General features: G+C 43.6%; 1 protein-coding gene across 3 annotated transcripts; it reads right to left on the reverse strand.

Annotated features, from left to right (window-relative positions):
• Nucleotides 1-30,296: 30,296 nt before the first annotated feature.
• On the reverse strand, nt 30,297-108,223 carry LOC147150654 (EMILIN-1-A-like). Of its 3 annotated transcripts, none has more exons than XM_086025777.1 (14): nt 107,779-108,223; nt 78,517-78,642; nt 74,556-74,755; nt 74,068-74,321; nt 69,090-69,263; nt 68,025-69,023; nt 67,609-67,912; nt 64,563-64,808; nt 64,243-64,491; nt 61,762-61,953; nt 45,108-45,215; nt 44,375-44,392; nt 31,650-31,784; nt 30,297-31,439 (listed from the first exon to the last, which is right to left on the reverse strand). In XM_086025777.1, exons 1-14 carry the CDS (start codon nt 107,913-107,915, stop codon nt 31,117-31,119), a joined length of 3,465 nt encoding a protein of 1,154 aa, XP_085881903.1. In that variant the 5' UTR covers nt 107,916-108,223; the 3' UTR covers nt 30,297-31,116. The 3 variants fall into 3 exon arrangements, with proteins under 3 accessions (XP_085881903.1, XP_085881905.1, XP_085881904.1); XM_086025779.1 differs by lacking the exon at nt 107,779-108,223 and adding an exon at nt 100,853-101,120; XM_086025778.1 differs by lacking the exon at nt 107,779-108,223 and adding an exon at nt 98,953-99,047.
• Nucleotides 108,224-124,588: the final 16,365 nt, after the last annotated feature.

The raw sequence follows: 124,588 nt of genomic DNA on the forward strand, positions 1-124,588 counted from the left end.
GACCTCGGGGTTAGTATGCCCAGTATAGCTAATGCTAATGTCTCTGTCCAAGATAGCCACCGCACTGTGGAGAGCTCGGGGTGAGTATCCTCAATCTAGCTAATTTCCCTGTCCAAGATGGCCGCCGCACCGGGGAGAACACGGGGTGATTATCCCCAGTCTAGCTAATGTCCCTGTCCCAGGTGGGCGCCGCAACGGGGAGACCTCAGGGAGAGTTTCTCCAGTCTAGCTAATTTCCCTGTCCAAGATGGCCTCTAAACTGGGGAGACCTTAGGGTGAGTATTTCCAGTCGAGCTATTGTCCCTGTCGAAGATGGCCGCCGCACCGGGGAGACCTCTGGGTGAGTATCCCCAGTCTAGCTAATGTCCCTGCCCAAGATTGCCGCCGCACTGGGGAGACCTTCGAGTGAGTATCCCCAGTCTTGCTAATATATCTGCCCAAGATGGCCGCCGCACTGGGGAGACCTCGGGGTGAGTATCCTCTGTGTAGCAAATGTCTCTGCCTAAGATAGCCGGCGCACGGTGGGGACCTTGGGATGAGTATCCTCATTCTAGCTAATGTCCATGTCCAAGATGGCCGCCGCACTGGGGAGAACCCTGGGTGATTATCCCCAGTCTAGCTAATGTCCCTGTCCAAGGTGGGCGCCGCAACGGCGAGAACTTGGGGCGAGTTTCCCCAGTCTAGCTAATGTTCCTGTCCAAAATGGTCGCTAAACTGGGGAGACCTCGGGGTGAGTATTTCCAGTCGAGCTAAAGTCCCTGGCCAAGATGGCCACCGCGCCGGGGAGACCTCGATGTGAGTATCCCCAGTCTAGCTAATGTCCCTGACCAAGATGGCCGCCGCACCGTGGAGACCTCGGGGCGAATATCCCCAGTCTAGCTAATGTCCCTGCCCAAGATGGCCGCCGCACTTTGGAGACCTCAAGGTGAGTATCCCCAGTCCAGCATATGTCCCTGTCTGATATGGCCGGCGCACCGTCGAGACCTCGGGACGAATAACCCCAGTCTAGCTAATGTCCCTGACCAAGGTGGCCGCCGCACCGGACAGACCTCGCGTCGGGTATCCCCAGCCTAGGTATTGTCCCTGATCAAGATGGCCGCCGCACCGGAGATATCTTGGGGCGAGTATCCCCATTCGAGCTAATGTCCCTGACCAAGATGGCTGCTGCACAGGGGAGACACCGGGGCGAGTAACCGCAGTCTAGCTAATGGCCCTGACCAAGATGGCCGCCGCACCGGGGGGACCTCGGAGCGAGGTTCCCCAGTCTAGCTAATGTCCCTGACCAAGATGACCGCCACACCGGGGAGACCTCGGGGTAAGTTTCCCCAGTCTAGCTAATGTCCCTGACCAAGATGGCCGCCGCACCACCGAAACCTCAGGGCAGGTCACCCCAGTCTAGCTAATGTCCCTGACCAAGATGGCAGCCGCACCGTCAAGACCTCCGGGCGAGTAACCCCAGTCTAGCTAATGTCCCTTACCAAAATGGCAGCCACACCGTGGAGGCCTCGGGGCAAGTATCTCCAGTCTACCTAATGTCCCTGACCAAGATGTTCGACGCCCAGGGGAGTGCTCGGGGCGAATAATACTAGTCTAGCTAATGTCCCTGTCCAAGATCCCCGCCGCACTGGGAAGAACTCGGGGTGAATAACAACCGTCTAGCTAACGTCCCTGTCCATAATTGCCGCTGCACCGGGGAGACCTCGGGGTGAGTATCTCCAGTGTAGCTAAAGTCCCTGTTCAAGATGGCCGCCGCACTTGGGAGACCTCGGGCGAGTTTCTCCAGTCTAGCTAATTTCCCTGTCCAAGATGGCCGCTAAACTGGGGAGATCTCAGGGTGAGTATTTCCATTCGAGCTAATGTCCCTGCCCAAGATTGCCGCCGCACTGGGGAGACCTTGAAGTGAGTATCCTCAGTCTTGCTAATGTCCCTGCCCAAGATGGCCACCGCACTGGGGAGACCTCGGGGTGAGTATCCCCAGTCTAGCTAATGTCCCTGACCAAGATGGCTGCCGCACCGGGGAGACATCGGGGCGAGTAACCCCAGTCTAGCTAATGGCCCTGACCAAGATGGCCGCCGCACCGGGGAGACCTCGGAGCGAGGTTCCCCAGTCTCGCTAATGTCTCTGACCAAGATGTCCGCCGCACCTCGGAGTAAGTATCCCCTGTCTAGCTAATGTCCCTGACCAAGATGGCCGCCACACCGTCGAGACCTCGGGGCAGGTCACCCCAGTCTACCTAATGTCCCTGACCAAGATGGGCGCAGCACCGGGGAGAGCTCGGGGCGTGTATCCCCAGTCTACCTAATGTCCCTGACCAAGATGTTCGCCGCACTGGGGAGAACTCGAGGTGAGTATCAACCGTCTAGCTAATGTCCCTGTCCAAGATATCCACCACGCCGAGGAGACCTTTAGGGTGAGTATCCCCAGTCTAGCTAATGTCCCGGTCCAAGATGGCCGCCCCACCGGGGAGACCTCGAGTTTAGTATCCCCAGTCTAGCTAACGTCCCTCTCCATGATTGCCGCTGCACCGGGGAGACCTCGGGGTGAGTATCCCCAGTGTAGCTAAAGTCCCTGTCCAAGATGGCCGCCGCACTTGGGAGACCTCGGGATGAATATCCCCAGTCTATCTAATGTCCCTGTCCAAGATGCCTCCGCACCGTGGTGACCACGGGGTGAGTATTCCCAGTCTAGCTAAAGTCCCTGTGCAAGATGGCCGCCGCACTGGGACGACCTCGTGGTCAGTATCCCCAGTCTAGCTAATATCCCTGTCCAAGATGGCCGCCGCACTGGGGAGACCTCGGGGTGAGTATCAACCGTCTAGCTAATGTCCCTGTCCAAGATATCCACCACACCGGGGAGCGCTCGGGGTGAGTATCCACGGTCTAGCTAACGTCCCTGTCCAAGATGGCCGCCGCACCGGACAGACCTCGCGTCGGGTATCCCCAGCCTAGGTAATGTCCCTGATCAAGATGGCCGCCGCACCGGAGATATCTTGGGGCGAGTATCCCCATTCGAGCTAATGTCCCTGACCAAGATGGCTGCTGCACAGGGGAGACACCGGGGCGAGTAACCGCAGTCTAGCTAATGGCCCTGACCAAGATGGCCGCCGCACCGGGGGGACCTCGGAGCGAGGTTCCCCAGTCTAGCTAATGTCCCTGACCAAGATGACCGCCACACCGGGGAGACCTCGGGGTAAGTTTCCCCAGTCTAGCTAATGTCCCTGACCAAGATGGCCGCCGTACCACCGAAACCTCAGGGCAGGTCACCCCAGTCTAGCTAATGTCCCTGACCAAGATGGCAGCCGCACCGTCAAGACCTCCGGGCGAGTAACCCCAGTCTAGCTAATGTCCCTTACCAAAATGGCAGCCACACCGTGGAGACCTCGGGGCAAGTATCTCCAGTCTACCTAATGTCCCTGACCAAGATGTTCGACGCCCAGGGGAGTGCTCGGGGCGAATAATACTAGTCTAGCTAATGTCCCTGTCCAAGATCCCCGCCGCACTGGGGAGAACTCGGGGTGAATAACAACCGTCTAGCTAACGTCCCTGTCCATGATTGCCGCTGCACCGGGGAGACCTCGGGGTGAGTATCTCCAGTGTAGCTAAAGTCCCTGTTCAAGATGGCCGCCGCACTTGGGAGACCTCGGGCGAGTTTCTCCAGTCTAGCTAATTTCCCTGTCCAAGATGGCCGCTAAACTGGGGAGATCTCAGGGTGAGTATTTCCATTCGAGCTAATGTCCCTGCCCAAGATTGCCGCCGCACTGGGGAGACCTTGAAGTGAGTATCCTCAGTCTTGCTAATGTCCCTGCCCAAGATGGCCACCGCACTGGGGAGACCTCGGGGTGAGTATCCCCAGTCTAGCTAATGTCCCTGACCAAGATGGCTGCCGCACCGGGGAGACATCGGGGCGAGTAACCCCAGTCTAGCTAATGGCCCTGACCAAGATGGCCGCCGCACCGGGGAGACCTCGGAGCGAGGTTCCCCAGTCTCGCTAATGTCTCTGACCAAGATGTCCGCCGCACCTCGGAGTAAGTATCCCCTGTCTAGCTAATGTCCCTGACCAAGATGGCCGCCACACCGTCGAGACCTCGGGGCAGGTCACCCCAGTCTACCTAATGTCCCTGACCAAGATGGGCGCAGCACCGGGGAGAGCTCGGGGCGTGTATCCCCAGTCTACCTAATGTCCCTGACCAAGATGTTCGCCGCACTGGGGAGAACTCGAGGTGAGTATCAACCGTCTAGCTAATGTCCCTGTCCAAGATATCCACCACGCCGAGGAGACCTTTAGGGTGAGTATCCCCAGTCTAGCTAATGTCCCGGTCCAAGATGGCCGCCCCACCGGGGAGACCTCGAGTTTAGTATCCCCAGTCTAGCTAACGTCCCTCTCCATGATTGCCGCTGCACCGGGGAGACCTCGGGGTGAGTATCCCCAGTGTAGCTAAAGTCCCTGTCCAAGATGGCCGCCGCACTTGGGAGACCTCGGGATGAATATCCCCAGTCTATCTAATGTCCCTGTCCAAGATGCCTCCGCACCGTGGTGACCACGGGGTGAGTATCCCCAGTCTAGCTAAAGTCCCTGTGCAAGATGGCCGCCGCACTGGGACGACCTCGTGGTCAGTATCCCCAGTCTAGCTAATATCCCTGTCCAAGATGGCCGCCGCACTGGGGAGACCTCGGGGTGAGTATCAACCGTCTAGCTAATGTCCCTGTCCAAGATATCCACCACACCGGGGAGCGCTCGGGGTGAGTATCCACGGTCTAGCTAACGTCCCTGTCCAAGATGGCCGCCGCACCGGACAGACCTCGCGTCGGGTATCCCCAGCCTAGGTAATGTCCCTGATCAAGATGGCCGCCGCACCGGAGATATCTTGGGGCGAGTATCCCCATTCGAGCTAATGTCCCTGACCAAGATGGCTGCTGCACAGGGGAGACACCGGGGCGAGTAACCGCAGTCTAGCTAATGGCCCTGACCAAGATGGCCGCCGCACCGGGGGGACCTCGGAGCGAGGTTCCCCAGTCTAGCTAATGTCCCTGACCAAGATGACCGCCACACCGGGGAGACCTCGGGGTAAGTTTCCCCAGTCTAGCTAATGTCCCTGACCAAGATGGCCGCCGTACCACAGAAACCTCAGGGCAGGTCACCCCAGTCTAGCTAATGTCCCTGACCAAGATGGCAGCCGCACCGTCAAGACCTCCGGGCGAGTAACCCCAGTCTAGCTAATGTCCCTTACCAAAATGGCAGCCACACCGTGGAGACCTCGGGGCAAGTATCTCCAGTCTACCTAATGTCCCTGACCAAGATGTTCGACGCCCAGGGGAGTGCTCGGGGCGAATAATACTAGTCTCGCTAATGTCCCTGTCCAAGATCCCCGCCGCACTGGGGAGAACTCGGGGTGAATAACAACCGTCTAGCTAACGTCCCTGTCCATGATTGCCGCTGCACCGGGGAGACCTCGGGGTGAGTATCTCCAGTGTAGCTAAAGTCCCTGTTCAAGATGGCCGCCGCACTTGGGAGACCTCGGGCGAGTTTCTCCAGTCTAGCTAATTTCCCTGTCCAAGATGGCCGCTAAACTGGGGAGATCTCAGGGTGAGTATTTCCATTCGAGCTAATGTCCCTGCCCAAGATTGCCGCCGCACTGGGGAGACCTTGAAGTGAGTATCCTCAGTCTTGCTAATGTCCCTGCCCAAGATGGCCACCGCACTGGGGAGACCTCGGGGTGAGTATCCCCAGTCTAGCTAATGTCCCTGACCAAGATGGCTGCCGCACCGGGGAGACATCGGGGCGAGTAACCCCAGTCTAGCTAATGGCCCTGACCAAGATGGCCGCCGCACCGGGGAGACCTCGGAGCGAGGTTCCCCAGTCTCGCTAATGTCTCTGACCAAGATGTCCGCCGCACCTCGGAGTAAGTATCCCCTGTCTAGCTAATGTCCCTGACCAAGATGGCCGCCACACCGTCGAGACCTCGGGGCAGGTCACCCCAGTCTACCTAATGTCCCTGACCAAGATGGGCGCAGCACCGGGGAGAGCTCGGGGCGTGTATCCCCAGTCTACCTAATGTCCCTGACCAAGATGTTCGCCGCACTGGGGAGAACTCGAGGTGAGTATCAACCGTCTAGCTAATGTCCCTGTCCAAGATATCCACCACGCCGAGGAGACCTTTAGGGTGAGTATCCCCAGTCTAGCTAATGTCCCGGTCCAAGATGGCCGCCCCACCGGGGAGACCTCGAGTTTAGTATCCCCAGTCTAGCTAACGTCCCTCTCCATGATTGCCGCTGCACCGGGGAGACCTCGGGGTGAGTATCCCCAGTGTAGCTAAAGTCCCTGTCCAAGATGGCCGCCGCACTTGGGAGACCTCGGGATGAATATCCCCAGTCTATCTAATGTCCCTGTCCAAGATGCCTCCGCACCGTGGTGACCACGGGGTGAGTATTCCCAGTCTAGCTAAAGTCCCTGTGCAAGATGGCCGCCGCACTGGGACGACCTCGTGGTCAGTATCCCCAGTCTAGCTAATATCCCTGTCCAAGATGGCCGCCGCACTGGGGAGACCTCGGGGTGAGTATCAACCGTCTAGCTAATGTCCCTGTCCAAGATATCCACCACACCGGGGAGCGCTCGGGGTGAGTATCCACGGTCTAGCTAACGTCCCTGTCCAAGATGGCCGCCGCACCGGACAGACCTCGCGTCGGGTATCCCCAGCCTAGGTAATGTCCCTGATCAAGATGGCCGCCGCACCGGAGATATCTTGGGGCGAGTATCCCCATTCGAGCTAATGTCCCTGACCAAGATGGCTGCTGCACAGGGGAGACACCGGGGCGAGTAACCGCAGTCTAGCTAATGGCCCTGACCAAGATGGCCGCCGCACCGGGGGGACCTCGGAGCGAGGTTCCCCAGTCTAGCTAATGTCCCTGACCAAGATGACCGCCACACCGGGGAGACCTCGGGGTAAGTTTCCCCAGTCTAGCTAATGTCCCTGACCAAGATGGCCGCCGTACCACAGAAACCTCAGGGCAGGTCACCCCAGTCTAGCTAATGTCCCTGACCAAGATGGCAGCCGCACCGTCAAGACCTCCGGGCGAGTAACCCCAGTCTAGCTAATGTCCCTTACCAAAATGGCAGCCACACCGTGGAGACCTCGGGGCAAGTATCTCCAGTCTACCTAATGTCCCTGACCAAGATGTTCGACGCCCAGGGGAGTGCTCGGGGCGAATAATACTAGTCTCGCTAATGTCCCTGTCCAAGATCCCCGCCGCACTGGGGAGAACTCGGGGTGAATAACAACCGTCTAGCTAACGTCCCTGTCCATGATTGCCGCTGCACCGGGGAGACCTCGGGGTGAGTATCTCCAGTGTAGCTAAAGTCCCTGTTCAAGATGGCCGCCGCACTTGGGAGACCTCGGGCGAGTTTCTCCAGTCTAGCTAATTTCCCTGTCCAAGATGGCCGCTAAACTGGGGAGATCTCAGGGTGAGTATTTCCATTCGAGCTAATGTCCCTGCCCAAGATTGCCGCCGCACTGGGGAGACCTTGAAGTGAGTATCCTCAGTCTTGCTAATGTCCCTGCCCAAGATGGCCACCGCACTGGGGAGACCTCGGGGTGAGTATCCCCAGTCTAGCTAATGTCCCTGACCAAGATGGCTGCCGCACCGGGGAGACATCGGGGCGAGTAACCCCAGTCTAGCTAATGGCCCTGACCAAGATGGCCGCCGCACCGGGGAGACCTCGGAGCGAGGTTCCCCAGTCTCGCTAATGTCTCTGACCAAGATGTCCGCCGCACCTCGGAGTAAGTATCCCCTGTCTAGCTAATGTCCCTGACCAAGATGGCCGCCACACCGTCGAGACCTCGGGGCAGGTCACCCCAGTCTACCTAATGTCCCTGACCAAGATGGGCGCAGCACCGGGGAGAGCTCGGGGCGTGTATCCCCAGTCTACCTAATGTCCCTGACCAAGATGTTCGCCGCACTGGGGAGAACTCGAGGTGAGTATCAACCGTCTAGCTAATGTCCCTGTCCAAGATATCCACCACGCCGAGGAGACCTTTAGGGTGAGTATCCCCAGTCTAGCTAATGTCCCGGTCCAAGATGGCCGCCCCACCGGGGAGACCTCGAGTTTAGTATCCCCAGTCTAGCTAACGTCCCTCTCCATGATTGCCGCTGCACCGGGGAGACCTCGGGGTGAGTATCCCCAGTGTAGCTAAAGTCCCTGTCCAAGATGGCCGCCGCACTTGGGAGACCTCGGGATGAATATCCCCAGTCTATCTAATGTCCCTGTCCAAGATGCCTCCGCACCGTGGTGACCACGGGGTGAGTATTCCCAGTCTAGCTAAAGTCCCTGTGCAAGATGGCCGCCGCACTGGGACGACCTCGTGGTCAGTATCCCCAGTCTAGCTAATATCCCTGTCCAAGATGGCCGCCGCACTGGGGAGACCTCGGGGTGAGTATCAACCGTCTAGCTAATGTCCCTGTCCAAGATATCCACCACACCGGGGAGCGCTCGGGGTGAGTATCCACGGTCTAGCTAACGTCCCTGTCCAAGATGGCCGCCGCACCGGACAGACCTCGCGTCGGGTATCCCCAGCCTAGGTAATGTCCCTGATCAAGATGGCCGCCGCACCGGAGATATCTTGGGGCGAGTATCCCCATTCGAGCTAATGTCCCTGACCAAGATGGCTGCTGCACAGGGGAGACACCGGGGCGAGTAACCGCAGTCTAGCTAATGGCCCTGACCAAGATGGCCGCCGCACCGGGGGGACCTCGGAGCGAGGTTCCCCAGTCTAGCTAATGTCCCTGACCAAGATGACCGCCACACCGGGGAGACCTCGGGGTAAGTTTCCCCAGTCTAGCTAATGTCCCTGACCAAGATGGCCGCCGTACCACCGAAACCTCAGGGCAGGTCACCCCAGTCTAGCTAATGTCCCTGACCAAGATGGCAGCCGCACCGTCAAGACCTCCGGGCGAGTAACCCCAGTCTAGCTAATGTCCCTTACCAAAATGGCAGCCACACCGTGGAGACCTCGGGGCAAGTATCTCCAGTCTACCTAATGTCCCTGACCAAGATGTTCGACGCCCAGGGGAGTGCTCGGGGCGAATAATACTAGTCTAGCTAATGTCCCTGTCCAAGATCCCCGCCGCACTGGGGAGAACTCGGGGTGAATAACAACCGTCTAGCTAACGTCCCTGTCCATGATTGCCGCTGCACCGGGGAGACCTCGGGGTGAGTATCTCCAGTGTAGCTAAAGTCCCTGTTCAAGATGGCCGCCGCACTTGGGAGACCTCGGGCGAGTTTCTCCAGTCTAGCTAATTTCCCTGTCCAAGATGGCCGCTAAACTGGGGAGATCTCAGGGTGAGTATTTCCATTCGAGCTAATGTCCCTGCCCAAGATTGCCGCCGCACTGGGGAGACCTTGAAGTGAGTATCCTCAGTCTTGCTAATGTCCCTGCCCAAGATGGCCACCGCACTGGGGAGACCTCGGGGTGAGTATCCCCAGTCTAGCTAATGTCCCTGACCAAGATGGCTGCCGCACCGGGGAGACATCGGGGCGAGTAACCCCAGTCTAGCTAATGGCCCTGACCAAGATGGCCGCCGCACCGGGGAGACCTCGGAGCGAGGTTCCCCAGTCTCGCTAATGTCTCTGACCAAGATGTCCGCCGCACCTCGGAGTAAGTATCCCCTGTCTAGCTAATGTCCCTGACCAAGATGGCCGCCACACCGTCGAGACCTCGGGGCAGGTCACCCCAGTCTACCTAATGTCCCTGACCAAGATGGGCGCAGCACCGGGGAGAGCTCGGGGCGTGTATCCCCAGTCTACCTAATGTCCCTGACCAAGATGTTCGCCGCACTGGGGAGAACTCGAGGTGAGTATCAACCGTCTAGCTAATGTCCCTGTCCAAGATATCCACCACGCCGAGGAGACCTTTAGGGTGAGTATCCCCAGTCTAGCTAATGTCCCGGTCCAAGATGGCCGCCCCACCGGGGAGACCTCGAGTTTAGTATCCCCAGTCTAGCTAACGTCCCTCTCCATGATTGCCGCTGCACCGGGGAGACCTCGGGGTGAGTATCCCCAGTGTAGCTAAAGTCCCTGTCCAAGATGGCCGCCGCACTTGGGAGACCTCGGGATGAATATCCCCAGTCTATCTAATGTCCCTGTCCAAGATGCCTCCGCACCGTGGTGACCACGGGGTGAGTATTCCCAGTCTAGCTAAAGTCCCTGTGCAAGATGGCCGCCGCACTGGGACGACCTCGTGGTCAGTATCCCCAGTCTAGCTAATATCCCTGTCCAAGATGGCCGCCGCACTGGGGAGACCTCGGGGTGAGTATCAACCGTCTAGCTAATGTCCCTGTCCAAGATATCCACCACACCGGGGAGCGCTCGGGGTGAGTATCCACGGTCTAGCTAACGTCCCTGTCCAAGATGGCCGCCGCACCGGACAGACCTCGCGTCGGGTATCCCCAGCCTAGGTAATGTCCCTGATCAAGATGGCCGCCGCACCGGAGATATCTTGGGGCGAGTATCCCCATTCGAGCTAATGTCCCTGACCAAGATGGCTGCTGCACAGGGGAGACACCGGGGCGAGTAACCGCAGTCTAGCTAATGGCCCTGACCAAGATGGCCGCCGCACCGGGGGGACCTCGGAGCGAGGTTCCCCAGTCTAGCTAATGTCCCTGACCAAGATGACCGCCACACCGGGGAGACCTCGGGGTAAGTTTCCCCAGTCTAGCTAATGTCCCTGACCAAGATGGCCGCCGTACCACCGAAACCTCAGGGCAGGTCACCCCAGTCTAGCTAATGTCCCTGACCAAGATGGCAGCCGCACCGTCAAGACCTCCGGGCGAGTAACCCCAGTCTAGCTAATGTCCCTTACCAAAATGGCAGCCACACCGTGGAGACCTCGGGGCAAGTATCTCCAGTCTACCTAATGTCCCTGACCAAGATGTTCGACGCCCAGGGGAGTGCTCGGGGCGAATAATACTAGTCTAGCTAATGTCCCTGTCCAAGATCCCCGCCGCACTGGGGAGAACTCGGGGTGAATAACAACCGTCTAGCTAACGTCCCTGTCCATGATTGCCGCTGCACCGGGGAGACCTCGGGGTGAGTATCTCCAGTGTAGCTAAAGTCCCTGTTCAAGATGGCCGCCGCACTTGGGAGACCTCGGGCGAGTTTCTCCAGTCTAGCTAATTTCCCTGTCCAAGATGGCCGCTAAACTGGGGAGATCTCAGGGTGAGTATTTCCATTCGAGCTAATGTCCCTGCCCAAGATTGCCGCCGCACTGGGGAGACCTTGAAGTGAGTATCCTCAGTCTTGCTAATGTCCCTGCCCAAGATGGCCACCGCACTGGGGAGACCTCGGGGTGAGTATCCCCAGTCTAGCTAATGTCCCTGACCAAGATGGCTGCCGCACCGGGGAGACATCGGGGCGAGTAACCCCAGTCTAGCTAATGGCCCTGACCAAGATGGCCGCCGCACCGGGGAGACCTCGGAGCGAGGTTCCCCAGTCTCGCTAATGTCTCTGACCAAGATGTCCGCCGCACCTCGGAGTAAGTATCCCCTGTCTAGCTAATGTCCCTGACCAAGATGGCCGCCACACCGTCGAGACCTCGGGGCAGGTCACCCCAGTCTACCTAATGTCCCTGACCAAGATGGGCGCAGCACCGGGGAGAGCTCGGGGCGTGTATCCCCAGTCTACCTAATGTCCCTGACCAAGATGTTCGCCGCACTGGGGAGAACTCGAGGTGAGTATCAACCGTCTAGCTAATGTCCCTGTCCAAGATATCCACCACGCCGAGGAGACCTTTAGGGTGAGTATCCCCAGTCTAGCTAATGTCCCGGTCCAAGATGGCCGCCCCACCGGGGAGACCTCGAGTTTAGTATCCCCAGTCTAGCTAACGTCCCTCTCCATGATTGCCGCTGCACCGGGGAGACCTCGGGGTGAGTATCCCCAGTGTAGCTAAAGTCCCTGTCCAAGATGGCCGCCGCACTTGGGAGACCTCGGGATGAATATCCCCAGTCTATCTAATGTCCCTGTCCAAGATGCCTCCGCACCGTGGTGACCACGGGGTGAGTATCCCCAGTCTAGCTAAAGTCCCTGTGCAAGATGGCCGCCGCACTGGGACGACCTCGTGGTCAGTATCCCCAGTCTAGCTAATATCCCTGTCCAAGATGGCCGCCGCACTGGGGAGACCTCGGGGTGAGTATCAACCGTCTAGCTAATGTCCCTGTCCAAGATATCCACCACACCGGGGAGCGCTCGGGGTGAGTATCCACGGTCTAGCTAACGTCCCTGTCCAAGATGGCCGCCGCACCGGACAGACCTCGCGTCGGGTATCCCCAGCCTAGGTAATGTCCCTGATCAAGATGGCCGCCGCACCGGAGATATCTTGGGGCGAGTATCCCCATTCGAGCTAATGTCCCTGACCAAGATGGCTGCTGCACAGGGGAGACACCGGGGCGAGTAACCGCAGTCTAGCTAATGGCCCTGACCAAGATGGCCGCCGCACCGGGGGGACCTCGGAGCGAGGTTCCCCAGTCTAGCTAATGTCCCTGACCAAGATGACCGCCACACCGGGGAGACCTCGGGGTAAGTTTCCCCAGTCTAGCTAATGTCCCTGACCAAGATGGCCGCCGTACCACAGAAACCTCAGGGCAGGTCACCCCAGTCTAGCTAATGTCCCTGACCAAGATGGCAGCCGCACCGTCAAGACCTCCGGGCGAGTAACCCCAGTCTAGCTAATGTCCCTTACCAAAATGGCAGCCACACCGTGGAGACCTCGGGGCAAGTATCTCCAGTCTACCTAATGTCCCTGACCAAGATGTTCGACGCCCAGGGGAGTGCTCGGGGCGAATAATACTAGTCTAGCTAATGTCCCTGTCCAAGATCCCCGCCGCACTGGGGAGAACTCGGGGTGAATAACAACCGTCTAGCTAACGTCCCTGTCCATGATTGCCGCTGCACCGGGGAGACCTCGGGGTGAGTATCTCCAGTGTAGCTAAAGTCCCTGTTCAAGATGGCCGCCGCACTTGGGAGACCTCGGGCGAGTTTCTCCAGTCTAGCTAATTTCCCTGTCCAAGATGGCCGCTAAACTGGGGAGATCTCAGGGTGAGTATTTCCATTCGAGCTAATGTCCCTGCCCAAGATTGCCGCCGCACTGGGGAGACCTTGAAGTGAGTATCCTCAGTCTTGCTAATGTCCCTGCCCAAGATGGCCACCGCACTGGGGAGACCTCGGGGTGAGTATCCCCAGTCTAGCTAATGTCCCTGACCAAGATGGCTGCCGCACCGGGGAGACATCGGGGCGAGTAACCCCAGTCTAGCTAATGGCCCTGACCAAGATGGCCGCCGCACCGGGGAGACCTCGGAGCGAGGTTCCCCAGTCTCGCTAATGTCTCTGACCAAGATGTCCGCCGCACCTCGGAGTAAGTATCCCCTGTCTAGCTAATGTCCCTGACCAAGATGGCCGCCACACCGTCGAGACCTCGGGGCAGGTCACCCCAGTCTACCTAATGTCCCTGACCAAGATGGGCGCAGCACCGGGGAGAGCTCGGGGCGTGTATCCCCAGTCTACCTAATGTCCCTGACCAAGATGTTCGCCGCACTGGGGAGAACTCGAGGTGAGTATCAACCGTCTAGCTAATGTCCCTGTCCAAGATATCCACCACGCCGAGGAGACCTTTAGGGTGAGTATCCCCAGTCTAGCTAATGTCCCGGTCCAAGATGGCCGCCCCACCGGGGAGACCTCGAGTTTAGTATCCCCAGTCTAGCTAACGTCCCTCTCCATGATTGCCGCTGCACCGGGGAGACCTCGGGGTGAGTATCCCCAGTGTAGCTAAAGTCCCTGTCCAAGATGGCCGCCGCACTTGGGAGACCTCGGGATGAATATCCCCAGTCTATCTAATGTCCCTGTCCAAGATGCCTCCGCACCGTGGTGACCACGGGGTGAGTATCCCCAGTCTAGCTAAAGTCCCTGTGCAAGATGGCCGCCGCACTGGGACGACCTCGTGGTCAGTATCCCCAGTCTAGCTAATATCCCTGTCCAAGACGGCCGCGGCACTGGGGAGAACTTGGGGTGAGTATCCCCAGTCTATAATGTCCCTGTCCAAGAAGAACGCCGCACCGAGGAGACCTCAGGGTGAGTATCCCCTGTCTAGCTAATGTCCCTGTCCAAGATCGCGGCCGCAACGGGGGGGCCTCGGTGTGAGTATCCCCAGTCTAGCTAATGTCCCTGCCCAAGATTTCCGCCACACTGTGGATACCTCGGGTTGAGTTTTCCCAGTCTAGCTTTTGTCCCTGTCCAGATGGCTGCCGCACTGGGGAGACCTCGGGGTGAGTATCAACCGTCTAGCTAATGTCCCTGTCCAAGATATCCACCACACCGGGGAGCGCTCGGGGTGAGTATCCACGGTCTAGCTAACGTCCCTGTCCAAGATGGCCGCCGCACCGGGGAGGCCTGGGGGTGAGCATCCCCAGTCTAGCTAATGTCCCTGTCCAAGATGGCCGCCGCACCGGGCAGACCTCGGGGAGATTATCCTCAGTCTAGCTAATGTCCCTGTCCAAGATGGCCACCTGTCCAAGATGGCCGATGCACTTGGGAGATCTCGGGGTGAGTATCCCCAGTCAAGCTACTGTTCCTGCCCAAGATGACCGCCGCACTGGGGAGACCTCGGGGTGAGTATCCCCGGTCTAGCTAATGTCCCTACCCAAGATGGTCGCTGCACTGTGGAGACCTAGGGTTAAGTTTCCCCAGTTTAGTTTTTGTTCCTTTCCAAGATGGCTGCCGCACTGGGGAGACCTCGGGGTGAGTATCCCCAGTCCATCTAATGTCCCTGTCCAAAAAGTCCACCGAACCGTGGTGACCACGGGGTGAGTAACCCTGATCTAGCTAATGTCCCTTTCCAACATGGCCACTGTACTGTGGAGACCTCGTGTTGAGTTTGCCTAGTATAGCTTTTGTCCCTGTCCAGGATGGCTGCCGCACATTGGAGACCTCGGGCTGAGTGTCCCCAGTCTAGCTAATGTCCCTGCCCAAGATGGCTGCCTGTCCAAGATGGCCGCCGATCTTGGGAGACCCTCGGGGTGAGTATCCCTAGTCAAGCTAATGTCCCTGCCCAAGAGGGCCGCCGCACTGGGGATACCACGGAGAGAATATCCCCAGTCTAGCTCATGTCCCTGCCCAAGATGGCGGCCGCAGTGGCGATACCTCGGGGTGAATATCCCCAGACAAGCTAATGTCCCTGCCCAAGATTGCCGCCTGTCTAAGATGGCTGCCGCACTGGGGAGACCTCGGGGTGAGTATCCCCAGTCTAGCCCTGTCCAAGATGGCAGTTGCACCGGGGAGACCTCGGGGTAAGTATCCCCAGTCTAGCTAATGTCCCGGTCCGAGATGGCCGCCGCACCGGGGAGTCCTTGGGGTGAGCATCCCCAGTCTAGCTAATGTCACTGTCGACAATGGCCGCCGTACTGGGGAGACCTCGGGGTAAGTATCCAAAGTCAAGCTAATGTCCCTGCCCAAGAGGGCCGCCACACTGGGGATACCACGTAGAGAATATCCCAGTCTAGCTCATGTCCCTGCCCAAGTTGGCCGCCTGTCCAAGATGGCTGCCGCCTTGGGGAGACCCCGGGGTGAGTATCCCCAGTCAAGCTAATGTTCCTGCCCAAGACGACCGCCGCACCGGGAAGACCTCGGGGTGAGTATCCCCAGTATAGCTAATGTCCCTTTTCAAGAAGGTAGCCGCACTTTGGCGACCATGGGGTGAGTATCCCCAATCTAGCTAATTTCCCTGCCCAAAATGGCCGCCGCACTGGGGAGACCTCGGAGTGAGTATTCCCAGTCTAGGTAATGTACCTGTCCAAGAAGTCCGCCGCACTGTAGCGACCATGGTTAGAGTGTCCCCAGTCAAGCTAATGTCCCTGCCCAAGATGGCTACCGCACTGGGGAGAACTCGGGGTGAGTATCCCCAGTCTAGCAGATGTCTCTGTCCAAGATGGCCGCCGCACCGGTGAGACCTCGGGGTGAGTATCCCCTGTCTAGCTAATCTCCCTGTCCAAGATGGCCACCGTACTGGGGAGACCTCGGGGTGGGTATCCCCAGTCTATCTAATGTCCCTGACCAAGATGGCCGCCGCACCGGGGAGACATCGGGGTGAGTATCCCCAGTCTACCTAATGTCCTCGTCCAAGATGGCCGCTGCACCAAGGAGACTTCGGGGTGAGTATCCCCAGTCTAGCTAATGTCCCTGCCCAAGACGGCCGCCTGTCCAAGACGGTTGCCACACCGGGGAGACCTCGGGGTGAGTATCCCCAGTCTAGCTTATGTCCCTGTCCAAGATGGCCGCCGCACCGGGGAGACATCGGGGTGAGTATCCTCAATCTACCTAATGTCCTGGTCCAGGATGGCCGCCCCACCCGGGAGACCTCGGGGTGAGTATCCTCAGTTGAACAAATGTCCCTTTCCAAGATGGCCGCCGCACCGGGGTGATCTCGGGTTGAGTATCTCCAGTCTAGCTAATGTCCCTTTCCAAGATGGCCGCCGCACTGGGGTGACCTTGGGGTGAGTGTCCCCATTCTAGCTAATGTCCATGTCCAAGATGGCCGCCGTACTGGTGAGACCTCGGGGTGTGTTTCCCCAGTCTATCTAATGTCCCTGTCCAAGATGGCCGCCGCACCGGGGAGACATCGGAGTGAGTATCCCCAGTCTACCTAATGTCCCGGACCAAGATGGCCGCTGCACCAGGGAGACCTCGGGGTGAGTATCCCCAGTGTAGCTAAAGTCCCTGTCCAAAATGGCCGCCGCACCGTGGAGACCTCGGGGTAAGTATTCCCAGTCTAGCTAATGTCCCTGCCCAAGACGGCCGCTGCACTATGGCGACCACAGGGTGAGTATCCCCAGTCTAGCCAATGTCCCTGCCCAAGACGGCCGCCTGTCCAAGATGGCCGTCGCACTGGGGAGACCTCGGGGTGAGTATCCCTAGTCCCTTTCCAAGAAGGCAGCCGCACTGTGGCGACCATGGGCTGAGTATCCCCAGTCTAGCTAATGTCCCTGTCCAAGATGGCCACCGCACCGTTGAGACCTCGGGGTGAGTATCCCCTGTCTAGCTAATCTCCCTGTCCAAGATGGCCGCCGCACCGGGGGGACCTCGGAGTGAGTATCCCCAGTCTAGCTAATGTCCCTGTCCAAGATGACCACCGCAGCGGGGAGACCTCGGTGTGAGTATCCCCGGTCTAGTTAATGTCCCTGTCCAAGATGGCCGCCACACTGGGGTGACCTCAGGTTGAGTATCCCCAGTCTAGCTAGTGTCCCTGTCCAAGACGGCCGCGGCACTGGGGAGAACTTGGGGTGAGTATCCCCAGTCTATAATGTCCCTGTCCAAGAAGAACGCCGCACCGAGGAGACCTCAGGGTGAGTATCCCCTGTCTAGCTAATGTCCCTGTCCAAGATCGCGGCCGCAACGGGGGGGCCTCGGTGTGAGTATCCCCAGTCTAGCTAATGTCCCTGCCCAAGATTTCCGCCACACTGTGGATACCTCGGGTTGAGTTTTCCCAGTCTAGCTTTTGTCCCTGTCCAGATGGCTGCCGCACTGGGGAGACCTCGGGGTGAGTATCCCCAGTCTAGCTAATGTCCCTGCCCAAGATGGCCGCCTGTTGAAGATGGCCACCGCACTTGGGACACCTCGAGGTGAGTATCCCCAGTCTAGCTAATGTCCCTGCCCAAGATGGTCGCCGAACTGTGGGGACCACGGGGTGAGTATTCCCAGTCTAGCTCATATCCCTGCCCAAGATGGCCGCTGCACTGGGGAGAACTCGGGTTAAGTATCCCCAGTCTAGCTAATGTCCCTGTCCAAGATGGCCGTCGCACCGATGAGACCTCGGGGTGAGTATCCCCAGTCTATAATGTCCCTGTCCAAGAAGAACGCCGCACCGAGGAGACCTCAGGGCGAGTATCCCCTGTCTAGCTAATGTCCCTGTCCAAGATCGCCGCCGCAACGGGGGGACCTCGGGGTGAGTATCCCCAGTATAGTAATGTCCCTGCCAAGATGGCCGCCTGTCCAAGATGGCCGCCGCACTTGGGAGTCATCGGGGTGAGTATCCCCAGTCTAGCTAATGTCCCTGCCCAAGATGTCCGCCACACTGTGGATACCTCGGGTTGAGTTTTCCCAGTCTAGCTTTTGTCCCTGTCCAAGATGGCTGCCGCACTGGGGAGACCTCGGGGTGAGTATCCCCAGTCTAGCTAATGTCCCTGCCCAAGATGGCCGCCTGTTGAAGATGGCCACCGCACTTGGGACACCTCGAGGTGAGTATCTCCAGTCTAGCTAATGTCCCTGCCCAAGATGGTCGCCGCACTGTGGGGACCACGGGGTGAGTATTCCCAATCTAGCTCATATCCCTGCCCAAGATGGCCGCTGCACTGGGGAGAACTCGGGTTAAGTATCCCCAGTCTAGCTAATGTCCCTGTCCAAGATGGCTGCCGCACCGATGAGACCTCGGGGTGAGTATCCCCAGTCTATAATGTCCCTGTCCAAGAAGAACGCCGCACCGAGGAGACCTCAGGGCGAGTATCCCCTGTCTAGCTAATATCCCTGTCCAAGATCGCCGCCGCAACGGGGGGACCTCGGGGTGAGTATCCCCAGTATAGTAATGTCCCTGCCAAGATGGCCGCCTGTCCAAGATGGCCGCCGCACTTGGGAGTCATCGGGGTGAGTATCCCCAGTCTAGCTAATGTCCCTGCCCAAGATTTCCGCCACACTGTGGAGATCTCGGGTTAAGTTTTCCCAGTCTAGCTTTTGTCCCCGTCCAAGATGGCTGCCGCACTGGGGAGACCTCTGGGTGAGTATCCCCAGTCTAGCTAATGTCCCTGCCCAAGATGGTCGCCGCACTGTGGCGACCACGGGGTGAGTATTCCCAGTCAAGCTCATATCCCTGCCCAACATGGCCGCCTGTCCAAGATGGCCGCCGCACTTGGGAGACCTCGGGGCTAGTATCCCCTCTCTAGCTAATGTCCCTTTCCACGATGGCCGCCGCACTAGGGAGACCTAGGGGTGAAATTGCAATGGTGTAAATGTGAAATTTTGAATGTGCCATTAAGAATGAATGGTTTTTTGGGGGTTAAAAATGGGAAATATTGGGTGAACCGTAAATGTTAGGGGTGAAAAAATTGAAATTTTGATGGCATCCATTTTTGGAATAATTTGAAATTTGAACGGAGTAAATAAAATGAAGAACGTGGAAGTATTTGACATTTGATTGTGCCATAAGAAATAAATGTGCTCTTTTGGGGTGAAAAAACGTTGAATTTTGGGGGAACCATAGATTTTAGGTTTGTTGAAAAGCCTAATGAGTAGAATGAGTTGAAAGACTTGAACTTTTGGAATCTGGAATGGTGTAAATGTGAAATGTTGAATGTGGCATTAAGAATGAATGGGATTTTTTGGGGTGAAAGACGGGAAATATTGGGGGACCCTAAATGTTAAGGGCGAAAAAAATACAAGTTGTGATGGCATAAACAATTTGAATAATTTGAAATTCGAACTGGGTGAATCGGATGAAGTATGTGGAAGTCGTCAATGTTTGAATGTGCCATTGGAAATGAATGGGGATTTTTTGGGGTGGAAAAGGTTGAATTTTTGGGGGACTGTCTCTGAAAAATGAAAAATATTGGAATGAAAAGGAATAGAACCAGCGCTGCCCACTCACAACTCGACATGTGTACCCACTACACCATCAGGGACTTCACTGGAAGGATGTCAATCTGAAATGTTGAATGTGCAAGTAAGACTGAATGGCTAATGTGTTTTAAGGTTGAATAATTTGAATTCCTTGGAAGTATGAATTGCAGGTGTGTTGAAAAGCTTAACTAATGTGAGTTGAATGAGCTGTATCTTTGAATTTTGAAATATGAATGGTTTAAATGTGAAGTGTTGAATGTGCCATTGGGAATGAATGGTGAATTTTTGAATGGTTTTAATAAGGTTGAATAATTTGAATTTTGGGGAAGTAGGAATTGTGGGTGATGTGAAATGTGAGTTGAATGAAGTTGAATGACCTCTCTGAAATATTGTGGACTGAGCGGGAATCGAACCAACGCATTAAATGGGGAAGTGTTGAATGTGTAATTGGAAATGAATGGGGTTTTTGGGGGTGAAAAAAGTTTAATTTTGGGGGAACTGTAAATGTTAGGGGCAAAATACAAGTTTTGAATAATTTGACATTTGAACGGGGTAAATTGAATGAAGTATGTGGAAGTAGTTACAGTTTGAACTTGCCATTGGAAATCTGGAATGATTGGAATGCCATTGGAATGATACTGAATAAAGTTGAAAGATACTGAATGAAGTTGAATACAGTGGAATGAAGTTGAATAAAGTTGAATAAAGTTGAATGAAGTTGAATAAAGTGGAATTAAGTTGAATAATACTGAATAAAGTTGAATTAACTGGGATGAAGTTGAATGAACTCAAAGATAAGACAAGATAAGATAAGAAGGCCTTTATTGATCCCACAGTGGGGACTCTATGAAAAAATGTGGAATGTTTTGGAATGAGGGGGGAATCGAACGTTGCCTGCACACAACTCAGTGTGTGTACTACAAGACCATCAAGGACCTAACTGGATGGCTGTAAAATTGAAATGTTGAATGTGGAAGTGGGGCTGACTGGCAAATGTAATGTTTTTTTTAAGCTTGAATAATTTGAATTGCAGGCATGTTGAAAAGCTCAACCAATGTGAGTTGAATGAAGTGGAATGAAGTGGAATGAAGTTGAATGAAGTTGAATGAAGTGGAATGAAGTTTAATAATACTGAATGAAGTGGAATTTAGTTGAATGAAATGGAATGATCTCAAATGATGTACAATGGCCTGGACTGAGGACATAAAAAACAGAAGGGGAGCAAGAAAAGAGGAAGTAAGGAAACAACTAACTTCTGGGTCACAGGTCATTTGGGTCACTTCTGGGTCACTTTCGGTTAATTTCCGGGTCATTTGGGTCACTTCTGGTTCATTTCCGGGTCATTCTGGTCACTTCTGGTTCATTTCCAGGTCATTATGGTCACTTCCGGTTCATTTCTGGGTCATTTGGGTCACTTACGGTTCATTTTCGGGTCATTTGGGTCATTTCCGGTTCATTTACAAGTCATTTGGGTCACTTCCGGTTCATTTCCGGGTCATTTGGGTCACTTCCGATCCATTTCCGGGTCATTTGGGTCACTTCCGGTCCATTTCCAGGTCATTTGGGTCACTTTTGGTCCATTTCCGGGTCATTTGGGTCACTTCCTGTCCATTTCCGGGTCATTTGGGTCATTTCCGGTTAATTTCCGGGTCATTTGGGACACTTCCGGTTCATTTGGTTCACTTCCGGTTCATTTCCGGCTCATTTGGGTCACTTTTGGTCCATTTCCGGGTCATTTGGGTCACTTCCTGTTGATTTTGGGTCCTTCCCCAAGATGGCCGCCGCATTGGGGAGACCTCGGGGTGAGAATCCCCAGTCTACCTATTGTCCCTGCCCAAGATGGCCGCCGGACTGGGGAGACCTAGAGGTGAGTATCCCCAGTCTGGCTAATGTTCCTGTCAGAGATACCCGCCGCACTGGGGAGACCTCGGGGTGAGTATCTGTCATGGGAGAAACCTGCCTCCAGTGTGACTGGAGTCTTACCAAGACAAGTCGGAATTATGAAGACAAAACAACACGGACACCCAAGGATGAGTTTTACTGACCAGGAGAGATGAACGACAGCAATCTGGTTCAGATCTCTGTCGTCCCCCTCTTTCCTGAGCCTTTTATGCTGTGTTATTTGGAATAAACATGCAACATTGTCCTTTATAAATGGAACAAACGCCCTTGGCCTCTGCCAACAGCATATCCAGTGCCATCCGGTTCTGGAAAGCCGTGAGAGAGGTCGCATCGAGCTGTTCTGCAAGTGCCACAACCAAGGCATGAGCGCAATTAGTGAGCCGGAGTACATTGTAGTGAATGTAGTTCATGCGATCTACATTTTTGTTTGGAGTGACCCACAGATATATAGATTCCCACCCCGCCGCAATTTGGTCCACCAATTTGTATTCGTCAGGTACTCCCCGTGGTACTCTGACGGCGTCAATATAGGTGGGATTAGGGTTGATGCTCAGGATGTCAGCACTGCGTTTCAATCTCTGACCATGGTGTTGTGGTCAAGCTGTTGCTATGTAGGCAGGATAAATCAAAACCACATGTGCACATGACCCTGTCCAATTTTGTGGGAAGTGTCCCCTCAGAATGTCACTCCCGCACCACCACCAGACATCCCTCCGCTGAAATCCAAGCTGGATGCCTGTTGACAGTGCAACAGTCGCATTACACATACTTGATGATACTGAACCCACAGACATGCAACTGGATGCTGGACCTGTACAATTCCTAGTAATGCATGTGTAATTCCCCTCCTGGGGTACTTGGAAATATGGAGGCTGACAATGTTTTGAAAGGGGGGTGTTAACCTTCCCGTATGCATCACACTGGGGGAAATCAGCAAAAGTTACATTGGTTGTAGATGATAGCATTATGCTACAATGTCTTTTCAAATCCGTTTTGAAATGCTCTGACAATCTATCAACAACACTATTCATGAAATGAGAACCATTGCCACTTCTAATTACTCTCGGGATTCCAAATGTTGGTATTATATATTTACACAGCACTTTTTGCTACTGTCAGAGAATCAGGTTTAGTTGTAGGGAATATCTCAACCCATCTTAAGAACACATCAATAATCACCAAACAGTATTCATAACCTTTTGATTTCGACAGTTGAATAAAATCCATGTGTATGGTGTGAAATGGGTGCTACGGCTCAGGAAATGAGCCCCTCTTAGGTCTAACATTGCCTTGTGGATTGTTTTTTATACAAATCAAACACTATTTACAAATATTTTTTGCATAATGCCCAAAACCAAACGAATTAAAGTGTCTGTTTACTTGGTCGAACATTCCTCCCGTTGACACATGGCAAAGCCCATGTGTCACAACAGCTGCCCATGCAAACAGAGACCGAGGCAGCCACGGCTTATCATCTGGCCCACTCTAAAGGTCATTACTCAGAGTAGCTCTTTTTTTTTTAGCCAGAGTTGCTTTTCTGAACTGGATGCCTGCGCCGGCCTTCCTTTAATTATATCTTGGGAATCTATAGCTTCTATAGTCTCATTTGAAACCTCAGTTTTGCACACAACGGTGGTCCCTAAAGCAGCAGCTTTCGCTGCCTGATCCGCAAATCTGTTTCCTACAACAACGGGGCTCTCCTCCTGCAAATGTGCTTCACACTGACAAATAGCAAGTTGCGACGGGAGTTGAATGGCGTCAAGAAGGTCTATCAACAAATCTTTGTTTCACTTCCTTACCCGTAGTAGTAATAAACCCTCTAAGCTTCCATTGTCTGCAGAACGTGTGCACGGAACTATATGCGTATTAGCTATCAGTGTAGATAGTTACAGGTCGTTGTACATATAATTTGCATGCTTGAATGAGTGCAATGAGTTCAGCTGCCTGCGCAGACAAATTTGATGCCAATATACCCGCTTTGAGGATGTCAGTTACTGTTGTGACAGCAAAACCCACCTGCCCTTTTCACGTTCATCTCTAGCGGCAGATCCACAAACACAACGTCACCGGTTTCCAGGGGCGTATCAATTATAATAGGCCTGGGCTTGTATATCTTATCAGCCTGTGTTACACAATCATGTGGCATCCCGTCCCGTGGTGTGGGTAATAATGTAGCTGGATTTAATGCAATACATCGTTCAATAGTAAGATTTGGCTGCGACAGCAATATAGGTGTATATGAAAGATGCCTTGCTGGAGAAAGCAAAGCCATTTTCGTTTCTAACAACAAGCGTGCGGTACTCTCAGCCTCAGGGAATGATACAAAACTACTCCAGCTGATGCTTGCACGGCGAGTGCAGCGGCCACGACAGCCTGAATGCAGTAGGTCGTTGCCCGCGCTGCGGCGTCAAGTTGTTGTGACTAATAAGATACCGGTTTAAGCTTTGCACCATAAGCCTGTAACAACACGGAGGTCATGAATCCTTGTTTCGCATCAACATGCTGGACAAACGGTTTAGAGTAATCAGGTAACACTAATGCAGCTGTATCAGTTATGGCCTGTTTTAACTCATTAAATGCCAAATCTGTGTCCGGTGTCCACTTAAGTTTATCTGTGAGTGCCATTGGATCAGTGTGAATCATATTTTGCAAAGGCTTTGCTATGACGGCATAATCTAATACCCACATTCGACAGGAATTACATAAACCCAGAAATTTGGAGCATATCTACCCTCCCCAATAAATTGTGTGGACATTCGGTCATCAGTACGACCTAACTAGTTGATTTTGTCTGTCTATCAGGCCCCCATTCTAACATAATTGGTTCACTAAGGGGTGTTAACGACGATTTGCCACTTGCTTCTGTAACAGTTACAGTGCGCTCCGATTTTGGAATGTTGCCAGTTTCCCTAATAACAGAGTTCTCTGCACCTGAGTCAGCCAAGCAAATCATTGGCCTATTGTTTACATAAACCAAGGTATCTGGTCTCGCTTTTGCATCTATGTGTTGCGCCAATAATTGGGTAGATATTGAATCCTCTCCTGCCTGTTCTGCACTCACATCTTTCCCTTGTCGTTTAGTCATGCAGTGTTATGCTCCCTTTGGTTGGAGATGCTACGCTTGTCACAATCACAGGCAAAATGACCCTTTTCATGACAGGCTTTTTTTGACGGTCATGAATTGAAAGATTCCTCAATAGTTCCCCTGTTTGGTCTGCGCTTACATTTTTTGGATTGAAATCATAACGCCTTTCCCACTTTCCCAAATATTTTGTACTCCCTGGGAATCTCTGTTCCATCTTTTCCTCTTTGGTGGGTGATTTCGACCTGGCAGTCTGTCTCCCCATTTCTTCGGCTTTGCCATATTCTCATATTTATTGTTACCGGTATCACGTGAGATTTTCAGGAGGAATGCTACGTGCCTGTTCACTTTCTCTGATATCAACCTTCTACCCTTTGACCTATTGTCTCAGGCGGATATCAGCAATGTGTTTAAGATTCACCGGTCGTGAACAGTTTTAGACCTCCCTCAAATACTCACAATAACACTGAGCATGTAATCAGACTTCAGTGGAGCGCAACTTCGTTGACACCGTGTGGTTTCAATTCCACACCACTGAAACCGTTGCTCGTGTTATTTGAACACACGCACACATTCACTCCACTCACACAACCTAGGTCCTATGTTCGGAACGTACTTTATCCGAACCAGGCGTCTATTTATTAGCAATTAACCTCCTACAGAAGTCGAAAACTATAGTCCAACTGAGCTACAGACACTTACATCTGCAGCTGTGTTCTCTTGGCCAGCCACGCTAACCCTAACCCTCAAACAAAATCGTCGACTAATGTTCAGACCTTACGGCTGCAGTGTTACAGTGAATCGCCTAGCCCAAACGTACCAATCAGCACAATCTGCAGTCTTCACACCCTCACAATAACATTCACTCAGCTTACCCTTGGGGAACCGTGTCTCTCGGGTCCGAATGCTGGTCGAGATCCGTCCAGGGGTGATTCAGCAAGACCAGCCTCTAGACCAGGAGGACTTTTGGCTATCCTAAAAATATTTTGCTATGCACATACTTTAGTAGTCTTAGTCTGACACCCCCCCGAGACTGACCTCTGATACCATCCGGCTCGAAGGACCAGATTAATGTCATGGGAGAAACCCGCCTCCAGTGTGACTGGAGTCTTACCAAGACAATTCGAAATTATGAAGACAAAACAATACAGACACCCAAATGAGTTTTACTGGTCAGGAGAGAAGTTTTACTGGTCAGGAGAGATGAACGACAGCAATCTGGTACAGATCTCTGTCGTGCCCCTCTTTCCTGAGCCTTTTATACTTGATCCATTTTTTGAGAATCACAATGTCAACAGCATTATAATCGATACAAGATAACAGAGCACAAAATGTGATTTTATTTAATTATAGCTAGATGTGTGTTTGTCTAACCACATCCCGTCCCTTTCCTTGATGTCACTCCCTTATCTATCCTAGTCATCCCGACCTTGGTTAGGTCACAACATCCTCAATGTTGTACTTTATTTCGGTAAACACACAGCCTACTTCATCCCCGAATATGATGAAACATTACATTTGAATATGATGAAACATTACATTTGATAATAATGAAATAACAAGACTTAACTGAAGTCTGAATATGATTGCAGAATATATGGAATGTGGATGCATAATAATACAAGACATGAATACATGATTAAATTAATGAGTACATAAATCCCTCCAAGGGACAATAACACTGGTCCACTGGAAATGAATGGTGAATACTTGCATTTTTGTGGGTTTTTTAAGTGTAAATGAGTTGAATGTGTGGAAAGTAGGAATTTGGGGGGTGTTGAAAAGCTGAATGTGAGTTGAATGAGTTGAATGACTTGAATGTTTGGAAATTGGGAAGGTGTAAATGTGAAAAATTGAACGTTCCACTGGAAATGAATGGTGAATAGTTGAATTTTTGTGGTTTTTTTTAAAAGTGTGAATGAGTTGAATGTGTGGAAAGTGGGAATTTTGGGGGTGTTGAAAAGCTGTATGTGAGCTGAATGAGTTGAATGACTTGAATTTGTGGAAATTGGAATGGTGTAAATGCTAAAAGTTAAATCTGCCAATGGAAATGAATGGTGAATAGCTGAATATATGTGGGTGTTTTAAGTGTGAATGAGTTGAATGTGTGGGAAGAAGGAATTTTGGGGGTGTTGAAAAGCTGAATGTGAGTTGGATGAGTTGAATGACTTGAATATATGGAAATTGGGAAGGTGTAAATGTGAAAAGTTGAATGTTCCAATGAAAATGAATGGTTAATCGTGGAATTTTTGGTGGTTTTTTGAGGGCGAATTAGGTTAAAGTGTGGGTAGTAGGAATTTTGGGGGTTCTGAAAAGTGAATGTGAGCTGAATGAGTTAAATGAGTTGAATTTGTGGAAATTGAAATGGTGTAAATGTGAAAAGTTGAATGAGCCAATGGAAATGGTGAATAGTTGACATTTTATGGGGTTTTTTAAGGGTGAATGAGATGAATGTGTGGGAAATAGGAATTTGGGGCATGTTGAAAAGCTTGACCAATATGAGTTGAATGAGATGAATGTTCTAAATTCCAAATTGGAATGATGTAAATATGAATTGTTGAATATGGCAATGGGAATGAATGGTGGAATTTTGTGTTTTTTTTCCGGGTGAATAAGTTGAAGTTTGGGGAAATAGGAATTTTGGGTGTGTTGAATAGCTTTACCAATGTGAGTTGAATGAGTTAAATTTTGTGAATTTTAAATTGGAATGGTGGAAATGAGAAATGTTGAATATTCCATTGGAAATGAATGGTTTTTTTGGGGGGGTGAAAAACGGTGAATTTTGGGGTAACTGTAAATGTTTTGAATGAAAGAAAAGGACCCCCGGATTTTCTGAATACATTGAAGTTGGAATGGCAAGAATCGGTTTGAAAAATGTGAGAAGAACGCCAAAAATGTTCGAGGAATAAAATAGAAGAAGAAGAATAAAGTGAATGGCATAGAATAACATATGTGGGAAGGCGAAGGTCTTCACACATATGCTAGAGAATGCAATTTCAGGAGAAATTGCGTGTGAAGGAGAAGGAAGCTGAATGAAAACTACGGGAATGCATTGAAATAAAGTTGAATGAAGTTGAATGTAGTTGAATAAAGTTGTATGATACTGAATGAAATTGAATGACACTGAATTAAGATAAGAAGGCCTTTATTGATCCCACAGAGGGGAAATTTTAAAAAATCTCTGGATAGTGGGTCCGAGATGTTATCCATGTGTATATCAAAATCGCCAGTTATTAAAATCCTGTTATAACTGGAATATAAAATGGATAAGAATTCTGAAAATTCTGTAATAAAAAAGTGGAATGATGGGGAGGTCTATAAATGGTAATGCAGAGAATAGGGGGACTGCTAAAAACAAAGGCATGGTGTTTAAACGATAAATAGCTGCTAAAAATGATCTCCTTTGATAAAAGAGTATTAATAAAAATTGATGCAGTCCCGCCTCCTCTTCTCCCATCCCTTGTAGAAAATAAAAAGTTAAAATTCGGTTGGCAAGCCTCGGTGAGAGCAACTGGAGCATCTGTACCAAGCCATGTCTTAGATAAAAGTATACCATGTAAATTATTGTCTAAAATCAGGTCGTTTATGATAAAAGTTTTGTTTAAAAGGGAGCGCACGTTCAGCACGGCCAGATTAATTATTGTGCTGGACCTGTACTCATGGTGGTATGGATGAGCAGTATTAACATATACTAGATTACCACTGTTAAAACCACGTTGTTTGTGTGTGCAAGGGAAGCGTCTGCCGGTAATGGTTTCAATGGGAAAGCTGTCCGATAGTGGTAATGATAATGAGGGCCTGCAGGGGGAGCTAGTGAGGGTGGTGGTACTGTGAGCAGCTGGTATTGGCCTGTAGGTGATGGTAGTGACATTGTCATTGCAGTGTTTATGAGTAGAAGAAGAAATATGATTGGTAAACAAGAGTCAGTTGGGAGTGGAATTGGTAACGACATGGTGGATGTTAGCGGCTAAAATCTTGCTACCAAGAGAGTTCGGATGAACACCATCCAGCTGGTAAAAAGACGGGCGATTCCAGAATAGGTTAAAATTGTCAATAAAAGCAAAGTCAAGGTGGCCACAAGTGCGTAGGAGCCACGTGTTCAAGCTTAAAAGGCGGCTGAAGCGCTCGACTGCGTGAGACAATGCCGGCAAAATGCCACTCACCCAGACCGACAGACCGCAGGTTCTTAACAAGGCAAAGAGGGCGTGAAAGTCTCTCTTCGTCTGCTCAGACGGTCGGCGTATTGTCTCGTTCGTCCCCACGTGAACGATGAGCCGAGTTATGGATGATGGCAGAGAGTCAAGAACACCCGGGAGGATGTTAACTATGTCCATGACTTTTGCTCCGAGAAAACAGCGGGTGACGATGATAGTGAGTATGTCTAATGGTGCTGCCGCCAATTATAATGGTGGTTGGTGGGTGATGTGAGGAGGGAACGCCAAGGGACTCACTGCCGGCGGGAGATTCACGACCCCACTGTCCAGGATGGCGCCACCGAGGCCCAGTGATGACGGCGGATGACAACGGTGAGTGTCGCCGATGATGCTGGTGATGTCGGCCACTCGTGTACCGGGACACCACGTCCCGGAGCAGCCCGACGCGTGAGTGGACGGCCGGGCCACCGTCGGACCCGCCCAACCTGGGGTTCCCGGCCGAGGTCGTCGCCGTGGGTGGCGGGGAATCCGAGGGAGCCCCTGGGAGCACAGCCACAGCGTCGGACGCAGCAGTCGGTGTCTCCGACTGCTGTAGTGCAGTGATGGGAACCACCCCGACCCATGTGTCACTCTGCAGCGGTGTCGAGCAGGATGACCCCGGGCAGGCAATCGGATCCCACCTCGCCGTGTCCGAGAGGCCAGCCGCCTCAGCCGTCATTGTCACCAACAGAATCTCACGAGCGTGCCTCCTCATGACCACCACGGAGAGTTGTATATATATATGTATATATATATATATATATATATATATATATATATATATATATATATATATATGTGTTGCCAAACTTAGCACGTTATCGGGCGGTAATGAAGTTTTGTAATTGGTCGCGTCAGCGTTTAACACATGCGCAGAATGACCGCCCATGCATAATTCCACTCAGTGCAGTGCAGTGAGCAGCAGAGCGGACGCGTGCGTGTTTAATAGTACAGCAGGTAAGCCCTGTGGTTGGGGAATTCATATTCTTAAAAAAATACAGATGGAACAATAAATAAACAAGAAGTCATTTGCACTCACTGCAAACGGTTTCGTACAGTTTCCCCCGGCTCGCGGATGTCGCACATGTGAGTATAAAGAAGCATTTCGAAAGAAGAGGGCATCTTTAAATTTCAGAAATGTGAATAAGTTGGTTTGCCTCAGCGACTGAGGATGAGTAGAGAAGAGCACCGTCTTGTTTTTTGTGAATAAAGTCAGTTAATCTAACAGACGATGTGCTGATAACTGTACTGCTTCTCACACACTCAGAGACAGAACAGAGCATAACACTCACTGGTCATATGAGCCAATCATATTCGTGTGCACTTCAGGGACCACTTGGAAAACATAAACTCTAAGAATATTATGGAGGCCACATGTAAATGTGTGTACATTGTACACACACACACACCCACGCACACTGTAATTTAACTGTTCAAAGATCTCAAAGCAATACATAATGACCATGAACAAAATGTGTCCATTAAATATTTCAATTTTTAATTCCTTACATTCTCTTTAAGACAAAACAACATTTAAAAACAAGGACATTTTAACATTTTGTAAGACAGTAATTCTAATGTGCTCTTATTACATTAAAATTCTAGTAACCAACTCCAGATACATAATACTGCTAGCATCTATTTTCCTTGTCAATCAAAATAGTCTCGTGAGTGAAAGAAAGACATTTGGCAACAAACAACAAAATTGTGCAATTTATGATAAAACATTCAAAATAGAAACTTTTACCAGTAAACTGAATTGTATAATTTCTTTCAGAGAAAAAAAGATGACAAAGATGTTAGAGTTTTCACAGACATACAATATTGCATGACAACTTTTGAGAAGGGTGGTAAGTCAACAAACACGCACTTTACCATGGGATACCGCCCGAATGTCCTCAAGGTGCCACACGTGACAAAGTTGTCTACTACATAGGGGTAAGTTTTGAACACCTGAATTGTAATTAACACTCACCTCTCGGGATACACAGTTGTGATATATAGTCCTACTGCTTTTATCTATATGAGCTAATCCTGAGAAGAAGAAAAAACTCGCAGGACAGTCACATAACAAACATAACACAATTCTTGTCATATGATCAGATACATTGTAAAGAAGCAAATCTTAGCAATGCTTTCTTTTAAAAGAAAAGTTCTTGGTCACTTCCGAATACCAAAGTCATTGTTTTGGTGCTGCCTCCTGCAGACTTCTCTTAACTCATCTGGAAATGCTGTTATTCGGGTACTCTGTCCTTGTGTTTTGTTTTTTAAATGTTTCAGACATCAGCAGGAAGCCATCACATATCTTCATAGAGCAGTATCCCATTAAATATGGTAAGTGGTTCCACAGAGTGGGCCAGTTTTCCCATCACCAAGTCAATACAGACAGTGTCCTGAGTATGCAGGGGCAAGATTATATTAAAAACAGCTAGCGAGCCTGGAGAGGTTTTAACTTCAGCCACAGGGTTGTTCTCCAGACCCTCAGGCTGATAGCCACCGGAATCTACGCGGGCCATGCCATAGTTGGATTTAGACAGAACTGCCTCTATCTTCTCATTCTTGTGGCCTGTTAGGATGGCGCTGAAAAAGTAGTGTCCATCAACAGGGGCGGTAAAAATACCTGAGAGGAAGAGATTAGCATTTGGTTACAGCAAAAATATTCCTTGAAGACATAAAATGTCCTGAAGGCAAAAATGAATCAGTATTCTTCTTTGAACTGACACTTGAAGATCTATATTTATTTGGGGATCAGGCCAATTGTTGGGTTGTGAATCATTGACGAGAGAAAATGGGAGAAGGACAATGAACGCTCCCTGTAAATTACGCTTACCTGTTCTGGGGTCATAGAAGTCGCCTTCATTAACAAAGATCTTGTCAAAGATAATGGTCCCAGGGATCTCCATGGGAACAGTAAGAGCAGCAGAGAACGATAATTTGGGTAAATGAACATCAACACCTGGTAGCCCTGAAAATACACGTTTTAAAAATTAGTATCTCATTTACTCTCAACTTTAGGGCACTAATTTCATGACTGGCACAAGTCCAGCGCGGCCCATGGTCTAAATCTGCGTATTAGGCGTGTTGGTAAAAACGCAGATGCATGCTGGTCTGCGCATTTAATAAAATTGTGGTTTGTGCCATTGTGGGTCTGAACACAGCACACTCCATTCACCACTAATCAAAACAACTCCCCCCATTCCTTTTAAATGTGGTGCACTCACATCTTGCGTGGAGACATCTCTGTATGCAGCGATCAGTGACGCAGCGGTCACTGCTCTTTACTGGTGTGGCAACTGACAACATAAGTGGGTATCCTACTTGCAGAACGAGCTGGTGATCATCAAAAGACCTCGTGTGCCTCCCTCAATAGCTGAGTACCAGCCAGTGGGATGATTTTAAAAGCTATAATGATGAAGACGATGACGACGATAGTACTACTACTACTACTAATAATAATGATAATAATAACAACGGGGCGGCACATACCCGACCAACCAATCACAGCACCCATCTCAACGGTGGTCGACTGGTTAACACGTCCGCCTCACTGTTCAGAGGTTCAGAGTTTGCATGTTCTCCCCGTGCCTGCGTGGGTTTCCTCCGGGTACTCCAGTTTCCTCCCACATTCCAATAACATGCATGGTAAGTTGATTGGACACTCTAAATTGCCCCGAGGTGTGATTGTGAGTGTGGATGTTTGTCTTTGTGTGCCCTGCGATTGGCTGGCAACCAATTCACGGTGTCCCCCGCCTACTGCCCAAAGACAGCTGGGATAGGCTCCAGCACGCCCCGCGACCCTTGTGAGGATAAGCGGTATAGATAATGGATGGATGGATGGATAATAACAACAGGCACGGTGGTCGACTGGTTAGCACGTCCGCCTCACAGTTCAGAGGTTGTGGGTTCAATCCCGGCTCCGGCCTCCCTGTGTGGCGTTTGCATGTTCTCCCCGTGCCTGCGTGGGTTTCCTCCGGGTACTCCGGTTTCCTCCCACATTCCAAAAACATGCATGGTAAGTTGATTAGACTCTCTAAATTGCCCCTAGGTGTGATTGTGAGAGCGGATGTTTGTCTCTGTGTGCCCTGCGATTGGCTGGCAACCAATTCAGGTTGTCCCCCGCCTACTGCCCGAAGACAGCTGGGATAGGCTCCAGCACGCCCGCGACCCTTGTGAGGATGAGCGGTATGGATAATGAATGAATAATAACAACAATAATAAAACAATAATAATAATTAACCGTCTAGGACAAGAGGGAAAAAGTATGACCCCTGTAAATGTACAAAAATGGGCCAAAATTGGACTTTCACATACTCATAACTCACTTCCTGTACATGCATCAAGCCGATCGGTTCTCTTATCGAACATCTTATTGATGTCGTTATCATTGTATATATGATATATTTGATAATTTTGCAGTGTTGTACGATATAGACTCAATTTTATATCGTGAAACAGGAAATTTTATATCTGATAATGACATACAGTATATCCCAATATAGTATTATTTTTGCCATAATTACTTTGATTTCTTTCTTTCTGAAAAGTATAATTGAAAACCAAGATATCATCCAAAGTTTACAAAACAAACCCAAACAACATGTCTACAACAACACGAAACAGTGCCCTGTCAACTTTTACACAATTTGAATAACCATAATACAATCTAGTTACATATTATTGTTGTTGTTCATGTACAAATGAAATAAAAGGTCTCCCGATCAGTTCAAAAGTATCCTTATTTCCCTTTAACAAATAAGTATTTCTTTCCAGTGCAAGAGTTGCTGAGAATTGACGTAGCCATTGGTCCACAGTTGGTATATGACACTTCTTCCAGTAGAGGGATATGCATCTTTTGGCATTGAGCAAACATAGGTCCAAAAGTGTACATTCATTTCATGAAAAATTGTGTCTCTCAGGGTAGGTCCATTGATAAAGATTTGAGGATCATCATTTGCATAACACATTTAACCTCTTTCCAAAATAATATTATATTCTGACAATACAATGTATACAATGTATCAGTGTTCCTTTATGTTCTGCACACTTTGGACAAACATCAGGAATATTGCCATTATATTTATTCAGGTCCACATGTGTCATATAAACCCGCATCAGCCATTTAAACTGAATTAGATGTAAACGCGTGTTGATGGATCTGCGGTCTTTCTTATCAAAGAGTATGTAGGATTCAAACTAAAAGTGTACGTAGGCACAAAATCCGAAAAAAAGCGTACGAAAAAAAAAAAATTATTCTCCTATACAATGGACCTCTGGTCCAGACTGACAGTGCATTGTATTATTGAGTGACAGTTTTGCTCTAATCATTGATTTATGTTTAAGTAAGGCCAGGGAGAAAGGTGAAAGGCTAGTCGCTAGCTGGTTGGCAAAATGACTTGCTGATAGACTGTTTGGTTTACAGACTTGACTGTCTACCTTCTCTCATGTTGATGAATTCGTTTCAGATGGTATATGCACTTTATTCTTTCATTATTGGTTTAATTAAGAACATATGTGAAATCTATTGTGTAAGTAAAATGCTGTTAATCCCAATGGATTGTTCTGTGTGTATTAAGTTATATTGACTGGCATTTTATATTCAAAAAAAGACAATTTAAGTTTAAATAAGTGTGCCCTGCGACTGGCTGGCGACCAGTTCGGGGTGTAGTCTGCCTTCGCCCGTTGACGGCTGGGATAGGCTCCAGCAACTCCCCGCGACCCTGTATAGGATAAGCGGTTTGGAAGATGACATGACATGACAAGTTTAAATAAGACATTCAAATACTTCATTTTTCATTATTTTTTATTCTACAAAGACATCGTAATCGTAATCGTAAAATCGGGTTTGAGAAAAAATAATTGAGATTTTCTTATTAGGCAAAATTAAACAGCCCTAATAGCAAACATTATAAGATACAATCGTATCTGCAGGCTCGGCGAGCATTTTATTCAAAACAATCGCTAACACACAAAAAATATGGACCTCACCCATGATAATGTAATGATAATTACAAAGCCTTTTTTTGTTGTCTTATTGTGATATATATATATATATATATAAAAAAAATAAAAAAAAAATATATATATATATATATATATATATATATATATATATATGTGTGTATATATAGGTTGATGCAGTCATGCAAGGTACACCAGCATATACGGTACGGTAAATAATTCTCAATATATTTATAAATAATGTGACTTGCATTTTTAGTAGGTGGTAGATCATTTTGACTCGTTCATGTCGTAAGTAGCGCTCAAGCTGAAAAAGTGTGGGCACCGCTGATATAAAACATTTAAAATGTATATAAAGCCCTGAAAGAAAAAAAACGACATTTGAAGCAGCTAAGCTTTCTGAACAGGTTTTAATTTGAATGGTGACAATTTTTATCAAAATGTGCAGTGAATGTAAACATAAAAGGTAACATAACATAAACATAAAAACACAGCTCGTAACGCAAGTCTAGTACTTTGAAGAGTCTTTTAAACCCCTCGTTTTCCACTGTTTTAATGGGAATCATGTCTTCAGCAAGGTAATAAGTCACTGCCTCAATTACTTCTTTACACTGCTTGCTTGTTTTTTCATATGGAGTGCCCTTGTTAAATGACTGTGTTACCGTGGGTTGTGTTAGCTTGTAGCTAGCGGCTGCCTCTGGTTACTATGTGTCTGATCTCCGTTTGCTTTGGCTGTCGGCGTAGATTTTTGGGTGCTGTCTCCGCAAGTGATTAAACTGGTTTGTCGTGTTGCCATCTCACGTCCGAACCGAGTCTCTGAAAACTTTGCAAATAACTGGTTTGCGCTTTCTCCTCCGTGGTAAAGTCAAACCAAATCGACCAAATTGGATGTGGAGTTTCTTTTCGGGACCAACTCTGGTTCGTGGTGACTTTCCGCTATAGCTACCCGCTATACTGACAAACAGGGAGGCAGGGAGTGTCACGTACGGTCCAGTGTGCGTGCTGTGATTGGTTGGTCGGGTATGTGTCAGTGGCTTTGAGCCGCCATAGAGCTAAACTGTAGAAAATCAGACGATCCTTCGAGTTTATGAGATGGTCAACACATTAAAGTCCTTAACGATCTAATATCGTCATATCGCCCACCCCTACTTCAACTCCAGAGATAGGAGAGCCTCCAGGCTCTGCTTCCTCAGTGGAAGGCGTGTCAGTGGAATTGAGGAGGTCTTCGAAGGAGTAGTTCTCCCCACCGACCCACAACGTCCCAAGTCGAGGTCAGCAGGACCCCACTCCCACTATATACAGTGTTGATGGTGCACTGCTTTCCTCTCCTAAGACGCCGGATGGTGGACCAGAATTTCCTCGAAGCCGTCCGGAAGTCATTTTCCATGGCCTCACCAAACTCCTCCCACACATCGGGTTTTACCCTTAGCAACCGCCGAAGCTGCATTCTGCTTGACCAGCCGGGACCTGTCAGCTGCCTCCGGAGTCCCACAGGCCCAAAAAGCCCGATAGGACTCCTTCTTAAGCTGGACAGCATCCGGGTTCGAGGATTGCCGCCATGACAGGCACCGACCACCTTGCGGCCACAGCTCCGATCGGCCACCTCAACAATGGAGGCACGAAACATGGTCCACTCGGACTCAATGTCTCCAACCTCCCCCGGGATGTGGGCAAAGTTCTGCCGGAGGTGGGAGTTGAAACTCCTTCTGAAAAGGGATTCTGCCAGACATTCCCAGCAAACCCTCACAATACGTTTGGATCTGCTAGGTCGGCCCGGCATCTTCCCCCACCATCGTAGCCAACCCACCACCAGATGGTGATCAGTTGACAGCTTTGCCCCTTTTCACCTGAGTGTCCAGAACATTCGGCCTCAAATCCGTTGATACGACTACAAAGAACTGCGGCCTAGGGTGTCCTGGTGCCAAGTGCACATATGGACACCCTTATGCTTAAACATGGTGTTCTTTATGGACAATCCGTGATGAGCACAGAAGTCCAGTAACAGAACACCACTCAGGTGCAGATCAGGGGGGGCCGTTCCTCACCATCTTGCCCTTCCAGGTCTCACTGTCATTGCCCACGTGAGCATTGAAGTCCCCCAGCAGAACGATGGAATCCCCAGGTGGAGCGCTCTCCAGCAAATCCTTATTCTGTTTTTAAGACTCCTCTGTCTCTTTGTACTCGATATTGACTAGTATTGTCAAGGTTTATTTCTGACAGTTTACTTACTGTCACCTATCTGACAGTTTACTTACTCAGTCACAAACAGTTTTTAAGACTCCTCTGTCTGTACAACCGCCACAAACCAGTCATCACACAACCTGTGATTTGACCTACTCACCAGAGCTGTCTTCCCCCTCGGCTTCCCGTCAACCCTTAGTTCCCAGAAGCACAGCTGAGGCCCAGCCCTGGAAATGGGTTTTTAATGCCATGGCCACGGACTTTACCTGGAAGGCTCACCTCAGCTTCCGGCAACCTCAGGTATTGTTGGGAAGGACTCAAAGGACCAATTAAAATGTCAGGTTAATCAATTAGACATTTCATAACACAACGCCAATGAAGAGGAAGACACTCAGTTCCTTGTTACCAGCTCATGAGGAGAGCGGAGAGATCGCACCATTTCTGCTTCCCGCTGTCCTCGTGAGGAGAACGCCCCATACGTTCTAACCTTATCCCTCCGTAACCTCTCTCTATTAACTTTCAGGAGTCCCTGGTTACATGGGTGTTTCCAACCTAAGGGGCGGGTAACTTATACAAGCCATTGGAAACACTTGGACTTGTTACTCTATGTGTGTGTATGTGAGTGAAAGATTACTGTGTCCATGCGTCATAATTACGCCAAAGCATTACATTGCAAAAACATTCAGTCACATTCACAACCTTCTAAACCTTATCAGATGGTGTCAAGAATTCTGCTATTGATAGATATGAAGGCAGAATTTTTTCATTGCGAGCACATACAAGAGCGGAAGCAATATTCTTCATTGCAGGCAAATATCACATTGTTCTTATATTTAGTTTACAATACACATATATGTTGTAAACTAAATCACTCAAACATATGTTCATTTAGCATAATCAGCAAATGTGTGATAACTATTTTATAATTATTCCTTCACCCTCCAAGGACTCCAAAAAGGGTGGGTACTCTGCAGTGCTGTTTGGTGCATAGGCACAAACAACTGTCAGAACCCGTCCCCCCACCCTAAGGCAGAGGGAGGCTACCCTCTCGTCTACCGGGTAAACCCCAATGTACAGGCGCCAAGCTGGGGGGCAATAAGTATGCCCACACCTGCTCGGCGCCTCTCACCCTGGGCAACTCCTGAGTGGAAGAGTGTCCAACCCCTCTCAAGAGGGATGGTACCAGAGCCCAAGCTGTGTGTGGAGGTGAGCCCAAGTATATCTAGTCGGAACTTCTCAGCCTCACACACAAGCTCACGGTCCTTCCCTGCCAGAGAGATGACATTCCATGTCCCAAGAGCTAGTTTTTGTTGTTGGATCGGACAGCCAAGGTCCCCGCCCAGCTCACAGGGCACTCGACCTTTGGCCACTCCCACAGGTGGTGAGCCCATGGGAAGGGGCACCCACAGATAACCCAATTCATTACAGCATGTTTGAAGTGTTACCTGCAACAAACCGCACTGAAGTCTAACAACGCCGACACACAGTTGAACAACAAATGTGGCGGTCGCTTGGTCTCAGGCATTGACTTTTTTTTTCTCCTCCCATCAGACGTATTCATTGTATAACTGTGTGCACCGAACTGTGAAGCCCGTACCGAGACGGTACGGGACGAATACAAAAACTGTTACACCGCTAATGGATACTCAACATGGTTATTAACTTATTCTTATGAGGCACTACAAAACCGGTTGCAAAAACTAACAAACAACCATTAAAACAAAACAAAAAATCCCCATCCCATTCCTCCCACTCCCATTTCTGGGAAACCCTTCTCCTCTTAATCAACCTGTGACACATGTATGAGGGAACCACTCTATGAGCATGTTGCTCAGGCTTCAACTTCCTGTGCTACTTTTATAACCTATTGATCGTCACACACGCGAATAGTGCAACAACACAACCCATACCAATGGCAACATCTTGAAGAAAAGTTGATAGAAATATCAACCAGGCATTCATGAGTTGAATTAGTAGATGAGGATTTTGTAAAATGTAAACTTTAACTTGTTAACTCACATTCTAATGTCATTGTAGTAAATTGATGTACTCAGCTATATACAAACGTACTATTCACTCACCCATTGCATTCAAATACCTTGAATAAATAAATAAATAAATAAAATAATAGGCGAATCAATTTCAGTTAACACTCAGTGTCATAGAACGGAACAATTCTACTTGCCCTCCGCTGACACTATATTTCTTTTGACGTATGTCATTGCTGCGTCTGTAAACGTTTTCTCCACTCCATTGAATGTGACACGGAGCTGTGCCAGAAACATGATGCCATAGCGAACTCCCTCCTTGCCACGGAGAAGTTGTCTGACCCTGTTAAAGGCAGCCCTTGCTTTGGCGACACTTGAAGTGTAGTCGGGGAATATTGCAATGTCCATCCCGTTGTACCATGATGTTCTTGTGTTTCAAGTACATGGGCCAGACATGGCCGTCAAAGAGGCCGCGGGGGGGTCTGGCACCGTGTAGTTCCCCCTGGACATGTGCGCTAGAGGTGGGCGATATATATCGCTATCGATATCATTGTCAATAGTGCTTTCACAACGTGTAATTTTACATTATCGAGTATTGATACTGCCTCTAAAAGCATAACGACTCACGTCAGTCGACAGCCGCAAAGTATGAGGAAATGCTGAAAATCAGGGTGCATTGACGGCAAAGGAGGAGGAAGTGATAATCATTCGCCGAATCAGCGGGCAGGACCCGGTCATGTGACTCTATCCACACTGCAGCGGAGCTGTTTCAAACATAGAGGAGTGTCGAGCAGGGATTCATAGCGAGGCGCGAGTTCACGTCGTCTGTAGTCTGTAAATGGTTTGGGGTTGACAAGACTGACGTCGGTGGGAATAACATTGTTAGATGTGCCAAAACGGTCGCCGTGAAGAGCAACTCTGTTGCACTACGAGCGATATGGATTACGAAGAAAACTTGGCGACCGCGCAAGCACACTAAACAAAAGCTAAAACACACTCAGGAAATAGTCGCCAAGTTGAACCAATAAAAAGGCACGCATGCACTCACGCACACACACACAGTACTTTAGCGAGCAAGTCAAACGTGAAATCCTGGACCATTGGTTAACATTCAGTTTACACGCTTTTCGTCCTCATTATTCATAACTAGCCTGTATTCCCGAGGCATGTTGTTGCACAAACTACGACGGCTGATTAGTGTGACGCCACCCAAATATGAATAAAGTAACGAGTCTACATATCACAGGATGAGTGGGAAAATACACTTTTCGGTAAATTGCAGTTTTGTTATTCAACTTTATTCTGAATACGGTGGCCAATGTATGAGAATGGGTGTTGTCATGACGTCTTTTTTTTCTCTTGCTGGGTGACACTTCGTCACATGAGTACATTTTTTCTCATTCTGATTGCTGTAGTTAACACCTTTTTCTCATTCTGATTCCTCTAGTAGTAATTAGCAGTGGCACACCAGTACGTGCTGCAGCTCAAAATGTCACATCATTATGGAATAACAACAGAGAAATTTAAATGACATAAATATTCCTAAAAATCAATGTAAGTCAATACATAACTTTTTGTTCTTGACTCAATATCTCGGTGCAGTCTGGATAGTAGTGGAGGCCAGCGATGATGGCTCGGGCTTGTCGTCTTTCCTCGCAGATCCAAGGATTCTGTGCGATCGATCCACAAGCACCTAACTATCCAGTTGCAACGTTTCTTACAAAAGAGCTGCTGCTGTAGTATAATGCCATGCCCCTCCGCCACGCCTAAGATTCGGATGTTACATCTCTGTATTCTCCCCTCCATTTTTGCATAATTCTTTATCTCAGACATCTCCGCTGTCAACGATTTCACTGTAGCTTGCAGAGCACTCAGTTCATCTGACCACGTCGACAAACCACTCTCCATTTCTTTCATCCCAGCCTGCACTTGCTTGTCATCGAAGCTATGCTAGGTTGTAGCTTAGCGGCTTCATTGACTTTAGTTTTGCATTGCTTTGAAGCCATTTGAGTGTCACCGCTCATGTATTCCACCCGAGCCTGTATAGCCAAAGGAGATTTACTGAAATTTGTTCAGCTAAATATGCATTTCAAGCTGAAAACTCACAGGTGTGATGGGAGCCCAAAATCCCACTTCTTATGCCATAGTCTGCTCAACAGCACCCCCTTTCCCAATATAGTATATTTGCTAAAAATATATGTATATATTAGGTTAGTGAAGAAGTGTAAGTGTCGAAAGTCACTCTTGTTACACAAACACTAAGGATCTCATTTTATCTTGGAGCACATGTGTGCCAGTGGTCATCCGGCGCAGTCAAGTCAATGGCTTGAGTCCAGGTTACCACCGTGAACTAACCTGCAGAGTCATATGACTTTACTTCAGTCGGACTCGAGTTGCTATTATTTTGACTTGCGACTTGCTTGCCCCAAAAATGGGAATGACTTGACTTGGGAGTTGGCATCTAACTCGACTCGATTTGACTTGATTTAGACCTGAACTACAATACTTGACAAGGCATCTTGTTTAAAGTTTGAAAAATGCATTTTTTTAACACTGTTTTCCTTTTTGGGAAGGAAAGCAAGAAAGAAAGAAAACAATTTTTTTTTGTTTCATTCACGTCAACCTGGTAAACCAGTCAGGGTCATTTGTTAGTGCGACTAGTGAAGTGGCAACGTAAACACCAACAGCGTGGGAGCAACTCCGAAGACCATTAATTTCAATAAATTGATTATTTTGTGTGGGTGGTCGACTGGTTAGCACGTCCGCCTCACAGTTCAGAGTTCGTGGGTTCAATCCCGGCTCCGGCCTCCCTGTGTGGAGTTTGCATGTTCTCCCCGTGCCTGTGTGGGTTTTCTGCGGGTACTCCGTTTTCCTCCCACATTCCAAAAAACATGCATGGTAAGTTGATTGGACTCTCTACATTGCCCCTAGGTGTGATTGTGAGTGGGGATGTTTGTCTCTGTGTGCGATTGGCTGGCAACCAATTCAGGGTGTCCCTTGCCTACTGCCCGAAGACAGCTGGGATAGGCTCCAGCACGCCCCGCGACCTTTGTGAGGATAAGCAGTATCGATAATGGATGGATGGATTATTTTGTCCATGATGGTGGCAAAAATATTCTGGCAGAACGCATGGTTTGCACCTCACAGAACGAAGAGACAACGATGTCTAACTTCATCATTACAAAACAGACATCACAGACAAGTAAGCTAACGTCACAGTTTAGCTAGCGATACGAACACCCGGCTTTGGTCCAGTAAAAAATATGTGATCGTGAACATTTAAGTACAGCTAAGTAACATTGGGATAGTTTGTGAAAACTGTCCAAACTGTTCGTTTCAACTGTGGCCATTTGCGTAGTCAAGCAAAACTCAGCCCCCAACCTTGCCCCGCCGAGATGAGGTGACGTGCACTTTGCAAAGTGACGTACACTTTGAAAGTAGCCGAAACATAGACACCAACGGTTGAATGCAAAAGTAGTGAAGCGACATGTTGCTAGTAGACAATTGTGGAGAGACACATGTGTGGAGATGTTTTTGGATTTAAGGATGATCGATTTGATGAAACCGTGAAAAAGACAAAAGCAACATGCAAGCTTTGAAACTTGAAGATGAGAGAGACAACATCTCCAAAGTTTCCTTTCATATACCTGACACATCTAAAGCCTGGTTCACACAGCAGGATTTTAAAATTGTCGGCCGGCTTCCAAACTCTGAGAGGCCCCACACGTGACTAGAAAAAAATCATGCATATTACAATTTTGAACGTACCATGTTTGGTGTGCGGCCACATGGCAAAATCGACACATTACACACGAACCACATTCATTCAAAGATATTCTCACGTCAGACAGAAAATCTCGCAAAACCCCAGAAGATTAAACGAGACTTCGGAGCAAACAAACATAGCGGATGAATGGGCAGAAGGGGTCTCGGGTCGTGTCTTGACGGTGGCTAATTAGATTTGGCTAACAGAATGGCATCAGAAACAACTTGTGTAGTTTTTAAATCTGATGATTATGCATATTTACAACCACATTCAGCATATTTCAGTATTTATCACCACATTACAATCTAACTAAATTAAGTGTAGACATTGATTTGATAAGTTGTTTTTTTATTTCATTTTTAGAGTAAACAAGTAAATGTTCATATAATTTGTAGTATGAGTGAAAAAAAGACCTTTATCACTCCAACATATGTTGTGACTGAGCAAGATTCAGATTCAAGAGTGATTTAAGTATTGACTTGCCTTGATTGAAATTTGGTGGAAACTCGACTTGATTTTTTTCCACAGTGACTTGGGACTTGGAGGTTACGAATTCAGACTTACTTGAGACTTGCACATATATGATTTACTCCCACCTGTGCTGTTAACCACTGGCTCACACTACTCTTTACGCTCAATCCAAATGTTGCACTAATAACAGAGTAAGTGAGAGTTGACTGGTCATGCCTGGAGTGTGCAGTACAAAAATGATGTAAAAGAAAAGCAGATGTTGTGATACAGTACACTACATTAGTGTAGCAAGAGAGCTAACACAATACCCACGCACATCAAAATAAGGATATAAACCAGGGGTGTCCAGCTCCGGTCCTCAAGGGCCGCTTTCCTGCCTGTTTTCCATCTCTCCTTGCTGCAACGCACCTGATGATCGTAATCAAGCTTCTTCAGAGCTTGCTAATATATGAGAATGGGTGTCGTTATCAAGCTTCTTCAGAGCTTGCTAACCATCATCAGGTGCGTTGCAGCAAGCAAAGCTGGAAAACAGGCAGGACACCGGCCCTTGAGGACCCAGTTTGGACACCCCTGATATAAACAATAGAAGCTTTCCGGCTAATGTAAACTTTTTTATATCAGACTACAATATTGACACCATGTTGGAATTGGTTGGAGCAATAGTTCAGAACCATAACACACATCTTGCATGTGACTTCATCATTCAACTTTTAAATAATTTATCTTTTCTTTTGATTGAAGATAATTCTATGTTTTGCTTTGAATGTTTTAAAGCACTTTGAGTTGCATTTTTATGTATGAAAAGTGCTATATAAATAAAATGTGATTGATTGATTGATTGATTCAACTGGAACATAAGTATTGATAAGCGGAATCCTCAGGCAAGCAAACATACGATTCTTAGGAATCGAATTACTCTGAACTGCTTTTTGATTTCCATCCCTAGACAGTTTTATTGATGTGAGCAAAATTCTATATGTAATTATAGATGATTAATGATAATGCCTAGTGTCATGCTTCATCTGAATTGCTGTAAAAAGGTAGTAGTGTGAAATGTTTGGCTTGAATGATGATTGAAATAATCACTGTCGTCACTCATCATCACTATGATTTCTGTTGTAGAACTCAATAAAATAACTGATTATGAGATAATTTCATCTTTCAAATGTATAATACAAAGGATTTACACACCTGTTTCTCCTTTGGGACCTATAAAAAGCACAGCAGTAATCAGTAAAAAAAAAAAACATTCAACAGGTAACAGTCACTTAAAATATCATTCATTCGTTGAAATTAACTCCCCAGCCTTCTAAAAGTTCTCAATTTACAATTTATTAAATGGTATTCATGAAGAGGTGAGCAGCTGAACTTGTTTTAAATTCCACTTTGATAAATCATCAAAGTCACAGCTTCATAAAGAGGCTACATCAGGCAGACTAAATAAAGCTGTATAAAAAGTCAAGAAACACTTGGCTATACTTTTATGTTGAAAAGATACAATAACTTGTTTAAAAATATCTGGAAAACAATACGCGTACATTTAAACCTTTTTCCTTAAAATGGAACTAAGACTTTGATCAAGGTTGAGGGAATTACAGTATAAACTATGTCAAATCCCAGTCAATTTTGGCTCACGACTTTCATGCATCTGATAAAAAGGTCAAGATAAAGGAATTTTCTCTTTCGAGACAACCAACCACACCGCTAAGAGTTAACATACACCCGACTCAATAAAACAATGGCTTTCCCAGAAGAAAATAACATTTTATTGGAGAGTGCCCAGACCTACATCCAAATGAAAACATTTGGTGACATGAAGAGGGCTACCCATATTTTAAAAATAAATATTGAATATTTATTTTACACCAAAGTTAATCAGATTTATCATGCTTAGCATTGGAAAATAAAAATCTAACTGTTCTACCTGGTAGGCCACGTGTTCCACTTTCTCCTGCTCTTCCAGAAGGTCCAGGTGGCCCTTGGGGTCCTGGCAGCCCATCGAAGCCTCTCTCTCCCGGAGGTCCAGGTGGGCCTGCAATGTTAAGATACATACACATACAGTACGTTATTGTGATGTAAAATAAGTTTAGTGTATAATACGTTTGAAGCCAACTCAATAGCATCTCATACTATTGACTACTGTATGTCAATTGCATCTTGTGTTCACTCCATGTCAGCCCTGCCCTGGTTGATTGGTTTAGTTCTTGTAGCTTCGATTTGAATTTAAAAGTATTTAGTTAACTTGTGCATATTTGTGGAGGGTTGGAGCATCGACGAGTTGTTTTAGGGTGCAAGGCCGGTTATACCCTGGACTGAGCAACACCCAATCACAGGGGTGACAAATACAGACCTAGCATTAATATTTATACTTGCAAGCAATATAGAGCCTTCAATGAACCCAATATGCATGTTAATGGGCAGTAAGAGCAAGTCGAAGTACCAGAAGCGAAGCCAGAGGGAGATCAACAAACACCACAAGTAATCACTCGATCTAGCTCAGCGATGGGCAACTGGCGGCCCGCAGAACTTCAGGCCAGAAATACAACGGTTTCTACTTCTAAATATTCACTCACGAGCACGCCTAGCATGAAGATCTCTGTGCCACAATCGCTGCTCCCATTATTTGGCCTCAAAAGAGGATCGCCTAAGATTTCTTTTAAAAAAAAATTAAAAAAAGATTCACTTACATCTTATGTGTCATGTTTTTGCTCTGTTGTGTTTTCGCTCTCTCTCTCTCTCACTTGTTCCAGCCCAGCTGGAGTTGGGGGAGTTCCCTTTAGCTGCGCACTCTTGGCTGATCATAATCAGCAAGGTTTAAAATAGGGGTGGGCGATATGACGATATTAGATCGTTAAGCGGTTTAACGTGTTCACGATCTCATAAAGCCGAAAGATCGTTTGATCGTCTACATGGCACTTTCTAAACAGTTTAGCTCTATGGCGGCGCAAACCCGCTGACGCGTATACCCGACCAACCAATCACAGCACGCACAGTGCACCGTACGTGACACTCCCTGCCTCCCTGTTTGTTTGTATAGCGGAAAGTCACCACAAAGCAGAGTTGGTCCTGAAAAGAAACTCCCCATCCACAGTGTCGATTTGGTTTGGCTTTTCCGCAGAGAAGAAAAGCAAACCAGTTGTTTGCAAAGTTTTTAGAGACTCGGTTCGGACGTCAGCGTCGACAGCCAAAGCAAACGGAGATCAGACCATTGGTAGCCGGAGGCAGCCCCTAGCTCCAAGCTGACGCAACCCACGGTAACACAACCATTTAACAAGAGCACTCCATATGAAAAAACAAGCAAGCAGTGTAAAGAAGTAATTGAGGCAGTGACTTATTACCTTGCTGAAGACATGATTCCCATTAAAACAGTGGAAAACTAGGGCTTTAAAAGACCCTTCAAAGTACTATACCTGCGTTACAAGCTGTGTTTTTATGTTTACATTCACTGCACATTTTGATTAAAATTGTCACTATTCAAATTAAAACCTGTTCAGAAAGCTTAGCTGACTTAAAATGTCTTTTTTTTTTCTTTTAGAATTTTATACACATTTTGAAGATGTTTTATATGTTTAACATGAGGAAAATGGTCAGGAATGTGCAAATTAGTCTTAAAAAAACCATGTTAAAAAAAGAATCATGATAAAATCGTGATCGTGATTTTATGTTTAAAATAATCGTGATCTGATATTTTTGCCAGATCGCCCACCCCTAGTTAAACCCATTAAGCCCGGTAGCGCATAACCGCGTTTCTATCACTAGAGCCGAGAGCGCTGTTGCGTCATTCTACCTTTCAAGCCGGCGTCACTGTCCTTTTTAAATCCAATTCTCCGTTTCCTAGCCAACTTAAAGCATCAGAATATACACGTGACGGTGTCGCGAGACTGTGGAGGATGTCGTGGAATTTTTTCGAGCCGTAGGTAGGCTAATGGCGGACGCCGTCGATCGCCGGGAGCTCTGATTAAAGTAAGTAAAGTAACGGCAGTGCTATACAGACGATGCGCACGACCAGTGGAACCAGTCCAACATGATATGATATGGTTTGTAGACAATGATGATATTGACGTCTTTGTAACAAAATAGAGGATGGTAATCACCACTCGATTTTTTTTTTATTAAAATAGTGCTTCTCTGGCATTGACACGTTATTTTTACATGTTCAATTGAAACAGTAAATAATAATAAATTCTGCCTGTGTGAAAGCCACATGTCTAAGCTCTTTAATTCTTTTGGAATTATGTTTCTGTCTGCTACAGGGGCTGAGATATTAATCATTTTGTAAGTGTTGAATTTCTGGGAGAACTTCAAGTTTTCAAGGCCAATTCCAAAGGCGACCTTAGGTTTTGGGGAGTTGTTGAGAAAGGCGCTTTAGGCCTTAATGGGTTAGAAGGGCTCTGTTCTCCACCAAGTCTTGCCGGATGATTGACCTTGCCCACCTCACAGCCCAAGCTAATTTTTCCAGATACCTCGCTCTCGAATTATGATCTCAATTTTCTTGAGCTCTTTATTATTGGGGTTTGCTATCTCGTTTATATTTTTGGGTTAATCAATTCTTCCTTGCCATTTGCAAGCGCTTTTTGTTCCAATTTGGTATTACCCAGCTTTGTTTTTGCCATCGTCTTCTGTTCCTATTTTGTCGGCCATTTTGCATTTGCAATGAAAGATTTTTTGTATTCTACGATTTTGTCCTGTTCTGTCCACCTGCATATATATATATATATATATATATATATATATATATATATATATATATATATATATATATATATATATATATATATATATATATATATATACACACACTCTGAAAATGTTAAAAGTACTTTGGGAGTTAAAATCAACTCCCAAAAAATTTAACTCCAGAATTTTAACACTCCAAATTTTGCTTTGTGCGTGGAAATCTAATTTTCATTTTTCATTCGCAAAAGTTCTTTTCATTTTAATACTTCAAAAATGCATTTCTAGTCAACCTGCTCTTGCATTGCTAATCTCATTGCATACTGTACATAGGCTTGAAGGAGAAGGACCTCTGGTGAAAAACAACTCACTTCAAGGTGGATCCTTCAAGACTTGACCCAACTCAAAAATTAAGATAAGATAAGATAAGAATGCCTTTATTGATCCCACAGTGGGGAAATTTTCATTGTCATCAATTAATGCTGGAATTGCAAATCTGCAGATACTGTAAAACATGGTGTGGCTGAAAAGAACAACAGACTATTCCCTTTTAAGAGTGCAATAAATTTGAAATGAGCTGAAGTCAACAGTGAAACCACTGTAAACACCCTCTTAGTTAATTGAGAACAGACCATGTTTAAAGTGAAGACTTTTATCGCCATACAGGCAGGTAAGGCTAAATCTGTTGTTGGACAGTGCAGCCAGAACAGGAGGTGAACAAAAGAAAGTGACAATTTGAGGAACTCGAGAAAATTGTTTGATTTCTTTGATTTATGTGCATTTTCAAGTGTCCCTCCTGGGAAATTATGTGGGTACTGTATGTGTAGTACATACGGCAATACTGTTGCTGGTGTCAGTCCAAAACCTTATGTCACATTTTAATGAATTTCATATTTCTTCAAAAATACAATACAATACAACTTTATTTATATAGCGCATTTCACAACAGCTACAGCTGTAACAAAGCACTTTACATACAACAACAAAATAGCAATAATATAACAAGTGAAAGCAATAAATTAACACAAAATACTATATACAATAGACACCGGAAAACAGGATAAAACTGTCAGTCTAACGTCAAATCAAAAGCCAAAGAATAGAAATGTGTCTTCAAACGGGTTTTAAAAATGGACAGAGAGAGGGCTTGCCAAACATTTAATGGAAGGTCATTCCAAAGGGATGGACCAGCAACAGAACAGGCCTGATCCCCTCTGAGGCACCGCTTAGTCCTCAGCACCTCGAGCAGCGTCTGGTCCGCAGACCTGAGACTGACCTATTGGTCAGTCCACACACGTTGGTGTTATTGTTACACTTGATTGATCAATCTAAAGTGTTGAAAAAGGCTTGCTCTCTTTCACGATGCAATACTAATGTATGAGCAAAGTGTCTATTTCGGAGGTACAAGGTTTTGGCTCGATGCCAGCAATATACAGATCTCTGGCCAGAGGACAAATCCTGAAGCTATTTTCTATTGTAATAAAACTGCAAAATTGTAATTACAGGAAGCAACAGCATATACAGTACACTATTTTAACTACTGCATCTGCTGATACTGCATTAATAACATAAAACAAATTCACGTCACAAGTCATTAAGCCTATAGACATTTCTGTCACATTTGAAGTCTGCCGACTCGAAGACATTACAGTATATGAGAAACATACAGAAAATTACCACCTTTGCGAAACAATCAAACAAATATGATAAGCAGCATGCTGAAAAAATTAAATACAGTAAAAGGACGTTTTAACCAAAACTAACTACTGGAAACATTTCTGTCAAATTCTGTACGCGCATGACCCATCTTGACTGATATGATTTAGCCGCCTAATGCAGGGATGGCCAACCACTCAAAGGCAAAGAGCCATAGTTTTGACTGTGTTTACCGCAAAGAGCCATAGCATACACATACAATTGGTACCTTCATTGTCGAATGGAATCCATTCCATCACCACGCTCAAACGAGCCCTCCACACACACTGTATTGCTCACTTTGTGTGAAACAGAAAATTGTCCTCAAAATCCAATCGTGGGCCGAAATTAGATTTTCGTCAGACAAACCTGCTGTAACAATATCAAAAGCTCATGGTTTGGTTTTATCTCGGTATTGATGTCACAGTATTATATTTACTGCAATATTGTGTGAAAGCTCACACACCTTAAAAACAGTTGGGTTAAAAAAATTAATTAAAAAAAAAATTGGTTCAAAAGTGGACTGATCCACTAATTTGGTCAATTTGACCCACCTTCTTGTGTTTCTTTATACAAAACAGAACCCATTTTTGGGGTTCTTTTGTACAAAACTACCAGTTTTGGAGGTTGTTTCCTGAAAAACTATCCAAAAAGTTGGTTCAAATTGTCTCAAGTAGTGGATTGTAGTGTGTTATTACATTATAATGTTTTGCACTTGACTTCATCACACCCTTTTCCGAACAGAAAACCAGCTCCGAGTATCTCTCTGCCTGCTTTTTGAGGAAGTTTGAGGAAATTATCTTTCTTGGGTGCTCTGACTATGTTTGACTTAACTTTACCTACGTTGAGCTAAATATTTGTAAAGATTCTGTTCGTTTGTTTTAAATATGGGTCCGTTCCCAAACCTATAACGGTTATAGTATGACCAATGGATTATTTAATACAGACATGTCGAGCTCCCGTCCTCAATGGCCACTTTTCTGCCTGTTTTCCATCCGTGCCTGCTTCAACACACCTGTTTCAAATGATCAGCTCATTAGCAAGCTCTGAAGAAGCTTGATAACTTTTGAATCATGTGTGTTACAGCTGGGATAGAAACGGGAAGGACACCCTTCCCCCCTCGCCCTTGAGGACCGAGTTTGGAGAGACTTGATTTAATATCACGATGTGTTTAAAATTGTTTTTTTTTTGTTTTTTTTTTCATTTTTATCATTTAACCGTTGGGGTTCTGTTCGCGCTATGAAACGAATTGACCAATTGCATGCATTGTAACTGAACGACCTGGTGATAGTCAGCCAATCAGAACGCTCTTACCAATAGAGTCCCGGACGATGAAGTTACGCGTGCAATATAATACGCCAAACGTTCACACAGCCATAAAATAAATAAATAAATAAATAAACATTAAATGAAAAAAAAAATCACACAGTCATTTTGGCATGATAGAAAACGCGTCCGCTACTTAAACATTTTTACAATCATGGTAGACAGCTGTTGTGCACCAGGGTGCCACAACAAGAGGCAAAACAAGGGGCGAACATTGTACAGGCTACCAAAAGAGAAACCAAGGCATTGTCAATGGATCATAGCATGCATGCATAAATAAATAAGACCATTCTAATCACTTCGCCATGAACTGTCACACAGTGCAAGACTTGCGTGAATGTGCTATAGCTTTGATAACATGATCGCATAAAGTGGAAACGAATCTGGATTGTACAAACTTGTAACCTTCCAAGCCTTTGTATTTTGTATTTAACCATTGTGATAGACCGATTTCAAGGATATTGTACCCCTAAATAGTAAATACCTAACACTTCACCTATCAATTTTAACACTATACAAGTTGTTTGGTTTGATATAATTGTTTTTTATTGCGAAACTAATTTGAAGAGATATATTGCAGCACACTCATTTTGTTTTTTTCGACCTTTCTTTCAGGATCTAATACCAGTATCAAGCCTAGCAGAATTGGAAACTGATCAAAATAATGGTAAGTGAACCAAAATCAGATGTTTGTTCTGAGGAGGTAGATGGCATCATGCATACTGCAGAAGACACATTGTCTAAATTATGTACATGAATTTCACGTATAACACCACACTGGAAAACTCACAAGACTCCACAGCATGGAAGGAATGGTATATTAAACATGAGTGTGCCATGCTTTTAGATGGAGCAGTCTTTATCATGTTTGAGTCACAAATTGTTTTCCAATTGCCCCTTTGTAGTTCTGGTCAGGTAGCAGTCACAAAACAGAATATTCTGGCATGTTTAAACATCTTTGTTGTATTACTGTATGTGTGTTTTGTCACATTATCTTTGCCATTTGAAAGTGAAAATTTGGATGCCACATTGCATACTACTTTATCCCTGGGTTAGAGCAATATGTTAAACTAGCTGAATGGAAATCATACATTTACTCACTTTTGAGGTTAGCATCATGCTAATACCTTAACTGCCTTGTGGATTTCCTACTGTGTTTTTCAGATGGGATATCAGTAGCACTGGTGCCCATTAAGACCATCCGCAGACTCCACAGCGGCATAATCCGCAGCGAGAGACCCAACAACGAGCAATCGCATTCCCTGGTATTATACCATAGTCTTGCTGTACTCTTTCACTACATAAAGTTCACCAACAACCAAGCGACACAGGAGTAGTATTTTTTGGCACAGTATCGTTTACAATCCAAATTTTGTGTTCAGGATCCCATGATACACGACAACAATATCAGAATTTGTTGCTACTCCCTAACTTTTGAGCATTTTGTTTCCATAGGGATATTGGAATACGGCGCGATGCGGTATTACAACCCACATGGTGCCCCACAACATACACCAAATGGTATGTCATGTATTTCTCTGATTTGCTTCGACAATGAAATGTCTTTCTAGACAAATTTAAATCGCACTACAGCATTTGTTTTTCTCTCCAGACGGAAACTATCAAAAGTTTGATACGAAAGAGACAGCATCGTTGCAGCGGCACAAAGGCGTTCAAAGAGACAAAGATTCAAGAATGTTTGTTTGGTGAGTTATCTCACAAGTAAACAACTTAATATGACAACACATGTTTTTAAGCACAATGCTTTGAAGTAGTTTCTTTTGTGGCGTAAAACCATTCCTTCTCGTGCCTCCCGGCAGTCCATTTATCTTAAAAATCTCCACGGCCACCGATGCAAAAGCATGAGGAGACGGCCAGTGTTTGTGGGATTTACAATATATTAAAATGAAGTGTTCACATTCACCAAATTTTTTTATTACCTCAATATATAAATATACTTCAGAAGTTAATGAGCTAGTCTCGTTTTCTGCACTGTGACGTGTGACAAGCAAGCGTGTTCATGTTTGTGGGCATGTGGGATTAGTCGAATCACTGGATGGAGTAGGAGGCGTTTAGAGGGGGAGGAGTTGAAATATCTAAAATCTTGAAAATCTTACCAAAAAGACGAGACTAGAATCAGGTGATGGTAAAATTGCAAGCTATAAGATATAAGTATTTTTAGAGGTGCTTGGATAGAGCCAGGCTTGTCGTTTGCACTTTCTAGTCAAGTGTTTTAATTTGCTGACTGCTGGTTATTTATTTATTTTAATCTTGTCTTTCAGTTGCTGCTCAACTGTTTGACTGCGCACTGACCCAGAAAGATTTTTGTACTGTTGGGAAGCATAGGCTTCATTTCGCTCATGAGCCATAAAGGGGGCATCCCAACCCATGCTACTGCCTCGGACCCAAGTCAAACTCAGTTTCTTTTCAAACTCAATTGGATGGATTGTAATGTTATGTGTTATGTTAAAAAATATTTTTTTACAGCAATATGGAGTGTTGTTCTTACAGTCAATCACTTTAGATTTAGTCGATTTAAATCTTATGGTACGTGGTTGACAAACAAACATTTCACATTACTAAAATATGACTAAAACTAAATGATCTTATTTGAAACACTGACTATAATATAATGTATGGCCAAATAGAGAGGCTTGGGTTTAATGAATGTATTTTGATCTCTTCTAATAGATCTTTTTAATATTCAATATTATATTGATATTCAATAATTTTTCATATTTATTTGCCTTCAAATTTCCAATTCAATAATTCAACATGTTTTCTGTCATAGGTTTTTCATACATTTGGGTAAGTAATGAAAAAGCTAACATTTTGTAGTGGACTAACCCAAGATTTTTGTTAGTCTTTTTTTTAAACTTTATTCTAACATTTAATTCCAATTTAGATGATGACTGAATTAATGTTGTTTCCTTAACATTGATTCAACAAAAAATCAACAAAAAGTGCATGTAGGTTCTGGTTTAGATGATGGTTGAATCAACATTGATGTTGTGTGATATATGGTTGAAAAGCAAATAGTGACCTAACATTTTATCAACCTTGCACTTTCTGTATAATTTCTACTTTAGCTTTCAACGTAGATTCAACACTTAAGCTGAACTGTATTTCAACATTGATTCACCCGTATTTTGCTATCTGGGTAGGTGCTATATAAGCTGTCTTGGCTTCACTCTCTTCAGTTGGGTGGGAGAGAAGCCAAGGATAAGTTGCTGCAGGTCAGTTCATTAACTTTAACTGTTCCAACTATACCTGATTATCTGGTACTTAAATTGTTGTTTTAAAAACCTTTATAACCAGATCGTTCAACATTATTCAAACTAACCCATAAACCCAAGGGCATCTGCGTGCGTGTGTAGGAGCCAGTCGCCATTGACTTTCGTGTTCGAAGGACAACTGTTTTGATTTAAAGATCTGTTGTTTTGACTGTGAACTGGTATCGACTGCAGTTTGTAAATATCTTGTTGATTTATTTTCTGTTTTTCATTTTCAATATATTCCCATTTGAAAATCTAAATACTTGGTTTGTCTTTATTTACTGTCTCTGCCCTCAGTTAGCCAAATCTAGACTCTTCTGATACAGCCCATTCACATTAATTCTTAGTTACTTAATCCTTGATAGTGTCAACTAAACACTCGCTACACTCAGGTCTGCGGACCAGGCACTGCTCGAGGTGCCGAGGACAAAGCGGAGCCTCAGAGAGTATCAAGCTTTTTAGGCTGCTGGTCCTTCCCTTTGGAATGACCACCCATTGGATGTGAGGCAAGCCCCCTCTCTATCCGTTTTTAAAACCCGGTCGAAGATACATTTCTATTCTCTGGCTTTTGATCAGACCTAAAATTTTCGGCTCTTTTCCGGTGTCTATTGTATATAGTGTTTATGTTAATTTATTGATTCCACTTGTTGTATTATGGCCTTTTTATTATTTTTATGTAAAGTGCTTTGTTACAGCTCTAGCTGTTATGAAATGCGCTATATAAATAAAAATGTATTTTATTGTAATGCAGTCTAGGGCGGCACGATGGTCGACTGGTTAGCACATCACAGTTCAGAGGTCGTGGGTTCGATCCCGGCTCCGGCCTCCCTGTGTGGAGTTTGCATGTTCTACCCGTGCCTGCGTGGGTTTTCTCCGGGTACTCCGGTTTCCTCCCACATTCCAAAAACATGCATGGTAAGTTGATTACATGCATGACTCTCTAAATTGCCCCTAGGTGTGATTGTGAGTGCGGATGTATGTCTCTGTGTGCCTTGCGATTGGCTGGCAACCAAATCAGGGTGTCCCCCGCCTGCTGCCCGAAGACAGCTGGGATAGGCTCCAGCACGCCCCGTGACCCTTGTGAGGATAAGCGGTATCGATGATGGATGGATGCAATGCAGTCTACTCAAGTAAACCTGCTAGCTGCCGTCTAACAAACACACGCAAAACAAGCGGGTCGCATTTCCATCTCTCGTCCACAAAATGTGTGTCCGTCAATGATGGACTGTGAGGTAGGTCGGGATGGTTAGTGATGATTACACTGATCATCACTGATTAGTGATGATTACACTGATGGACGAAAAAACGTCCGTGCTTAGTCGTTCTTTTTTTAAATTTTTTTTTAAAGCTTCCCATCTATTGTCTAATGTCAGCAAAACGGGCGTCGGTCAGTGAAGGTCTGACGGACCGGTACGTCAGACTGACGGAATGGCCACTTCTGCGAAATAGTATGTAAAAAGTAATAAAGTAAAAAACTTACAAAATATGATAGAGCTCCGGACGTTGGAACATCCCAAAATGCCCTGCGCCAGATGTCACTAAATTGAGGAAACACCACACTTTGACAGTGGTAGACAGGGACCAAAGAAGCATTCTATAGGCTACCAAAAGAAGAACCGATTAAGTCGTAACACCATCGTTCGGGCGGACGGTTCGCAGACCACTCTCCAGCACCGGTGTTGCCGTGAGCGAGCGCCCCATTCGGTGGACCTATACTAAAGCGAGGCCAAGATGCTTCGCGTCGGCATCCGCTCCTCGCCTGCCCACGGCGACGGAGGCTGCATGCCCCACGATCCTGTGGCGGGCATTCCTGCGGCGGGCATTCCTGCGAGCGCCACATTTCTCACACCCTCCAAGCAAGGCCGGCCAGCCAGCCTCTGCTCCGCATTGGTAGCAGCTACCATGGTGGGGGGGCTGCGGGCGAGCGTCTGTGCATGAGTGAGGGTATTCGGTCTGTCAATTATTACTGCAATTATTTATATTCAAGACTATCTCGTGTGCTTGTACGCGGGGCTGCATTGAATACGAACAGGGTTTCTTCCATTGGCTATATACTGTATGAAAACGCTTTGCGCTTTCAGTACAGTAGGTGACAGTATGCAACAAAGAGCTATAATCTGCCCTTAAACCAAGGAGAAAGAGAAGAAGAAGAGGAAGAAGAAGAAGAAGAAGAAACAATTATAGACAGCAGTTGGAGTGTGCTTCTTCGATTGAAATGAAATTTACAGACGGGAGCGATGAGGAAAGCACAGTTAAAATAACATGACAGACTGACTGACTGATTACAGTTTGGTTCAGGTTGAATAAAAATGACGGACTGACGATGACGGATGATGGACCGGCAACATTTTGTAAAGTGCACAACTCTGATGGTAGATACTGTAGGTATTTATTCGAGCTGTGCACGAATTGGTGGTGACTCGAATACAGAAGCGAATTGGCTGTTCAAAATAAATGCTGAATCATAATTTGGGGTCACAGCATATTGTCACGTGTATTGTTGTCACAGAAGAATGTTTGGGTGGCAACACTCACGTCTCTGTATGTTGCAGAATGAGTCAGGCAAAGCGGCAAGCTAGCAACAAACTCTTTAATCAGAACTAAAATGATTACTGTTGCCTGTAACAACATCAAAACAACAATGCTAACCTGTGCGTTGCTTACAGTATCATTTCCCCCTTCCCTCTCCTCTGCCCGCCAACGTCCTCTCTCTTGTTCCTTCATGGCCCCCCAGACTATAGGAAACCACAGAACTTGTGAAGGTTGCTACAGTATGTATGTGGGGAGTGCATATCGGGTTCGAAAACGTGCCATGTTCAAATCAGCATAAAACTCAAATTTTTAAGCAGTCTGTCAATATTGCCGAGCTAGGTTTTGTTTATTTGCTGTTGGCCTCTCACTCCATCCTAGCAAAGGAGACAAATATGAAAGTACCCAGGTTAGCTTTTCGCTGGCTACTAGCTGGTACAGCGCAAGCGGACGGATTTAAAACTGGTCGAAAAGAACAACCTGGGTTCTGCCGTTGGCCAATGTACGGCAGGGATCCTGGAGTTTAAGCAAGTTATTTTAAATTAAAAACACAAACCTTTCTGTAGGTTGACGCAGCTATATTAGTACGCCGGTGTGCACTCAGATACGTTTTCAAAAAAGTGAATATGAGGCTTGGTAAAGCGCTTTGGACAACATATGGTGTACACCAGTGTTTTTCAAACTGTGTGTCGCGGAACACTGGTGTGGCGTAAGATATTGTCAGGTGTGCCGTGGGAAATTATCTAATTTGTGTGCCTGTGCGGTCTAGTGCCTGGCAGCGTAATCATGTCTTTACAACATTGTAGTACTCTTCCATACCAGCAGGGAGCAGCAGCAGCAGCACGTAGCTAATTGTATTTGAATAGAGACAAGCGAATTAGTGACGCATGTTTATCCAAACAGGCCCACACTGAGTAAGTATCAAATATGAAACATTATAAAATAATTATTTTCTTATTGTTCATTTAAATCCTATTCATGATAATATAATATAACGTCCTTCTTCAATGTTAAAAAATGCTTATATAAACAATATAACACATATGGTTAAAATAACCTTTTTTTTTTCACAATTTCAGCTGGTGGTGTGCCACGGGATTTTTTTCAATGAAATAATTGTGCCTTGACTCAAAAAAGTTAGAAAAACACTGGTGTAGATAAAGCGCTATGTATGTGCAGTCCATTTAACAGTTATCCATAATCCGAATAGGATTAAAAAAAATTTGGACTATGATGTGTTTTTTGGCAAAAGTACAATTAGCAACCCGTTCAACTTGATTTGGGGCTTGCTGTTTAAACAGTGAATAAATAGCTGATTTTGGCTGCGGGTCTCAGCAGTAGTATTTATGTATACCAGTGACTGCATTTTGAATTAAAGTTTTACGTGACATAGTTGTGTTACGATACACACCCTTTTCATTTCAGTCCAAATAATATGACTTGCTCCATTTGCTTTGACTTGAGGAGTCATCAGAGCATGGAATTTATGCTGTCATTACAACAGGGCATCTTGAAGGAGTGTGTGAGTGGCTTTGTTGGTAAGCAGCGGAATGATTAATAGCGGTTACAGCCAATTTGAGTAGCTGACCTTTAGGTTCCTCATATATTTTACATAATAAATCCTTACCAATGGGCAGCACATTGAGGTTACTGTATATGAGTAGCACTGTTGCCTCACAGCAAGATGTTCTCAGCCTTTCGATGTGGGGTTAACCCGGTGTTGGCTGGGTTGTTCGAACTCACAGTATAAAATAAAGTATACGTTAAGTAACCACCCTCTCACCCTTCGTCACCTAGGAATGAGTCTGGCAGACTGACAATGCTGTATGTGATTTTGTGAATGTCAGAATAAGAAATCCTATAATTAACCTAATTCATGACAACAATAAATATTTTGGTAAGTAAACCAGTTCCAAAACTTATTTGAAGTTTATGAAAGAACACTATGACTATAGTGTAGTAAGAAATAGCAGAATTTTGCCAATAAACAGCTTGTTCGTCACTTTGTGAATATCAGTAGCTACCCCTTTGCTGATTCAAATGTGAATCTTAAAAGGCAAATTCTGTGGCCAATGACAAACTGTTGAAATAACTAAGAAAAAACCCTAAATAGTTTGTGATGATTGTAAATGGTTTGAAGAGTAAGGAATGCAGTGAGGCAAAGGGGAAAAAACTGTGTTGAACAATGAACTAAGAAAAAAAGGAAGGAGAAAAACAAATGTACAACCCGAAATTCATAGCAGGAAAGAAGTCAGAAGTAGAGGATTGGCTAAATGAGAAAAGAGGGAACAAAATAATATAAAAAATAATCAAATCAAATAAAAATATTAATTGATACTGGGCCATATGCTTCTATGCTTCTACGTAAATCAGAAAAGGTACGCAGCTGCTCTCATTCTCCTGTCCACTCAAATCTGTCGTTTATGTACCCTCATGCCAGGTATGCACTCTGGATGGAGTAACCCTAAAATGTGAGCGTTCCCTGGATGGGCGCATAAGAGTATGTGTGTTTTATTCTGTACGAGATAAATCCAATTCATGCAACTTCATCAGAATACTATGCTTATGCTTATTATGAACACATGCTTGGTGGTCCATTATTAAAAAGGGGGGGAAACTTAACGGCTGTTGAGTAGTGGGGCTAGGTGTGTTCCGCGTTGTCAGTGAGAATCAGATGGCAGTTAACTGAATCATGCATCCATCCATCCATTATCTCCCGCTTATCCGAAGTCGGGTCGCAGAGGCAGCAGCTTCAGCAGGGAAGCCCAGACTTCCCTCTCCCCAGCAACATCTTCCAGCTCTTCCGGAAGGATCCCAAGGCGTTCCCAGGCAAGCCGGGAGACATAGTCTCTCCAGCGTGTTCTGGGTCGTCCTCGGGGTCTCCTGGCGGTGGGACATGCCCGAACACCTCACCAGGGATGCGTCCAGGAGGCATCCTAATCAGATGCCCGAGCCACCTCAACTGGCTCCTCTCAACGCGGAGGAGCAGCGGCTCAACTCTGAGTCCCTCCCGGATGGCCGAACTTCTCACCCTATCTCGAAGAGAGAGCCCGGACACCCTGCGGGTTCAGATCGGGGGGGCCATTCCTCCCAATCACACCTCTCCAGGTCTCTCAGTCATTGCCCACGTGAGCATTGAAGTCCCCCAGCACAACGATGGAGTCCCCAGGTGGAGCACCCTCCAGCACACCCTCCAAGGACTCCAAAAAGGGTGGGTACTCTGCACTGCTGTTTGGTGCATAAGCACAAACAACAGTCAGGACCCGTCCCCCCACCCTCAGGCGGAGGGAGGCTACCCTCTCGTCCACTGGGGTAAACCCCAATGTACAGGCGCCAAGCCGGGGGGCAATAAGTATGTTCACACCTGCTCGGCGCCTCTCACCCTGGGCAACTCCAGAGTGGAAGAGTGTCCAACCCCTCTCGAGAGGACTGGTACCAGAACCCTGGCTGTGCGTGGAGGTGAGCCCGACTATATCTAGTCAGAACCTCTCAGCCTCACACACCAGCTCAGGCTCCTTCCCTGCCAGAGAGGTGACATTCCATGTCCCAAGAGCTAGTTTTTGTTGCCGGGGATAGGACTGCCAAGGTCCCTGTCTTCTGCCGCCGCCCAGCTCACACGGCACCCGACCCCTTTGGCCCCTCCCACCAGTGGTGAGCCCATGGGAAGGGGGACCCACGTGTCCTTTTCGGGCTAAGCCCGGCCGGGCCCCATGGATGCAGGCCCGGCCACCAGGCGCTCGCCATCGAGCCCCACCTCCAGGCCTGGCTCCAGAAGGGGGCCCCGGTGACCCGCGTCCGGGCGAGGGAAAACGTGATGCATTAATTTTTTTCTTCATAAGGGGTCATTTTGAGCCGTGCTTAGTCTGGTCCCTCACCTAGGACCTGTTTGCCATGGGTGACCCTACCAGGGGTATAAAGCCCCGGACAACTTAGCTCCTAGGATCATTGGAGCGCGCATACCCCTCCGCCACGATAAGGTGACGGCTCACGGGGGGTTAACTGAATCAAAAATGTGCAACATGATATTTCACCTTCACACGGTGCCGGACTAACTATAACCTCTGGAGTGCACAAGAGGAAAGGCTCTTTATTCTTAAGGGACGATTTGACAGGGAACACCATTTAAGGTTTGCTCCACTCAGAGTGCGTTCATAATGGTGCGTAAGGGACACGTTCAAGTCAATGGGAGGATCTGCACAGCCAAAAAAGTGGGCAGCTGTGCGTCTTTTCTGACTTGACCCTACATAAGAATATGCCCCTATGCGCACAGAGAGGAAAGGTGTACAAGCCAGGCACATAAAAAAAGACTTGCGCGCAAACAGGAGAAATGGCCTGCTATGAACAGATGATGAAACATTTGACTTTATACAATTACTACATTGTGCATAATCAAATGTTGACCAGAAATAGTCCTAAGCAGTTACTGTAACACAAATACATTTTGACAAATCCATCCATCCATCCCTTATCCTCACAAGGGTCGCGGACATGCTGGAGCCTATCCCAGCTGTCTTTGGGCAGTAGGCGGGGGACACCCTGAATTGGTTGCCAGTCAATCGCAGGGCACATAGAGACAAACGTTCACACTCACAATCATACCTTTGGACAACTTAGAGTGTTCAGTTAACCTACCATGCATGTTTTAGGAATGTGAGGACACCGGAGTTCCCAGAGAAAATCCACGCAGGCACGGGGAGAACATGCAAACTCCACACAGAAACTCCAGGGCCGGATTCGAACACACGACCTCTACACTGTGAGGCAGTCGTGTTAACCAGTGCCGCCCCATTTTGACAAATTTTTAGAAAATAGGAATTTCTAAGCACCTGGGGTTCAGGTGATTTTCTAGATCTGCTTCATATACTGTATTAAGTAAGATCTGTTGAGAATTGATGCTATTTATTCATTTGGAATATACAGTAATCAATCAGTATATCTTGTGATTTTCTCTTTCAGAGACTAGTCAACAAGACTGATCAATGTTTAAGTGATTAGTGTTTAGAATAAACATGGTAAAATTGAATGTTTGTAATAAATATATACGATTATAGAATACAATAGGACAGAATAGAATCCTACCAGTCAGGGTGTGGTCTGAGAAACTCTGCATATCTTTCAAGACGTGGTTCAAGCTGGAGTTGAGTTTCTTTATCTGCCTTTGAACATCATCCTGGTTGTTCTGAACGAAGTCCAGGATCCCTCCATGATGAATGATTGAGTTGTTTAGACCCGAAAAACATGTCCATAAGCTAGATACATGTTGGTTCAGTCCTGAAAATGGGACACAGTAGAAGAAAGACACAAAACCAATGTTACCTCTAATTTTCCATGCATCTGAGCATTCACACAAATTCCCTGAGCAGCCCTGAGACCACGTGAGCAACATCAGACATACACACGGCTGCCATCAGACCAATATCACACCTGTCCAATACCTGAGAAACCAAACAAGTTACGTGATTTGGGTATGTTACAAAAAAAAAAACAACAAAAAGACATCTCAGTGAGTAGCGATTTGTGACACAAATAAAATCAGCCCTAGTTTGTTACTTTTATTTTAACACATTTTAAGCATAATTAAGTCTCAATACAATTTGTATAAATAGGGTCCCGCATTGTCCACTCATCAATAATGGAAAACAGGTAATTTAATAAAACACAAACATTTCTAGCCACTAGACCTCTGAAACGCATGTAAGAGCATCATTTAAGGGGCTTGCAAACTACCCCCATGTTTGGACTTCCTGAATGGAGCGAGCTCGAGCCGCCTGCAGCGTCTCGTCAGTGGTGCGTGTGAGTCTATGTGCGTCAATGTATGCTTCAAACTATTGTAAAACACACTACTGAAACTATAACGCAAGTGGGAATGGGGTTGGTCCTGTTGGTAGATTAAACTGGAGTGGAAATTAAGGACTGTATGTGATGTGTGTGCGTGGTGCGCACCAGCATCACCATGTGGGCTGAGAGGGAGAGAGCAGTGCGCAATTGCCAGTCCCTCCAGGATTTCGCAGGCATTTTTTGTAATTGTTACGGTCTAAAATGCCTGATTTCGTGGGCAATTTTCCTAAAAGTTGCAATAAAAGTTGTGATAAAAGTTGCATTTTTTTTAAAGCAACAGATATTTACAAACGTGTATATTCTTTATTGAAAAAGGATATTTAGCACACATCTCCCTCTCAGCATCTGGAGTTTAATTAAATATGACGGCAACAGTCTTTTTCTCATTGTGGCTCCTCAGTGCTTCTTCTTCTTTCTGGTAGATAGCAGCTAAATATTTTTTTAAACTGATGATAACCCATATTGGGTCCTCCATTGATGACTTTCTCTCTCAGGGATCTTTTCATAGCTGGGTGGTCACAAACAGACACTGAAATGTTGATAGTGTCACAGATCTGGCAAGAAAGCGAAAACTTTTAACACTCTTTGACTTTTTGTCCCCAACTCTGTGCCTTGATAATAAGTACTACAGATGGGCAGTATATCAAAATTTCAAAACAATTTGTGAATGTTGTTAGGAGCATTTGAAAACATGTAATAGTACATTTACAATCATTTTTAGTGTAATAGTGTGTGTTATAAGATTTTGTACACAAGTAACAAGTGTTTTTCAGACTTTTTTGAGTCAAGGCATATTTATTTCAGTTTAAAAAATCCCGCGGCAAACCACCAGCTGAAATTGTGAAAAAAAGCTCATTTTAACAATGTAAGTGTGATATTGTTTATATAAGCATTTTTTAACATTGAAGAATGATGTTATATTATAATGTCTTGAATAGGAATTAAATGAACACAAAGAAAAACGTATTTTATAATGTTTCATATTGATACTTAGTGTGAAACATGGGCCTTTTTGGCCACTTGTCTCCAAACAAAGACAATTAGCTACCTGCTGCTGCTGCTGCTGCTTCCTGCTGGTATGGAAGAGTACTACAATATAGTAAAGACATGATTACGCTGCCAGTCGCTAGACCGCACAGGCACACAAATAAGATAATTCCCCAAGGCACACCTGACAATATCTTACGCCACACCAGCGTGCCGCGACACACAGTTTGAAAAACACTGATAATTATCAGAATGCCTTGTTTCAACTAGTGGGCCTGCAGAGAACACAATCTTGAAAAAAATATGTTTGGGTTGACTTTCCTTGAATTAAGTATTTGCATAAGAAAATCAATCCTTTTGAGCATGGAAGACTTTTGTTAGGTGCGTGCTTTGGCAGAGCCATTTCAGACGAAATAACCCCCAACCTTACGTGAAATATTCATTTTTAAAACATAGTTGTTGTGATGTTTCAACAAAGTTGCGTAAAGTGTGATTTTCGTGGGAATTCCTTGATTCTGCGTTAATAGTTGCAATTGCAACTTCGTGAAATCCTGGAGGGACTGAATTGTTCACGTGCGTAGCTTTTAATGAACATTGCACAAAACAAGATGGTGAATTGTTACAAAATTAGTGAAGAGAGTGCCTTAGTTTTATTGAAACTTCTATCTGCAAGTGTCACACATATAACTATTCGAACAGTTGCAGAAGAAGAGAAAGAAATCATGATGTAATTACCTTCCTTGATCTTATGGATGGAGTCATAGACCCCATCCAACCTTCCACAGACTCCTTCCAGTTTGGATAGCCTCTTCTCTAGCCTATCACCTGATCTCTTACAGTCTCCCATCTCTACCAGCATCATGCTCTCAAAACGTCTGACATCTTGGTCCATCCCATGCAATCGGTCACGACTTTCCTCAATGTGTTCTGTCACCTCCTGTTGTATTTTGTCCAGTTCAGAGATAATCTTATCCTTTGTGTTTCCTGTCAATTGTTAAGAGAATCAGAGGGTCACAAAATGTTTTGTATAGTCAGTTTGATTAAACTGAGCTCACCCAGGTCAGTGATGACGCTGCCATGTTTCTGTACAGTGTGTTCAAGACCCTTGAGGGTGTCGTTTATAGAGCTGAAGGTCAAGATGACCTCAGACAATTCACCCTGAAGCGTCTTCATCTGGTTGTTGTTAATGGCACCTCCGATCACACTGTGACCATCTAAAGGCCGCTCAGAATCCAAACTTGGTCCATCTTGCCTGGTACCTCCATTTGCACCGGTTGAACCCGTGTTACCAGAACCGCCACCTAAACAGTGAAGAAGCTGAATACTAAGGAACAAAAACATTTACCTTTTTTCTTCCCTGACGCCTGTTCTGCTGGCGAATGAGAAATGATGGGAAAAAATATTTTCATGAAAATAAAAAAGATCAACTAAGCACAGACGAAAGCGTGTTTTCGTCTGTTGCTGGAATCGTCACTAACCGGGGAGTGAAGGAGTGGCTCCTCTTTCTCCGAAAGACAAAAAAATAAAAAATAAACATTGCTAGTCAATCTGGTGACTTAACTGTGCTTATGTTGGCTACTAAATCTATATTGATTGCCATTGTCTGAGCCTGCTCCTTTTTTAGGTTGTTCCAATTGGCTGTCACCGATGCGATGCTGCCGAAGAAGAAGGTCTGTCGGTCCTAAAATAGGGGTGACCAACTGTAATTTACCGATGACGGTGATAATGTCAATGACGTAGTGACAGAATGGCGATGACAGATTTGATCGGCTATGAAATAAGGATGGAATGACGATGGCGGATGGTTGGCCCGGTCGCTGGTGAATGAGAAATGACGGACCGACACAATTACATTGATTAAATAATGTTAAACATAACATTAACTAATGTTATGTCACCGAACTTAATCATTGCACTGATGATTTAGAAAAGCAATATAAAGCAGCACTGCAAAAAGATGCACCAATAAAGAAAAGGTACACACTAAATGCCAATTTAAGTGTTTGAAAACTGCTGAAAGTTGACAGTCCAAAACCAAAGCTAGTAATGATGGTAATGCCTTTGACTAATGAAAATTACTGGGTTTATGGCACTTGATGACGAGCCCTTTTTTTGTGATAGAAGACAAAGGATTTCATAAGTTATTAGCACATAAGTGAAACGTTCCAACCCAACGTTCCCCTCCCAACTGATCCTGTGGCTGCACACATCTCAGTGATACCAGTCAGAGTTAAGCCATACGGACTTCAGATGTCAGCCAAGTGAGAATGCTTAGCTTTACTGCACAGTGGCTAGATGCCTGATAGAACATGAAAAGTGAAACTGCATGCATGGCATGTTCGGTTCGGTCTACTTATTAGCGCGAGTTTACGCACGGGCGCTGTTGACTGTTGCATGCGGGAGAGGAGGGCAGCAGCAATAAAGAGGAGCCAGGACGCCAGAAGGCGTGATAAATCATAAATGCATGGATAAATGGCATTATAATGGCATACGCAAACAAGCCAGAACTCGAAGGTCCCCCGTACACTACGGTTTCCTGTTTGGGAACATTCTAGCTTTCCTGTTAAAATTGCCAATGGGGAAAGGTACGTCCCAAAGTTGTGTGCCGACATTGCTACATGAGTTTGGCGGCTATGTTGCAGGTAACACGTCTAACATAACAATGAATATCCGACTTTGAATGTTTCTTAGACGAGGAAGCAAGCAGTATTTTTAGCCAAAAACAAAGTACAACAGCTCTGTTCTTCGTTCTCCGCTGCTTCTCTCGCTAGCCGTACGATGCATTCATGAACCTCGGAAACATCACAACTCAGCAAAACACAAATCCGACCACAACTACCGTATTTCATTATAAAGAGTTTTAATCCAGGTAGCAATAATTGTAACTGTTATTGTATGTTTTTTTTTTTCATCAGAAAAGGTGTATATTGACTGCAATGACAGCTGAGTGTTTAAAGATTTCAGTATCTTAATTATTTACAAAATTAAGAAATATTTATTGTTAGTGTATTTTTTATTCTGGTGTAATTTCTTAGAATGTCATCCGAATGGTTCGCTTTTATTTTTTATTTTTTTAAAAACTGTACCATTTACTTGCCATCTTTTCAAAATAAACATATTGTAATTTTTTTTTAAAAAAGTTTTTTTTTGTACCGAAAATATACCGAACCGAAATTTCCAAGAAACCGAACCGCACCAAAATGTGATTTAGCGTACCGTTACACCCCTAATATATATTTTGAAGGCCGTGAAGGAGGGGAAGTGCCCAAAATAAATAAGTAACTTGTTGACTGCGACTTCTGGCTGTCTGTTGGACCCAAATAATTATACAATATGACAAAACCAACCCCGGGGCTCGACAAAACCAACCCCGGGGACTGACATCCAATCAGAGTGTTATGCTTACTCTCTTCTATAGCATCTAAGTATTTGCACATTTTTTAGTGTACAGTAAACCCTCCTCCATTGCGGGGGTTACATTCCAGATCCCCCCCGCAATAAGTGAAATCCACAATATAGAAATACACTGTAGAAATACTTCCATGGCTTGTTTTTTTCTTAGGTTTTAAATACACTTTAAAATATTACAGATCCATTTAAAACATTTAATATATTGATAGAGACCAAGAAAAATTGATTAAGATAAATATATTATACAGGGCAAGAACCATCCAACATTATCCAATCCCATCATCATGCAAGTAAAAAAAATATATATATATTTTTTTCCCAAACTGATTTATCATCTTACAATGTACATCAATAATCATGAACAAAGATATACATTTTAATATGAATCTACCGCCCTTGTATTCTGAAGGCGTAAAAACCCTGGACCGAAGAGAATTGAGGAATTCAAAAATCTTTTTCTAATCAGCAAGGAGGAGGCTGAGCTTCAAAACTTTCCCTTCTTCTTTGATTTATTACTGGACAAAAAAAATCCATGGAATAGCAGGACTGCAAACTCAGAACCCGCGATGGAGGGTGGTTTACTGTATTTCTACTTCATTACCTTGTAACTGTGTAATTACTCGATTCCATCACAGAAGAAGTATATAGACATTTTTTCTCAACACATTTAGACATTACATTACGCCTTACATTTATTGGTGCAACGTGTGACATCCTCTCGCAGGAGATGAACTTCACCCTGTAAGTGAGAGCACATCTGGTTGCAAGCACCCCCAGAGTCCACACTCAGTTGAAGTCGGTTGATGTGGTTCCTCAGGCGGCCCAGAGCATCCCTGGAATGATTCCGCAGCTTCCGCAACTCATCATCGAATGTCCCACAGAATTCACAGCCCTGCCCAAGCAACTCCACCTCTGTCACAATGCGGTTAAAGTGTTCACCATGGTCACCAGTCAAAGCCTTGATCTTACGGATGTCATGACTCAGGCCCACAACCTAAGATGTGAACATTTACACGTTAATATTTGTGAAAGCAATCACCACAACATCTGTGTTTCCTTAATTTTAATTTTTTTTTTTTTTTTTTTTAATGTAGACTTGTATTTACCTTATCATTAAGAGAGTCTCCAGACACATACAGGTCTTTTAGTTTGGTGTTAAAATGTCTAATTTGATCCTCATTGGCAATCACTCTCCACTCCAGTGATTTCCTTGTTGAATTATCTTTTTCTATTTCTGGTAATACCCCTCCTCCCACAGTCCCGCTTATTGCTTCATCTACACCAGTACAACCACTGCTTCCACCAATGCTACCTTGGCTTCCACCAGTGCCAGCTCTGCCACCACTAGTGCCACCTCTAGCCCCACCAGTCACACTGTCATCACCAGCAGTGTCACCGCAGCCTCCACCATTGATTGTACTTCCCCCTCCTCCTATTTCCCCTCCTGCTGTCATGCCTGTACAGCCACACTCCTGCAGCTTCCTGTTCACGAGGGAGGTTCTGTTTTCTAGGTTTGATAGTGTCTTGTCATGTTCATTCACCCTTTGCTTCACAAGCCCCACATCCAGCTCCACATCTGTAATCCTGAAGGCCTGATCATCAAAGCGGTCCAGGAACACAGTCCGAAGGTCACCGAGTTCTCTGTGGAAATAGTCCTTTAAATCGTTTTCCAAATATGCACAGCTTTGTTCGGTTTGCTCCATAGTCCCATTGACCCGTCGTTCCAAATCCTTCAGTCGATTATTAAGTTTCTCCTCAGTTACCACTACATCACCACTACTTCTTTCACCTTCAGTACCAATCTCGCCTCCTCTGAAGCCTCCCTCCTTATTACTGCTGCCATTTCCTCCCTTCAGCTCGTTGTTCAGGCGGTTGTGCAGGACATCAAAGCTTTCTGCAGCTGAATTGATCTTGCGCTCAGTATCTGTGACACGGTTTCGGAGGTCATTGATTGTGTCACAGCATCTCTTTGAGCTCGCTACATCTCGCCGCAATCCATCAATTCCTTGTCGATAACGAACATCTATTGCATTAAGCTGCTTCTCAAGGGAACGAATTCTTTCCTGGTCTTCCTGCTGCTGCTTGTGCAGATCCTTCACACCAGCCTAAAAAACATACAAAAGTTAATGCATAATTCTGTGACAAGCGGTGTAGTGAAGTAATACTAATACCTGACAGGAGGAACATGATAGTGAAACCCTTCTCTCAAGCTCTTCAAGGATCTCCTCCTTCAGTGAGTTAAGACTTTTTCCACTCAGACTTCCTCTACTCAGACCTCCTTCCATATCATTTCCTTTTCCATTTACTAAATGATTGTTGATGCTCACAAGGGTTTTATCATGAGCCTAATACAAAAGAACAACAATCTGAATTATATTTTCATTTTTTTGACAGCAATAATGGCTTCTAAAGCAAAGACAAATCCTTACAAAGTTGGCTGTGAAACCAATGTACTAACAGAACTACTGCAAATGAGCAACTTAAAGTCATTCTGTTGATCATAAATGGGTGGTGTGTGGGTGGTATTTTCCAGAGGTGGGCATTCCGTCAGACTGACGGACCGGTCCGTTACTGACGGATGCCCATTTTGCTGACGATTGATGAATGACGGGACAGCTTTTAAAGATGACAGACTGACGGATAACGGAAGTGGGTTTTCATAATAATCCATCAGTGTAATCGTCACTAACCACGTTTGTCAGTCCATCTCTGATGGACCGTTAGTCCATCACTTGCGGATCATCACTGATGTTTTTTTGGAGGACCGACTGACAGACCAACGGACTACTGTATTTTCCGGACTATAAGATGCTACCTTTTACCTAGGTTTTGAACCATGCGGTTTATATAAAGGTGCGGCTATTCTGTGGATTTTTGGGTGGTATGCTGAAGTTAACTGACAAACTGGAGTGGCAGCGGGCAGTGAAATTAAGATAAGTACAGAAAGTCCTTAATTTACAAACGACTTCCGTTCCTACACTGGCGATGTAACCTGAATTTACGTGTATGTGGGATTTCACTGTTAAAGTAGAAATTTAAATCAAAATACTTAGTATAAAAAACGAAAATACATTAAAATAAAAAGCATGCGATGCTGTATTAGCTTTACTGTTGAGAGGTGGATGGAGAAGAAGGAGAGGAGGGTGAGAAAGGCAAAGATACTGCCGGCGCACAAACAGACAGGATCGAGGCACTCTGCGCATGCTCAACAGCAAGGAATTCTGGTCTTTGTAGTATAGGAAGTGCTTGTATGCGGAGGTGCGCTGTTTGGCGTGCAACCCATTGCAAATACACAAGCAGAAGTACAAAAGCACACTTTTGGAGTGAGGAGGAAACCGGCTGCTTCATTCCTGTGGTGAGTGACATGAATATAAAGTGTTTCATTGACAGTTGACAGTAGTGTTGTTCCGATACCGATACTGGTATCGGCAAGTATCCCGATACCACATTAAAATGCTGGTATCGGCATCGGCGAGTACGAACAAATGAAGCGCCGATGCTGGTTATTGATACTGGTATCATTCTTTGAATGCAGTGCGCATATTTGAGAGCCGCACACAGGAGGGAAACAGAAGAGCCTTATCCAAATGCACATGCATGTTAATATCTAGCCCATGTCGCAATCTCACCAGCACGAAGAGCTATGGAAATCGGCTGTTTATTCAACACACGTATTCTGTGTGTATATATGTTACAACATAGGGCTGTGCAATTAATCGAAATTCAATTACATTTTCGATTATTACACTCCACGATTGCAAAATTGGCATAATCGTAAAAAAAACATTATTAATACTAATTTTGACTTTTGAGGCATGCGCTCACGAGTTACTCCACTGCGCCACCCTCTCCAAGCTAGCTAGATAGTGAGCTAGCCAGCCATCCAGCCCGTACCCCGCACCCGACAAGTCACACTGCACACGCTCCTACTCAACAGAGTTTTAACAGAGTAACAGACCTAAAAATGGCACACGAACTTCCACAGGAACGACTTCTAAACAAGCAAAGCAAGTCAAAATCGCTTATTTGCTTACATTTTGGGTTCGCCGTGGAAGACGGTGAGCAAAGACGTATAAAGTGCAAGTTGTCTCTGCACCCACCGGCAACACGACAAATCTATTCAACCATCGTTTGGTTTACGATGATGTTATAATACACCAAAGCAAGAAAACACAGAGTCGGATTTGGCTTCGTGCGCAACGTTGAAACACTGTACGCAGCAACCTCCACCCATCAACATCAGAGAGAAACAAAAAGATAACAGAATCTATTGCCCGGACAAGCCTTCCAAATGTGTAGGGCACAGACTCCACTTCGCAATCGGCATGAGGGATTTATTTTAAATAACATATCTTATGCAAATATACACTACTTTTACCAGCACAAAAATAGAAACCATGTTAAACATTATTATTGTGACTTAAGTTACATTTCTTGTGTAGTCTATAATATGAAGTCAAAATTTTTGTGTTTATTTTTGTTTCAAATTGCTTCAAATGCAATTTGCAAACATATTTTTGGTCATTATACTGTGATACAGTTTATATATGGCTTACTGTACTGTAATTGTATAGATTACTAGTATGTAACAGTCAACATTTAAATTAGTTTGGCCCAATCAGCATATTAAATTTATAATTTATCAGAAGCAAATTACTTTATTACTTTAAAAACAAAACAAAAAAGGCTCCAGACAAAGGTCTAAATGTATGGATGAATAGCATATCTGTTATTCTGTCAAAATTGGCATTTTACTCCAAGCAGTGAACTACTTTGGCAATTTATAAATGAATAGCAACTCCAATGCTCAGTTTGTTTATACAAAGAAACCATACTTTAATTGATAAATTTGCACTTTTTACATTTTTAAAAATAATCTAATAAATATTCTTAGGTCCAAAACGAACTTAAATTATTACCGTATTTTCACTTTTTTCATAGTTTGGCCGGGGGTGCAACTTATACTCTGGAACAACTTATGTGTGAAATTATTAACACATTACTGTCATGGATTGTTAGTGCTGACTTATGTTTTGCCTCCCTCTGCAGGCGCTTTAGGGCTAAAGCGCCTGCAGAGGGAGACAAAACATCATAAATACAAGTCAGCACTAACAAGCCATGACAATTACTTCTATATCATTTCACATGTTATTGTAACCAACATAAAGGAACATAAGATACATCCTAAAAGCTATTAAAATGCATGAATAATTCAAACGGTTAAAGTCTAATGTTTTGTTAAACTAACAGGCCTTGCAAGTCGAGGAAGCCAGTTCATCCAAACAGCTAAACATTCTCAAACAAACTCCACTGACTCCAGGTGTGCAGCGAAGTTGCCTGTTTATATTGTAAAACTGCACAAGAAACAGAAAATACTATCAATCTATGCATTACATACACATGTATTTTCATAGACATGAACAAGATGAGCCTATGCTAACGATTATCGATCGCAATTAGCATTAGCGATAGCGATTAGTATGTTGAATCAACAACCTACAATTATCCACAATTCAGCTCGTATATAAATGTCATTACACACAATTGTCTAAGTTAGTTTCAGACGATGGTTGAACAAGAATAAACCACAAACAGGCAGACATGCTAAAAATTAGCAACCGTGATTAGCATTAGCGATAGCGATTAGTATGTTCAGTCAACAACATAGTACAATCAGCCACAATTCAGCTCCTATATAAATGTTGCATGGTCATTACCGGTACACACAATTGTCTAAGTTACTTACAGACGATGGTTGAATAAGAACGAACCATAAACAGGCAGTTGCCTGCCTCTGGCTGGGGTATTGCATCATGCAGCCACACACATAAGGAGGAGCACACTCAGCAGAAAGGAGAGGAAGACATAATTATGACCGAATACATGCATACTTTTGGAGACTTGGAAACATTCTACATGGTCGGGGATGAATAAAAGACTTATTTAAGCGATCTACAATCGTTTTGGTGAGTTTAGTTATCTTACCGTAACTTTCTTAGCTGTAGCATCATAGCTCGATGGAAATGATGTGTACTAAGCGCACAATTTCCTCCCAAAATGCGACTTATACTCCAGTGCGACTTATATATGTTTTTTCCCCTTTATTATGCATTTTATGACTGGTACGACTTGTACTCCGGAGCGACTTATAGTCCGGAAAATACGGTATAGTGTTTCAAAGAATTTTGTCTTAATATTTTTTACATGTTTATTAAACCTGTTCTTGTTTTGTAGCAAAAAAATAATCTTTTGAATAATCCTGATTTTGAATTATTACCAAATTAATCGTGATTAATATGTTTTTCATAATCGAGCAGCCCTGTTACAACAGATATTTCACAAGTGATGATTTAAATATGAATAATTTTACATTCAATTCTTTATAATTACGAGAGAAATAGTGCTTATATTTAGATTTTTCAAATTGACTGCAGGTAAACGTAGTCATCCTGGTTCTGGGGACAAAATGGTGGAAGAGGCACGGGCCTCGTAAAGTCAAAACGTCGTAGGTCAGTTACGTCGTAATTCGAGGACTTCCTGTACTTTATTTTATCTTGGTTCTGTTCAGTTTTAATAAGCAAAGTTGCTGCCGTGTTAAAAGGCACTGTTAGGAAATAATCTGTTCAGTTATATACATGTACATTTACAGTTCTCTTCAAATCATTCTGTAAATGCAGTAAATATCTAATCAACATAGGTGCAGCTTATATATGTTGTTTTTTCATATATATTTTTAAATAGAGTGGGTGCGGATTATATAAAGGTGCGGCTTATAGTCCATAACATATGGTAATTGATGGATTTAACTGATGGACTGACGATTACAATTCAGTTCATCACAAAAAATGACTGCTGAACGACGTATGGGTACCCTGGCCGCTGATGCGTGACGTGAAGTAAAATGCCCACCTCTGTTATTTTCATTAATCAATGAACTGGTTAAGTAAAATATGTCAGGAATGTAGGATGTGCACATTATAACAATGTGCTCTCCATTGTTGCTTGTCACTCCACACTTTGCGGGATAAAGTGAAAAAATGACCAAGATTTACCATGCCAACTGTACTGTGGTCCATCACAAAGTAGTTTGGGTGACACTGGTATTTATAACAGCAGTAGTAGGAGTAATATTGTGAAAACTGATGTCACCTGTGTGCGATTATCAAGTTGATCCAGTTTAGTCTGAATGCTGTGGATTGTCTCCTTAATCTCTGGTTGAGCTGCATCAGCAGGGTTTCTTGCCCCGAAGGATATACCACCGCTGCCATTAAGATCAGGTTTGTCGTTCCCTCCTTGAAAGTGCTCGTTCATTGAGGTGATGGTAGATTGCAAGTCCTCAATAGTCTTAGTCAGGGTGTGAATCTTTTCCTCCAGCTGCCTCACCTTTTCATTATCGGCCCTTCCTGGAGAAGAAACAAACAGCAACTTAAGTGTTTGTATTCACAAGGCATCTGAGGAAGGCCAAATAAACAGGATCCAACAAGACACTAAAGACAACTAACATTATGTGTTTAGCGAGTTTTACTGTAATGATTTAATAGCTGTTTTTCAAACATGGTTTTCTCATGTGTCTTATCAAATCTGGTTCCTGTCATGTGGTTGCCCCATTATGGTAATACACATTAGAATGGATTTACCACTGTGTCCACCATTCTGTCCAAAGCCACTCTTGATGCCTCCTTGTCCTGGCTGGAGCTGAGGCCTGTTGGAGCTTCCTGTCCCACCAACTGGACCGTTGCTACAGTTGTCGCCACTGTAACCCTGGCAACACTTCCACTCCATCTGTGTCACCATTTTATAAGATACTTTGTACATGGGCCTCATGTAGGTACGATAGCTGTAAAGACATACATCAGAAAACTGAAAAAGTGGATATCACCATGCAGACTAATCAGTGTTTTCACTAGTTGAATTTTGAATTTTACATTTAGTTTTACTATGTTTTACTTAGTCGTGGAATGTTTTACTTAGCAGCACTGCTGCCTCATAATAAGAAGGTCCCCGCTTAATTTCTACCTTGAAACTATCTAAACCTGACTTTGGCACTTTTCTGTGCAGTGTGGTCCCCCTATGACTGCGTGGTTCCAGTTGACCAATGCAAACAATACAATGCAAGTACCATATTTTCGGACTATAAGCTGCTACTTTTTTCCTAGGTTTTGAACAATGGGGTTTATATAAAGGTGCGGCTATTCTGTGGATTTTTCTTCCACTGCTATGGGTGCTCTAACCAGAATCACAATACAATACAATGCAATACAATGCCCTTAACACGATGTGACTGCAGTTGGAGGACTTCCACAGGCGAGAGCGCTATGCACTAGGTTATGCATTAGGTGGTATGCGGAAGTAGAGCAATAAAAGGTGGTTAACTGACAAATTGGAGTGACAGATAAGTACTTAATTTTCTCTTGGTTCTGTTCCGTTTTAATCAGCAAAGTTGCTGCCGTGTTAAAAGGCACTGTTAGGATAGAATATGTTCAGGTACATACAGTTACACTTCAAAATCATTCTGTAAATGCAGTAAATATCAATTTTTTTTTTTTAATAGAGTGGGCGCGGCTTATATAAAGGTATAGCTGATAGTCCAGAAAATCCGGCAGTTAATAATGCTACAGTAGATTGCTGCCAGTCGGAGAGCACCTCAGGAATAATAACAAAATCTGTAGCTAGTACATTTGGAATTGAAGATACTAGGGAGAAGGGACACAACATCACATCCATATTTCTACCCTCAAAGAAGTGTATGTATCCTGTAGATTGGTAGGTTTCCAAATTGTTCTAATTTTAAAGGAAATGCACCTCTAGGAAATTATGTAAAGTGAGATGAAAAGAATTATGAACTGTGGGAAAGTTCCTGGCACATTTACGTCTGCTAGACCTCAAAAATACTATTCTGAATGAAGCCCCATCTGCAGACGCTGAAGATGTTGAAGAAGACGCCAGTAAGAACGAAGAAGCGTACGCAGTTCTAATTCAGCTTTTGGACGACAAAAATGTGTCTCTTCTTGTGAGAGAAGCCACCGAGGATGGCAGAAAAGCGCTGCAGATCCTGCGCGACCATTACGCAGGTAAAGGAAAGCCGCTTATAATCAGTTTGTATACGAATCTGACATCTCTCCAAAAAGGTATGAACGAGAGTGTCACAGACTACATTATCCGTGCAGAGTCTGTCATCACAGTGCTGCGTAACGTAGAAGAGACGTTGAGTGATGGTTTGCTGACCGCAATGATTTTTAAAGGGCCTGCCTGGCACATTCAAGCTATTCTCTGTAAATACACAGAGCGACGAATTTAAAACAAAACTGTGGAGCTATTAGAGCAAAGAGAAGTTTGGTGCCTCGGCAGAAGACAGTGTGATGAAGGTGAAAGGAAGAGACAATCACCTATTTCACTTGTGGCCAAAAGAGGCACACAGCCGTGGAGTGCGTGTCAGCTGGTGAGTGCAAAGAGCAAAGACAGTGGTGTCGCCTCTGCAAAAGCGCCACACATAAGGACGCAAATTGTCGTCAGAGAAAGTGGGACAAAGTGAAGCAAGCATTGGACGAAGAGGACCATATGTTCACATTCAAGGTGCAGCTGGACGAGCCCGTCAGCATGATGAAGGTGAAGGGCCTCATTGTCGGCTCGGGAGCGACAAAGCATATCATCACGGACATCGCAAGATTTGAAGAATTTGACCCAAGCTTTAAACCCCAGAACCATATTCTGAAGTTGGCTGATGGAGAGCGGGCCAGCGGGATTGCAGAAGAAAGGCACCGCCAACGTGCGCATAAGAAACAGCAAAGACTGCATTGTCGACATCATCCTGCTTTACGTCCCATCATTCTTCCAGGATAGTTTTTTGGTTAAAGCGGCGACAGCGCTTTGACAGCGTAACAGTTATTTTCAAAGAGAAACAGAATCGACTCATCCATAAAAATGGTATGTCTTTTGATATTATAACACACAAGACAGACTCTTTTATTCAAGCACTCTTCATAATGTCATGTATAAGTGTAATGTGTGTGATGAAATATTGTGAATTAATTGGCAGTTTAATTTATGTAATGACATCGACACGACCAGATCTGAGTTTTATTGTGAGTAAATTATCTCACTATCTTTTTGAACCAAAACAACAACATTGGGTGACAGCTAAACGTGTTGAAATATTTATAAGGCACTGTGGACCAGGAATTGTGCTACAGGAAACATGTCAATCTAAAACTTGTAGCCTTTTGTGATGAAGACTGGGCAGCTGATCAGAATGACAGGCGTAGTATGACTGGCTACTGCTTTAGTTTGTCTGAGAGTGGAGCTATTATTTCTTGGAAGTCTAAGAAACAGCCCACAGTAGCTTTATCCATGTGTGAAGCTGAATATAATGGCTTTGTCAGTTACCGCACATGAAAGTCTTTATCTTGTACATTTACTCTCTGAAATGGACAAAGGATCAGGGTATGTACCTGTCACTATTTTTGAAGACAACCAAGGTGCTATTACCCTCTCAAAGAATCCAGTTGATCATCAGCGGTGCAAGCACGGCGACATTAAATATCATTTTGTCCGATCTGTTCTTGACGATGGTAAAATAATAATTCATTACTGTCCTACAGATAGAATGGTGGCATGTATTTTTACTAAACCTGTAAATAAAATGAGGATGAATACATTTTTGATTTTTCTATTTGGCATTTAAATGTTTGTATGCATGTATATATAGAAAATAGAACAGAATTGTTGTCTATTTGATGCATTGTCTTGTACCCATTAACCGGGGCGGGGTTAAACACAGGTGTGCAATCAATAAATGGCTGCACTTCATTCACATTTGTAGAATGATCGTGATGCAAGCCAAACAGAAGAGACTGCGTTTGGTGACTATCGATTGATCTGCACCAGGTGCACACTATTTTGGGCGGCTTCCTCCGTGCAACGGATTAGGGATCGAAATGTGGCACAGACATTTTAAAACTTTAACGATTCCGGGAGAACCAAAGTGCTAGTCCTGGTTCCACTCAGTTCCAGATTCCCGGTGCCCAACCCTACTTGTGACTGACCTCTGTTATCCCAACACAATGACGAGAAACATTTGTTGGAAATAATTGCATTCAAATTTACAGCATGTTTAACTTTGTATGTCCCACTTTTCATTTTTTCCTTCAGGAACGTTGTCCTTCTCCTTCAGTGACAGACATGACTATGACCTACCTCAACATGTGGCACTCTGGTTTCTTATTTTTATTCTGTCCCTAGAGAAGAGATGCTGCAGTCAACCACAACTATGTTTGAAACGAGCTCTCAGTCAATCAGGCATTTCAAAATAGAGTGACCCTTGATTGCATCAGATTGTGAGGCTGAAGAGACAACTCACAAAAAGCAGAGAATTAAAACAGAAAACAGGCATTCGACAAGCGCAGATGTTAAAGTAATTGAGCAGTCTGTGTCAGATTTTTACCAAGCTCATTTTGAGCACAGCGTTCTATTTACAAAGTATTTTTTTTAAACACCCAATGTGAGTTAACAGAAGGGGGAACAAAACAATGTTTAGATTAGGGGTGCATTAGTGTATGTCGGGCTGATGAGTATGTTTGTGTGTGTGTGTGCAGTACTCACACGACCACATGGCTGCACTGACCGCTGCCCCAGGCACAAGGATGGTAGTCTGGTTTCACGTATGTCTCCACTCCATCTTCGACAACACAACTTATTGTCTTTGTTGCCACGTATGCACACCAATTCCTGGGGAACACACACATATTTTGAGCTCTCATGGTGCTGTCTATTGTCAATGTAACAGTCTTACAATAAATAAATGTTCCAATTCCAAATATGGACAGTGTGACCTATCCCAGTCACGTGGTGACATCAGCATTCATCCAAGAATAAAAATTCACTATATTTTGGTGCTCTTTAAGTGCTTTATCAATGCAGAATTTTTTTTTTTAATATATCGGCAGTTGTGTGCGAAAAATAATCGTTTTTTAAATTTATTCTTTCTTTTTCAATGACCAACTGTGCAAAAGCAATGTGTAAAGCAGAGCTTATATTTTGTCTATGCATGTATGCTTGTTTGTTATTAGCAAACCAAATACCTCACTAATTTCGATAATACGTTGTCAAAATCCATGAAAGAAGAGATTCTATTTCAAGAGTGTTTTGTCAATCCAGAAAAAAAAGTTATTATTGAGAACTGATCAATGGAAGAAGGCTTCTTCTCCATTATTGTCAATTGGCACCCACATTTGCATTCCTGCTTTACAGGACAGGCATCTCAAATTGTGGCTTTTCAAGTTTACAACTATGCTCTTTTTTTGTTTTTTTTACTTTTATTATGAACAAATTAAGATTTAAAATTCAATAGTAGTCATCTGTACAACAACACAGCTTTGAATATGGTATAGAAGTCTTCAAATTCATTCTTCCAAAACATGTCAAACATGCCCACATCACATTTTTACGGAGACCTAGTCAATAAAAGTGGCAATGTGCTACTATAAGTTAAAGCACATTTCTGAACAGACAACACCTTAAGTCTGAACTGATACTACAGAAAATAAGCAATTGCAAAGCCAAGGATGATCAACCAAACAGGGATTCTGTCTCATTTGTTCACTGAGGATGCTATACCAGCAAAATGAAGTCGCATATGAGGAACCATGTGTAGGCCTAGCTGCATGTGAGACCACTGACGTGTCTATCAGTGCTCAGCAATCAGTTTATTAAAGGCATTTCAAGAAAGACAAGAATATATTCTACAATATGATGACTTGTTAGGTGTCACTTTCTAGTCATTATCAAAGCTGGAAAAAGAGCCAACATCAGCCAATCTCTTTAATTCAAAGGGGACATGTACCATATTTTCCGGACTATAAGCCGCTACTTTTTTTCCTATAGGTTTTGAACCTTGCGGCTTATAATAAAGGTGTGGCTATACTGTGGCTTTTTCTTCCATTGCTAGGGGCGCTCTAACTGGAATTAGAATTAAGATTAAGAAAAAAATCAATGCAAAGAAGAATACGCAACTCTTTCTTTAGCAGATTGAGCACGGACAACAAAAAATCAATGCAAAGAAGAATTTGCGACTTTTTCTTTAGCAAATAGAACACGGACAACAAATTACAAACTGTTACTTATTTTCAAATCCTTTGCCCCTTCATCATGAAACCTGTTATGTATTTATGACACCATTAACAGGATGTGACTGCAGGTGGAAGTGTTCAACAGGTGAGGGCGCTATGCACTAGGTTATGCATTAGGTGGTATGCGGAAGTAGAGCAATAAAAGGTGGACTTTAACTGACAAACTGGAGTGTGTTCAGTTATTAAATGTGGGTCGAAATCCAACAGACCCCACACGAAGAAGTTTGCATGATGCAAGTTTTAAGTTGAAGGCGATCGATCTTGCTATCCAGGAAGGAAACTGTGCTGCAGCATGCAAGCTTAACTGCACACAATGAATCTATGGTGAGACGTTGGAGGTGGCAGCGAGAAGTGAAATGCAGATAATTACTGGTTATTTTCTCTTGGTTCTGTTCTGTTTTAATCTTCAAAGTTGCTGCCGTGTTAAAAGGCACTGTTAGGAAAGAATCTGTTCAGGTACATGTACTGCACATTTACAATTCTAAATCATTCTGTAAATGCAGTAAATATCACATTTTTCAACATAGAAGATGACAACTTCATGAGTCATCATCATCATCTTCCAAACCGCTTATCCTATACAGGGTCGCGGGGAGGTGCTGGAGCCTATCCCAGCCGTCAACGGGCGAAGGCAGACTACACCCCGAACTGGTCGCCAGCCAGTCGCAGGGTACACACAGACACCATCACTGAGCGGGAATCGATCCCACGCTGCCCGCACACAACTCAGGCGTGTGTACCACTACACTATCAGTGACCTAACTTCATGTGTTTCACAGCAAAGATGATTAAAGTGACTTCAAACACAGGAGAAATTAATATAAATACTGGTTATTTTCTCTTGGTTTTGTTCAGTTATAATCAATATAGTTGCTGCCATGTTATATTTACAGTTCAAAATCTTTCTGTAAATGCAGTAACTATCTAAATCAGAATTGTCATGACAGAGTCCAATTGTGCGTTAATTCCCAAGAAATGCTGAGCACATGGTGATAGTCCATCCATCCATCCATTATCTCCCGCTTATCCGAAGTCGGGTCGCGGAGGCAGCAGCTTCAGCAGGGAAGCCCAGACTTCCCTCTCCCCAGCAACATCCTCCAGCTCTTCCGGAAGGATCCCAAGGCGTTCCCAGGCAAGCCGGGAGACATAGTCTCTCCAGCGTGTTCTGGGTCGTCCTCGGGGTCTCCTGCCGGTGGGACATGCCCGGAACACCTCACCAGGGAGGCGTCCAGGAGGCATCCTAATCAGATGCCCGAGCCACCTCAACTGGCTCCTCTCGACGCGGAGGAGCAGCGGCTCGACTCTGAGTCCCTCCAGGATGGCCGAACTTCTCACCCTAGATGGTGATAGTATTATTTGCTAATGTCATCATTGTTGACTGATGAATATGTCAACCACATTGGTTCAGACCATACAAAGCATGACACTGTGGGCTTGATCACAAATAGCGGGCACTAAATTGCATGTTCAACTCATAGTTGAAGGATGTATTTCGTGTGATCTACATTTGTACTACTACAGGAGGTCCTTGGGTTACGAGCAAGTTTCGTTCCTACGCTGGCGACGAAACCTGAATTTCCGCCTACGTGTGAATGAACCTTTTAATACTCCCTAAATCTCTAAATAAATATCCGATATTCGTTGGCGTTTCGCCTTTCTCTGACCTTTTGGTGATATCCATCTTTGTTTCCATTGTAATGGCTTTCTTGCTTTCTTTTTTACACACACACTATGGGGCTGGAGACAAAATGGAGGACGAGACTCTGGCGTCATAAATTCGAAGCAGCATAGGTTGAGTACCACATAATTTGAGGACCTCCTGTATTGCGATTAAGATCCCAAACAGCAGATACTAAATTGCGCGTCCTCTTACTTTTCTAGCAGATTGTGTACTGTTGGCAAATGTGTAAAAGTAATGGAGACCATTTAAGTAGTTCAAATTTTTTTGAGCTTCAAGTAGCCATAAAATCAATTTTAAGTGATGGAATTAAATTGCTGGGGAAGAGGCAAAGTAAGAGACAGAATGAAACAGAAAATAAATTTATCGCCGATAATTTTGGGCAAATCAACGAATAAAAAAAAAACATGTTTTGTATGAATCAACTAAATCAGAGTGTGTGGCAATTGGATGCATCTACCCATCCTGCAATTGCTGTGTTTAAAATTAGTAACAGCAGACCTGAAAAACTGCACCGAGACCATGACGCGAGGACAAGCAGAATTGAAAGGAGTTTTGGCATAAATGAAATGGCATGACTGCTTCTTGTGACTGGCATCATTCAGAAGCTCCAAAATTGCCTCATTGAATGTCAACGGATGTTGTGATCATTTTTGTTTCTGCCTTTTCAAAAATATTTAAACGAAGGGAAATGAACTGTTATCCCAATCATTTTGACTGTGCGAATCCCAAAACAACACCAGTCATGGTTACATACACAGATTCAGTTCTACACCTGCCTTTCAGATGCAGCATTAGAAGATGTAAAATCAAGCCTCACAATTCAATGTAGGCTGCCAAATCAGATAGTAAATACTACATTTGTCTCTTTGCAAATGTTCCTCCCAGAATGCACAAAAAGAACTGAGCAGTAATTTTGCACATTTGGCAGGAGCAATCCTAACAAACATAAACCTTCAGTAAATTAGGCTGTGTGTGTTTAAAGTGAGTTGAGTGGGTGTATTCCAAAACAGCTAACAGGAATGTGACTTTAAATTTCCTCACATGCAAGTAGCAAGTATCTAGTGTTATTTCTGAAAACAGTTGTTTCCTGTAAACGTTTCTTTGATCAATGACTCGTAAATGCAATATTTCCAAACCAAAATTTCAGTGCTGGGGTTAAAAGTGCAAAAATCACGGAATTGTAGGATTTAAAAAAGTCGAGCTCCCAGAAAATTATGTTTTTTGTCTTGACCTTTATAATTTGGGAAACCCTAATTTTTATTTCTGACATTCAATATTTGGTTGTCATTTAAAAATTACATTAAAATGTCTTAATGCATTCATTTTGCATTCAAGTCAGTTGCCAAAAATGACATTTTAATTTCATCATCTTTAGAAACTTTGAGGCAATGAAACACATGTTGAAGTGCACACGAATGTGGTTGGTTTATAAGGCGGCTGAACGATTGCCTATGTTCTGTCGTTCTGTGGAGATGCTGTAGTTGATATAGGGACGTTTAATAAAACAGTACAGTTGGCAGCACGTCGTGTGTTAAATTGGCTGACTTTATTAACATAAAAAAGGCATGGACAAAAGAAAAGAGGAAGAGGCACGGACGTCATAAAGTCGAAACGTCGTTGGTCACGTACGTCGTAATACGAGGACTGCCTGTACATTACAGGAATACTTTTACTGGACCCTTGTCGACGTAATGGGATCATTTTTGATGGATTATGACATTGTCTTGGACATTTATGAGGCTGAAATGGTGAGTTTTTTGTGTGTTTGCGATTGCTGACTTAATTGCTCGCCGAGCCTGCAGATATGATTGGATCTTATAATGTTTGGCATCATTCAAATCTCCGGAAACTCATCTTTCTAACCACCTAACATGGCCCGGAATTCTTTGAAGTTTTTCTATATATAGCTAATGTCCCGCGGTCGGGAAGCGAAAAATCCACCCGTGGGCCAGTGAAATCGCAACACTGTGTCATATGTCAGTTTTTGTTGATTATGACAGCGCCATGTGGACAAAAGCAGTAGTGTAGCAGTGGCAGTAGTTTAGACAAAAGTTAACCACATTTCCTATGCGCGCTAGCGCATAGTGTTGTGAAATCCTGAGCACTCACTGGCCTGCAAGTTGCACTGAATTACATTTCTATTTCCAGAGGCTTTGTGAAAGATGAATAGTGATGAGGTAATTAATCTATTTTTGTTTAAACAATACTTTTGTTTTTTTGTTTGTTTTGGGGCTTCTGCCATGACACCAGTAATAGCGCATAGACGTTCGAATCGACTTCATCCTTATAGCGAAAGGAGGAAGTGAGTATGCCGTGAAGCAATTCAGGATATTTGTATTTTTTTGTGTGACAGGGTTGCTTCCAACCTCCGCAAAGTTGCTTAGTGCCAGTAAAAACTTTCAGTCTCCCCCTCCATGTCCAAATCCTCCTGACTTCTGTGGCAGGCGAACAGAAAAGTTGAGGAATATCATCAGGTCATGTAAGAAATGCTTTTGCCATGATGTTATGGGGGGATGGGCGGGGTGGTCTAAAAATCTCAAAGAATTAATCATACATTTGCAGTCTTGTTAGCTTAGTCACTTTGTGTGTGGAATCACACTCCTCCTTTTGGCAGGGTGAGTACTAGGATGTCATTAGAAGCACACTGAAGTAATGATTTATTTCCTGCTCAGGGTCTGACATCATCTGAGTGTGTGTGCGGGTGAGTGTGCGTGCGTTTGTGTGTCGGTGTGTGTGTGGGTGTGCGTGTGTGGGTGTGTGTGTGTGTGGGGGGGGGGGTGTTGGGTTGTCTGTGTGCGTATGTGTGCAATAAATGAGAGGCAAAGATACTGTCAAACAAAGCAACCGAGCAAATCTTTTCAAAACAAAATACATTTTATTCTATGAAAGGCAGATGACTGTATGGGTTGAAGTTAATGCTAATTTCCTGTTAGGATTTGAATGAGATCCACTGACTTTATCATTAGCACTAGCGATGTTTTAAAAACTAAGCATGTTTTGTATATAAGGAGATTCTTCTGAGTATTGGTGAATCGGTTTTGGCCATTACCAAGCAGCCTGTTTTTCTGGTGTAGTGCCCCAGACACATTTCTATTCACTGGCTTTTGATCCGACCTGAGACAGACAAATTTTCGGCTGTTTTCCGGTGTCTATTGTATGTAATGTTTTGTGTTAATTTATTGATTTCACTTGTTGTATTATGACTATTTTGTTGTTGTATGTAAAGTGCTTTGTTACAGCTGTGACTGTTGTGAAATGCGCTATATAAATACAATAAAATTGTATTGTATTGCATTGTATTGTATCCACTGGTCACAGTGAACGTACACTGAAACCTTTTCAAGACAATTTCTTGAGCAACACATCAACAGCACTGTGTTGCACCATTCACAAATGACTTATTTTACTGAAAGCTCTTTAACAATGTCCACTTTTTAGGCCATGATTTGTAAGTTTGCATGCTTACTCACAATAGCACTGGTGTCGAAATGAGCCACCAAAAGGACACCATGCCGTTATTTTTTATTTCATTTTTTTATTTTTACTGCGTCATGGAAACGGGGCCTAAATCTACCGTATTTTCCAGACTACAGTATAAGCCGCACCTTTCTAAAAGCCGCACCTTTCTATACATAAATAATATTTTTGTATTTATGTACATGTTCAGGGGTTGAAAGTGTCTTTTTGGCATACCGACGCTGGCAAGTAGAAGGAACATTTCTACTAGACAGATGTTTTTATTTTTTTTGCCAGACAATACAGTAATATAAAATTGTTGATTTGTGAGAATTACTTTTTCATATGTTGGTCTGTCTAAATTGATTTTCAATCAAAGCAATCACATTGTGTCTCTTCACAATATTTTATTAAAAGGTTCTCCACAAGAAAGATATGGACTTTCCTTCTTTTTTTTAAGACCACTGGTCTTCATAAATTACTAAACAAATACAAAAATCAGTCACATCACACAACATTATCACCTGTCGTTCTTGACATAAGTCGTGGAACAAATTTGCATGGTTGTCCTTCAAATGTTTGGACAAATTTAACATGTTGCCTCCCTTAGCGAGGCAGACTTTGTACAGCACCGCTTGAACTGCGGTGCTTCTGTGTTCAGTGGCTCGCCATTGTCATTCGGTTTGAACCCGAAGTACTTTCACACCGTACTTTGGGTCCCTGTTTTATCAACGGGTACAGGCTTTTCTGCGGCTGCTGTTCCTCGTTGTCTTCCACCTGCTTTGTATGCGCAACTTCGCTTTCTCTCTCTGCCGGTGAGCATGCAGCAAGGAGGCGGAGACGCGTGGGCAACTACATCACACTCGCTGGCCTCGCCGCGCTTAATTTAAAGAGACAGGCTCCAATTTATCAATTCATCCATCCATCCATTATCAATACCACTTATCCTCACAAGGGTCGTGCTGGAGCCTATCCCAGCTGTCTTCGAGCAGTAGGCGGGGGACACCCCGAATTGGTTGCCAGCCAATCGCAGGGCACACAGAGACAAACATCCGCACTCACAATCACACCTAGGGGCAATTTAGAGAGTCCAATCAACTTACCATGCATGTTTTTGGAATGTGGGAGGAAACCAGAGTACCTGGAGAAAATTCCACACAGGGAGGCCGGAGCCGTGATCGAACCCACGACCTCCGAACTGTGAGGTGGACGTGCTAACCAGTCGACCACCGTGCCGTGCCGCCTTTATCAATTCAATCACATTCAATAAAATGAAAAAAAGTAACGTTTGTTGTTAAATTCAGGATATATAGTACCGTTTTAAAAATTCTAGTATTGTGGTTAGGGCTGGGAACCTCTAGGTACCTCACGATACGATACGATTTGCGATACAAGGCTCACCATAACGATTATCTCAAGATATGACGATACAGCGATTATCGATATATTGGTCAGGAAATCAATCCACGATAATATACAAAACAACTTTTCAAAATTGATGTTTTTCAAAGAAAAAAAACGATTTTTTTGTACCATTACTGAAACACAATATTAAATTCAAGTGCACATTTTCATAAACAAATACATGTCTTCCTTACAGCGACACTTAATTATTGCAACAGATCTGCAAACAAAATGAGTGTCTTAACTCACTCTATCCCAATGACATTATATGTCATTTCACAGTGGGTCTGAAAAAGTCTGGTAGTGACTGACTTAGACACTATTGTAGGGCAACATGTCAGGAACATTCCCATTCTGTTGTATTTATAAACAGTGACAATTGTTATGTAATAATGCTGTAAAATGCAAATCTACTGCATAGCCTCTAGCTGCATTTAAAGGGAAAAAAAGAAAATCAAAGAATAACTTTAATGTAAGCAATGTTAAATCCAACAAACTTTTGCAATGTGCGCATCACTGTGGATTTCATGCAATTCACGGATTTCAAGCACGTCTGATTTGAGTTCCCAATCGCTGATAAAATGCGCGGTGGTGGCAGTAAAAGACAGTGTGTCCCTTGATGTCCATCCATCGCAGGTAGACCCACTGGTTCTTACAACTCGAGTGCATTCAATACCTGAAGCCTGTTCTCTTCCTCCAAAGTTGTAATTTGTTTCTCAGTGAAACGTTTTTGACTTTATTTCATCATATTTCGTAGCGTGACCCTAGAGTGCGCATCATGTAGCGAAAACCACCATTCTCAACTACGATATAAGGGCAGAGATCATTGCAAATATACACACAGATGCTGTGTGTGATCGACTTCGTCCCGGGAGAATTAAAAGGGAGTTTTGTTTGCAGTAGAGAACCCACGCGGGTCTGGCCAGGATGCAAATCTAACAGTCTTTGGGTGACTTTTTGGCTTGCGACTGGTGCTGCGTGATGTGCTGCGGCTGTGCATATACGGCATGTTTCAAGTGCACCTTAATTTTTTGTGAGATATTCTTGAATATAGAAAATTCCTTTGCCATTTTAGTTCCATCCGTACACCTGTAAAGTCCCAAATGCAGTCACACCTTTTGCATGATGCCGGCACATCTTTTAACTTAAGTCTTTCGCTTGCTAAAGCATGTTCTCTCGCCTGACTACTTCCGCCCGCTTCCCCCGCCGCTCCTCTGCGGCGCGCCCCTAGTGGACCGCCAAATAATCGCCCAATAAGTAATGAACACTAAAGGAGTCTTACAGCGGCCGTATATTAATTTAAAATATCGATACTTGGTGAAGGCGTATCGATAATGCGTCATTAGACAAAACATCGTGATGTATCACCATATCAAGATTTTGTCACACTCCTAATTGTGGTACTATACTGGTACCGATATACCGTGCAACCCTATATCCTAATGCAGGGGTCGGCAACCCGCGGCTCTTTCATTCTTATGTTGCGGCTCTGCGTGGCTTGAGAAAATAAATTATACGTGTCTGAATGAAGTGCATGTTATTTGTCTTAAAATTGTTATTTGTCTTCCAATTCAGAGGCCCACGATTCAATTGGTTTCTGATTCAGAGGCCTACAATTCGATTCAATTCCGATGGTTGATAATTAATCTAAAAACACTGGTACCTTTTTTAAAACAATTGCAGAACTCAAGGAAGAGCAAGCATTTATATTTCACACTTTGACTTGTGTCAACACAAATTTTAAAAAGTGCCAATGGCAGTTTTGTTGTAACAAATGTCTGTAACATCTCCTATAGCAAAAATGTATAAAAACTAGTGCTCTCAAGCGGTTCAAATTTTTAATCATAGTTAATCGCATTTTTTCATAGTTAACTCGTAGTTAATCGCATATTTTATTTATTGTAAAAAAAATCCCTTGATTTTTCTGTCACATTATTTTCTTGAATTTTAATACCCTTAACATGAATAAGAGGATTGCTTTTCTTATGCAAGTACTTTATTCAAGCGAAGTCAACCCAAACATATTATTTTTTAAGAATATGCTCCATGCAAGTCCACTAGTTGAAACTAGGCATTCTGATAAATATTGCTTTTGTGGAATAAGAGTTAATCCACCTGTTTTCAGTTATCACCGAGGGCGGCCATTTTGTCACTTCTGTTGACTGAAAATGACATCACAGTTGCTCAGGGCTCACGGAACGACCAATCACAGCTTACCTGTTTTCTGAGACTGAGCCATGATTGGTCATTATTTGAGCCCTCTGCGCATCATTGATGTCATTTTCAGGTGAAAGAAGTAATAAAATGGCGGACCCTTGAGATGGTAAAAAATTGATGGATTTTACAACTGAACTCATATTCCACAAACACAATATTAACCAGAATGCCTTGTTTGAACTAGGGGGCCTGCATAGAACATACTCTTGGAAAAAAAAAATGGTTGGGTTGACTTTCCTTCAATTGAAAAAACAAGCATTGGATTCAACTCACGCAAACAGCCCCTCAGCCCTTTTCAAACACACACACAAACACTCACACACACGCGCGTCTTTCAGCTGTTACTAAAAGCATGCTACTGAACACCAATTTATTGGCTTACCTTGTCTTGCTTTAGAAAGAAAATATATATGACAAACACAACGCTGCATTTTAAGGGCAAGGAAAGTCTATCTAATCTAAGCAGTTTATGTAACCATATGATGTATTTGTATGTGCAGTATTTATGTACAGTGCCTTGTAAAAGTATTCACTACCCTTGACATTTTTTGTGTTTTGTTGCCTCACAGCCTGGAATTAAAATGGATTTGCATCATTTAATTTACAGAACATGCCCACAACTTTGAAAACGTGATATATTTTTTATTGTGAAGCAAACAACAAATAACAGAAAACATTATTGTGCATAAGTATTCCCCCCCCCCCCCCCCCCCAAATGTCAGTACTTTGTAGAGCCACCTTTTGCGGCAATCACAGCTGCAATTCATTTCTGAGAAGTCTCTATGAGTTTACTGCATCTTGCCACTGGGATTTTTGCCCATTCTTCAAGGGAAAACTGCTCCAGCTCCTTCAGGTTTGATGATTTTCACTAGTGAACAGCATTCTTTAAGTCTGACCACAGATTTTCGATTGGATTGCGGTCTGGACATTGACTAGGGCAGTCCAAAACATTTATATGTTTACCCTTAAGCCGCTCAAGTGTTGCTTTAGTAGTATGATTGGGATCATTGTCCTGCTGGAAGGTGAACCTCCAGCCTAGTCTCAAAACAGTGACAGACTGATACAGGTTTTGCTAAAGAATATCCATGTATTTAGCACCATCCATCATCCCCTTGACTCTGTCCACTTTCCCAGTCCCTGCTGCTGAAAAACATCACCACAGCATGATGCTGCCACCACCATGTTTCACTGTGGGGATGGTGTTCTTGAGGTAATGAGATGTGTTGGGTGTGCACCAGACATAGCATTTTCCTAATGGCCAAAAAGTTCAATTTTAGTCTCATCTGACCAGAGCACCTTCCTCCATACATTTTGAGAGTCTCCCATGTGCCTTTGAGCAAAGTCAAAGCGTGCCTTCTTATTTTCAGATGAAAGTAAAGGCTTTCTTTTGGCCACCCTTCCATCAAGCCAAGGTCTGTGGACGGTACAGCTGATTGAAGCCCTATAGACAGATACTCCAGCCTGTGCAGTGGAACTCTGCAGCTCCACTGGGGTTACCTTTGGTCTCTGGGCTGCCTCTCCGATTAATGCCCTCCTTGCCTGGTCTGTGAGTTTTGGTGGGCGGCCCTCTCTTGGCAGGTTTGTTATGGTGCCATGTTGTTTGCATTTGATGATGATGGCTTTGATGGTGCTCCTGGGGATCATCAAAGATTTGGATATTTTTTATAACACTATAACTTGTACTTCTCATCAACTTTGTCTCTGACTTGTTTGGGGAGTTCTTTGGTCTTCATAGTGGCGTTTGGTTAGCGGTGCCTCTTCATTAGGTGTTGCAGCCTCTGGGGCCTTTCAGAAGAGGTGTATATATACTGACAGATCATGTGACACTTAAGATCGCACACGAGTGGACTTTGTTTCAGTATTTACGTGACTTCTGAAGGTAGTTGGTTGAACCAGAGTATTTCAGGGGCTTCATAACTAAGGGGGTCAATACATATGCACATGGCAATTTTCATTTTTCAAATTTATTTTTTTATATATATATTTCTCATTTCATTTCAAAACGTATACTATTTTGTGCAGATCCATCAAATACAATTTTGATTTAAATATCAGTTAAATTAGAGGTTGTAATGTAACATATTAGGTAAAAGGTCAACGGGGGTGAATACTTTTTCAAGGCACCGTATATGCTGCAGGTACGTATGATATAAGCTAAATATTAGCTGGATATGTGCATTTGTATGTTGAACTTGTTGGTTCAATGTTGCAATTAGACGTACTTAGCCGATTCTGACTTTGGGTCATGAGCCGCATCGCGTCAGTTCTATGGCTAGGCGTCGGCCGAATGAGCCGGCCGGGCACGATCACAGACCCCGTGAAGGGCGACTGCCACCGCAGTGTCCAGCAGCCGCCGTAACTGTGGAGATCTGTGGGAAGGGCCCGCCCAGTGTCGCTGCAGCCGCAGCCGCTGCCTGGGCTTGCCTGCCTGGACGCCAAAGAGATGAGCGCGAGTGGGGGCGAGCTAACGTGCTATTGCTACGCAGCTTCAGCGGCAGGAGCCCGAGGCTGCACACCACGCGCGCACACATTTTTTTTTTTAATCGGTTGTACTTCGTTAGTAGCCCTTCCGCGCGGCTAACTGGTAATCTAAATTTAGTATCGACATTCTAAAATCTGAACAATTCCGGGAGAACCGGAATGATGGAACCGATTCCACTCGATTCGTTTTTGGTGTCCAACCCTAAGGGGGACACAGCCGTGCATGTGTCAGCCGAGCAATTCATCCTCATCGTCAATATTTTGAAGCAGATGTAACGCCTCCTCTACTCTAAAGCTTTTTTTTCAAGATACATGTTTAGATCATGGTGACTAGCAGCCTTTATCAATGCAGCCGCTGGTTGCTATGGAAACCTTAATCACGCGATCAAAAAAATTGACGGAGTCAAAAGGGGGTTGAATTAACTTTCTATGATAACACGTTAAATTGACAGCCCTAATAAAAACATATTTAAACTTAATCTAATTTAGCTGTATTTTAATACATTTACGGTACGTGAAAGTGCAATATGCATCATCTGATTAACATTACTGTGTAACTTAGCAATGAACGGTGCTTTAATTCAACTTAATGTAGCACCTGATGTAGTATATTTTCTTTGAAATGATATTGCAATTTGCCCAGTGATTGGCTGACAACCAGTTCAGGGTGTACCCCGCCTACTGCTGAAGACAGCTGGGATAGGCTCGAGCACCCCCGTGCCCCTCGTCAGGATAAAGCAGTATAGATAATGGATGGATGGATGGATGGATGGATGGATGGATGATATTTCAATTGGTCGGTGACCTTTATTTCTCATGTACCGGTAGTTTAAGATAGGATGTGAAATTTTACAGTACAGTAGAGGGCAGTGTTAAACATTGTCTGAAATAGGACGGTTGGCCAAGTGAACCAGAGAGCAGGAATCTCCTTGGATTGAGAAAAAAAGGATGAGACTGGAGAAATAAAACGGTGCGCTGTGCTGTAGCGATGGCCGGTAGAAGTACTGTTTATTTCCCCTATTAAAAGCAATAAAAGTTAGAGCTCGTTACTGTGAGTGATGTATTTAACACTAATGTTAAGCCCTGAGAAATTGCCATCAAATAGAACAGCTTTATTATTCAAAATTCATGGTCATTTTTTTGGTCTTTCGGAGGTTGGTGGAAGAGTTGCTAGAGCACCTGGCAGAGTCGGTCGGTTGTTTATCATCTCAGACGGGTCCGCCTTTCACCGCTCTCAACTCTGGGTGATAGTGTGTCATGTTTGTTGGGTTCCCAAAATATTATTTTTATCCTCGTCTCACACTTCATAAAGAAACGAAATGTCTCCAAACTGATGCTTTTCACGAGGGTTGCGCCGCTCGCATGAGGTTTTGCTAGTTCCGCCATCTTGTCACGTAAGCCTCGGCACAACGTCTGTACAAACGCACGTAATCGCTTGCACATCTTTATAGTTTTTTAAAAAAATTAACTTTAAACATCAATTACTAATACCTCTGAATTGATGCGGAATCTTTTTAATAAAACGAAGGATGCATCGAAAAAACGATTATCGTTCCCACCCCTACTTCTTAGTAAGTCAAAGTTTTTGGCCACTTTCAAATGTGGTCCTATACTTATCGATTTTTTTTTTTGCGATGTGACCGCAGTCTGAACCTCCAGGTCGCATTCATCCAACATGGATGTCAGGAGCGCTCCGTGCGGGCAGAGGGTACAGTACTGACAGCGTCTCTGCAGTTGTTTTGAGTAACAGTATTGACTTTATATTTGACTTTAATATAATCTCACTTGAAACATGAAGCATAAAGTAGACATTTAGGGTGATAGTAGTAATTCAGTCACGACTCGATCGGCTCATTTTTTTATGATAGACGTCATCTTTAGTGACATCTCCATGAAATGAGATTGAAAAAGCCTCGCCTCATCATTTCCCCCAAGTACTATATTTCTACCTCCGACCGATTCGCTCCACTGTCGAAATGCCCCGACACGCTGCACCACATTTACTTCTGTAAACACTTCAGAGTGACGTCGACCATCTCTTCTGCGTTTTCGGGCCATTTAGGGGCGCAATTGTGTTTACACAAGAAAAGAGATCGACGTCGCATTTATAATGTAATATGAACGCTTACACACAAAACAATTTATTATTTTTTTTTAAAAGACGGCAGCTTACAGCCCTGCGTGAATATGAAAATGACTTCCCAGCCCTGATTTGCAGACGCTGCATGTGCGCAAAGGTTCAGGAACAGAAGTCCCATTAACCAGGTCAAATAAATATTCAGGCAGTTATTTTGCAAATATTTATTTTCATTGTATTTTCAAATTCAGGCATTTTTGTTTGCTAGATGGATAATTTAAGTTCAGCTTTTAATTCATTTGAAAGAGACCTTCAACTCTGCACTTTTTTTGTAAGAGTTCAAAATGTGTTCATTTAAAAAATAAAATAACATTTTCTGAAACATGGATGGACTACATGGATTCATAAGCAACTCACTACCGTACGAGTGTAAAGATATATATATATATATATATATATATATATATACATACACACATATATACATACATACATACATATATTAGTGCTGTCAAATTTACCACGTTAACGGGTGGTAATTAAATTTTTTAATTGATCGCATCAAAATATATGACGCATTTAACCCATGCGCAGAAGGACCGCCGATGCATAAAGTGCACAGTGAGCAGTAGAGCAGACATGTGTCGCCCGCGGGAGTATAAAGAAGCATTTTGAAAGAAGAGGGCTGCTTTAAATGTCAGAAATGTGAATAAATTGGTTTTCCTCAGCAATTGAGGATGAGTAGAGAAGAGGGCTGTGTTGTGTTAATAAAGTCAGTTTAAAGAAGGAACACACAACGTGCTGATAGCACCTACCATAGCACAGCATAACCTATGAGCCACATTCGTGTGCACTTCAGGGACCACTCGGAAAACATAAACTGTCATAATGTATTACTACACACACACACACACACACGCCCACCCCCACACACGCACAGACACACACGGACGCACACCCCCCCACACACACACACACTTTGTTTGCACACATTTATAAATATTAATTTATAATAGTCACTGTTCTGAGGCCCTTTTGCGCGTTTTTGTTTTTGTAGGAATACAAATACTGTCTGCTACAGAAAGAATGTTAATCATTTTAATTAAAAAAATCATTTTCATCTCATGAGGATTTGTTATTGTAATAAAAAAATACATTACATATTTACAGTATGTTGAAAGTATATATCCGTCTTGTGCCTCTTATCTTTCCATTCCAACAACAATTTACAGAAAAATATGGCATATTTTGGAGATAGTTCGAATTGCGATTAATTACCATCAATTCCGTCCTGCATATTCAATCGACCCACGTGGTCCCGGCCCGTCCTTCACTGGCAACAGCCAATTGGCGTTGATTACATAATCTTTACGTCACACGCAGGTGCCGCACGAGCAAACACGCCGCCAAACAAAAAAAAAATATCAAACAAAAACAACTGACACACACACACGCATTGTCATCGGTGAAATAAAAAGAATATGGGTCGCATGTCATTGTGTCTGTGGGGCCGCAAGGGATACCACACCCTTTTATTTTTTATTGTTTCCTTACTCGACCGCGTCTCAGGAGCGCGGCACCTGCATGTGACGCAGTACCGCTAAAGTCTGTTCTCGACGCCGGTTGGCTAACTCCTACTGAGTGGGACCACGTGGGTCGATTGAATATGAAGGACGGAAACTGGGGACGGAGGGTCGCTGCCCAGCTCTGATATGTATATATACACATCTTCATTTTACATGTCAAAGTGTTTGCGGCTCTCAGTGTTTTCTTTTCCATGGAAACCGGGTTGTGTTGTTCCGATACCGATACTGGTATCGGTATCTGCGAGAACGTACAAATAATGTGCCGATGCCATTTCCCGATGCTGTACTAGTAAAGAACGTTGAATGCAGCGCTTTGTATCTTGCTCCCTGCTGCTTTTTCATATGTGTGTGTGTGTGTGGCCAGGTTCAATACGTTAAACCTGATGCAACATTTGAGAACGAAACATGTGAATGAGCATCAAGAGTTTGCGGCGGCAGCGAGCATTAACAACAAGTGGAATTGACTGCAACAACAAACACTGCTCAATTTACATTGAATGCCGCACCTTGTATCTTGCTCATTCACGACACTGATGTGTGGTGACTGTTCAGTATTAGCCGTCGCTATTGGCCCAAAGCGGACGCTCTTAACCAATGGCGGGGCTACTTTTTCATGTTGAGAGAAAAAAAAACTGTGAGGTACAGGAGAAATAATGCCGGCGGCGATATGGAATTACTGTACATCAACATAAAAACTCCAGCGAGTACAACAGCTAAGTGCAAAATTAGCGGTGCGAAAGTTGCAAGAGGTGGAAATAAAGTGGCCAGGTTCAACACGTCAAATCTGAAAAAACATTTGAGGATGAAAATGTGAACAAGCACCAAGAGTTTGCGGCGGCGGCGGCAGTAAGCATGAACAAGGGGAATGGACCGCAACAACAAACCCTGGTCAATTTTGGATTTTGGAGTTGAACTTGTTGGATTTTTCTACTGCTTGTTTTTGGTTTTGTAAGTGGATTTGGGAGCGGAAGTTGTTGCGATGGGTCACTAATACTCAAAACAAACTTTTATAATAATGTCCTATAGCTTTTGTAATTAATCCGAAACAATCTCTCTCAAAGATACCTCGTGTATACTATTTCTTATTTTTCCCTGTTTCACAAAGGTTTTTAAGTCTGATCAAGCCATGATAGCAATGGTTTTACATCCCAGTGCGTATGCAGTTTTTTAGAATTACAAGAAAAAAATGCTTATATATATCTTTTTTTTTTTTTCTCCAAAAGTCTGGTATCGGTACGGTATCGGCATCGGCCGATACCGCACGGCTGGGTATTGGAATCGGTATCAGGGCCAAAAAATGGCATCGGAACATTACTAAAACCTGTTCGAAATGTAAAATGAGTGTTAAAGGTTGCCGACCCCTGACCTAGTGCATAGCGCCCTCGCTTGTTGAACTCCTCCATCTGTAGTCACATCTTGTTCATAGCAAATGTGTTGTATTGAATTCTACTGTAATTCCGGTTAGAGCGCCACTAGTGGTGGAAGAAAAATCCACAGAATAGCCGCACCGGACTAAAAGCAGCATGTTTCAAAACCTAGGGAAAAAATAGCAGCTTATAGTCCGGAAAATACAGTACATGTGACTCAAATGAAGAAGTTGTATAGAAAATGGATGGAGGCATCGAGGCGATAATTGAGAAGTAGAGTTAACAATCAAGTCATTGAATGCAATTCTGAATAGTAATTGAATATAAAATCAACAATAGCACTCATGGACTTATGAATCAAGCCGCATGACTATGAAACTTACTGCTGCTTTTAATGAACCGATGTCCTGCATTTGAACAAAGAACAGTCATCAAAAATACAAAATAATTGACATAAAAATAGAGTCAAGCTTTAGGAATTAGAATATTGCTACATTTTGGATGTAGACTGTAGCATATTGGCCTTTGTATGTGGACCAGATATGTTTGTGGTATACACATTATATTGGGACTGGTTGTTAGAAAGATACTAGTCTCCTTTCTGAGCATTGTTCAGGTGTCCTTGAGAAAGTCACTAAATCTTATAATTGCTCAGTGGCATGCCAACATCGAACTGCACCATCATTCTGGCATCTCTTCCTTGCCCGCATGCCTGCAAGTATATGAATTGGATCTTTGTATCGTGTAATGTAATTCCCAACTATTTGGACAACATGGAAAGTCATGCTAAACCTGTGACAGACCAACAACAACATATTGTTTATTGTTTGGATTGTTATAGTAGGATTAATAACTTTTATTTTTATTCCGTGCTTTCCAAGGAAAATGGCTGTTTGAAATTCCATGAATATACAGTAATGTTCAATAATAACAAAATAGCAGAGCTGGGCAGTCCGTCCGACCGGTCCGACCCTCCAGCCGGATGTCCATTTTTGGGGCGGAGGGGTGGGGGGTGACAAATTTTTAAAAGTGGCTGGACTAGGCATGGCCGGAAGTGGATTTTAGTCCGGCCCACTAATCGGTTCTCATGCGTTTGACGTGGTCGCGAGGCTGCCTAATTTCATCTCAGCCTACTCAGTGAAAGGCTTCTTTTTAGGTTTCTTTCTACTCCCGCGCGAGCGACAACTGCCGCATTGATTAACATGACCGGCGCATTGTGCTGTTGGCGACAGGTCTGCGACACATGCCACGCACACACTTCCCTACATCCGGGAATATGCCGTAGCAAACCTGCTGTGTATAGTAGTTTGCTGGTATGTTTTATTTTGAAGGCCGTGAAGACAGGGAAAGTGTGCAAAATGAATAAGTAACTTACATACAAATAATTATACAATACGACAAAACCAACCCCGGGGCTCGTAATGGAAGTAATCCCACACAGTTGGGTATGTAGTAAAGTACTAGTGCCGCATTTTGAAGCGTGTTAGAAGCGTGTCCACAGCGGGTTTGAATAGTAAATTAGCAAGCTAATGATCCTTAAAATGCCTCTGCCGTTTGCATCTCACCCAAGGCAGCGTCAATCACGGACACTTTTTTTTTTGGGGGGGGGGGGGCGGAACGGGGCGGGGGGTCGCGGCCAGAAGGGTACCCAGGTCAAGGGCGGAGGGTGAGCTCTGCAAAATAATATATATATATATATATATATATATATATATATATATATATATATATATATATATATATAATTATATTGGGGATGGACAAAATCCCACGAGACGAGATGTCTCACGAGATTGAGTACGCGAGAACGAGACGAGACGAGATTTTTGCTAAATTTTGAATACAAAAAAATACCTAATGTAATTTTTTCAGTTTTCAAAAGGTTTTTTATCGAACAGACTGCAAGAAAATTAATCATCTAGCTCTAAAGTGCAAATGCAAACAGGAGTCACTTTTGTGACATGCTCTCAAATATTGCTACAATAACAGCTACAGCTGAGATCTTTCCGCTTACTGATACTTTGACAAAATCCAACTGTGCTCGTGGGGCAGTCATTCAATTGTATATAGTGTTTTATGTTAATTTATTGGCTTTATTTATTCATATTTTTATTTATATTTTATATATTTGTTAATATTATTGATATACTTATTAATAGATGTATCACTGCCTCATTGTTTTTTGTTTGTTTATTGTATTGTTTTTAAAGTGCTTTGTTACAGCTCTAGCTTATGAAATGCGCTATATCAATAAAGTTGTATTGTATTGTAGAGTTCAACTTGTTTCTCAGTCGATCTTCAACAAGAGGAATGTCACTGCGTCTGTGTCAAGATTTCTGCAACTCGTCGTAGTTCTGAGCTCCTCAGAGCTACAGATGCGGCACCCCGCTGCTCTAGATCGCGAACCGTCATGTCCAAAGAGTTGTTCTCGTGCGAGATTACGTCCATAATTAGTTTGTGCGCGGCAACTCGAACTGTCTTTATTTAGACGTCAAAAGTGCTGCTGCTGTTAAGCATCGTAAAAAAAAGAAACTATAAGCTTGACACGTCTAAACAAACATGATACGCGGCCAACTTTGGACCAGCTGCACTCATTGCCTGCACGATAAGCACTTAATGTGTGGCTCAAAGCCAGCCTCACGTATCGCCACATCCATGTTGCGAGCCTTGTCGGTCACAACAGCGACTCTCGGAAGTTCCCATTCGGTGACAGCTGCTACATTCACCCGGACTCTCCAAAACACCATAAAAAAAACCCAGATCTTGTGCTGTGCAGGGACGAGAAATCTTGTGGCGTTCTAATCCCGCGAGATCCCGCGAGATCTCATAGCACGAGATCTCGTCCCATCCCTAATAAATATATATATATATATATATATATATATATATATATATATATATATATATATATATAAATATATATATATATATATATATATATACACATACATATACATATATGTAGGGAATACAAATACCGTCGACTACAGAAAGTATATATATATATATATATATATATATAGATATATATATATACACACACATACATATATATATATATATATATATATATATATATATATGTATATATATATATATATATATACACACATATATATATTCAAAAGTCACGGTTCGGTACGGGTTCGGTACAGTGGTACAGCAATAAGTGTCAAATGCATAAGACTAGGTGGTTTTTAAAAAAATTTGTTTTAACAATTCAATTTGCTATAAAGCAAAAAAACATTCCCTGTAATAAAAACACTAAATAGAATAAAAACTTGCGCATTAGGGTTGTTCATAAAAAAATAAAAAATAATATTAATAATAATAATTACTGTTGTTCCGATACCATTTTTTGGGCCCGATACCGCTGCCTGGCCGATACCTCACCGTTTGAAAAAAATCCCAAATAAGCGCAATTTTTTTTGTTATTCTCTCACACTCACTTGGATGTAAAATTATTCATATTTAAATCACTTGCAAAGTATCTATAGTAACATATACATACAAAATACATATGTTTAATAAACAGCTTATTTTCATCGCTCCTGTGCTTGTGAGAGTGAGACATGCGAGACATCCTGTATTCACATGAATTTTCCTGTTTTTCTGAATAATTATTTTTCTGTTTTTCAGAATTTTTTTTTCTGTTTTCCAGTATATTTTTTTTGTTATAGAAAAAAATGATTCCAGAAAACTGAAAAAAAAAATCAAAAAACAAAGACCAAAAAAAAAATACTCCAAAAAACAGGATTTTTTTTCATGTGAATGCATTACACTTCCGTAAATTCGCACTGCTGTTCAACATTAATCTGTTAATTATATAGGTATACAAATTTCATATGGAACATTATAGAACATCTTGCCGAGCGATGTGTTGTAAACAAACTCGTCTCTTTGTTAGCAGTTAAGCTAGGACGAGCTCGAAAAGCTTCGACGGGTCATAAAGACGAGTTTATCTGGACACAAACCATTTCATGAAAGACGTTTTACACTCTTAAACTAGTGGTCGATGTACTGTGTCAAACAAAATCAACATACTTTGCTATGAGACAAAGATCCAGCCGACATGCCCCCAAAGTAATTGCAGGCTCTTGATAGCATCAAAGTCCCCCCAAGCAACTGCCTCCAAGGTGGCGATGCATGTCCTTATAGCGACCTTTTTCACCAAAATAGACATAAGTAGACCGATGACCAATAACGCTAATAATGGATAAGGCTTCTCCTCGTATTTTCCTTCCGCATGCGGCTCTCAAATATGCGCGCTGTGTTCAAATAATGATACCAGTATCGATAACAGGCATCGGCGTTTTATTTGTTAATACAACCCGATCCCATACCAGCGTTTTAATGCGGTACCGGGCAACTTTCCGATACCAGTTTCGGTATCGGAAAAACACTATAACTACAAAAACAATAGGGACCTCGCAGCAGTCGCTGCTCGGGCCCTAATAATGCTAAAAAAATATTAAACACAGGAAAACACCCTTTCTTGTATGGATAGAATGAGGTCGCAGATAAAGTCAGGTAGCACTTACCAACTAGTAGCTTTAACTTCATTATAAGAGCAGCAGAGGAAAGCTCATGCTGCACCACGGCTCTTGTGCGATTGTATATGACAGGGACCACGTTCTTGCTATTATGCGCCCGGGATGGACCAGTGTAACGGCATGTTTAATAAACGTTTGAAGCCCAGCTCCTAAAGCATATGGGCGCGTAGATGTTGCTATATATATGCCAATTGCTTCAGTTATTACTAATATCTTTGGCTCTGTCTGCTTTCACTTCTCCACTCTGCTTAAAAGTAGCCGTTCATTCGCGCACAGCAGAGAGGGGAGGGGCTTCACTTGGTAGTAGACGATGACAGCATTTTTCACACACTATGCTAATGCTAACAATATTGCTGTCTTGGTAAAGTTAAACAACTGTAAAAAAAAGTCAAGTGAACAGGAAACTGTTTGGCTCTGTGTGACGTAGTATGCCCGATCCTGATTGGCTGCCGCGTGACGAAATGGCAAAAAAGTTTATTTGTTTAAGGCTAGGTTCACACCGCAGGTCTCAATTGTGTAAGCGTTCATATTATATTCTAAATGTGACCTCGGTCTTGTCTGCTGTATGAACACGTGTCACCAAAGTGAGCCACACGGGCAGAAGAAGAGACGACGTCACTCCTGACGTTGTGTTTGCGGAAGTAAATGTGGTCCAGCGTGTCGGGGCATTTATACAGTGAAGCGATTAGGTAGGAGGTAGAAATAAATACAGTATTTGGGGAAAATTACGAGGCAACGCTTTAATATCTCATTTCATTGAGACATCACTGCGCGTGGCGTCACGTCATAACCGTGCGTAAAAAAATTAATAAAATGAATCTGAGTCGTGGCTGAATTACTACGATCACCATAAATGTCCACTTTATGCTTCATGGTTCAAGTGGGATTAAATTAAAGTAAAATATAAATTCAAAAGTGTTACTCAAAACAACTTCGCAGATGCGATCCCCTGCTGCCAGCACATTCCTCTGCCTGCGCGGAGCGGGCGCATTTTGGGCTTCGGATGACGTCAATGCCGCTCAGACCGCGGTCACATTTAAAAGAAATCAGATATGTACCCAATCTAGGACCACATATGAAAGCGACCCATTAGGGCTGTCAATTTACTATTTAAAAAGTTAATCCAACCCCCTTTTGACACCGTCAATTTTTTTGATCGCGTGATTAAGGTTTCCATAGCAAGAGTAGAGGGGGCGTTACATCTGCTTCAAAATATTGACGATGAGGATGAATTGCTCGGCAGACATATGCACAGCTGTGTTCCCCATAGGGTTGGGCACCGAAACCCCAGATTCGAGTGGAATCAATTCCATCATTCCGGTTCACCCGGAACCGTTTAGATTTTAAAATGTCGGTGCTAAATTTCGATTCCTAGTTAGCCGCGCGGAAGAGCTAGGAACATAGTACTACCGATTAAAAAAAATGTGTGCGCGCATCGCGCACAGCCTCGGGCTCCTGCCGCCTTAGATGCGTAGTAATAGCACATTAGCTCGCCCCCTCTCGCGCTCAGCTCCTTGGCTCGCTTCATCCCGGCCGGCAAGCGTGGGCAGCGACGGCGACTCTGGGAGGATCTTCACAGCTGCAGTGGCCGCCGGACACCGGCGCAGTGGCAGCAGTCGCCCTTCACGGCGTCGGTCATCCTGCCCGGGCCGGCCCGGCCGGCTCATTCGGCCGATGTCTAGCCATAGAATGACGCGATACGGCTCATGACCCAAAGTCAGAATTGGCTAAGTACGTCTAATTGCAACATTGAACCAACAAGTTCAACACACAAATGCACATATCCAGCTAATATTTGGCTTAGATCATACGTAGCTGCAGCATATACATAAATACTGTACATACAGATACATCCTATTAATTACATTGCTTAGATTAGATGGACTTTCCTTGCTTGCCCTTAAAATGCAGCATTGTGTTTGTCATATATATATTTTCTCTCTAAAGCAAGACAAGGTTAGCCAATCAATTGGTGTTCACTAGCATGCTTTTAGTAACAGCTGAAAGACGCACGCGTGCGTGTGTGTGTGAGTGTATGTGTATGCGTTTGAAAAGGGCTGAAGGGCTGTTTGCGTGAGTTCAATCCAATGCTTGTTTTTTCATTTGAAGAGAAAGTCAACCCAAACTTTTTTTTTTAAAAATATGTTCTATGCAGGCCCCCTAGTTCAAACAAGGCATTCTGATTAATATTGTGTTTGTGGAATATGAGTTATGTTGTAAAATCAATCCATTTTTTACCATCTCAGGGATCTGCCATTTTATTACTTCTGTCGACTGAAAATGAGATCACAGATGCGCTGAGGGCTCAAATAACGACCAATCATGGCTCAGTTTCAGAAAACAGGTGAGCTGTGATTGGTCGTTACGTGAGCCCTGAGCAACTGTGATATCATTTTCAGTTGAAAGACTTGACAAAATGGCCGTGATGACTAAACACAGGTGGATTAACTCTTATTCCACAAACACAATATTTATCAGAATGCCTTGTTTCAACTATTGGACTTTCGTGGAGCATATTCTTAAAAAAATAATATGTTTGGGTTGACTTCGCTTTAATAAAGTATTTGCATAAGAAAATCAATCCTGTTATTCATGTTAAGGGTTAAGGGTATGGGCGGCACGATGGGCGACTGGTTAGCACGTCCGCCTCACAGTTCAGAGGTCATGGGTTCGATCCCGGCTCCGGCCTCCCTGTGTGGAGTTTGCATGTTCTCCCCGTGCCTGCGTGGGTTTTCTCCGGGTACTACGGTTTCCTCCCACATTCCAAAAACATGCATGGTAAGTTGATTGGATACTCTAAATTGCCCCTAGGTGTGATTGTGAGTGCGGATGTTTGTCTCTGTGTGCCCTGCGATTGGCTGGCAAACAATTCAGGGTGTCCCCCGCCCACTGCCTAAAGACAGCCGGGATAGGCTCCAGCACGCCCCGTGACCCTTGTGAGGATAAGCGGTACAGATAATGGATGGATGGGTTAAGGGTATTAAAATTCAAGAAAATAATGGGACAAAAAAAATCAAGGGATTTTTACAATAAATAGAATATGCGATTAACTATGAAAAAATGTGATTAACTACGATTTAATCACTTGACAGCACTATATATATATATATATACATATTAGGGCTGTCAAATTTAAAGCATTAACTATGGAGATTAATTTAAATTTTATAACCCACTAAAAAAATTAACCCAGTTAACTCAGTTTTATTTACTTCCTGTAGCAGCTGACCTCTGCTCACTGTGCAGCCAAACCTCGAGGAGACTCACTGTTGCAAAGACGGACTTTTACATCATTTTACTTTAAAAAGTTGCTCAACGGCTCATTGGAGAAATCTAAAATGATTTGCACACTTTGAAAAGCCAAATTCAAATACTGGGGATGTAACGATACACATGGGTGTATTTACACGTTTCGGTATGGCATGTTCGTTTCGGTCCACTTGCGTTTGGTTCGGTCCACTTATTAGTGCGTGCTTATGCATGGACGCTATTGAGTTTTGCATGCGGGAGAGGAGGGCGGCAGCACTAAAAAGGAGCCAGGACGCAAGAAGCCGTGATAAATCATCAATGCACAGATAAATGGCATTATAATGGCATACGCAAACAAGCCAGAGCTCGAAGGTCCCCCGTACACTGCGGTCTCCTGTTTGGGAACATTCTAGCTTTCCTGTTAAAATCGCAGATGGGGAAAGGTACAGTATAAATCCCAAAGTTGTGTGCCGACATTGCTACATGAGATTGGCGGTAACAAGTCTAACATAGTAACAGTCGAATAACAGTCGAATAACAGTCATCGCTATTTAGCGGCGGCACGGTGGTCGACTGGTTAGCACGTCTGCCTCACAGTTCAGAGGTCGTGGGTTCGATCCCGGCTCAGGCCTCCCTGTGTAGAGTTTGCACGTTCTCCCCGTGCCTGCGTGGGTTTTCTCCGGGTACTCCGGTTTCCTCCCACATTCCAAAAACATGCATGGTAAGTTGATTGGACACTCTAAATTGTGTAATTGTGATTGTGAGTGTGGTTGTTTGTTTGTATCAGTGTGCCCTGCGATTGGCTGGCAACCAATTCAGGGTGTCCCCCACCTACTGCTCGAAGACAGCTGGGATAGGCTCCAGCACACCCGCGACCCTTGTGAGGAGAAGCGGTATGGATAATGGATGGATGGATGACCTCTGCTCACCATTCAGACAAACTTCGAGGAGAATCACCGTCACAAAGAAGTAATTTTACATAGTTTTATTTTAAAAAGTTGCTTGACGGCTCATTGGAGAAATCCAAAATAATTTGCACATTTTGCAAAGCCAAATTCAAATACCATATTAGTTGTACGTATTTGGTGTATCTTTCAACTGTTGTATTTTACAGGAAAATAATTGTATTCAAGGATCAAAGAAAGCTATTAGAACAGTCTTTGAATCGAAATGTACTTTTAGTTTTTTTTCTACATTAATTCCAAGATTTTACTGAAGTAAATATCGGTTGTAAGCTTCGTAAAAACATTGTAGTTGGAAAATAATCGCGATCAATTATGGAAAATTTTGCGATTAGTTAAAAAAATATAATCGCTTGACAGCACTAATATATATATATATATATATATATATGGCTTTTTTTCCACTCACTCTTTCCTGAGAGAATAACATACCGTAGTTACTGGTAGTCGTTGCCTCTTTTTTCAGTCTTGGCCGAGAAGATGAGAAGAAACTGACATGCCGCCTTCGATTAGATTTGAAAAATGTAAGAACGAAATGAAAGTGTCACATTCTTTCGCTGCTCACTGAACTTCAATGGCCGTTCTCACCATGGTTGCCAAGCGATCAAGTGTAAGTTCAGCCGCCTATCTGTATTGACACTTGTGTCCTCTTCTTCCTCTTCTCCCTCACTAAATTAAAGGGATGGTTGGGTTTGGCCATGTTTTCATTAACAAGTTCATTTTATAAATTTTTTGATCCGGAAAATTAGAAGAGTTGTCATTTTCTATTTTATCAATAAATTTGGGAGAAATTAGTATAAATGACTCCATGAATAACGCCTCTTGTTAATGAGGAAAATGGCGAATGCTTACGACGCTGACCTTAGCGAAAGCAGAAAAAAAGTGTCTTCCGAGGCTGGATCCACCCCACTGCAAAATGATTGGCTGCTGCATTGCTGGCAGGATATGATGCACATCATGACACGCCGTCGTAACCATGCGCACCGCCAGCTAAAGTGTGCACCACATGCAATTTTTCAGTTCGTTGAGGAGCATCTGAAAAATTGCATTTGGTGCACACTTTAGGTCATAGTTTGTCATTTTGGAAGACCAAACAACTCAAAAGGTTAAATTAGATGTTTTTTGTGTGTGTTAGATTAAGGCTTTCCACCCATATCCAATTGCTAATGAAAATGTAAATCCTCTTCAAACGATGAACATCATAGCGTATGCGTGTGCGTCTGAGTGTGCATGTCCATATGTGTGTGTGTTTACATGTGCGAGTGTACACGGATGGAAGGGAACAATTTCAGAAATTCTTTGAAAAGTTAATTTAAGGTTGACAAGTGAATTCAAGCGAAAACAGTATTGACTATATATTTGTATCCATGTATGTACAGTATGTCTGCATGAGGGCAATATACAACTGTACCCCTAAAACTAACCGCACAAAAAAGAACAATACATTCACTGCTGCCTCACCAAGGATGGTTTGGTCCTTTTTCAAAATAACCTTGGGAATATGAGTCAGTCTATTCAGTCCGCTTGAATGCCATTGCTATTAACAATTGAATATGACAACCACTCCACCGAGCCACCCCAAGCCTCACATTCAAACACATTCCCGGGTAGTAGCATGGGTTTAAGAGATCAGATAACATGGGAGCTCGTATGGCTGCACTTACTACAGTCAAATCAAGTTTATTTTTATCACCTTAAAACAAGATTCTCAAAGGGCTTCACAAGCTCACAGTTGATAAATATTAGCGACATCAGTTGGCAAGTTTCCACCAAGTGGTACACTTCAATTGGGTTTACCACAGATGATTTAAAAACGGTAATAATTCCTGACATTGTTTGCATTTACATTGACGCGTGCATAGGCAGACAATGACTCATAATATATGACATATGACATAGAAGACGCCACACGGTATATGAAAGAGAAACACTGCATGCAATATTATGTTCGCAAGGTGAACATAAAAACACACATGGTAGCTGCAGCAACTTCAAAATTCACCTGTTTTTAGCCATCACTGGTGGCAGCCAATTTCTGCCAACTGAAAACGACATCACAGTTGCGCAGGGCTCAGGTAACCACCGATCACTAGGGGTGTAACAGCACGCTAAAGCACATTTCGGTTCGGTTCGGTTTCTTGGAAACTTTGGTTCGGTATATTTTTTTTCAGATGACAGACCCTTGAGGTGGACAAAATGGGTAGATTTGACTACTTAGTTCATATTCCACAAACGCAATATTAATCAGCATGCCATATTTCTACTAATAGGCCTGCATAGAGCGTATTCTTGAAAATAAAATTGAGTTAGGTAAAGTTAGCACCAGATTGGCACATTCTGAGTTGTCCGTTCAATAACTCCAAAATGCAACGTCATTGTAACGCAAAGGATGACTAATCATATCAGCTTGTAGCTCGTTGGCTACATCACTGTGGTTAGAGAGAAGCATTGTTTGTGTTTTAATAATGCTGCGTTATTACCTTACTGGACCGACAACTCCCAATGTGCCAATCTGGTGCTAACTTTACCGGACTAGAAAAGTTTGAGGCTGATTTACACTACTGTTTTTCAGTGTGCTCGTTAAAATTGGCTTAATTTGGAAAGCTTTATAGTGGTTTCTGGCATCTGACTAAATGTACACATAGAAATAACTTTCGAAAAGCAGCGTTTCCATCCAAATATCCATGCATGTGTGGTCGTTACCTGTGTCTGCTGGCGACTCGAGCACCTTGAGCGTGCGCATTCCCGCCGGCGTACAGGTTATAGGAGGTTCTGAGCGGGAACGCGCTTTTGGCGTCCACATAGGTCAAGAAAGCCAGCAGAAGCAAGAGAAGTGCCATCCCGTTGATCAATGCAGGCTGTCGTCACAAATCAGAGAGGAGAGGCTGAATCAACTGGAGATGAACATTCCAGCTGCATGAAGACAAAAATAATAGACGCTCATATTTTCTAAGTTAAACGGGGGTAAAAAAAAGTTCGTCTTATTGCCCCTGATCCATAATCCTGATTCGCACTTGATGCACACTTTGAACGCATCTGATCCGCTCCGAGACCCGCCTTTTGTCCACGTTTACTTCGACCTAACCCGACAGATTTTCTCCATCAGAACAACTCATGTCTCATACGAAACAAAGAAAAGAAGAAAAGGTTGCGACAGTACAGACTGAACCAAGTCCAACTGCTCCTCCTCTAACATCACCGCCCCCCAAAAATGCTCCCGCCCCTCCCGGAGAAGAAACCAGACACATCCATAGCACCCACAAACACAACTTTTCTTCTTACTACTGTTCATGTTCCACTCTTTCTCATTTATATTTATTGATGAGATCACTTTTGATTTAATGTACAGTAGTTGGTCAGTTTTGTGCAATTAAGTGACTCACAATGAAATTGAAGAAGAGCTGTTAAAACAACTACAACAGCAACAAAAACTTCACCTCCAATTTTAGAGATGTAGTTGGTCAGATTCAATCAGTTTCTGTGAACACGCCACACTTTTATCAGTAACAGTAAAAAAGCTATTATTATTATTATTATTATTATTATTATTATTATTAGCATTATTAATGTTGTTGTTGTAATAATGACAAATTACTGAAAAAGTAACATCATTTGTAGCTGTTATGGTTCCGCATTCATTCGGATTCAGGCTGGACTCAGAAACAGGAAACTCAGATTGTAAAAAGCAATTTATTGCCAATTCTACAAAACTCGCAAAAAGTGTGTGTGCATATATATATATATATATATATATATATATATATATATATATATATATATATATATATATATATATATATATATATATATATATATATATATATATATATATATATATATATATATACATATATATATATATATATTGTACAAAACTCGCAAAAAGTGTGTGTGCATATATATATATATATATATATATATATATATATATATATATATATATATATATATATTTGCCTGTCTTTAATCTCTTCTGCCATAATTTCAGAGGGACGGTAGATTTGTTAGTGAAATAGTGAAATGCATCCAAGACTCACTGCCCAATGCCCTTTTTTGCTCAAAGCAACTTTTGCCACACATCCACTGAATTTACACTGCAGGGGTGTGTGCCCAATCCTGATATAATGCCTATATCTGGTTATATGTGCAGTACATATCTATGTACTGTATGTATTGGGGCTGCAGGATTTGGAAAAACATATGAAGTGTGACTGTATTGAATATTGCAACGGTGTTGAATATTGTGATATTTCCATGTACCTTGCCATATGTACCTATAGAAATAGCATTTTTATTATCTAGTGAAAGAAAGGCAAAATAAATAGGCTCAATCTATTCTTAGCTAATTTTAATTTTCCATTTACTTTATTTTTATGGTATCTAGGGCTAGTAATGCCTCTAGATACGGTTCACCTATTGGATGGCATTGCACATTTCAGGTTGCATCTGAATAGTCAAAGTCAGATAAAAGCATGCAATTCCATTCCATGCAGTTTTTTTTTCATATACTGCGCAGCCATAGTATGTATATATGTACAGTACATCTCAAGTGACACATATTTGATGTCACTGTACACGTTCACAATATAGGTGGAAAAAAAATCCTGCATGCACCGCGACCCACATTGCATTTAAATAAGTATGCAGTGGTCAATAAATACAAACGTTTCATACCGTTTTATCCCCTCCGTGCCCCCAATTAAATTTTGACTGTGGAACCGATCTTGGGGCAGTTTTTGAACAAATGCAAGTTACATTTTTAATATATGTTCATTGTGTCATTGTTCATTCATATGACCTTGTAAGGCAGAATTAAATAATGCTCAACTTAGCTTTTTTGCCTATTCTTGTATGTCACATTTTTATCATGTGGTGAATCACAATATCATTGTCCTCAGGTGTTTCTTAATGGAGCATCCATAAATCTTCAGACATGTGACCTTGACAGAGAGGCCGTAAACCCAAATGCAGGGTAAAGAGGCTGGGCTGGGTGTCACAAACCTTTAGGTGTTTTAGCACTTCTGAAAAAGCAACTATTTCAGCAGGGTACGAAAAAGAAAACATGACAAAAGTAAACAAATATTCAGGAATATAGTATGTGTGTTGGAGAATTGTACATTAAAATGAACATTATTCATATTGAAATGATTTGATTATAAATAATTGGTATAAGAATCTATTTTATCTTTAAAATAGCAAGAACAAGTAGATACAGCACAATGTGTTGGACTGTTCTCCATTATTTAATTTTACAAATTCCATAACAATGTGTAGTTCTTAATGCTTTTGCTATGATTTTCTTGTATTCCTTCTGCTTTTGATTATCTTTTTAGATATTTGGATCAAACTTTGGAGTTTGAATTGACTTTCACTAAATAAGAGGGTGAAACATCTGTTCTCCTGCTGTCCCTGACAAAGACATGGTTGAACTAGGAGCTATATTCGTACATCATTCCTCACTGCAAGCATTTATTTTATTTTTTTTAGGGCCCATTATCTGTTTTGTTTCATAACGCAACTGATTCTGAAGAAATCAGAGCCAGTGTTTCCAAATTGTTTTGATTCACCAACAGGGTACCCAGGAAATGTGGATGTCAGCATGCTGGGATATTTATTGTAATTATTTTTTTCCCCTAGGATTTTTCTGCCACAGCTAGGGGCGCTATAACCGGAATTACGATACAATAACAATAAAATTGCCATTAACAGGATGTGACTGCAGGTGGAGGAATTCAACAGGCCAGGGCGTTATACACTAGGTTATGAATTAGGTGGTATGTGTAAGTTAACTGACAAACTGGAGTAGCAGCAGGCAGTGAAATGAAGATAAGTACTTTATTTTCTCTTGGTTCTGTTCCGTTTTAATCAGCAAAGTTGCAGTCGTGTTAAAAGGGGTTCAGTTCACCTCAACTGACAATGAATCCATTCCATAAGCTCTGTGTGATACATAAAACATCGATCCATCCATTATCTATACCGCTTCTCCTCACAAGGGTTGCAGGCATGCTGGAGCCTATCCCAGCTGTCTTCGGGCAGTAGGTGGGTGACACCCTGAATTGGTCGCCAGCCAATCGCAGGGCACAGAGAGACAAACAAACATCCACACTCACACTCAACCTAGGGGCAATTTAGAGTGTCCAATCAACTTACCATGCATGTTTTTGGAATGTGGGAGGAAACCGGAGCACCTGGAAAAAACCCACGCAGGCACGGGAGAACATGCAAACTCCACACAGGGAGGCCGGAGCCGGGATCGAACCCACAACCTCCGAACTGTGAGGCGGACGTGCTAACCAGTCCACCACCCATACATACATAAAACAACAACATCATAATTGATTTGTAAGTGGTCGAATAAGTAAGTAGCAAAAGTACCAAATACAAGTGTGAAGACAGTCTTAAAAAACTTCTCGGGTGACTCAAAGACCTTAAGTATTCCCAGAGCAGGAAAATTCTGAAAAATAATTGCAACAATATGGCACTGTTCCGACATTCACTGCAAAAGGGTAACAGCATACATTGTTGCAAGAAGATAAAACCCCACAACAAGTACTTACTTGAACAGATGACATCACACGACGCATGAGGAAAAACCTGACAATGTCAGTAGAAGATAATAACATTAACATGTGGAAATATGGATGCTGCCCTTGACTGTTTTGTATTGTATTTAACCTGAAAAGAAAACAAACCTTGTAGATTCCCTGGAGCACAAGGAAATGTCATATCTGTGACATACGAAATTTAGTCCATGCATGAAATTGAAGAGTGACTGGCATGCATGCGAGCACGCACACACACCTGCACACACCAGATGAAACCCCACTGATTGTTGGTGGGGTGTGTTGTATTTCAGGCACAATGCATTTACGTCAGTAGCTAAAGAGATGCTTAAAATGTCCACCCTTTGCAAGTCCTGTGAGATTGATCACGAATGGTCAAGGAACAAGGCAACCAATCCCTGAGGAATATTTATCTTTCAAAATAATAAATGTGGTTAAAATATCCGCTCCCAATGACTTTTACTCTGTTTCATTCCCACCCTCTGGAGGTTGTTCTTGATGTCACCAACAGTTCTATTTTTTTCAAATTATTTATTTAAAGCTCCCACAGTGCTCATCTTCAGGGCAGTCCAAATTGTGTTGGCTGTGACCAATGCTTGTGCAACGGCTCTGGTAGATTTTTTTTCCCATCTTTTCCAACATTCGCTCTCAAAACTCATCAATAATAATAAATAATGGTGGAGTCAAGCAAAAGTGTTTTCTTCTCAGTTGTAGTTCAGAGCCTGATGTAAAATGTCAAACCGAAACGTTTTTCAGTCAACGGCAAAAATAAAAGGACTGGCCACACTGTTTCAAGACTAACATTTTGCTGTTCCGCATGTCGGGATCTGTTCGGCTCACTGCAAATTTTTCAAGCACTAACGAGAACTACCCTCGGCTACAAAAAATAGGATGGATGTGTAATTTGGAAGCTGTCATTGTAAATGTGCTACAGTAGCTTGAATTTTTAATTTGATGACATGCCTTATATGACAAACAGAGAATTCAAATATTGCCAATTCAAGAGGAGGCTACTGTTCTGTTCTGTGTTCTGAGATTGTTTTGTTTTTTGGGAAAATAACATCTATCCATCTAGCCATTTTTCCCCTTGTCCGTGGTGAGGTCGCAGGGGCAGTAGCTTTAGCAGAGAGGCTGAGAGATCACTCTCCCCAGCCACTTCGTCCAGCTCTTCCGGGGGAATCCCAGGGTGTACTCAGGCCAGACGGCAGACATAGTCCAAGTCCTAGTGTGTCCTAGGGTCCTCCTGCCAGTGGGACATGCACACAAAACCTCACCAGGAAGGCACCCAGGAAGCATCCTGACCATATGCCCGAGCCACCTCATTTGGCTCATCTTGATGAGGAGGAGCAGCAGTGGCTTGACATTGAGTCTCTCCTGGATGACTAAGCTTCTCTTTACCCAATAAACTTTTAGTAGCTTCTATGGGGTGTTTTTTTCACATGTGGCTGTATAGTAAACTTGAGGTTGCTCTCATGGTGGTAATATACAACTGTAACATGTGTGGATGAATTTAAATTTAAAAAATGAATAGAAAGGGAGAGCCCTGTGTCAACTCAGTTTGGCTGCTTTCACTAAACTCTCAGCCTAAATATGGAGTCGACACTTAAACTCAAATATCATTGTTTACCCCACTCCTAATAAGAACAACAGAGACAGCGGGATCAAAACAAATCTATTTGGAAACATTCTTTATCTGATCTAATGAATCAGAGCCGTAAGCCCACCCAGGCAGTATTTTCCCCACCATCACCCAATTAATTTGATTTCATGTGATTATTTTCAAATGAAGACTTTGTTTCATACAAATTCCCAGCCAGTGTAAACATGGCAGTCGACCCATCACTTCACTTAATCATCTTGGAGTACCGTTATGTAATTTGAAATCAGAAATCCATAATCATATGTAAGTACTTTTGGATTCAAGGTGGTTATGTGTTCACTCACTCAGCCCTGTTTAAAAGTGTATCCTGCATGTCCAGAAGCATGTTGGACATGTTGTAACATGTGGTCAAATCCATGTATGTTTATTCTCCTATTTAAAGGGACCACAATAATTCAGACAGTAAAGTTTGCCCACTGCACATCCTCACACACACGCATAATAGTTTTTAATGCTGTACAAATCGCAGTTTGAACTGACCCACAGCTTTATTGTTCTAATTCAAGACAAGAGCATAGAATAGAAGAATATCTTACCCAGTGTGTTGATAAGGTAGCAACAGAGCTGTGCAGTCCGTCCCTGGGCCGGACCGGTCGGACCCTCCGGCCCGTGTGATAAATTTTAAAAAATGGCCGGACTAAGCATGGCCAGAAGTGGATTTTAGTCCAGCCCACTAATCGGCCCTCATGTGTTTGACGTGGTCGCGAGACGGCCAAATTTCAGCCTACTCAGTGAAAGGCTTCTTTTTAGGCTTCTTTCTACTCCCGAGTCGCCGAGAGAGACAACTGCCACATTGATTCACGTGACCGACGCATTGTGCTGCTGGCGACAGGTCTGCAACACATGCCACGCACCCATCAGGAATTGTTGCTGCTCTGATCGGTCCATAATGTCACATGTTGCGATGACCGTTTCCCACACGGAGAGCAGAGAGAGGATGCAGCACGCCCCCAAAAGCAAACTAATTTGGCAATAAAATTAAATGCATAGTCTAGTCATCTCGGTCACTTTATGGTTGTAGCAGGTATGATATCCATTGTTGTCGCTGTCTTTTTGAAGCGACGCCCCCCAACTTGGAATTTAACTGTTTCATAACAACTTGTGTCCGTGAGTATATTAAGCTGCGCGCAGCACTCAAGTATGACGCTGCCACATAAAGGTGGACTTCATGCACTTCTTCTGGTGTCTTCTACTTCCGGAAATACGCCGTAGCAAACCTGCTGTGAATAGTGATTTGCTGGTATGCTTTTATTTTGAAGGCCGTGAAGGAAGGGATGTGTAGAAATTAAATAACTTGTTGAATGCGGCTTCTGGCCATCTGTTGGACCCAAATAATTTTACAATACGACAAAACCAACCCCGGGGCTCGCAATGGAAGTAAGCACATGCAGTTGGGTAAGTAGTAAAGTAGTAGTGGCACATTTTGAAACGTGTCCACAGCGGGTTCGAATAGTAAATTAGCCAGCCATTCATTCATTCATTCATTCATTATCCATCCCGCTTATCCTCACAAGGGTCGCGGGCGTGCTGGAGCCTATCCCAGCTGTCTTTGGGCAGTAGGCGGGGGACACCCTGAATTGGTTGCCAGCCAATCGCAGGGCACACAGAGACAAACATCCGCACTCACAATCACACCTAGGGGCAATTTAGACAGTCCAATCAACTTACCATGCATGTTTTTGGAATGTGGCAGGAAACTGGAGTACCCGGAGGAAACCCACGCAGGCACGGGGAGAACATGCAAACTCCACACAGGGAGGCCGGAGCCGGGATCGAACCCACGACCTCTGAACTGTGAGGCGGACGTGCTAACCAGTCGACAACCGTGCCGCCATTAGCCAGCCAATGATCCTTAAAAAGCTTCTGCCATTAGCATCTCTCCCGTGGTGGCGTCAATCACGGATACATTTTTTTTGGGGGGCCGCAGGGCGTAATGGAGCGGGGGGGCGCTGATCATTTTTATGAATAAGGGTGGGGGGTCACGGCCAGAATGGTACCCAGGTCAAGGGTGGAGGGTCGCGGCCGGACCGGCAAAAAAGGGTCAAGTGCCCAGCTCTGGGAACCAAAACTCAAATCAGTGCATTTTCTACAGGTTGCAAGTTCTAATCAATCCCTTTTATCGATAGTTAGAAAGTTCTTCAAATTATATGCTATAATGTGTATTTATATCCGCACTGTTATAAAGTTGTACTAAACTACACTGTCAGCAACCTAAACTGATTCCCGAGTCGATGTATCATTATTGAATATTACCATTTAGCCCCACTAGAACACTGCACTCCTAGAGGTCAGTCCTATTCTTGGTGACCAGAAACCATAATCCAAAGGCAGAATGGGAGGCACAGCTTTCAGCTGTCTGGCGCCTTTCCTATGGAACAATCTTCAAGTTTTGGTCAGGAACGTATATTTTTAGGAACAGATTTAAACGTGTGTTTTGATTTAACCTGTAGTTAAGGGCTGGCTCAGCCCTATCCTGAAGAATCACTGATCATTTTGAAGATGAGCCTTCCTCAACCTCTTGAATTGATGTAGAAGGATGACAGTCTATTAGTAATGCTAACAAATTTACTGATTATATTGATATTGGTTTTTCATTTTGTGTTTTTGTTTGCAGTCAATCTGTTGCGAAGTAGTTTGCGGTAATACAAGAAGAAAGACACATTTAGAGACTTTTACAAAGGAGGACGACACCAACTTGTCCTGTGCCTCAAGCACTAAAAGGTATGGTTGTCTTCCGGAAAGAGGAGTGTTTGGTGAACAAATTAATAGCTGGCATCTGTAAGAATGTATCTTCAAGTCTCCACCTCCTACCTACCGGAGGACATAAAGGTTTAATCAGACACTGACTCAAACTTTTGCCACAAACTCAGTGACACAGCAACAAACATTGCTGCATAAGCTACATCGGTTCTAGAAAAACACTATTATTTAATCTTGATATCAAAATAATTGTGACAACATCTTATTTTATGTGTTTACGTATTTTTAAACACATATTATGTTCTTTAGGTTTGAGAAACAATAGTCACAACAACAACAAAACACTGCAAATGTTCGGTATCTTGTTGTCTTTGGCGTCTCAGCAAACGTATTCAGCGCCTGAGGCTGAAGCCATGCCCTCTTCTCCATCAGCTGTCTGACCTGCAGGCTATCGCCTGTCCATCATTTCACAGGTGTAAATTGTAAAGAATGTCTTCATCTGACCAGGATTTTCACAAACTGAGCGAGGAAAAAAACAATTTATATCATAGAAAGCATTGCCTCAGTTGGAAAAGAAACATAATACCGTATTACTTTACATGCTGATATGACCTGCAAAGTAGCCAAAATACCCAGCAGGGATCAATAAACTTGCCTCTAATTTTTTTAAGTGTGATTGTAAAACCACAGAAGTTGCCCAGAGGGTCTTCCTCTTGAATATTTTTGCTGTGACCTTCACCAGGAGGGTGAAAGGACACCAGGATGAGCGAGACAAATGCAAGAATCAGTAATTGTCGATTTAGCATATTCAGGTATTTGAAAAAAAATCAAAATTAAATTTCAAAATGCATTTTTTTTGTCTAGAGTGATACAAGTGCGCTTCCTTTTTGGTCTGGTGTGCAAATGCAGTTGTTGTCCAGTGTGTACTATGTAGCAACAATGAAACAACATCTATTCACTGACCAAATGTTTCACTACAATGAAACAGATTTTACAGAACAAACTTATTCTGCCTATTATTGCGCTTCTTTCAAAAGCTTTGAAAATGGCTGTTTACTGACATTTTACTGAGTATTTTTTGTACATGCAAAAGCATACAAAAACACACACCAAATTAGACAATAGTAGTTCCTTCCCCATGAAAGTCTAAACTCCAAATTGAGTTCTTGACTTTAGGGTTAGATACAAAGGTTGTGCCTGACCCCTCAGGCGTTTGAATACTTATCTCTCTGTCTGTCATTCTTTCTTTAGTTTCACCTGGTTTTCAGCCTGCCCGCTTCCTCTTCTGTCAAAACAGTTTTGTTTATGACCTTATATTTTTGCTATATTTTGCTCAAGATATTTTCTATACTTCCATTCTCATGGATTTGAGAAACATCGTTGAAATACTTCATTGACAAAGTATTGCTTCAAGTACACATTTTTCTGACAGTCAAATCCAGAGCTGGGCATCGCCTATTTTCCCTCTGCATATTTAATCAACCCACATGGTGCCTGTCTGTCCGAGTCAGCTATGACGTCAAGAGTGGACTAAACCTGTGCCACATCACATGCAGGTGCCGCACTCCTGACATGCGGTTGAGTAAGGAAAAAATAAAAAAGTGTTGTGTACCTTGTGGTCCCACAGACGCAATGACATGCCCCATATTGTTTTGATTTCACCGATCACCACACTGCGCACGTGTGTGTGTCTGTTGTTTTTGTTTGATATTTTTTCTTGGTTTGGCGGCGTGTCTGCTCGTGTGGGGCCTGCTTGTGACGTGAAGAGTATGTTCTCGACACCAATTGGCTGTTGCCGAAGAGGGATGGATCGAGACCACATGGTCGATTAAATATGCAGCACTGAACATGGTGGAGGTTAGGCGATGCCCAGCTATGGTCAAATCACACAGGTAGGATCCATTCACAGTCAAGCATAATACAGATGAGTCCCACCTGAAAAGGAAAATGCTTGTTCTCAGGGAACTTCCAACAAGAAATAGCAATTGGGTATTTACTGCAAATTGTAACTACATGTATTTAAGGTGAATATATTTGTTTTAATGTTAAATAATATACTATGTTATATTTAGTGCTGTCAATGGATAACAATTTTTCAACTAATTAATCACAAAATTTTAAATAAATGATCGCGATTAATCGCATTTTTCAACTACAATTTTCTATGAAGCTTAGAACAGATATTTGCTTGATTAAAATCTTGGAATTAATGTAGAAAAAAAGTATATTTCAATTCAAAAACTGTTCTAACACCTTTCTTTGAATATGCGTCTTTTCCTGTAAAATACAACTGTTGAACGATACACCAAAGACGCTCAACTAATACTGTATGGTATTTGAATTTGGCTTTGCAAAGTGAACATATTATTTTGGATTTGTCCAATGAGCTGTTGAGCAACTTTTTAAAGTAAATCTACGTAAAAGTACGTCTTTGTCTGTCTTTGCGCCAGTGACTCTCCTCTAAGTTTGGCTGCAAAGTGAGCAGAGGTCAGCTGCCACAGGGAGAAAATAAAACTGACTTAACTGAGTTCAAAAACGTAACGCTTTATAAAATGAATCTCCAAAGTTAATGCTTTAACTTTGAGAGCCCTAATGTCATGTCATGTCATCTTCCAAACCGCTCATCCTATACAGGGTCGCGGGGAATTGCTGGAGCCTATCCCAGCTGTCAATGGGCGAAGGCAGACTACACCCCGAACTGGTCGCCAGCCAGTCGCAGGGCACACATAGACACTGTCACTGAGCGGGAATCGATCCCACGCTGCCCGCACACAACTCAGGCGTGTGTACCACTACACTATCAGCGGACGCCCTAATTATAATAATTTTAAAAAATGTTTTATTAAGCAGTGTTGGCCCCGTGCCAAAAATTGTACTCAGGTAAAAGTACTGTTACTTCAGAATAATATGACTCATGTAGAAGTAAAAAGTAGTCATCCACATAATTGTGTGAGGGCAAAAGCCACTTTAAACTTATTATTCTATTTTATTCCGACCACTTTTTCGGTGTGCGACTCCGTCCACATTTTTCATCCGATTGACTTCATTTAAGTTTCAAAACATTCCGAAAATTCATGCCTTCCGGGGTAGTATATTTTTTTTTTGTTCCCCAAATTTACCGTTTCGCCAATATTTCCCATTTTTCACCCCCAAAAAAAACATTAATTTCCATTGAAACATTCAACTTTTAACATTTACACAATCCAATTTCAAATTCACAACATTCAAGTCATTCAACTCACATTGGTAAACTTTCAACACACCCAAAATTCCTACTTCCCAAAAATTCTACTTATTCACCCATAAAAAAAACCACAAAATTCCACCATTCATTATCATTGCCATATTCATCAGTTCACATTGACATCGTTCCTATTTGAAATTCACAACATTCATCTCATTCAACTCATATTGGTCAAGATTTTCAACAAACCCCAAATTCCTATTTCCCACATAATCAACTCATTCACTCTTTAAACCCCCCCACAAAAATTCAACTATTCACCATTCATTTCCATTGGCACATTTACACCATTCAAATTTCCACAAATTCAAGTCATTCAACTCATTCAGCTCGCATTCAGCTTTTCAACACCCGAAAAATTCCCATTTCCCACACTTTCAACTCATTCACCCTTAAAAAACCCACACAAATTCCACTATTAACCATTAATTTCCATTGGAACATTCAACTTTTCACATTGACACCATTCCAATTACCCAAATTCAAATCATTCAACTCATTCAACTCACATTCAGCTTTGCAACACCACCAAAATTCCTATTTCCCACACATTCAACTCACTCATCTTTAAAAAAGCTACACAATTTCACCATTCATTTCCAGTGGACCAGTGTTATTGCCCCTTGGTCTCCCCAGTGCGGCGGCCATCTTGGGCAGGGACATTAGCTAGACTGGGGATACTCACCCCGAGGTCTCCCAAGTGCGGCGACCATCTTGGGCAGGGATGTTAGCTACACCCATGATTCTCGCCACTCAGCCAGCCCCAGTAAGTTGGCCATCTTACAGTATTGGGATACTCAGAATTTTCATACCCAGGTCTCCCTAATGAAGCGGCCATGTTGTTCACAAATATTGGGACACCCCGATTTCTCCTCCCCATATGTCCCTAATGAAGTGGCCCTGTTGTTCAAAAGTATTGGAACACCCCGATTTTTCATCCCCAGGTGTCCCTAATGAAGCGGCCATGTTGTTCAAAAGTATTGGTACACACACAATTTTCATCCTCAGGTTTCCCTAATGAAGTGGCCATGTTGTTCAAAAATATTGGGACACCCCGATTTTTCATCCCCAGGTGTCCCTAATGAAGCGGCCATGTTGTTCAAAAGTATCCGGACACCCCGATTTTTCATCACCAGGTGTCCCTAATGAAGCGGCCAATTTGTTCAAAACTATTGGGACACCTCGATTTCTCATCCCCAGGTTCCTTCCTTCCCGAGATTCCTTGTTTCCTTCCTTCCTTGCTTCTGAGTGTCCTTTCTTTCTCATTTCTTTGCCTCATCCTTTCCTTCCTACTATTTTATATTCTTACTTTGTTTTCTTTCTTGCTTGGTTTCCTTGCGCTCTTGGTTCGTTGCTTCCTCCCTTCTTTTGATTCTATCATTCTTTGTTTTCCTTATTTCTTTCCCCTGACTTCCTTCTTTCATTGTTTCCTTACTTGCTCTTTTCTTGTTTCCCTTCTGATTTTTTTCAAGGTCATTCAACTTCATTCCAACGCATTCCAAGGTTTCCATTCAGCTTCCTTTGCCTTCACACACAATTTCTCCAGAAATTGCATTTTCTAGTTACTTGAGTAAAACTAAAAAAGTACTTGGTGAAAAAACTACTGAAGTACTGAGTAACTGTAACAACGTCTCATTTATTTGTTTTAAAAACAACCATTCAATCAGATGAAAATACAAAATAATAATCTTCAGTCGAATTAAAGTCCATCCAATCAAAATGAATTGCATTTAATTAAAGAATAGCTTAAAATAATCTTAAGGTAAATTCAAGTACTTTAATAAACAATACAATAATAATAGTATAACTTAAGCACAACTAGCACTAAATTTCAGACCCTGTACTTTTTTTTAACAGGCTCCGCAGGCAGAACAACAAAGTTTGAACTCGTCTAAACTGTGTGTGTCTGTGTGTGTGTGTTTCAGTCTGTGTGTATGTGACAAAACATGCAAAAACAAATATTTTTCCCAAAGAACGTCCTCTTCTGTGTCATTGCTGCGTGACATTTTAGATCCGTTTCATCCGAAAACAACTTTTTCCCGCAGCTGAAGTTGAATATGATCGCGTAACGAAACTGCAGGGCCATACGGCTATGTTTGAAACACAGTCACATGGTAGAGCCTGGCACGGGTCTCTGACAAAATAATTGCGACTTTCTCAGAGAGAGAGAGAGAGAAAGAGAAAGAGAGAGAGAAAGAAAGAGAAGAGAAGAGAAGAGAAGAGAAGAGAGAGAGAGAGAGAGAGAGAGAGAGAGAGAGAGAGAGAGAGAGAGAGAGAGAAGAGAGAGACTTACGTACGCGCAGGGGATTTAGGTAATGGGTTCAATGTAGCCTAATGTAGTGAAGTAAGAGTACAGTTTCCTCTTCACAAATCTATTCAAGTAAAAGTAAAAAGTATAATGATTTAAAACTACTCCTAGAAATACACAATCTCCCAAAACTTACTCAAGTAAATGTAACTCATTACTACCCTTCTCTGATTGACAGACTCTTTCCTTAACCAAAAACGTTATGTTCCACATATCAACATAGCTGTGTGGATTCAGTCAAACACCTTCAATGTGCTGCATCATCAAAAAACCAACACACACTCCTCTAGTTCACATTAAGCTCTCGCTGATATCGATCACTGTTTTCAGGAATGTTGGTGAATATGCAGGAAAGTGGTAAAAAATTCCAATGTTTTGCTGCTTTACAAGAAATGAAAGATTTCCAAAGCAGCGTGGCAGAAACCTTTCCAACCAGATGACAGATGACATAATAGTCCTGCTGATGAAACTGATCAATATACTTATCTTAAAGTATATCTATATCATCATCAGTTGTTTTATCAACCAAATGTGTCCCAGGATATTTATGTACACAGAACGACATGGTCATGTCATAGTCAAAGCTAGTGGCCAATGGTCAGCCAATCATGCAAACTAGTGACCTCACTCACACACTACAGGACGTATGTGTACGCTTGTATATTTCGCTTCAGTCCAGTGTGTCTTGAGAGTTATCATTGTTCAACAGAAACTTCCTCATATTTAGTTTGTGTCTGGTGTTAATCTAAACTGCTTGAACTGTCTTTAGTGAAGGGGGCTGGCATACCTGGGGGCCCAGGTTAACCCTTGTACACCATCACACTTGCATGCAACCACGCGCACGTTTATTTTACTCAGTCCAAAAAAGGAGCTGTTCAGGCTGCTGAGATTAGGGTGTAGGGAAAAGCACAAGCAGCAGAAACAGTGAAACCACGTGGCAGCGAAACAGGACACCACACTCTGTCAGAGTAGATAAAATGAGGCCAACATGTATTCCTACTATGGAGATGATGAGAAATTATATTTATTATCCATTGGCAAGGTGGGCAAAAAGACCGACTACTGCGTAAGTGACAAAATATTTAATGATTGTGAAAACATAACAGTATCTACTAAATATTTGGATATGTAATTTCATAGAGTGAAATCAATGTTTGGTAAGGAACATCTGTTCACTTTTGTTTTAAACCTGCTTCAAAGTCTAGCATGCAGGTCATTCTATGATCACAGAGCTTCTTTTTCCAGCTCACTTTGCACATATGGCACAATTCAAAATAGCACATGCTGGATGCAAGAGTCAGTGTTCAAAAAGATATAAAAACTCAATACATTGAAACAGCAGAATTTGCAGTCAGATTCAAAACCCAGAATCCTTATAGTGGAACTCAATGTAAAAAACAAAAGGATGCTCCAGTTAGGAGGCAATAATGACTGTGAATCAATTTTACCAAACTCATTTTTTTTCTGTACAAGAATATGTTCTATGCAGCCCCACTAGTTGAAACATGGCATTAGGATTAATATTGCCTTTGTGGAATATACGTTAAGCAGCAGCAAAATCCACCCATTTTTAGCCATCGTTACTTAATCGCTGAGCAACTGTGATGTCATTTTTAGCCCACAGTGATAAAATGGCTGTCCCCTGTGAAGTGAACACGGCGGTCACTCGTAAGAGTGTAAATAGTTGAAGCGGCCGGGAGCAATGCCTGCATTATCCCTGCCCGCCTCTAAGGGCACCACGTCAAAGTTTTAGGTTATTTAGAGGGGCATTTGACGAAAAAATCAGTCATAAAATGTGAAGGCGCTACAATAAAATAGGTTGTGAGCTCTTGGAACAAAATAGAGGTTAATACCTTGACCCAAACACACACAATTCACGCTTGACTTCTGTATATGGACAATGTTTATGAACTACAACTAGTGGAACATACAAGAAAATACTATGGTATGGCAAGCCTAAATAAAGGAAGAAAAACAAGAAAACAAATACTAAAATTAAGAATGGGACGTCTGATGGATGAGCGTAAGGATGACTAGAGTCAAGTCGGAGGACTTTATGAAATGCACAAAGTTTTCTAGCTTTCACAACCAATTTTGTATGCACCCACTGGAAAGCCTTGGCGAGTCACAAAGTGGTCACTTACGCGTTTGTGTAGCGGATCCCGACCAGGTCACCGCTGACAGATATATAATTCTTCGATGTGGAGTACGCTGGATGTATGAAAAATAACACACATAAATCAGCAACGCAGGACACCTGTTGCTCTTTCTCCATCAACTTGGATTATCTTTATTTACATGTTCATTTAAATGTTATACTGCAATCCTATACTTCTGTTGATTTGTATGCTTTTACATTAAAGCACTGGTTATTCATCATAGTAAGAGTATTTTTATCATAAGTAATAATCTTCAACAAGAGAATGAGTACACCTTGCAGTTGAACTAAATTACATTGAAATTATTATAACGGATGCCTTCTAACGTCTCGCTCATACACTTGCTGCGATTAACGTGCGCCATTTTAACGGGGATTACAGTTGTGATCGTCCACAACATTACTAACATTGCTGGTTTGGTTTCAAGTATTGTACTTCACACACAAATGATGTTCGCTTCTCACACAAACAGAAACAACCCACGAGCCAAAAGAAACAAACGAAAGAATCGAGTTGCTTTGTCATACTTCCTCGACGCCATTACACAGGGTCACCGACTGCGCTATTTAAATACACTTGCGGCACTTTTAGCTTACATGTGACACATCACTGGGTGTACATATGTGCTTACAAATATTTGTAATCATAGTAAAAATACGTAACGTATTTTTCGGACTATAAGTCGCTCCGGAGTACAAGTCGCACCAGCCATAAAATGCATAATAAAGATGTGTATGTAATGCTTGATTGATAGTATTTTCTGTTTCTTGTGCAGTTTCACAATATAAACAGGCAACTTTGCTGCACACCTGGAGTCAGTGGAGTTTGTGAATGTTTAGCTGTTTGGATAAGCTGGCTTCCTCGACTAGCAAGGCCTGT

This window comes from Filicampus tigris, chromosome 3 (genome assembly GCF_054856515.1).
Source record: "Filicampus tigris isolate MCC_2025a chromosome 3, RoL_Ftig_1.0, whole genome shotgun sequence".
In the NCBI taxonomy this organism is placed as follows: Eukaryota; Metazoa; Chordata; class Actinopteri; order Syngnathiformes; family Syngnathidae; genus Filicampus; species Filicampus tigris.

Excerpts from the sequence above, each read along its gene's own strand:
- LOC147150654 (XM_086025777.1), bottom strand. The coding sequence starts at position 107,915 with ATGGCACTTCTCTTGCTTCTGCTGGCTTTCTTGACCTATGTGGACGCC. Across the intron at positions 69,024-69,089 it reads TATCATGTTCCTCCTGTCAG|GCTGGTGTGAAGGATCTGCA; the intron begins GTATTAGTATTA and ends TATGTTTTTTAG. Across the intron at positions 61,954-64,242 it reads CATCCATAAGATCAAGGAAG|GACTGAACCAACATGTATCT; the intron begins GTAATTACATCA and ends TCCCATTTTCAG.